The following is a 144,179-nucleotide window of genomic DNA, read 5'->3' as shown; positions in this document are numbered from 1 at the left end:
TAGGCAGTTTTCCTGTATACAGTTGAATTGAGGGCAATTGATACCGCCCCCTAAATTAGCTATAAATTCCTGTGAAATTTTTTTTTTAAATTTTGCCTTTTTATTTTCTGTAGGGTAAGTGCACTAATTCCTGCGGCATTTCAGCTAAGATATCCTTTGCGTAGAAAAAAAATATTTATAGCAAAGGAATTAAATTACAATTTTTTTAAATTAATTGTTTGTACTCTTAAGAAATTTTTACAAAAATTAATAGCCTATAAAATTACAGCGTTTGATTATAATTAAATAATTAAAAAGTATATCAAAAGCTTCTAATTCTGCGGGCTGTGTCAATTGCTGCGCGTCAGTTTCTGTGGCCTTAATAACATACATTTAGATGTCATTTTGTCCACAGCAATTGAAGTACATGCATTTTACAAGCATGTTTCAATTTCTGCGGTAAGCAGAATTGAAAGTTAAATAATTAAACTAATTATATTTTTAATGTGTATACACATTAAAAATATGGTAAATTTGACTACTTTTTTACTATTTCCTGTAGTTCCTATAGGCGCCCGTAACATTATTTAGTAAAATGAACTATGACAGAATAGTTAGTCTAACTGTAAAATGTAGTAATAAATACCATTTTTACAGTAAATTTAACTACTAAAACAGTTATCTTAACTATTTGTTGTTAGTCATACTAACTGCTTCATTTAGTTGCAGTAACTAAATTTTCATAGTTCCTATAGGCGCCCGTAACAAATTTTACTTGTAACAACTGTAAAAAATAGTTAAATTAACTATTTAAAGTAGGAAAATGAAATTATTTATTTGTTTTTTATTATTATTGAGGTCCATTTTTTTATATTTTCTCTCACCTATTTTTGTTCATATATAATTTATATATTAAATTCTTATACACCTAACAGAGAAAAATCCCCAAACGCCGGGGATTGAACGCACGACCCTAACATTCGCAAACCGATAACCTAACCACCTAACCACGCTCGCACGCTACGATGACTGGCATTGTACTTGAGGACATTCTTCTTAGATTCAGTCATAATAACTACTCCGTTTAGTTGCAGTAACTAATTTTTTAAGCTCAAGGACTTAGTTGAAATGTAGCCAGCATATGATTTTAAATGACTCAACGATAGTGCAGTAGTTAAAAGTACTGTTGAAAATAGTTATTTTCAGAATTTCGGTAGTAAAATTATCCACTTTTTACTAGTTATAAAAAAATTAAACTTACTATTTTCATATAGTAAAAATAACATAAAAATTGTTACTTTTGTGACTTTTGTAGTTATAAAAATAAATGTTTCTTACCACCATAGAGATAAATTATTAAAAGCTAGTAAGAATTGGTTCTTTTAACTACATTAAACACAAAAATAACAAATTCCAGCGGTTGTTTTTACTCTTTGGAACAGTAAATTTTAATTTATTTTGCAAATACATAGCAAGAAATGGATATTTTTACTACTGCACTATTGTTGAGTTATTCACAATCATAACGTGTAGTAGTAATTTTAACTACATAAAACCTACTATTCAATTTTAGTTCCACTAACTATGGAAGTTTAGTTAAAATGCTGCTGAATATGGTAGTTTTAACTATATTTTTTTAACTGCACATATGTGGATGCTTTTACCACTCACGTTTTTTCTCTGTAGAAAAAAATGATCTTTTCAACTGCATAAATAGTAAAATTAACTATTTTCAACAACTGATTTTACTATATGAAAACAGTAAATTTCTTTCTTTCTCTGCAACTAGTAAGAAATAGTTGTTTCAACTTCATAAATCATAAAAGTAACAACTTTCAGAGGTTGTATTTACTATATAAAAACAGTAAGTCTCATTTTGTTTGCAACTAATACAAAATAGTTATTTTTGCTACCACAGTAGTAAAATTAACTATTTTTAACAATAGTTTTTACTACTACACTATAGTTGAGCCATTTACAAGCATCTGTTAGTTATTTCAACTACGTAAAGTAGTTATTTTAACTACATAAAACCAACTACTTCATTTTGGTTCCACTAACTGAGGAAGTGTAGTTAAAATGCTGCTGAATATGGTAGTTTTAACTACTTTTTTTCTAACTACACAAATGTGGTTATTTTTACCATTCGCATTTTTTTCTGTGTATCTTTATAGTAGATCATTGTATCACGTATTGATCAAAATAATTTTTCCAAACATTTTTAAACATAATTATTTTGTTAAATTATAAATAATTACACATTTCACAAACGCGCAGCAATTGAAGCATCCGCAGCAAATTGGAAGTTGTAAATAATTAATCTTTTTATTATCTTAGCTTACTAAAAAAACGAAATTCTTCTATTAATTACATTTTTCAACATTTATTTGGACAGTTTTTTTTTCTTGAGAACAAGTGTAAAACGGTTGCAAAAACCCAATTTTTTTTGACAAAATCTTAACCCTGTCATAAATAATACTACGAACTTCTCCAAAATCAACTCAGAACAAAGCTTAGAATTTTTTTCACATAGGCTATACAGTGCATGCCAGATTTTTATTTATGACAGGGTTAAAATTTTGTCGAAAAAAATTGTGTTTTCGCAATCGTTTTACACTTGTTCTCAAGAAAAAAAACTGTCCAAATAAATGTTGAAAAATGTAATTAATAAAAGAATTTCGTTTTTCTTAATGAGCTAAGATAATAAAAAGATTAATTATTTACAACTTCCATTTTGATTTATTTCAATTAGACTATTAGAACCAGAGATAACATTGTCTCCTATTATTGTTAATAAATACAATAATAATTAAGATTTTTTAATAATTATAAAGCAAATTCGTTTAGACAGATTCAGTTAATAAATACCCAGTGAGAAATTTCTCACCGGTCCAATATCGGTCCAATATTGGGAGCCAAGAGACCGATCATCGGTCCAATAAAGGCTCCTAATATTGGACCAATATGGGCTGATGCTTGGGATGTAACGGCATCGCCAATCATCGGTTGTCAATATTGGTCCAATATTGGCCGAATATTGGCAACCAAGAGAAAAAAATTTTTTTAAATAAATTTTTTTTAATTAAATAATAATAATAAAAAATTAATGTTTATAATTTTTGTTTAATATATTTATTTGTTTAATTATTTATTTTTAATAATTCATGTAAATAATAAATAATTTATTATTTATAAATTATAATTATTTAAAAATGCAGCAGCTATTAGAAAATAGCATTCTGCAAAAAAATTCTATCATTGAAAAATCAATGATAGGTGAGAGAAATCCGCGTCTTTAAATAGATTCGCAGATGATAGACAAGAGATATCCGCGTCATTAAACGGATTCGCAGATATACTCTGGTCTCGCGACGAATCTCTCGATACTTATATACACTGGAGTCGCCGTGTCAGTTGCGAGAACGGTTACAGCGTCCCTCTTTCGGCGGAGATAAGAATTGTCACGTAAACTGCTAAATCGCTTTACCGACCGCCTTATTATACCCGCAGTTTACGTGACAATTCTTATCTCCGCCGAAAGAGGGACGCTGTAACCGTTCTCGCAACTGACACGGCGACTCCAGTGTATATAAGTATCGAGAGATTCGTCGCGAGACCAGAGTATATCTGCGAATCCGTTTAATGACGCGGATATCTCTTGCCTATCATCTGCGAATCTATTTAATGACGCAGATATCTCTCGCCTATCATTGATTTTTCAATGATAGAATTTTTTTGCAGAATGCTATTTTCTAATAGCTGCTGCATTTTTAAATAATTATAATTTATAAATAATAAATTATTTATTATTTACATGAATTATTAAAAATAAATAATTAAACAAATAAATATATTAAACAAAAATTATAAACATTAATTTTTTATTATTATTATTTAATTAAAAAAAATTTATTTAAAAAAATTTTTTTCTCTTGGTTGCCAATATTCGGCCAATATTGGACCAATATTGACAACCGATGATTGGCGATGCCGTTACATCCCAAGCATCAGCCCATATTGGTCCAATATTGGGAGCCTTTATTGGACCGATGATCGGTCTCTTGGCTCCCAATATTGGACCGATATTGGACCGGTGAGAAATTTTTCACTGGGTATGTCTTTATTTTCTTGTAGTTTTTGAGGTAAAAGGTAGTTTTGTTGAAAATTTTTCTTGTGCATTGTTTGAGCACTAAATTAGCTCAGGTTAAAATTAGTTTTTGGAAAATATATTTCAGTACTAAGTTTGAGAACTTTATTAGCTTTAAAATTCTATCGAAAAAAATTTTTTTTTAAATTTGTTTCTTAATTTTTATTAGGTAGTTTTTTAGGTTAAGGGTAGTTTTTTTTAAAATACTGCTTTTCATTCTATGTGAGAGCACTAAATTAATTCTAAATTTCTATGAAAAAAATTTTGAAAAAATATTTTTTTTTCGTTAGGTAGTTTTTGAGATTAAGGGTAGTTTTTGGAAAATTCTTTTTAATGCTATGTTAGAGCACTAAATTAGTTCTAAATTCCTGTGGAAAAGTTTTTTGAAAATTGTTATTTTTTAGGGTATGGTACTTGTAGCTATACGTCAAGCTGGCAGTACCATACGTTTTTTTAAAAAGTTTAGCAGCTCTAAATTTTTGAATATGGTACTAAATTAGCACTAAATTAGTTCTAAATTCTGGTATAGAAGAAAATTTTTTTTGTAAAAGTGGTACTTGTAGGTTGACCTACCTGTGATGGCCGGCTGCTTCTTTTTACTAATCTCCTCCAGGATCCGACGTAGGTGGATTGCCTCCTTGGAGGCATCGCTGAGAACCATGTACTCCGACTCTGTAGAGGATAGTGCTACCGTAGGCTGTTTTCTCGACTCCCAGGAAACTGGACCTCCGTTCATTGTAAAAATGTACCCGGTGTAGGATTTCCTGTCATTGATGCACGCAACCCAATCTGCGTCGACGAAACCGGTAAGACTGTCCCCTCCTGCTCCGAAGGTGATCCCCACGTCCAGCGTTCCCTTGAGGTAACGAAGCACTCTCTTCGCGGCCTGCCAATGACTAACTCCGAAACATTCATTAAATTGACTTAAGTTGCTTGTTGCATGAGTTATATCTGGGCGCGTTGCCACCGATAGATAAATGAGTGCTCCCACGAGCTCCCTGAATGGCGGTTTCTTACCGTCCTTAGTTGTCCAGGTGTCGGTCTTGGACAGCTTCGTTCCCGGGTCGAGAGGCGTGTTCACCGGATGACACGATGACATCCTAAAACGGTCCAGGATTTCCAAGATGTATCCTTGTTGATTCATGGTGATCGGTGATGCATCCTGAGAGAATTCGATTCCCAGGCAGTAGGACACTTCGCCTAAGTCGTTGATTTGAAACGACTTCCCCAGGAAGTTGTGAAAGTCGTCGATCTTCTCGCGGTTCTTTGAGAGTGTGATGATGTCGTCAACGTACGCGATAATTATAAGGGCGTCATCACCTTTACCTTTCACATACACACTAGCATCACCAAAAGTCGGTCTTGCTCTGAAATTGCACAACACTTCACCCAGGCGTTTGTGCCAACAACGTCCAGATTGTTTCAGTCCATATAGGGATTTCTTTATCCGACACACTTTGTTTCCCGAAATGAGTTTGGATAACATCCTCTCAGATTTTTCGACGATTTCTCTAGATCCGTATTTCTTTTCGATTATGAATTTTAACACTTTTTCGGTGCACTCCGGGATCTCCATGTGAATTTCCTCTTCGATAACGCCGTTGAGGTAAGCAGTTGAAATATCGAATTGCCTTGTGTACATCTTGTGTTCCGCCGCAAAAGCCATGTCCATGCCAGGACATCGAGAAAATCCTCTTTCGACAACCCTCGCCTTCCGCTTGATTACAGATCCATCAGCACCACGTTTGTTCCTGAGGATCATTCGACTTTCTATAGCCGACCGGTTTCCAGGACGTTCCACCAGGTCCCAGACGTCGTTTCCTAGCAACGAACAAAATTCGTCCGCCATTGCCTCCATCCATGAGTCAGACCGCAGTCCCATGGCAGCGTTTTGCGTTGCGTTGTAATGAGAGAGAATACAGCAAACGTATATTTGCGTCTTTTTCTCTCCCATTACGACGCAACGCAAAACGCTGTCATGGGACTCCACCCTCAGCTTCTGGACTAGAGATTGCGTGATCAATCGGGATTTCCGCTGTGCTTGCGAAATTCGTATCATTACCGATGTCCTCTTGAACGACCCTGTTCGCCTTCCTCGGCCTACCACGTCTTCCCGTGAGAATCTTCTTTGGTCTTCCTCTGACCTTCGCCGGAACTGGAACGTCAGGAAGCTCATCTCCTGGAATTTGAGCTGGATTAACGTCGAAAACCAGGAAGGGTTCATACTCACTTGAGGCATCCTCGAAGAGTAGCTCGTCATCGCCAGAGTCGTCGATCACATTTTGTGCTTCGATGATTTCCTGCTCCTCTGGGTTGCTTGCTTTCCTGTCTAAGATGACGTCAACTTCATCCGTTGACATGCGCTGCTCGATTGTTTCGTTCCGTTCCAAGATTTCGTTTGACTCGTGGTTGCCGATTATCTGGTCCGGGTAGAAGCCCTCGAATTTTCGTTCATCTGTTTTCTGGCATTCCTTCAAGAACTCCACGTCCCGCGAAAATTCTACCCTGTGTTCTTCAGGAATCCAGATTCCGAAGGCCTTGGAGTCCGCAGCGAAACCCAGGAAGACACCTTTGCGAGCACGTGGTCCGAATTTACCTGTGTTTTTAGTCCGATTAAGGCAATAAACAGACGAGCCAAATTCATGAAAATTTCCGACATTCGGTACTTCTCCCATCCACTTTTCAAAAGGAGTTTTACCTTTCAATGAGATCGAGGGGCACCGATTCCTTATGAAATTTGCAGTTGAGATCGCTTCTGCCCAAAATGAAGCTGGGAGTCCGGACTGAATCAGCAAACAGCAAGCCATTTCGACTAAGGTTCGGTTTTTGCGCTCGGCCACACCATTCTGTTCCGGGTTATTGGGAACCGTCAGCCGATGCTTGATGCCAGAGTTCCTGAGAAGGTCGTTGAATTCCCTGTTGACATACTTCGTCCCATTATCCGATTGTACGTATTTTATTTTCCTTTCGTATTGTGTCTCGATCATGCTCTTGAACGCCTTGAATTCCTGAAATGCCTCGTTCTTCTGTCGCAGAAAACGAACTTCCGTCCAACGTGTTGAGTCGTCAGTAAATTTTAGGAAATATTTGGCATGACCGTTCGATGTTACTTTCATCGGTCCACATAAATCTGTGTGGATCAATTCACCTGGAGCGGAAATTCTCGAGGATGCTTTCGGGAACGGCTTGCGTGTCATTTTACCTTGAAGACAAACTTCGCACTCGATGGTGGAGTTGATGTTATTGATCTCTAGTCCTTTGATTGTTTGATTTTTCACTGCCTCACGAAGATCCCTGGCATTCAGATGTCCCATCTTCTTATGCCAGTTGAGTAGGGTATTTTTCTCTTCGCGGCTCACTAGTGCGGTATTTTTGACACTTGCATTTGAATCGTTCACAAAATATAGTCCGTCAACCCGATCTGCACGTAGAATCACACTGTTATCAGTCTTGTTTACAACTTCGGCCTTGTGTTTATCGAACGTTACACGATAGCCTTTGTCGACGATCTTCCCGACCGAGAGAAGATTCGTTCGTAAGTCCGGAACGTGCAAGACTTCACTGAGATTTATCGTTTTGTCACTTTCATTCACACGCGTTACCATTTCCACAGCACCTTTTGCACTGATTTTCGTTGAACTAGAATTCGCTAAGTTCAATGTTTCCGAGATATTTGCATCGATGTACTTGAAATTACTAATATCCTTAGCTATGTGTGCAGTGCATCCACTGTCTAGGCACCATCGTTCTCTATTCGACGGGCAAATTAACGCGGTACTCGCTTCGCGACACTCATTTGGTACGAAAGTAGCGTATAACGACGCATTTTCTGTTTTATTTTTGTTTTGTTCACTTCTCACTTTCGACCAACATTTCGATGCTTTGTGACCTAACTTTCCGCACTTATAACATTTAAATTTGCTTTCACTATTTTGTTTATCCGATTTACCCGACTTTTCGTAAACTCGATTATTTGACTTTTGTGAAAACATCGCGTTCTGCACAGGATTTTTCCGATTACTCGATCGCGCATCACTTTCGTCGACAATTTTAATTCGAAGTGTTTCGAGTTGGGGGAGCTCGTCGCGCGGCTCGATTGCGACACGAAAACTATCAAAACTAGCCGGTAAACTGTAAAGTAGCAATATCGACAGCAGGTCATGGTTTATCGGAACTTCCATGTCGCTCAGTCGATCAACAGAGTCGAAGAATTTTCGAAGATGGCTACGAACGTCGTCGCCCTCGTCCATGCGTTGTAGCACAATTTATTTTAGCAAGTTAGCTTTTCTTGCGGGGCCCTTTGACTGGTATACGGCTTTTAGCTTCAGCCAAAGTTCATTCGATGTCACGCACTCTTTCACTTGTTTCAATTCCGTGGGGGAAATTCCCAAAAATATGTCTGACAAAGCCTTATATACTGTCTTCGAGTTCCCACTGCGTTACAGCCGCCGCGTTCACATTGCCCTCACCACCCTGGCGGGTTGGGTTACCGTAAATCTACCCAAGTTATGGTAGATTTAAGGTAGGTTTTGGGTAGACTTAAAAAATTGCTATTATTCAATGAAATATTATAAAATAAATTATTGGGAATAATAAAGTAACATTTGTAGATTAAATTTTTAAATTATATTATGTAAATTAAACAATTATAAATAAATTATTGATATGTAAAAGTGACAAAGTAGTTTCCTGTGAATATAGTGGGTTTTAAATAGCATATTTAGTGAATAATGAAAAGAAAAAATTAGGAAAACTTATTTAATTTAACAAAAGTAATCATTAGAGCATTCATTTATTACATATTTAGGGCAAATTAATGTTTACTTATTGAATAATTAATGTTTAAAGTTGGAGATGTCAGTTCTACCGTGAGATGTATGCGTGTGTGTGTGAAGCAATGATAATATACTACTTGATATATCGCCGCGCATTTCTCACGACAGATGGCGGGACTGACATTCGAACTCCTCTGTTTTATCCACATTCAAAACAAGAAATAGGAAAACCAACTTTCCAAGATGAATTTTATTTAAAGCAATTCTAAAAATTGTATATTGAAATTAACCTTTTTTTAATTTAATCAATTTCAATGACAATTATTAGTATATTTAATAAAATATAAAAAATAAAAAAGCAGAAAATAAATAATTATACTAAGAAAGATAAAATATGCAATTTTTTCCCATTTTTCTAAAATTAATAGAAAATTTACTTTTTAGACCAATTAAAATGAGATTCTAACTCCTCCTACTTTAAAAAAGCAATTTTTTATTCGTTGGTTCAACATTACAAAAAGGGAGTGAATATTCAATTTTTAAAAAGTTACATTTAGTCTTAACCCATTAAGAAAAAAAGATGTCTGGCCAATAAAAATAAACTCCTCCTATTTTCAAAATGCAATTTTTCTATTTGTTAGTTTAGTTAAACAAAATGGAGAAAAAATTAATATTTAAGAAATAAAACATATAATTCCAACCCCCAAAGAAAAAATGAATGTTCTAGACCAAGTAAAATAAAATTTAAACTCCTCCTTATTAATCAAAGCTTTTTTTCAATTGTTGGTTAAGCTAAACAAAATGGAGAAAAAATTAAATATTTTAATTTAAAACATACTATTCCAACCCCCCAAAAAAATAAATGTTCTAGACCAATTAAAATAGAATTTTAACTCCTCCTTCTTAAAGAAACCTTTTTTTCTATTTGTTGCTTCAATAAAACAAAATGGAGAAAATATTAAACTCTAAAAAATATAAAATTTAGTCCCAACCCCTCACGAAAAAAGAGACTGCTATTAGCCAATAAAAAAAATCAAACTCCTTCTACAGATATATTTATTTATGGGTTCAGTTAAACAAAATGGAGAAAAATTAATATTTAAAAAGTAAATCATATATAATTCCAACCCCCAAAAAGAAAAATGAATAATTTAGACCAATTAAAATAAAATTTAAACTCCTCCTTCTTAAAGAAACCTTTCTTTCTATTTATTGGTTGAGCTAAACAAAATGGAGAAAAAATTAATATTTAAGAAATAAAACATATAATTCCAACCCCCAAGAGAAAAAATGGATGTTTTAGACCAACTAAAATAAAATTTAAACTCCTCCTTCTTAAAGAACAAGAGTTCTTCAATAGAACAGAAATATATGATTTATTTTTTAAATATTACTTTTTTCTCCATTTTGTTTAACTAAACCAACAAATAGAAAAATTGATTTTGAAAATGGGAGGAGTTTGTTTATTATTTTTATTGGTCTAAATCATCCATTTTTTCTTTGGGGGTTAGTATTATATATGTTTTATTTTTCAAATATTAATTTCACTCAACTACACGGAGAAACTTTTTCTTATAATATTAAATATATTTGGTTATGTTTATTCTAAAAGTACGTTAGAATGTGAGGATTTTTCGTGCGTTGTGCTAATAATTTCAACATTAATACGAAAATATGATAAGTTCGTTATATATTAAGCAACCTTCGGTGTACAAAAATTACTATCTGCATTAGAAATAGTCTTATTTTTCTTTAGAAAAGAATAAAATGCTAGTTTTTGTTTGTGAAATAATACGGTAATTCTAACCTTTTTTCCACATATAGATAGAATATATAACAGACATTCTAACGTAGCATACCAATTTTGGAAGGACTGCGGGCGGACTTAACCGATTTCGCCCGAGCATCACCGAGACCATCACCTGACGTCGCGAACTAACCCTAATGTTTTCGAAGTTGAAATTCACACGTGTATGAAAGAAAAAAACCTTTTATTAATAAACGTGAATGTCTCCTCATGCCAAATTAAATTCAAGAACTGTTCCTCAATATAACATAATTTTTTTCACGACTTTTACTTATTTACATAATTTGATTAGTAAGTTATTTTAAAAAATGCTCTCTCTCGAAGGCACATATTTTTCCACTCGTTTAATATATAAGGACGATTCAGCTGTGTACTTCTAACGAATCGTGCGATCTTTCGGTTTCCGTGACCAATCGTCGTGTCTTTACTTGCGTGTGCGTGTGTGCGTTAATAATATAGGTTAGGTTCTTACGTCGTGTTAAATATATTTACCTACAGTTACAGTGACATACACTAATGCCATCTACCATCAGATCCAAGTATCACTATCGTCTCTATGAGTATCTATAGACAATTAATTTGTTGTGTTTCTTTTTAATTCATGGCTTTCCCAACTTTGCAAAAATTATTATTTTCTTTCTAAAACAACATACTAATTTTCGTTAGTTTCCTTATGAAGAACTGTAAAATATATACTGAATGAGTGTTTTTATGATAGTCTCAATAGCAATTTCTATAACCTATGTCGTTTTTCCCTTGAATCTAACCTAACATACTAAAATGTCTCACCAGTTTTAAGAATTATTGGTATTAAAAGTTTCTCCGTGTAACATATCAAAAATTGCATTTTGAAAATAGGAGGAGTTTATTTTTATTGGCCAGACATCTTTTTTTCTTAATGGGTTAAGACTAAATGTAACTTTTTAAAAATTGAATATTCACTCCCTTTTTGTAATGTTGAACCAACGAATAAAAAATTGCTTTTTTAAAGTAGGAGGAGTTAGAATCTCATTTTAATTGGTCTAAAAAGTAAATTTTCTATTAATTTTAGAAAAATGGGAAAAAATTGCATATTTTATCTTTCTTAGTATAATTATTTATTTTCTGCTTTTTTATTTTTTATATTTTATTAAATATACTAATAATTGTCATTGAAATTGATTAAATTAAAAAAAGGTTAATTTCAATATACAATTTTTAGAATTGCTTTAAATAAAATTCATCTTGGAAAGTTGGTTTTCCTATTTCTTGTTTTGAATGTGGATAAAACAGAGGAGTTCGAATGTCAGTCCCGCCATCTGTCGTGAGAAATGCGCGGCGATATATCAAGTAGTATATTATCATTGCTTCACACACACACGCATACATCTCACGGTAGAACTGACATCTCCAACTTTAAACATTAATTATTCAATAAGTAAACATTAATTTGCCCTAAATATGTAATAAATGAATGCTCTAATGATTACTTTTGTTAAATTAAATAAGTTTTCCTAATTTTTTCTTTTCATTATTCACTAAATATGCTATTTAAAACCCACTATATTCACAGGAAACTACTTTGTCACTTTTACATATCAATAATTTATTTATAATTGTTTAATTTACATAATATAATTTAAAAATTTAATCTACAAATGTTACTTTATTATTCCCAATAATTTATTTTATAATATTTCATTGAATAATAGCAATTTTTTAAGTCTACCCAAAACCTACCTTAAATCTACCATAACTTGGGTAGATTTACGGTAGCCCAACCCGCCAGGGCAGGTTCGGGTTTAACTTTTGCACCGTTTACAAAGCTCCACGCGTCATTTTTAATGAGTAATGCTTTCATGTGGATTTGACACGTATCAAAATTATCCTTGTTAAGCATTTCAATTCGCGTTACTGTTTGCGACGCCATTTTTCTTTCTTTTTGCGAGAATGAATGAACTTGTACTTTCGAATCTAAATTTATTTTCACTTATTTACTCGTGGCCTGGGCCCATAACCTATTAACGAGGTTCCAGGGATCACGAAATAAGACCAAATGATTCACGGTTTTAAGTAAAGTCACAGATTTATTATTAATGAGCGAAAAGGATTAATTAGATACAAAAATGTACTATTGTCTCAAGCGTCTCTATGAGAACTGAACGAATAAAAAGAAAGACGCCGTAACGGGCGATTAAAGAAAAATATAGCGGAAGCAGATGGCACCACCAGATATAAAATAAGGTAGTTCAAGTTGGGTGGGGGAAATCCAATATGGCTGACATCAGCTGATTTACCGGAGGACAAACAATGCATTGAATTCAATGGGACAAATCAGTTTTTTAACCATAACTTTTTAAATATTCATTTTTGAACCATAGTGTAATGGAAAATTATTCTTTATTTATCGAAATCTATTTTTTAAAACAATAAAACCAAAAAATTAAATTTTATTATTTTAAAAAATAGATTTTGATAAATAAAGAATAATTTTCCATTACACTATGGTTCAAAAATGAATATTTAAAAAGTTATGGTTAAAAACTGATTTGTCCCATTGAATTCAATGCATTGTTTGTCCTCTGGTAAATCAGCTGATGTCAGCCATATTGGATTTCCCCCACCTAACTTGAACTACCTTATAAAATAAGTAATAGAAAGGGAGGCTCAATTTGAATATTTCTAACACTTTTGACGAATTTTTATAAAAAATTTTAAGAATAGTTACATTTTTCAAAAGAATTTGATTAAAATTGTATTAATAACGATTGAAATTCTGTGATGATTTTTATTAATTATGAAAATAATTAAATTATTGAGAAGAAACTTATAAAAAATTTGTAAATAATTAAAATCCTGTGAAATTTTTTTTACTTGTGAAAATAATTAAATGTTTGCGTACAATTTTATTAAAATTGTTTTTAAATAATTGAATTGTTTAGGGTAATTTTATTAAAATAGTAGATATTGAAAATCATTGAAATTTGGCAAGAATTTTATTAAAATTTTTCAAAATAATTGAATTTTGAAGAAGAATTTTTTTTAGTTAAAGATAATAATTGGGATTTTGTCGAGATTTTTTTGAAAATTTTGAACATAATTGAATTTTGTGATAAGAATTTTATTACTTTTGAAAATAATTGAATTTCTGCAAACATTTGTAACTTCTTCAATATTCAATTTTTTTTTTAGTGTTTTTAATTAAAATTCTTCTATAAATCCATTATTTTTAATAATTAATTAAATATATATTGACAAATTTAACTTATTTTAATTTTTTTTTTATTATTATTTTTTTTTATTATTTTTTTACTTATTTTAATTTTTTTTTAATTTTTTTTTTTTTATTAAAATTTTTTAAAAATGTAAGTTCTTTAAAATTTTTAATTAAATTAATTAAAAATTGAAATTTTAAAAAATTTCAAATTAAAACCTTTTCAAGTTCATTTATTTATGAAAATTGCAAACGCAACTCTTTTGAAATTGAATTAGTTTTGAAATATTTGAGCAAAATCATTCATTTTACAAAATTTATAAGTCATTATTTTATGATAGTTGTTCAAGATTTAAATTATTTAAAAAGAAATTATTGTCAGAAATTGAAAAAATTGAAGATTTTTTATTAGAATTAATGGTAGTTTCATAGTTTATAAGGCAAACAAAAAAGACGCAAAAATTTAGAATTTTCTTATGAATTCTGAAAATTAATTTTTTTCAGTACTTTTAATAAAAATCCCTGACTTTTCCCTGAATTCCCTGTCTTTTAGAAAATAATTGAACTTTTTCGAAAAATGTTATTAACAATTTTTTTAAAAATTGATTTCTTTCATAAAATGTTATTAAAATTGTATAAAAAATAATTTGATTTTAATAACATACGATATAATATTAACACTGTGACAAAAAAAAAAAAAGTTGCCTGCACTTTTATAGAGACCTAGTACCTAGTTAGGCAAAGAGAATAGCATAGTGCAGGTTAGGTGTTAAAGTGTAAGAAGTGCAGGCAACGAAAACATACCTATTATTACTATGAACAATGATGTATGAGAAATGTCCCGAATACCCCCAAAATTTAATTTTAGGGGCAAAAAACCGTTTTTTCTGTATTCATGTAAAGGATTATTCGTAATTTCCAACCGATTTTCAAAATTCTTTTTTTGTCTGAAAGAGTAAAAGCACACCTTTTTAACCCTGTATTGCTCGTTTAGTCAAAATAAAAATTGACAAAACCGCGGTTGAAAATATTTGCTATTTATCGATTTTCATTACATTTTTTCAACTTTAATGAGGTTTTTAGAATAGAATTCGAATTTAAAGATTTTTTTCTTAATAATTTCTTAAAAGTATACTTAATTCTGCGTAAAATGATTATTTTTTGAAAAAATTTTAATACAAATTGAGGGAGATACGTGAATTTTAATATTTTAAGATTTTTTTGCTAAATCTACAAATAGGGAAGAGTAGGCTACATTGAACCAGCGTCAACAGTGAACCACTTTAATTTTCTGAGAAATGACTGAGTGAAATTTATTCTTATTCAATATATAAGTTAGTTTTACCGAAACACACTAAGTCCAAAAATTTCCGGTACGTAGGTTTATTATTTATAAAGAAAAACTAAAAAAAACTGTTTTTCACGTACAAAACAAAAAATTTTGTGGAAATATAATGATGTTTTTTTTATTGAAATAGGAAGTTTTAAAAATTAGTAAACTTGTGATTTATTTCGCTTAGGGTGTCAACTTCAATATTCCGATGTGAAAAAGAATTTTAAATCTTACATAAATTTATTATAAACAATTTTTGTTGTAAATATCATGTGTATACAGTGAGTGCGGCATCATTGAACCACCCGAAAAAGCAAAGAATTTTCAATTTTAAAAGTGGTAGAGTTGTCTACTCTACTAACTAGTAAGAAAAATACTGGAAGACATGCTTTCATCACAATTGTCAACGTGATAAACTTAAACTGTCACTTTTGCTACCTAATAACCTGACATCGAAATATATTAATCTCCTGTATTAACAAATAATAACTATTTTACAACAATTTTCTATTCTTTTAAGTAGAAAATAAGATTTTTTACAATGTGTAAATGGAAACATTATTTTCGAAGTAAATTGTAGTGTTTTATTAGAGGTGGTTCAATGTAGACACACTTCCTTCAAAATAAGAAAAGTGTAACTGGTTAGAAAAAAATTTAATTTTATTATTTAATCATAATATTTTTGTTTATAACGTGTGTATTAACTAAAGGAGTACTTCAGTTTTATTTTGATACAAAAACCTGATCAAAAGTTGTAAAATTTAATTAGTTCTTGGACTTTATAAAAAACCTGGGCTGCCTGCAGAGGTGTAACCGCAGCCTTAGGGTGCGATCCCATATGAACAGAATACGTCGACCGAAAGCAGAAAATCATGAGAGTGAAAAGAACAACAATATCTCCCTATCTCTTCTGCACTCATGATTTTCTGCTTTCGGTCGACGTATTTTGCTCACATGGGATCGCACCCTTATCGTTTCGAAAGTATTTCGCACACATACAAATGAGCTAACGCAAGCATCATACTATGCATCATACTGTACAAACATAAACTATTGGGAACCGCAGAGCTACGTAGGCCCTCTGGTGTCGACCCACTTGCGGTAGTTGTCTTTTCATTTCGTCTCTCTCTAACATATGTAAAAAAAAGAGCCTCGTTTTCATAATGAAAATATAGGAATTGTTTTGCATATACCCACATAGCACCATAGTATGAGGTAAGGTTATGTTGAGTACTAATCGTAAGGCACATAAGGTTACACAATATTGCTGCGGTAGACCTGAGGTGAACTAAAAACTTCCGCCATGGAGGTAAGGTTACATGTTAGGGTGTGGTGAGTATATATGATAAGGCCATGGTAACCTTACACGTTAAGGTTAAGGTAACCTTACACGTTAAGGTTGATGTAACCTTACACGTTAAGGTTGAGGTAACGTTACATGTTAAGGTTGAGGTAAGGTTACATGTCAAGGTTGAGGTAAGGTAATTAATAAGTTGTAAGGTTAAGGTAAGGTTGTGATAAGCTTACCAGTTATGGAAAATATTGAAAAAATAATTAATAATATAATAAATAAATATTAAATTAGAAAGTTAAGTTTGTTGCTCTTCTCTATTTTGGAAACCTGACATAAAGCAGAAAATTTTGAAAACAAATTTGGGGGGACTGGGATTCGAACCCGGGATCGACGCGCATAAACCTATCATTCTAACTAACTGAGCTAAGTAGAGAACTGGCAGAAGGAAAATTAATGTTGCCTTTAAGGTGAACCAAGAAGATGATTAACTCCTTAAAGGCAATATTAATTTTCCTTCTACCAGTTCTCTACTTAGCTCAGTTAGTTAGAATGATAGGTTTATGCGCGTCGATCCCGGGTTCAAATCCCAGTCCCCCCAAATTTGTTTTTAAAATTTTCTGCTTCATGTCAGGTTTCCAAAATAGAGAAGAGCAACAAACTAACTTTTTAATTGAATATTTATTTATTAATTATTTTTTCAATATTTTCCATAACTGGTAAATTTATCACAACCTTACTTCAACCTTACAACTTAATAATTACCTTACCTCAACCTTGACATGTAACCTTACCTCAACCTTAACATGTAACGTTACCTCAACCTTAACGTGTAAGGTTACATCAACCTTAACGTGTAAGGTTACCTTAACCTTAACGTGTAAGGTTACCATGGCCTTATCATATATACTCACCACACCCTAACATGTAACCTTACCTCCATGGCGGAAGTTTTTAGTTCACCTCAGGTCTACCCTGTTTAAAAAATTTGATAGAAATGGAAAGAAAAAAATTTCTTTCCATTTCAATCCTGTTTCTGAATCAAAAATTTTCAACAATTACAATCAGTTTCTATCACATAATTTTAATAGAAAGTCTATCCAAATCAATACTTTGTCTATCCGAAAATTGTCCCATGCGTTGTCCCACTGATTTCGAAGAAAGTCCTATCAAATTCTATCAAAATTGATTATTAAAAATTGTTTCCAATCCAATAAGATTTTTTGATTTAAATTCTATCAAATCCTGTATCGAAAAATAACAAAAAGTTCTTTCCCATTGTATCCGATTGAAAACATAGTTTTAAAAAAAAATTTGTGGAAAAAATAATAAAAGATTCTTATGACCTTTAGTAACATTATATTCTTAGCACACTCCAAACATACAAACATTCTAAATTAAACTGGAGGAATTAAATTAAAACTTGTACCCTATGGGAATCGAACCCCGCACCTATGACCTATCTATCTAAACGCTTAACGACCGCGGCTATCGAATCGACGTGAGAAATATTTTTCGACCTGTCTATATAAACTGCAACTTTGAAAAACGTAAGTTTATGTAAAATATTATAATTTTTGTAAGTACCTAAAAAAATACAAGCAGAAATTAAAATATTTATAGAGATTTGCAATATATGCTATTATGTTAAAAGTATTAATTAAATATTTAATACATTTTTGCTCAAATGTCATTTGACCGCTTTGTAATTTTTTGCAAATATTTGCAAAAAATAACATTAAGCGAAATAAAAAACAGAAAATTCGTAAAAATTAAAATTCGCAAAATGACTGGGTCAGGCCAGCTCAACTGTGTTAAAAAATTTCAATGATTTTCTAAAATATTAAAACTTTTATGAAACTCTGTAGTTCACAACAAAACAATAAAACACTTTTAATCGTTTTTTGAAATTTTTGTTATTTTTTTGCATTAACAAAATATTACAAACTTTAAAAAAAATTAATAACTCAAAAGTCGTTTACCATAAATTAATAAAATTTACACTGATTACACAAAATTGTTCACTCTTTTAAAAGAAAATATTTGCATGATTGTAAATTTAAAAATTCCCTATTTTTAATAACAATTTTATAAACAATTTGAATTATTTTTGTGTTCTCTACCCCTCCAAATGCAATAAAACTCATAGGAAGTATACTCAGTAGTCTTTTCTTGAAGCTCCTAATAAACAATTTTGGTATTTTCAATTTGGAATGTACCTAACGAATTTTTTATTAAAAACGCGCGTCCACTCCACAATGGGAAAAATTTGATTGTCGTGGAAAATTCAGTCTAGAAGTTACAAATATTATTTGTTTTTAATAAATTTTTTTAAATGAAAGTTTATAAAATTGTGCACCAATCAGATTAAATCTGATATCTTAACTTTAAAAAATATTATTGCTACGCATTTTTTAACTAATATTTTGGAAATTTTTTTTCTCTTTTGTTCATATATGTTGTTAAATAAAAAATATTTGTTAACAGTTTTCAAAATTCTACCGCCACAGATCGGTGCGCAATTTTACAAACTTTCATTTAAAAAAAAATTATTAAAAACAAATAATATTTGTGACCTCTATAGACTGAATTTTCCACAACAATCAACTTTTTCCCACTATGGAGTTGGCGCGCGTTTTTAATAAAAAAATTCGTTATGTACATTGGGAGCGTTCACAAATGATGTCACGTTTTTGGGGGGAGGGGGGGTCTCCACTAAACGTGACACAATGAATTTTTACATATGAAATTGCATGAAATTGAGAAAATTTTTTAACACAGTTTAGCCGGTCTGACCCTACTATTGGCAAAATTACAAATAGCAACTGTAACAAATTCATAAAAATATCAATTCCAGAAATGCAAATTTGCAAAAATAAAATTTGCAAAACAACAATTAGCAGAAATAATGATTCATAACAGAGCAGTTTTGCAAAAAAGAAAAAATAAGAATTAGCAAAAGTATCTAACAATTTGTAAAACTGTCAATTGCGAAGAATGCAAGTTTGCAAAAATAACAAATTTGCAAAATAACAGTTTAGTAAAATAAATATTTGTAAAAATGTAAATTTGCAATAATAATTTTTTGCAAAAATAACTATTGGCGAAAATGACAATTTTATGAATTCCAATTCGCGATTAATCAAACTCTTTAAATTCCAAATAGAATGCATCCCCGAATAAAATTAAACCAAGATGACATTATTCAAGATCCAAACTCAAGCTTGTTGATTTTTAATTTGACATGACAAGTGAAATTTCATGTGGAAGGAATTTAATAGGTGTTCCATCAAAACTCATAGATAGAAAGTTATAAGACGTTTCAGATAATAGGATTTGGTAGAAAATGTATCCAAATCTTTGATAGAGAAATATAGTATTTTCATGTTGAAAGAATTTGATAGGTATTCAATCAAAACTCATAGATAGAAAATTATAAGATTTTTCGACTCATAGAATTTGATAGAATTTGTATCCAAATCTTGGATGGAGAAATATTAAATTTTCATTTGGAAAGAATTTGATAGGTATTCAATCAAAACTCATGGATAGAAAACTATAAGAATTTTCGACTCATAAAATTTGATAGAATTTGTATCCAAATCTTGGATAGAGAAATATTAAATTTTCATTTGGAAAGAATTTGATAGGTATTCAATCAAAACTCATGGATAGAAAACTATAAGAATTTTCGACTCATAAAATTTGATAGAATTTGTATCCAAATCTTGGATAGAGAAATATTAAATTTTCATTTGGAAAGAATTTGATAGGTATTCAATCAAAACTCATGGATAGAAAACTATAAGAATTTTCGACTCATAAAATTTGATAGAATTTGTATCCAAATCTTGGATAGAGAAATATTAAATTTTCATTTGGAAAGGGGCCGTACACATAATACGTCACGCGATTTTTGACCATTTTTAACCCCTCCCTCCCCCTATGTCACACTTCGTCACAAACCTTGAACCCCCCCTCCCCCTATAACGTCACGTCACACACGTAAATTTTAATGTGAATTTTATACATTTGACATTATATATTATATCCTACACTCAAAATTATTGAATCAGTTAAAAATATTTTTTTCTGACAATTAGTTAAAAATAACTGATGTTTCAATACAATTTTTTTTGATTAATTCATTTAGTCACGTTTAACTACCTATATCACCGAAACTTTCCTAAAAATTTATTAAAGATTTACTCGCAAGCTTAGAAATATTTAAATGCAAAGTTTAGTGAAAATTGTGTAAAGATTTAAATATCCCACTTCAATAAATGTTTAACGCGAAACTTTCCTGAAAATATTCACGAAATTATAGTCGAAAATGTAATTAAAATGTTCAGGAATGTTTCAAGCTATATTTTTAAGAAAATTTGACGATAAACATTTATTGTATAGTGAGAAATTTAAATCTTTACACAATTTTAACTAAACTTTGCAAGTAAATTTTTCGAAGTATGCAAGCAAATCTTATATATACATATTTAGAAAAGTTTCGGTGTTTTGTGGATAATTTTTCAGTTGTTTTTAACTGATTCAGAAGCAAAAAGTCAGTCACTACTGATTGTCAGTTAAAACCATGATTTTTAACTGATTCAAATTAAAAGAATATATTATTTATCATCATATTATAAATAATATGCCAATAGATGTTAAACAGGAACATAATAGATATTAAATAGTTTAAAGCATTTTTAACTAGTTTTATTTAGAAAAAGTGACATTGTCACATATAATTTCTTATAATCTTTGAATTTAAAAGATTGTAACGTAACACATGAGTTCACCCCCCCCTCCCCCATGTCACACTTAGTCACAATTCTCAGACCCCCTCCCTCCCCCTAGCCGCGTGACGTATTATGTGTACGGCCCCAAAGAATTTGATAGGTATTCAATCAAAACTCATGGATAGAAAATTATAAGATTTTTCGATTCGTAGAATTTGATAGAATTTGTATCCAAACTCTTGATAGTAAAATATTGAATTTTAGTATATTATTAACTTTGATAGATAATACATCAAAACTTATGATAGGAATGGATTTAATTTTCTACTTTGGATAGAAGTGGATTGGATTTTTAATATTTGATTAAATTGGATTCGAATTTCAAGGATTGAAGGAAGAAAATTCTATCAAATCCTATCCATTTTAATAATTTTTTTAAACAGGGTACCGCAGCAATATTGTGTAACCTTATGTGCCTTTCGATTAGTACTCAACATAACCTTACCTCATACTATTGTGCTATGTGGGTATTACTACACAATAACTATCCTTTTGATTTTATCAAAAATAACATAGACAAGAGAATGAATTTTTTGAATTCTAACACCATACCGAGAACAAATGTTGTTTCTATTGACCCTTTAAGAACATTGATTCTACCTTACATCCCTGACTTATTACAGCCTATAGTTACTTTATGCAAGAAACTCAAAATCTCGACCATATTTAGCACCACAAATAAAATTCAAAACACCTTAATACCATCAATAAAAGATAAAATCCCAAAATTTGAAAAGAACAATGTAATTTACAGAATTTCATGTGATACCTGTAAGGGTGTTTACATAGGAAAGACCACAAGACCTTTAAAAAAGAGAATTTACGAACACAAACATTCGGAAATTCACAAAAAGACAAACACTGCCTTGTGTAAACACGCAACTAAACTAAAACATACATTTAATTTTGACCAGAGTAATGTTAAAATTCTTGACTCCGCTTTCTTTTCATATAACCTTAATCTATTGGAAATGTTTCACATTGTTAAAGACAGACGTTCCATCAATTGTAGAACAGACACAGACAATTTGTCTATAATGTATTTTGACATTATCCACACTTTTAATAGTTTTTCTTAAAAATATAAAAAGTTAATGCACTTGTGTACTAACCTTTATATTTAATTTCCTACATATTTCTCTTTTAATATTAATATTGCCTGTGTACTGACCTTCATATCATATAATGTCAGCCTTATCTTTTAGATTGTGTATCTCATTTCGTGAGAACACATGTGTTTTTTTCCAACCTAAAAATGACTGATATATCTAGTCCTTTTATTTTGAATTAATTGTTTTTTTGCAAGATTACAATAATTCAAAAAGTAAAAAATATGTCATCTGTGCAAAATATTATGGAACCTCTGCCTTATGGAACAAAGATTTTCCACATATTTATTGTTGTTTTTTAATTGTTTTTATCGACTGAGGTTATGTTTTCATATATAATATTTATATTTTTATTTATATTTCAAATTTTAATTTTTATTAATTTCCAAATGCGGTAAGATATGTTTTTTCTCTATATTATACTTTGAACTACATGTGTACACTTAAATTGACATGTATATTTTTTCATTGTAGTTCCTGATGAGCTGTGTTGACAGCGAAAATGCATTAGACAGAAATAAAATTATTTTCAATTAAATTTATTTTTGAAACCAACACCTTATTTTTACGGACCAAAGGCCACAAAACCTTATAAAGTTTATATATAAAAATTAAGGTCCTACAAATAGAAAAATAAATAATTAAATAAAAAACCAAGATGTCGGACGCAAGTGGGTACAGGGGTGGGTCAGTTTCACATGATTTCGGATCCCAATATACAATTTCGGAGATCTATGTTAAAACCTATAAACGCATACATATAAACTTAACTTACCCAAATAGCACAATAGTATGAGGTAAGGTTATGTTGAATACTAATCGTAAGGCTCATAAGGTTACACGATATTGCTGTGGTAGACCTAAGGTGAACTAAAAACTTCCGCCATGGAGGTAAGGTTACATGTTAGGGTGTGGTGACTATATATGATAAGGCTATGGTAACCTTACACGTTAAGGTTGATGTAACCTTACACGTTAAGGTTGAGGTAAGGTAATTAATAAGTTGTAAGGTTAAGGTAAGGTTGTGATAAGTTTACCAGTTATGGAACATATTTACAAAATAATTAATAATATAATTAATAAATAAATATTAAATTAAAAAGTTAAGTTTGTTACTCTTCTCTATTTTGGAAACCTGACATGAAGCAGAAAATTTTGAAAACAAATTTGGGGGGACTGGGATTCGAACCCGGGATCGACGCGCATAAACCAATCATTCTAACTATCTGAGCTAAGTACAGAACTGTCAGAAAGAAAATCAATTTTGCCTTTAAGGTGAACCAAGAATATGATTAACTCCTTAAGGGCAAAATTAATTTTCTTGCTACCAGTTCTCCACTTAGCTCAGTTAGTTAGGATGTTAGGTTTATGCGCGTCGATGCCGGGTTCGAATCCCAGTCCCCCCAAATTTGTTTTCAAAATTTTCTGCTTCATGTCAGGTTTCCAAAATAGAGAAGAGCAACAAACTTAACTTTCTAATTTAATATTTATTTATTATATTATTAATTATTTTGTCAATATTTTCCATAACTGGTAAACTTATCACAACCTTACCTTAACCTGACAACTTAATAATTACCTTACCTCAACCTTGAGGATGGAGTCCCATGACAGCGTTTTGCGTTGCGTTTTGTAACTAGGCAATGAGTGCAAATAGAGCAAACATATATCTGTATCTCTCTCACACTCATGGTATAGTTACAAAACGCAACCCAAAACGCTGTCATGGGACTCCAGCCTCACATATAACCTTAACTCAACCCACGGGGGTGACACTCTGGAGTTGAAACTAACCATACTGTTGACTGGTGACCACCGTGGCGCTGGTTGGTTAGTTGGCCGATATTGAGTAAAAATGCATTAGAAAAAAAGAAAAATTTATTTTACAATCAATAATATTAATTTAATGGTATTTATTTGTATATAATATTAATCCAGTATCTTTTTAGCATTTTTTATAATATTAAAAACTTAGAAAAAGCGTTTAATATTTTTTTATAATGAAAATTGTGCAACAATTCATGGCGGGAAATTTAAATTAATAAAATTATAATTATTTTTTATTATTTTAATTATTGCTACTGACTATTATTTAATAATATTTTACAGTATAAATAAAAATTTGTTTGATAATTTATTTCTTATAATATTATTTAGTATTTAATTTAAATTTCCCGCCATGAATTGTTGCACAATTTTCTTTATAAATAAAATGTTAAACGCTTTTTCTAAGTTTTTAATATTATAAAAAATGATAAAAAGATACTGGATTAATATTATATACAAATAAATACCATTAAGGGCATCCGGGAAAAATCGAGCCCAAAAAGTGTTTTCCCGCGTGTCGTCTCACTCCTAAATAATTAGAGATATTTAGTTCGGATTTATCATGATAATTAGGGGAATTCATGATGATAAAGAATATTCTCGAATATTGCAAGTAATTTTTGAAATAAATATTGAAAAACGAAATTACAAAAGTTGGATTTTTGGCGAAAGTGAGAGACAATATGGCGGCGAGCACACAGACAACCCTGTTTAAAAAAATTATTTAAATGGATAGGATTGGATAGAATTTTCTTCCTTCAATCCTTGAAATTCGAATCCAATTTAATCAAATATTAAAAATCCAATCCACTTCTATCCAAAGTAGAAAATTAAATCCATTCCTATCATAAGTTTTGATGTATTATCTATCAAAGTTAATAATATACTAAAATTCAATATTTTACTATCAAGAGTTTGGATACAAATTCTATCAAATTCTATGAATCGAAAAATCTTATAATTTTCTATCCATGAGTTTTGATTGAATACCTATCAAATTCTTTCCAAATGAAAATTTAATATTTCTCTATCCAAGATTTGGATACAAATTCTATCAAATTTTATGAGTCGAAAATTCTTATAGTTTTCTATCCATGAGTTTTGATTGAATACCTATCAAATTCTTTCCAAATGAAAATTTAATATTTCTCTATCCAAGATTTGGATACAAATTCTATCAAATTTTATGAGTCGAAAATTCTTATAGTTTTCTATCCATGAGTTTTGATTGAATACCTATCAAATTCTTTCCAAATGAAAATTTAATATTTCTCTATCCAAGATTTGGATACAAATTCTATCAAATTCTATGAGTCGAAAAATCTTATAATTTTCTATCTATGAGTTTTGATTGAATACCTATCAAATTCTTTCAACAAGAAAATACTATATTTCTCTATCAAAGATCTGGATACATTTTCTACCAAATCCTATTATCTGAAACGTCTTATAACTTTCTATCTATGAGTTTTGATGGAACACCTATTAAATTCCTTCCACATGAAATTTCACTTGTCATGTCAAATTAAAAATCAACAAGCTTGAGTTTGGATCTTGAATAATGTCATCTTGGTTTAATTTTATTCGGGGATGCATTCTATTTGGAATTTAAAGAGTTTGATTAATCGCGAATTGGAATTCATAAAATTGTCATTTTCGCCAATAGTTATTTTTGCAAAAAATTATTATTGCAAATTTACATTTTTACAAATATTTATTTTACTAAACTGTTATTTTGCAAATTTGTTACTTTTGCAAACTTGCATTCTTCGCAATTGACAGTTTTACAAATTGTTAGATACTTTTGCTAATTGTTATTTTTTCTTTTTTGCAAAACTGCTCTGTTATGAATCATTATTTCTGCTAATTGTTGTTTTGCAAATTTTATTTTTGCAAATTTGCATTTCTGGAATTGATATTTTTATGAATTTGTTACAGTTGCTATTTGTAATTTTGCCAATAGTAGGGTCAGACCGGCTAAACTGTGTTAAAAAATTTTCTCAATTTCATGCAATTTCACATGTAAAAATTCATTGTGTCACGTTTAGTGGAGACCCCCCCTCCCCCCAAAAACGTGACATCATTTGTGAACGCTCCCAATGTACATAACGAATTTTTTTATTAAAAACGCGCGCCAACTCCATAGTGGGAAAAAGTTGATTGTTGTGGAAAATTCAGTCTATAGAGGTCACAAATATTATTTGTTTTTAATAATTTTTTTTTAAATGAAATTTTGTAAAATTGCGCACCGATCTGTGGCGGTAGAATTTTGAAAACTGTTAACAAATATTTTTTATTTAACAACATATATGAACAAAAGAGGAAAAAATTTCCAAAATATTAGTTAACAAATGCGTAGCAATAATATTTTTTAAAGTTAAGATATCAGATTTAATCTGATTGGTGCACAATTTTATAAACTTTCATTTAAAAAAATTTATTAAAAACAAATAATATTTGTAACTTCTAGACTGAATTTTCCACGACAATCAAATTTTTCCCATTGTGGAGTGGACGCGCGTTTTTAATAAAAAATTCGTTAGGTACATTCCAAATTGAAAATACCAAAATTGTTTATTAGGAGCTTCAAGAAAAGACTACTGAGTATACTTCCTATGAGTTTTATTGCATTTGGAGGGGTAGAGAACACAAAAATAATTCAAATTGTTTATAAAATTGTTATTAAAAATAGGGAATTTTTAAATTTACAATCATGCAAATATTTTCTTTTAAAAGAGTGAACAATTTTGTGTAATCAGTGTAAATTTTATTAATTTATGGTAAACGACTTTTGAGTTATTAATTTTTTTTAAAGTTTGTAATATTTTGTTAATGCAAAAAAATAACAAAAATTTCAAAAAACGATTAAAAGTGTTTTATTGTTTTGTTGTGAACTACAGAGTTTCATAAAAGTTTTAATATTTTAGAAAATCATTGAAATTTTTTTAACACAGTTGAGCTGGCCTGACCCAGTCATTTTGCGAATTTTAATTTTTACGAATTTTCTGTTTTTTATTTCGCTTAATGTTATTTTTTGCAAATATTTGCAAAAAATTACAAAGCGGTCAAATGACATTTGAGCAAAAATGTATTAAATATTTAATTAATATTTTTAACATAATAGCATATATTGCAAATCTCTATAAATATTTTAATTTCTGCTTGTATTTTTTTAGGTACTTACAAAAATTATAATATTTTACATAAACTTACGTTTTTCAAAGTTGCAGTTTATATAGACAGGTCGAAAAATATTTCTCACGTCGATTCGATAGCCGCGGTCGTTAAGCGTTTAGATAGATAGGTCATAGGTGCGGGGTTCGATTCCCATAGGGTACAAGTTTTAATTTAATTCCTCCAGTTTAATTTAGAATGTTTGTATGTTTGGAGTGTGCTAAGAATATAATGTTACTAATGGTCATAAGAATCTTTTATTATTTTTTCCACAAATTTTTTTTTAAAACTATGTTTTCAATCGGATACAATGGGAAAGAACTTTTTGTTATTTTTCGATACAGGATTTGATAGAATTTAAATCAAAAAATCTTATTGGATTGGAAACAATTTTTAATAATCAATTTTGATAGAATTTGATAGGACTTTCTTCGAAATCAGTGGGACAACGCATGGGACAATTTTCGGATAGACAAAGTATTGATTTGGATAGACTTTCTATTAAAATTATGTGATAGAAACTGATTGTAATTGTTGAAAATTTTTGATTCAGAAACAGGATTGAAATGGAAAGAAATTTTTGTCTTTCCATTTCTATCAAATTTTTTAAACAGGGAAGTGGATCTATGTGTCAGTGGTCAAGGAGGTGGCGCCAATTCTCGGAAGTGGTCGCGACTTGAACTAAGGAAATGTATTAATCTCAAATTACTCCACTTTCAATCGTTAATAAAATAATTTCCTCGCAAAATTATTGCAAAAACGGAGAGGGCCGCTCCTCTCAGAGTCTTCCTCTATCACCCCTCTAAATATGAACCCGAAATATTTTATCCTCTCAAAATGAGACGTCTATACTGAACCGTGAAAAACCCCTTTTTTCCGTATATTTAAACAATTTTTTTCAATAATTATTTATCAAAATTTCTCTAAATTCCGAGAGGACCGCTGGTACCAGAGCATTTCTCTATATTTACCAAAAAATCCCGACTCAAAATATTCTTTTCTTTTTAAATGAGACGTCTATCACGAAACCAGTATTATTTCCCGGATGCCCTTAAATTAATATTATTGATTCTAAAATTAATTTTTCTTTTTTTCTAATGCATTTTCACTCATTATCGGCCAACTAACCAGCCAGCGCCACCAGTGGCGACGGTCAACTCTCAGGTTAGTTTATTCTAATGGGAAACTCAGGAAGGAAGAGTAAGGAGACCGAACTCTGTGTAGAAAGCGCTTTAAAAATCTCAGAGAAATATGCACGAAAAGTGCCAGGCTCACTGCGTTCTAGTCGACTTCCAATTAAGTTGATCATGCGCATAAGCTGTGTTGTGTCTCTGTTTCTCGTAAAAATTGTGCGAGTGAGATGTAAGTTCTAATGTTTACATTTAGCCGGTCTTAGTGAGATACATACATATACAATACATTTCGTTTTAATAATTATTTATTTATTTTATTTAAAAATTGTCGTGTTGTGTGCCAGGATGTAAAGAAAGAAAAAGAGTCTAAAAACATTAGTCTCTTCTATCCTTCTACGGTATGTAAATAGACTCTAGTTATAAACACAATTCTTCTTAACCATTTTCGCAAAATTTTTCCCTTTTCATAAATATATTATTAAATTATTTTGAAGATCTAAATAATATCACAATTGCAAATAAATAAATTTGCTTTTAAAATTAACACTGTTTAAACTATTTACTGTTTTAACTATTATTATACTAACTTTATGTTTAAACATAACCACACTTTGTATCTATGTCAACACTGAACTTTAGTTCAATGCGCATGATCGACTTAATTGGTGATCAACTAGAACATAGTGAGTCTGGCACTTTTCGTGCATATTTCTCAGACAGTTGTAGAAGCAGAGTTCGGTCTCCTTACTCTTCCTTCCTGGAAACTGCACCAGTGTCACCCCCGTGACTCAACCTTAACGTGTAACGTTACCTCAACCTTAACGTGTAACGTTACCTCAATCTTAACGTGTAATGTTACATCAATCTTAACGTGTAAGGTTATCTCAACCTTAACGTGTAAGGTTACCATAGCCTTATCATATATACTTACCACACTCTAACATGTAACCTTACCTCCATGGCGGAAGTTTTTAGTTCACCTCAGGTCTACCACAGCAATATCGTGTAACTATATGAGCCTTACGATTAGTACTCAACATAACCTTACCTCATACTATTGTGCTATGTGGGTAAATACAAATAAACGCAATAACGCACGCACGCTGTACATTGGGAGATACAGTTCTCAACTTCCTTAGGGTAAGTGTGGGTATTTCTGCGAATTTTTAGTGTAGGTTAACTTTGCGAAGCTCGTCTAAGTTTACGAAAAAATAAAATGCAGTTTTTTCAATTACAAATTAAAGTTCAATTATTATATTTTCCAAATCATTAAACTCAATCAAATTTCGTTACTTATTTGTATTTAAAAAAGTAAATTAAAAACTAATTGTCAACACATGTATTATTGTTGACTCGCGATTAATATTGTGTGACATTTATCAAGGAAACACCAATTATTGTGCGAGCATTATTGCAGAAAATCAGGTGTCGCATAGCGCGCTGGTTGTCAAAAAAGAGGTTATGTTTAGTATGCGTTGCGCAGTAAACGTATTTAAAAATCGCAATAATACTAACATTCAGTAAAAATTCTGCTACTAATATAGTTTTAAGTATTATTAATTGAAAATCAATAATATATGGGTAAATTAATATATTTTTCAAATAATAAAGTGTACTTCTTTGATCAGTAACACTGAAACGTGTATACTATAGTGAATATTGGAAATATCAATGGTTTTTAATATGTATTCATGACTGCCATATTTGATAATTTCACAGAATTCTGTCATAATATATTTCAAATTTAAATAAATAAATAAATAATTGTCGGAATGTACATTTTTATGAGCTATTCTATCAAGTAAGATTCAAAATAATTTTTGTAATTATTTTGAAAAAATTAGGCGTGTATTTCAAAATGAAAATAATAATTTTTTAAAAATCGCAATAATTGTGTCACTCGCAGGAATACCCACACTTACCCTATATACTAAACTCGAGAAATTTTCTGAACTTGTGAGAAAGTGATATTTTCTCCATATTTTGTTTAAAAAAATTCTTAATTTATTTTACATTATAAATACATACTTTTGTATGCTGGGTTAAAATTTTATTTATAAATGTTTATCATAATACTGTTTTTAAAATTGTATGTTTCTGGAAAATGATTTCTATTGAAATTATATCCAATTTTTCGTTATATTAAAAAACCCATCATTTAATTTATTGGCATAAGAAAATGCATCATTTACATTGCGTTTTAAGTTCATCAGTGTCAAAGAATATTTAAACCATTTGTAACAAATTATTTGTTAAGTATTGTTTTTAGGAAATTAATGTGACGACCTTCTCAATTGTAACAAATTATTTGTTAAGTATTGTTTTTAGGAAATTAATGTGACGACCTTCTCAAAAATTATATTAATTGAATCGATTTATATTTTCTCAAATCAATATTATTTAATTACATTCGTTGATTCATTGACGAAAATCAGTCTAGTTATATTTCAAGTTAATTTAAAATTATTATAATGTAATTTCCTTTTTTTTACAATTAATATTAAACAAACAAAGCATTCAACTATTTCAATCATACACATTCATTCAAAAACATACAAATTTACATTTACAATAAAAGATTCGATTCATAAATGACTTTACAAATTATCAGAAAGAATGTGTGATCGAGGGAGCGAAAGAATTGATTTGGACGAATATATCACTATATAATTAGACAAAATAAGAAACTCACCAGAGTCAATATAATAACAATTTTCCACCAATGATGGAAGTCAAATAATAATAATAAAATTCTGATTGATTTTTCCTTAATCGGAGAGCGTGTCCAAGGAACTTTCGGTTGGCCAAATCCAAAAAGATTCCAACGGAGACATATATTTAAAGACCAATATCTAAATCGGAAGATTGATCAATGTAGACGCTTCTCCGGTATATCAGATTTAGTTGACAATTTCTATCGAAATGATTCTTTACGGTGAGTATAAATTGTGCAGGCTCATCGACGAAAACACGGATGATTTATAGATATTCACCAAACGCCCAATCGGGCGTTGTGCTTAGCGTCTCGTCCAGAACACTTGACACGTTTTTATAATTTTACTTTATACACAATTGATAAGTTATTTCGCATGCTTCGCACGCTCTGGTCCCTCGACCACTCATTTTCGACATGAATCGACAATTTCATCGTCGTCTACAACTTCTCCCTACTCTTCGCTAGGCCCTGTGACGATTATACTGTTGGACCCCGTTCCTTACACATTTTAATTAATTAAGTATTAATTTTATATTTTCAATGCAGTTTCATTCCCAGTTTTCACTTTTCATATTTTACGAATGTTTTTCGCGTTATCACGTGGGGAAAATAAACGAATACTTTCTCTGCTTTTGAAAAAAAAAGATCCGAATTTATTAGTATTTTCAGGTTAAACTTTCTTTTGACACTTGAAATCCTAACCTATATTGAAAGTTGTACTAAAACATGTTTTTTTATTAAGAAATAGAAAAAGAATGTTTATATTGTGTGATGTTGAGATAATTTGATTCAAATAAAAAAAAAGAAATATTAAAAAATTCATATTGTGTTTAAAAAATGTCCAATTTTTTATGATTGTCAATGGATTTGTTTATAAGTTCATACTAAAAGAAAAATATACATTCTTTGAATAATTCTCAGTCTAAATTGTGATAAATTAATTTTGTATTACATCGAGTTATTACAAAAAATACGAATTGAGGAGCCGGGAAGAAGAACTCGCCGAGCGCTCCAACGCATGCGTTAATATCAGTCGGGTAGCAGTGACAGGCCCAGAGGCGCTCACTGCTCCCCGACTGATATTAGAGAATACGTTGGCGCGCTCGGCGAGTTCTTCTTCCCGGCTCCTCAATTATATAAATATGCAACTAAAATCTTTAATAGTTTATTCGAATAATATATTAGATTTCAGTTTATTGAAATAAGTTGATATTTTAGAACTATATGTTCTATGTCATAAAATTTGAGATTTCTTATATCATTTTTAGGCATAAAAATACGAATTCTTCACACTGCTAATATGCGGATTAGATATAACTCTAAATTTCAGTGTTACAGATCTGTTCAAATCACACATCCGATTCCAGTGATAGTTTATGCCTAAATCTCATATATTAAATCTCTAATTTAGAGACTAATTTTTTTCCGTGTAAATTTTGAATGCTCTCAAATGCTCATTTAAAAGACAATGGACTATGCCTTTTACTACAATTAGGAAATCTTCATTGTCGATTAAAATTATTGAATGAACAAAATAAAATTGTTCACCCAATTCCGACACATTTTGACACATCAAATTAAAATGTTTTGGGGTAAACACAACGTGCAGATGTTGCCACGAGGTTTGACTCGGATAATTTCGGAACTGCTCGACTGAAATATTCGGCTAATCTCGGACAGCCCATAGCCTGCTATGGCCTGCTACTAGGCTGGTCATAATTTTTATTATAGTCGATAATACTATTCATTACTAAATTTAACAATTTATGTAATTCTTCGATAGTATTTAGTACAATCATCTGGTAATACTTTTTACTATTGCATACTTTCTTGCTTATAATATTAAAATTTCTTATTGACTATTTCAATTTCTATTACTTCAGAATAATACAAAGTAATAATTTGATTATAAACTTTCTTAAAAATGGTAATATTAATTCATAAATGTACATGATTTCCCCAAATTGCAATCGGTTTTACTAAATACTAATATTATTATATTAAAATAGAAATATTAATACGAAATATTAAAACAGAATCTCTCTCCGTGCATCAGGGCACTTTATAAATTTTGTTTTCACTAAATTTAATTGATTAACTAAAACATGTCAAACTTGTTTTTGATAGATTTAAATAAAGACTGAGTCCGTATTTGAGGGGGGGGTCCGGTTAAATTTTAACTTTTCTATATTTATATTGTTTGAGTGTGTCAATGTTTTTCAAACATTATTGAGGATTCAAATCTATTCTATAATCTTCAAATAAAGAATAACAGATAATTATTTGACAATTTATATAAGAATGCTTTAAAATTTTGTAAAATATAAATTTGAACTTCTACCACATTTTTTTATTATTTTTTATTGTCGAACTTTTCATATGCTTTTTTCGCAATACTGAACAATTTTATTAATTTTGATAATATACAATAGATTTTTTCAAAAAATGCTCATTTTACGCAGAATTAAGTATACTTTTAAAAACTTATTATGAAAAAAAACTTTAAATTCGAATACTATTCTAAAAACCTCGTTAAAGTTGAAAAATGGAATGAAAATTGATAAATCGCAAATATTTTCAACCGCGGTTTTGTCAATTTTTATTTTGACTAAACGAGCAATACAGGGTTAAAAAGGTGTGCTTTTCCCCTTTCAAACAAAAGAACAATTTTTAAAATCTGTTGAAAATTACGGAAGTTATGAGTAATTCTTTACTATGAATACACAAAAAACGGTTTTTTGCCCCTAAAATTAAATTTTGGGGGTGTTTGGGAAATTTCAAACATACTACTTTTTTCAGTTTTTCAAGATGAACAAGTTAGGATAGGTCCGATTTAAAGTGCTATTTTACTATCACACAGTGTAATAAAAATTATTCAATTTTTTTTTTGAAGAATTTGTTAAAATTTTAGAAGATAATTCAATTTTTTCGAAAAATATTTTTAAAATTGAATTTTTTTATGAAATTTTATTAAAATTCTATTAAAAATACTTGAAGTTTTGCAAGGAATTTTACTATTTACAAATATAATTGAATTTTTTTGAAGAATTTTATTATTTAGGAAAATATTTTTCGTGAAGAATTATGTTAAAATTTTTGATAATATTCTAATTAAATTCTTTTTGAAGAATTTCTTTTAATTTTTTTAAAGTAATGAAGCTTCTTTAAAAATTTTAATTAAAAATTTTTAAAATAGGTAATTAAATTTTATGAACAATTTCTTCCAAGTTTTTGAAATAATCGTGTTTGTTAATAATTAAAATTAAACATTTAATTATTGAATTTTATTAAAATTTTAGAAAATAATGAAGTTCTTTTGATAAATTTTATGACGAATTAAAAAAAATTCAATTCTTCCGTGAAATTGTTTTAAATATAAATTTGAATTTTTGCAAAGAATTTTACTATTTATAAATAAAATTGAATTGTTTGGAAGGATTTATTAAAATTTTAGAAAATAATTGAATTCTTTTGAAATTTTTTAGGGGTCATTCACAAACTACGTCACGCTTTTTCAGACTGATTTTTATCCCTTGCCCCCCCCCCCCTTCGTCACATTTTTTTTGCAAAGATTTAAACTATTTAAAAAAATAATTGAATTGTTTCGAAGGATTTGTTAAAATTTTATATTATTTTTAGATTAAAAAAATCTAAAAATCAAAATTTTAATAACATTTCCCAAAAGAATACAATTGTATTCTTTCGGGAAATGTTATTAAAATTTTGTTTAAAAATAATTGAATTCTTACAAAGAATGTTATTATTTATGAAAATAATTGAATTCTTGCAAAGAATTTTATTAAATTTTTTGAAATTAATAAACAAGAACAATTAATTAGTAAAGTAGTTAATAATTGAATTTTTTTAAAGTTTGAATCTAAAATTATTCAAAAATTCATATTTGAAAATAACAAATTTTGTAATTTGCATAATAATAATAAATTTTACATTTGCTAGTTTTTCTATAAAGAAAAAGAAAAAAAATATGTTCAACCGATTTTAAAATGTCATAGAAAAATTTCACGCGGAATTGCCCATATAGAGGTTTATAAAATAATATAATGTTAATTACTTCGATTTACTGCTGGGTATTTATCCCAATTGATAGCACGTACATAAAATGATTATCAATTTATTCAGATTACTCCTTTTTGAAATTTGAGTGCCAAACTATTTGACGGATGTTGAGTTTTTATTGTTTTCACATTAGTAAGATGCCCAGTTAAAGGACAAGTGTACTTCTTTTTTGCATTCATTGACTGATTTCTTTCCTGTTTAACAATAAATCGAGGAAAATAGTGTATTTTTTTATTTTCCATTGCTGAACATGATGGCATTGTGACTACAAGGTCACCTCGATGAACTTTGCCAACCGGTTGTGGAAATAATCTTTCATTCAGTATGTACTTTTCCAATGAACCCGATGATCCTGATGACAAAAGTGTGTGTGTTGAACCATGAGTATCGAAATAATTTTGCTCACGAAATTTATATACTTTTGATAGTGGATTTTCTCGATGGTTGATTAATTTATCTTGACTTACTTTATCAGAAAATGCATTTCTATGTTTCAAGTAGAAATTACATTCGCTAAAGTTATCATAGTCGAATTTTTCATGATTCCAATTCTTAATGTTAGATTGAGAGGATTGGTTACGATCTTTCGAAGTGAAGTTGCAATTTTTTGTTTTTTGTAATTGCACACTTTCTGAAGTGCATAAAGTTTTTTTAGATGATATTGTTCGTTTTATTAATTTTTCTCTCAAAGATTTCTTGGAATTAATTTCTGATTCTTCGCTTTGATGTGAATGAGATTTTTTACAAACATCTATTGAATTATGAAAATTGATTTCGTTATTTGATTCTGATTGAATATTTCTACAAAACGAGTGTATTGGTTTGGAATGATTTTGTGCTGCATCGCCAGCTTCTAAAGATGGAGAAACATATTTTGGTAGTGCTTGTAATTTATCATCGAAAAGATTTTGCGTGGATGAAACTTTTTTTTGGAGAAATTCAGATTGAGGGGAGTAATTTATTTTACGAACTCTTCTTACTGTTTCACAACTGATGGGAGTTAGTATTGCACGTGACTGACTATCGTTACTTTCGACCCAAGCCATTGGTCTTAAATCTGTAAAACTTTTGCAGTGTTTACATGCTGTTGGCTTAGCGACTTTTGTTCTATTTGATCTAAATTGCATTTTACGAGTTTGACGATTGCAATAACAGTCTGCAACTGATTTGCGAAATTGTACCTCCTCTCTTTTTTTTGATGACAATAAAAGTCTCCTTTGCATTGTCATGTTGGGTAGAGAGGATGAAAGACAAGGAGAATTATAATTTGCACACAAAGCACCAACAACGCCACTCGAATCGTTTCTCAGTTGCCAAAATTTGGAAATACTTGGTAGTTGCTGTTCGCTACAGCTTCTCTTTAGCCGCCTGAAATGAAGGAGAAGAATCTGAATGTATTTTATTGTTAATTTAATTTAATTATTGTGATCAGAATGTTAACAATGTTATCTAGTTGTTCATCTGTTTATCTTAATGTAGATTACAGGGTGGCCACTTTTTTCATAAAAAAAAATTTTTTTTATTTTTTAAATACTGGTAGTTTATTAATCAACATGAAATATGAATATGGAAGGTTGCCACAAAAACTTGATTTTATTTAATTTTTTCCCAAAAAATATTTTAGTTTACTCTAAAAATAATTGAAACTCCAAATTATGTTCATAATACATTTTTTTGAATATCTGTAATTGTAAAACCATTTGGAACTTAAATAGATTTTTTGAAATAATTATATTTAATTATTATCCATTATTTTTCCCTATTAAGATTTCAAAAAAAAATTATGATTTCAAATCCTTTAAAATCAAATAATTTTTAAGAATTGCAATACTGTAACTTAAATTAAAAATTATTTTCAAAATTTCAAATCAATTATTTTTTAAAAATTTTAACTAAAATATTTCTAAAATCCACTTGTTTACAAGACAATTTCATGAAATTTTGAATAATTTGAAAGTTTTCCAGTTAAATATTATATATTTAAAAATATAACTAATTTGAAAAGAAATGTGAATAAAACTGTTTCAAAAAACTAACTTATTCAGAATTTTTAATTAAAAATCTTTTACAATTCAACTTTTTTAAAACTTCAACTTGAAACTTTTTAAAATTCAATTTATATTTATATCAGTAATATTAATTTAACATTCTAAAATATAGAAATAGTTGCTTATGAATAATTGTAAAAAACGAATTGATATTAATACAAAATACGCGGTTTTTTATGAAAAAATTTTCTAAGAAAAGAAATTTTATTTATTTTTTATTTACTTTATTTATTATTTAAAAATTAATTTTTATAAATTTCGTATTTTTTTGTTCTAATTAGTTCAAATTTTTACTAATTCAAATTTGTTTTGTGATAATATTATTGCAAAAAAAATTTATAAATTGATTTATTTTTCACTATTTTATAGAATGTGAAATTTTTTCTCTTTCAAATTTTTTCGACGACTTTAATTAAAATTATATTTTGTTTAATTATTGTTAGAAATAGAAAGAATTTAAAATTAAATTTAGGGGAGACTGGAGCGAAAGGTTAAACTGTGAAAACAGTTAAAATTCATTATCTTTCGAACGGAAATATAGTTAGAGCATTGCATCTTTAATTATAGAAGGGTGTTTCACTTTAAATAAATGTCCGGAGTTATGTGACATTCTGTTCATTTTTGTGGTATCCATATTTAAACTTTGTTTTCACCCTACTTTTGAAAATTTTTTCGTAAAAGAAAATATCAACTTTTGAGTATATTTTTTGAATTTATTCTCATCGCGATTTTTTCAGGTCCTTATTTGAGTCCCCTGAAGAGATACCTAAAGGTATTTGCTAAATATCTTTAGTCAGATTTTTCATATTTGTTGTTAAAGCCAAAAATGCACCCTGGGGCGAAATGTTAAATGTATTTTTACATGTTAAAAATGTTTTTTTAAATTTTTCGTTTTTTAGGTTTATTTATTTAAAAATTATTTATTTGTCATTAGGCAAGTACTTTGTCAAAAAACAAGACCGTTCACGAAAAATAAACAAAAAAAAATTTTTTTTTTGAAATTTTAATTTATTAATTCTAGAACTGCTGCCGTACTGACGAAGAAAGTCACTACCTACATTTTTGACGAAAAATGAGTTTTTATACGGTTGAATTCGTAATAAAAATTAGAATTTAACTGTGCAATCCATAATTAAAAATATTAATTAGTTTTGGAGATAATTAATGCTTAATTGGCCTATCTACATCGATTTTGGTGAAATACTGACGAAGAAAGTCACTATCTACAAAACAGCGGTCCTATCTACAGAAATATCAGTATTTTGAGCCTCAGTGGCCGAGAAAAACTGATTAAAAAGACACTATGGGCGGTATTCATAGTCGATACTTATTTCTTAAGCAGCGACTTAAGCTGCCACCTAGATTCATAGTCGTGCAATAAGCATTGCCTTAAGCCGCAACTTAAGCATATGCTTGACAAAGTAAATGCTTCGATTTTGAGATGCATACCCAGTAAAAAAAAACTAATTCAAATGAATTGAAACGAATTAACATTTTTGGTAGGCTCCAATTCGTATTTGTCACAAAGCGGGATTCACTTAAGCTCTTTGTATATTCAATTGAATTTAATTCAATATGTACCAATTTGTCCAAACGAATTCGCATTCGAAAGAAATGGCCAAGGAATGCATTGAATTCGTGCTAAGGAATTGAAAAAAATTAAAGGCTCAAAACTTGTCCAGTGAATTGGTACGGATAGAAGGTTCGGAAGTTCAATACAGTTTCACGAATTCGGGAAAATTGCATCATGGCTCCAATTCGTATTTGTCACAAAGCGGGATTCACGAAAGCTCTTTGTGAATTCTTTTTAATTCATTTCAATTTGTTTTCGTTTACTGGGTAGTCCCATCTTAAGAATGACAAGTATTCATAGTCAAATAAGATGATCTTATTTGACATTGCCGGTGAACTTATTTGAACGAATTGAGGTTATGATTTTAAGTCAACGTTTTACATGACTTAAGCAATTACTTATTGTCTTTTTATAAATATTTATAATAAAAATGAAAAGATTTTTTGTTAAAAACAATTTAATAATAATTAAAATTTAATAATTTAGAAAAAAGGTTCAAAATTTATAAAATTTTCACGAGAAATAAAAAGTATTTTTTTTCATCGAAATGTTGAAAAAACATTTCGATGTGCATCCACACACATACATCCGGAGAATTTGTTCCCCATGTTGAAATATTTATATACGCTATACTTGAAAATTTGTAAAAATAATTGATTCTAAGAAAATCGACACCCTATGAGGAAATAAAACTGTTAATATTAAATAATTATTAAAAAATACTATTTTTAAAAATTTTGTAGTTCCAAATGAAAGTTAATTGTTTTACCCCTTTTATATGCACTCATGGTTCATTGTTTTAGGAAAAATAAGATTTTTTTATAAAAAGTTGCAAAAAAATTCATTTTACAATAACTTTTTTTAAACAAAATTTTTTCTGTCGTTTGTTTGTTAGAGACAATGGCCAAATAAAAATGCTTTTTTTCATTTCGATTATAAAAATACTCCTTATTTTTTGTAAAATTTCACTGATTCTGACTCAATAATTTTTTTTAGAAACAATATGATAATAGTTAAAATAATTTTTTCTATTTTTTAATACAGAAAAATTTAGAATCTAAATATAATATTTCGTGAGGAATAAGAATATTTCAATTTTCATCATTCTGGTAGTCATTTCTTGTATCCTTTTACTTTATAACTTTTATCCTAAAAATATTAAAATATGCATATTTTTCAGTTTTTTTGACCCCCCCTCCTCTCCCTTATCAGATATTTTATGTGCATTAGCGTCATTTTTTCTAATGAATATAAGCTATCTACTATCGCTTATTGGTAGATACAAGAGAATATTGACGGAAAAAGCCGAACGCTCAATAAGATCATCTTAAGCATTTGCTTGGTCAAGAAGTTCTTAAGCTGCATTTCCTTTACCAAGCAATTGCTTATTTTTGACTATGAATACATACGGTCTTAAGCTCGACTCATTCGAATAAGACCGACTTGATCAAGCAAAGCTTAAGTCCTTGCTTAAGTCGGGACTATGAATACGAAAAGATGGCGGAAGGTGCGTGATCGCGTGGAGTCCGCTCCTTTTCTTTTTGAGTTTTTCGTGTTTCAATTACGTTTTTCCGAGTCTGATTCCGCGTTTTTTCCGCTTTTTTCTGAAATCGAGTTTACGTAACAATTAGTGGTTGTACTATTAGTGAAATATTTCATAAAGAAAACAATTGTTAGTTTCTTCCTATAGTGAATCACGCCTCACAAGAGGCAGAACGCCGGCGCGCATGTGCGCGCTTGGCTCGCAATCAAGTTTTTCGTAGAAACATGTCGTCAGTACACGACGCCTCTACAGGGCAGATTCCATCTGCCCACAACAGTGACATGATCGAGGAAGATATGGACACCGAAAACGCAGCAAGCCTTTTAATGGAGTTTCAAAAGGGTTCCAAAAAACTTAAAACGAACACAGAAGATAAGAATAAATTTCCCGACGCTGTGACAGATGGCTCTACTGTCTCACCTGGTGGTCCCACAGATCGAACAAAAAAACAGGGTCCTAACACGTCCTTTAGATACCCTTTGACTGAAAAAGGCCACTGTAAGGTCATAGTTCAACTTGACCCTCAAAGAAAAAATTCAAACGAAGGTGACCGATTGAACAAAGTTTCATTTGGACGTCTTTTACACGCAAGAGACTCAATTCACAACAAAGCTGTTGTGGATATTAAATCTAATGGTATTGGCAAACTGTGCATACTCATGAAATCGGCCGTTGATGCTAACAATCTACTAAATGATGATCAAGTAAAGAATAAGGGCTATTTAGCCTTTATTCCAGCTAACTTTTGCAGATGCCAAGGAGTAATTCGTGATGTGCCGGTAAATGTATCAAACGACGAAATTAAACAAAACCTAGAAGTTCTAGGACACATGAGAGGAAAAACATCTGTAGCAGATGTTAGACGACTCAATAAAAAATTCAGAAACAGTGAAACTGGTTCTTTCGAATATAAAGAATCCCTCTCAGTTCTCGTTACATTTAATGGTACTGAATTACCTGACAAAGTTGCGCTATATAAAGCCTCATCTACGGTTTCCCCATATACACAACAAGTGCGAATGTGCCTTAAATGCTTACGTTACGGACACATTGCTTCTCAGTGCCGTTCTAGTGAACGTTGCGTCCATTGTTCTGAACAACACTCTCACTCCACTTCAACACCTTGTCCTCGCATTAATGAGGATCCAAAATGCGTCCACTGCCCCAACGAATCTCATCGATCAGATTCCAAAGATTGTCCAGAACTAATCTTTCAAAAACAGTTTAGATCTTATGCAGCTGCTAATAGCGTTATTTTTGCAGAGGCCAAAGCAGCCGTCAGACCAAGAAAAACACACTCAAATAATGTTCAACCACATTTCAATTTTTCTCAGGAAACATCTCCCATCACCACTTTACATCAATCATCCAACGCCCCTTATCAATTCACACTGGGCGATCATCGTCCAAGAATCAGACAATCGTTTTCTAATGTCACCAGATCATTAAAACAACAACCTGACAGTAGATCCCAATCACTAAGCAAACGAAAACACTTGAGTAACAACAATAGTTTAATCTCAAGTCATTTCGATAATGGTAGATCAGAAATCGACCTTCCCAACGGATTTGCTCTAAATCCGAAAGGAATAACTTCTAACCTTGACTCAAGTCTCTCTCAAGACACAGGTACTCCTGACATGTTTAATAACACAGACCTATCCTCAATGATAACGTTCTTAATTTCAACGTTATCGACTAGTTCTCAAACGGCTATTAATGAAATCAGCCTCAACCTGCTTAGTAACCTCTCATTTGTCATAGCATCCCTTTCTACTTCAACTCAAACTTCCAATCAAAACGGATCTAACGAAGAAAATTAGAATTATACAGTGGAATTGCCAAGGCATTCGTAGTAAATCTGGAGAATTACGCAACTTGTCAAATCACTTTGACATCCTGCTTTTATCAGAAACTTTACTTAAACCTACACACAGACTATATCTTAAAAATTTCAATATCATAAGAGCAGACAGAACAATAAACAAAGGAGGCGGATTAGCAATTTTAATCAGACAAGGCATAAGATTTTCAAGGATTACTTCTGTGTTAAATATCGATAATAGTCTAGAAACACTTTCTATCTCTATTCAGTCAACAATGGGAGACATCCTAATTACCACATTATATAGAGTTCCTTCTAGAGATAATAATATTTCGAAAGTAACTTGGTCCAACCTATTTACTTCTATATTTAACATTAATGAAAATAATGTTTTTATTGCAGGTGACTTTAATTGTCATCATTCTTTATGGGGAAGCGCAACCAATTGTCACAATGGTTCGGAATTATGTGACTCGCTTGCCTCTGTGAATCTTATATGTCTAAATAATGGTTCCCCTACTTATCGTCATCGTCCCAATAACAAATTATCCATGCTAGATCTTACTTTTCTATCACCAAGATTATTCACATCTACAACTTGGAAAGTGTGGGATGATAATTTAGGTAGTGACCACTTTCCAGTGATTTCTACAATTGGTGCTGATGTCCCTATTTCACAGTATAAATCACATAAATATAACTTAAAAAATATCTCATGGCCAGTCTTCTCTAGTACAGTATCGAAATTCGTCGAAGAAAATAATACTCGATTGATTTCAGATGATTCTACCGCCATAGAATCTTACGATTTATTTGTCCATGGACTAGATGAAGCAGTTAGAGCCTCATCTCCACAACCCAAAAGCAATCCGAATGATCTAAATAACCATCGATTAGCAAATAAAAGTAGAAAGAAGTTCATTCCAGCACCTTGGTGGAACGATGCTTGTGCCAATGCGGTTGCCGATCGCAGAAAAGCACTGAGGCAATACAGATTAACCTGTAACTATGAAAATTACATTGAACTGAAAAGAATAGAAGCTTCTACTAAACGAACTTTAATAGAAGCTAGAAAAAACTCTTTTAAGTCTTTTTGTGATTCACTAGACAGACATACGCCAATTACTAAAGTTTGGAAAACCATAAAGTGTTTCAAAAACAGATTTTCGCAACCTGTTACGGCTTCATGCTCCTCTGATCAAAGTGTTATCAACAAGCTTCACGAACTTGTTTCTGAATCTTGCCCTCCAACAGCTTTCTATGACCATTTTCCTACCAACTTTCAACAAAATGATTTTTTCGATAACCCATTCTCAATAATAGAATTAAATATAGCCATCTCTTCTTTAAAAATTAAGTCCTCTCCTGGACTGGATAAAATTGATAATAACATCATCAAACATCTTCCCCAGGAAGCTAAGTCGATTGTTCTATATATTTTTAATAAAATAATTTCTACAGGCTCTTTTCCTTCATCATGGAATAACTTTTAAATTCTGTTTATACCAAAATCAAAACCAAATTCATATAGACCTATTTCTCTAGCTTCATGCTTATTTAAACTTCTCGAGAAACTAATTCATTCCAGATTAGTTTGGTTTGTAGAACACAATTCCCTGTTGTCTCCATCACAGTTTGGATTCAGAAAAGGAAAATCATGCGCTGATAATTTAGCCATTCTTGCATCAGAGGTATGGACAGGTTTTGTCAATCATGAAGTCACAGCTGCCGTTTTTTTAGATATTAAAGGTGCATTTCCCAGTGTCTCACCCCATTTACTTATTGAAGACCTACGTGGTTTGGGTATCCCATGGACTATTGCTAAATTCATTTATAACTCTACAGCGTGCAAAACATTATTTTTCAATATTGATGGCGAATTAATAGGACCTCGAATTAGTACAGTTGGTTTACCACAAGGAAGTATTTTAAGCCCTGTTCTTTATTTGGTTTACACCAGAAAACTGCAATCTCTTCTACCTCCAAACTGCATATTAATTGAATTTGCAGACGACTTGTGTGTCATCTGCAGGGGTATTGATCCCGTTATATGTATTGAATCACTACAGGATTGTCTTAATATCTTCTCGGACTATTTGAGCAATAAAAACCTTGAATTATGCCCTCAAAAAACTCAACTCTTATTGTTCACAAAAAGAAATCTTGATCTTGAAAATCGTCAATTTTCACTATCACTCAATGACATCATTATTCATCCTTCCCGCTCAGCAGTATTTCTCGGAATCACCTTTGATGACAAATTTACTTTTGATGAACATTTTATTTACCTCGCAAAAAGAGCACGTAAAATTCTGAGCATTCTCAGAGTCCATACCACCACTTGGTTTGGAGCAGATCCCTCCATCCTATTAAAAGTTTTTGATTCTATGATAAGAAGCCCCTTTGACTACGGATCTCACATTTACACATTTAAACGTCTCAAATTTTTTGACAAATTGGAAAAAATCAGAAATGAAGCCCTTAGAATATGTGTCGGCTATAGAAAAAGTACACCAATAAATGTCATGCTTGCAGAAACTTGCGAACCTCCTCTAAGAAAACGCTTTTGTTTCTTAGCAAAAAAATACATCATCAAAACATTCTCAAATATCAATCACCCTTTAACAAATACACTTAATAATCTTGAGAGCATTATACAGGGAAAGAATCCTTATTTCATTCGTGACACATTTATCCTCATTATTGCGTTTGAAAAAGTTAAGAACTTCAAACTTCAGATTCGTAGTTCATGTCGACAACCCTTTTATGAATTCCCATACGAGGATCACATGTTTATCCCTGAAGTTGATATACAAACAGGAAAAATTATACAAAATAGCCAAAACCCAAATATGGAATTCCAAGACCTAACAATCGAAAAATACTTTGATTATTCACGTTTCTACACTGATGGTTCAAAAGACGAAAATAATGGTACAGCAGGTTGTTCATCTGTAAATACACAATCTGAATTAGAAATAAAAAGTTGGAAAATTTCACATCATGCTTCCATTTTTTCTATTGAAGCAATTGCCATTCTTCGTACATTGGATATTATTTTACAAAAAAATATAAAGAAAAGTGTCATCTTCTCGGATTCGCTAAGTGTCATAACCAACATTGCTTCAAGAAATCCAAATTCCATTAAATCGTATCTAATATTTCTTATTAGAAACCGTCTTTTTACAATTTTCAACCTGAATCGAATAATATCGCTCGCATGGATTCCAGGACATAAGGGAATCGTGGGAAATGAATTAGCCGATGACGCAGCTAAAGAAGCTGCAATCAATGGCGATCTCTCAAGAATTCCCTTACCCTGTTCAGACTATTTCTCAATACCAAGATTGGAACTGAATATTAACTGCCAAGAATACTTCAAAGATATAGGACAAATAAAGGGAAAATATTATACAGACGTGTTCTATAAAAAACAAACAAAACCATGGTTTAGATCATTCACTGCAAGAAGGCAATGGATAGTCTCCATTTGTAGAATGCGTAGTAACCACTACTCCCTTAACTGGAGTTTAGCAAGGAAAAACATTATCGCTTCATCCAGTTGCACATGTGATCCTAACGTCGATCAAGATCTTGACCACATCCTCTGGGCGTGCCCATGTTATAATAAATACAGAAAACAATTATTAACATCATTATCAAGAGCGCTTAAATGTCGCCCACCGTTTAGTAGTGTCCAATTTCTATCAAACCCGTCTACAAGAATATGCTCTCATATTTTTCGTTTTCTCAAAAAGTGCAATTTAAAAATTTAATATCTGTTAAAATAAATAAATAAAATAACTAAATAAATTCAAACTTTACACCAGGTGATGGCTATATGTACACACCTTAATGGCTAGTACAGTGCCAATGTAAACCTTGTGCATAGAGCACAAGGAAACTAAAGTGAAGTGAAGGACTATGAATACCACCCTATGTACATAGTACGTCAGTAAAGTGACTCGAGAAGACCGATCGATACTGACCCAGATAACCAGCGTACTAGTACGATGCATGTACAATACGACTATGGCGTATTAATCGTACTGGTACTGTACTCGCCATCTACCTTCGCACGGTAACAGGTACTGTACTAGTATGTCGTACCAGTATGCTTATGCTCGTATAATACGAGTACGATAATAGTATGGTGTACTGAAGGTTTTTGTAATTTAGTTTATCGTACGGTTACTGTATTCGTACTATACTAGTACCGCGTGTAAAGCCTTTTTATCCCTCCCCCTCTTGTGCTTTAGTCTGTATTAAGTATTAACTATTTTAATTTAATATTTGATGATAAATTTTCTGAAAGAATCATTACTAAGATCAATTTAATTTTGAAGTAATTTATTTTTATTAAAAGAGTTATTTTTTTTGTACCTAAAGATATTATGTAAATCATGTAACTTGTAACCACATTTACTTTTATTAGAATAATCAGTGTTTTGAAGTATTTTAATTAAATAATTCTGTAGTGGTTTTGCTTTGCTAATTTTGAAACATTCTTTAAAATAACTGTGATTAATAACCATTTATAATCTAAAGTACTTTATTGTAAGGAAAATAATCTGGACGTTCTAACCTATAAATGATAACACATGTATATGTGATCTATAAGAAAAATTATTTAAAAATATTGCGATTTCTATATATTTTATTGTAACTCTTGAATTAAAATTTTTTTCTCAAGTGTAAAGCACAAAACAGTTTAAAAATCAGAAGTTGTCCATTGTTGTAGTAATTATTAGAATACGCTAATGATAAAAATATAAGCATCATGACAAAGCAAAACCACTTGAGATTAATAGTATACACATATTACATATAGATGAATAGAAATTAAACCACTGATTTCTAATTTAAATATAATGACACATGTTACAAATATTAAAACTTTTGTATTGCATCCTAAAAGTCAGCTTTTCAACAAAAAATCATTGCACCATGTGCACTGGAGGCATATGTCATTGACAACTATAAAGTAAATTAGGTTATGTTCGCATTACCACGCAGAGTACGGTGAACCGGTATGGTACTTGTATCGTACGAATATGCTGTATTTTCATAAATGACAGTACAACGTCATGATATTATACTAGCCTCATACTTTTATGGAGTACTTTTATTTTACAATTTCAGTCGTACGACATACCGTCGTTATACTGGTACCGTACCAATACGTATAAACTTAATTATTTGGTGCTGGTACAATACGAGAATAATCTCAGTACGCCGTACTGGAAAATGACGATCAGTACGCTTGGCTATCTGGGGATATATATAGATATACGCGTCCATTGAAATTTGAGCTTATGTACAGAGGCCAGTTTTTCCGACGATTTCGCACATGTAAAATGGTACTATCTACAGTTTTTCATATAAACAATTAAAATTTATAATTTTGTATTGTACCAATCGATAGAGCGTGTCCGTTTTACTCAAGAACGATGAGTTTTTTTTCCAAAAAATGTAATACAATAAAAGGAACTAATACAAACGCGTTTCATTAAATATGGACGTTCGACTTAAAATGTAGATAGTGACTTTCTTAGTCAGTACGGCAGAACTGTTCTAAATCTTTTGTTAAATAAACACAAATCTTTTATTAACTAAATTACTTGTTTACGTATACTTTAACTTATCTACTACTTAACACCTATCAGAAAACAGTTTTAGTAGGCTAGAAATAGAATTTAACATTTCGCCCCAGCATGGGGCGAAAAGTTAAAAAAACAAAATTTTCAAAAAAGGACAAAACATGTATTTCATGCGAAAATATCAGAAATTTTTTTATTGAAAGTTGTAGAGGACAAGTTACCCTACAATATTGATATATAAATATTTGCATCTACGCGGATTATATTGCCTAAAAAAATCATTCATGCAAAATTTAACCTATCGCCCCAGTCTCCCCTACTATTTTTTTATTTTAAGTCTGTTACATTGGACAACAAAATCATAATTTTCTTATAAATCCTAAAAATGGAATTTTTTCCAGTACTTTTGATAAAATTCCCTGACAAAATAAACTGATTTCATAAAAGATTATTCAATCTTTTTTAATGAAATATAATTAATAAGTCTTAAAAAAAATATTTCTTTTTTTTCTCACAAAATAATCAGTGTCTTAAAAAAAACTTTCCAAAATCCCGGTCAAGATCAAAATTCACTGTCATTTCCCGGTTTCCCGGTCCAGTGTCCACCCTGGATTAATTATAAAATTTAAGTTTAGAACTTACAAAGTTTGTAAACAAAATTTGTTTAATTCCTTGTTAACTTTCCACGAGTTTTCTTCTAATTGAGCCAATAAAGTGCGACTTTTCTTTCGTAATTTTGCAACATGAGTTTCAAGAGGAGAATATGCCATACCAAAATGAGCATTTGTTGTGATCTTTACATATTCCTTTTATGAAATAAATTATTATTTCTTCTAATTAAATTTACGAAGTGTCTATACGTCCGGCTAGTCGGACGAAATATTTCGTCTAAACGTCCGGATATACGGACATATAGCTCCCAAAATATTTCATCCGGCTATTTACTGTATGTACTGGTGATAAGCGTTTGACAGTATCCGGATAAAATAATGAACTTTATAATTCGTCCGTCTATTAGATTTTTACAAGTATAATATATTCCTTGAATGTTTTTGACATTTTTAGGTTATGAATTATAAAATTAATTTGATAACTAAATGCGAAAACATAATATGCATAATAATAGTAATAACAATTATAATTATTGTCATTCTATAATTATTATATTAATTTTTCGGAGTGTCTATTTGGCCCGTCAGCGGGCCAAATAAGTTACTTTTATTATTTGGACCGTCACCCCAGTTCCATACATTTCAAGACGGGCCAAATAAAAAAAGTAGTTTATTTGGCCCGTCAGATAACAAATTAGCTGTAATTAATAACAATAGATTATTATTATTACTATTTTTACAAATAGATTAATTTAATCACCAGGTACTATTTTTTACATGAATTTGACATGCAGGTAATGTATATTTTAACCTCAAAGTAAAGATGCAAATTATAAACATATTTAGTACATAATATTATAAATTATATTTAAAAATAATTTTTAAAAGTAAACAATAAAATTCTTTAAAATATAAATGAATCATAAATCATAAAATATCAATGAAAATTTCCAATTTCCAATTTCATTTTTTAAAATTATTTACGGGAATTTAACTAAAAAAAATTTCAATTGCTTTTCTTGAAAAGGCTAATTTTTATTCATAGTTAAATAAATATTTAAATACTTATTTACTTTTTCAATAATTTCACTTTTTCTCACTTTAACTGTAATTATTCTAAAATTTAACTTTTTAAAAATATAAAAATTAAAATATTATTTTTACATCAATAATGAAAATTTCCGAAGTATACAATTTTTACATTCTCATAAAAAAATGAGAAAGTCTTGGATTTGTGCGATTTTTTTTAATTTAATTATTTCTTAAAATTTTGTTTATGAATTCTTCCAAAGGACTTTATAAAATTTTTTTAGAGTTATAATTGCTGTGAAAATTTTAATATTTATAAAAATAATTCAATGTTGGAGAAGGATTTTATTTAAATTTTTTAAAATAACTGAATTTCTGAAAATAATTTTTTTATTTATATAAATAATTGAACTCTTGCGAAAAATGTATTTATTTATGAAAATAATTGAATTCTCACCTCACGTAGAATTTTATCAAAATTTTGTTTATAAATAATATTAAATTCTTTCGTGAAATTGTATTAAAATAGTAGATTTTTAAACTAATTGAGTTTTAGAGAATTTGATTATTTGCTAAAATAATTTATTTTTTTGTGCAAAATTCGTTTGTTTTTTAAAAATAATTCAATCGTTTCAAAGAATTTTATTAAAATTTTTAAGAAGAATTTTCTTATTACATTACCTGTCAAATTCATGTAAAAAATAGTACCTGGTGATTAAATTAATCTATTTGTAAAAATAGTAATAATAATAATCTATTGTTATTAATTACAGCTAATTTGTTATCTGACGGGCCAAATAAACTACTTTTTTTATTTGGCCCGTCTTGAAATGTATGGAACTGGGGTGACGGGCCAAATAATAAAAGTAGTAACTTATTTGGCCCGCTGACGGGCCAAATAGACACTCCGTTAATTTTTTGCTTTTTTATAAATATTTACAAAAAATATTTTATAATAAATTTTTTTCAGATAAATAAACATCAAAATATATTCTATGCAGAGTTTACAAACACATATTTGTTAAATAAATAATGTAAATAGAAGACTAACATTTATTTATGTATATATCTTTTTTTTATTTATTTATTTAAAAAATGTCTATAAATTAAGAATACAATATTTTTTAAAGATTGTATGTAAGTCTTAAAAAAATTATTGTTCACAAAAATATTTTGGGACGCCTGTATATTTCCGGAATTTAAAAAGTTCTAATCGTAGTTTTATCCATTTAAAAAGTTTTAAATGTTAATGAAGTGAGTTTATCATAGAATTTATTTTTCAGCAAATAAGCAAATTATCCGATTCGCATTTACTAAATAATATAATTTATTTAAGGGTAACACCATTCTAGAGCCAGAAAAAGAGACCTATATTTTTGATGATTTATTTTGAGAAAATGAAAAATAGAATTGGATTTCTTTTTGGAGGATTTATTAATTATACATATTGAAGTGTGGAAATTTTTTTTTAAAATTATATAACAAAATGGCGGTGGTAAATTTCATATTCAAAATCGACTATTTTTTATGGCCGGAAAGGTTTCTTGAAAAGTTTAAGTCCTGGAACAAAAAGTAAAGAAATTTTACAAACTAAATACTATAAACTTTGGAACTACATACAGATTTTTTAATTTGATGTAAACTTTATTTTTTATAAACAATTTACTTTTTATTACTCTTTGGCAAAAAATCGATTATTGTACCCAAAAGTGCGCGATTTTTACAAAAATTGATATATAAAAAACCCTTATGCACTTCCAAAGTTTACATGGAGAAAAATATAAAATAACTTTTACTACTTTTATAGTAAAAAATTTACCGGAAATTTTTTTCTATAAAAGTAGTAAAAGTTATTTTATATTTTTCTCCGTGTATATTATATACATCATGAAATTTCTTTGTTTTCTGTTCCAGGACTTGAACTTTTCAAAAACTCTTTCTGGACGTTTTGTTAAGAAAAAGATTAGTCGATTGTTACTATAAAATTTATCGTCGCCATTTTGTTATAAAATTTAAAATAAAAATTTTTTTCTTCACTTCAATATGTATTTAACAAACCCTCCAAAAAGAAAACCTATTCCTTTTTTCATTTTCCCAAAACAAATCATCAAAAATTGGTCTTCTTTTCTGCCTCTAGAGTGGTGTTAACCCTTAAATAAAATAATTTTTTTGAAGAAGAGTAATAGTTCTATATAAATGTTACAGTTAGGGGAAAGGTGTACGAGATGATCCCCTGGGGCAAGATGATCCTTTTAAATTTTGGAGAGCCTATTAGCGTAATCTTTTAGGCAAATACGGTAATAGGTTGTCAATGACATACCTATAAATCAGTCAAACTGTCATGACAACACGCGTCATTAAAAAAATTCTATTGTAAAAAATAAAAATTTCATACTTTTGATCTAAGGAAAGCTTAACTTTGTACTTAGATAACTTTTGTTGTAGCAGCTGAAATTCCATTTTTCTTGTACTCACAGCTTCAGTATATCTTCAATTAAGTGTTCTGATTGTTATTATGGAATAACAGAGCTCGTAGGTTAAGTTACGAACAAATTACAAAATAATGGCATTTGGGGCAAGATGATCCCTCAATGGGTGTACAAGATGATCCCCCCTGATTCCCATGTATTTCGTCTCACCTCAAAGTGAATTTTCTAGTATTAATAAAAAATTCAATTTTTCTCTCTTCTTATATGTTTTTATTATCAAAACTAACTTATTTCAAACAAAAAGTTGAAATCTACATCTATTTTATTAATTTTCTTGTTGTAGACAATGCCTCGTAATTATAAAATGGAAAAATGAATCTTGGTGAGTGTTCAAAGGCATTTATAACCTAAATAAAGCATATTTAATATTAATATATGTTATTTCTTCAATTTAGTCTCCTTTTCCAATAATTGGGGTAAGATAAACCTACGGATCATCTTGCCCATGCTAGGGGGATCATCTTGGACACCCCGGTGTCCAAGATGATCCTTTTGTAAGGTTTTAGAAAAATTAAATTTACTTGTAAAATATTAATTAGCTGCATACATTTCTAATCAGAAAAGTTAGATGGATTAATTATCTACTAGTTCGTACAAAACAAACTCAAAAATGCTGATTTTTCTTTGAATAATGGTCATTCTCCCTTAGGGGGATCATCTCGTACACCTTTCCCCTACTATAAAAGTTTAATCAAAATTATAATGTTGAATAATTTGAAATTTATTCATTTATTCAAATGCTGAATTTTTCAAAAGATAAGTTATTAAAATATTTATGATATGCAAAACTTTATTTTCTCGAACATTTATGAACTCAAATGTCCATAAAATATATTTTTTAATATTATTTTATAAATGTCATTTGACAGAATGTTTACTGTAGCAAATGTTAATTGCAAATAATGTTTTTATACTCGAATAACCAATTTTACAATGTTAAAGAATTGACTATTCTTCATTATAAAATATTATAGTCAATTATTGTAATAATAATTGGTAGTCAATTTTTTTAGATTAAAACTCCATTTTTTGGATTTTTTAACATTGTAAAAGTGGTAATTCGAGTATAAAAAAATTATTTGCAATTAACATTTGTTACAGTAAACATTATGTCATATGACATTTTTATAATCATTAAAAAATATATTTTATGGTAATTTGAGTTAATAATGGTTTGAGAAAATAAAGTTTTGCATAACATAAATATTTTAATAAGTTACCTTTTGAAAAATTCAGCATTTGAATAAATGACAACTAGATAATATAGAATATATAACAATTTTACCAGTTGAATTTTCATCTTCTTCAGGATTACACGGGTTTCAAATTATTCAACATTATAATTTTGATTAAACTTTTATAGTAACTGTAACATTTATCTATTACTCTTCTTCAAAAAAATTATTTTATTTAAATAAATTATATTTTATTACATTTAGACTTAACATATTAATGTCAGAAGCCATTTAAAAAAGTCCAAGAGGATTCAAGGCGGGGAAAGAAGTGATTTTTGTTTTTTAATTGTAATTCCGGGATTTTTGGAAAATCTACGACAAAAAATACAAAATCACTGCTTTCCCCGCCTTAGATCCTCTTAAAATCTTTTTAAAATTGCTTCTGATATTAAAATAAATAATTATCAAAAGAAAAAAATTGCTTCCAAGTCAAGAAAATTAATTAAACTAAATAATTAAAATAAATTAACAACTTATTTGAAATTTCGGAATTTTCGTCAAATCTGTGACAAAAAAAAATTCAAATTCACTGCATTCCCTGCCTTACATCCTCTTGAAATTTTTTCTAAATGGTTTCTGACATTAAAATAGATAATCGTGAAAAGAAAAAAATTGCTTTCAAGGCAAAGAAAGAATAATTTTGGTTTTAGTTGAAATTTCGTGATTTTTAGAAAATCCGTCACAAAAAAATACGAACTAATGTTTCCCCATCGTTTACATGAACAATTTTATTAAGAAAAATTTGTATCCTGAACTTTTCAGAGAAACATTTTTTCGTTGAATCAACATTGTTAACTTCAGTTTCATTTTTACTATATACAGATAAAATTTCTTTCATTAATTTATCGGGACGTTTTAGACTCTAAACATTTTATCCGGCTGACCGGCTATTTAGTTAGTATTTTACTAGCCGGACGTTTAGACCCAGCTGTGTTATGCAGCAAAACGTCCGGCTAGACAGTATCCGGACGAATTTATTGCGTCCGGCTAACAGTACCCGGACAAATTTTTTTATCCGGCTAGTCGGACGTATAGACGCAGTGTATTTTTATTTATCTCTATGTCGACTGTAAACTCTATATGTATATTTAAATAACTTCTTCCCTTAAATTTTTCTTAAGATTAATATTTTCGTTTTCTAAAATTAAACTTCATTTTACTTAAAAACAAAAGTATTTTTTTCATCTTTTTATAATTTTATAAACATAACCTAGATATAGGTATAAATATTAATTTACTCCATGTGGTATATATATATATATATATAACTTTAATTATTTTTGTCTATTGCATTTCAAGAAATTACTTACTTCTTTTAATTGAACAAGATTCCAAATGACTGAGATTGTAAATTTATTAAATATATAAATGTATATTTATTATCTCATTAATTATGCGGTTATATGAGATCAGTTGTTGTCAGTGTCAAACTGATTAAGACCTTTCTCTAAAGTCCAACGCACAATAGGTTCGCGAAAGTCGTTCGCGAACGAGACGCATGAGACAGACAAGGACACAAATATATCTCTGTCATTTTCTAACTCATGCTTTGCGTTCGCAAACGACTTTCGCGAACCTATTGTGCTTAGGCTGGAGTCCCATGGTAGCGTTTTGCGTTGCGTTTTGTAACTAGGCAATGAGTGCAAATAGAGCAAACATATATCTGTATCTCTCTCACACTCATGGTATAGTTACAAAACGCAACGCAAAACGCTGTCATGGGACTCCAGCCTTAGGCCTTCATAGGATATAAAGGTAAAGGCGCTTGCACACTTCCAATTTTTGGGCGAGTGAAGCCGTGAAAATTCTCACGTAAAGTTTTCTTTACGTGAGACTTACGCTTACGATTGCGGTTCCGGTTAGGGTGCAATCCCATGTGAGCAGAATACGTCGACCGAAAGCAGAAAATCATGAGTGCAAAAGAGATAGGTAGATATTGTTGTTCTTTTCACTCTCATAATTTTCTGCTTTCGGTCGACGTATTCTGCTCACATGGGATCGCACCCTTAAAGATTCTATTCTGCGTTGGCCTTCAGACTGCGTTGGTTCATTTTTGTTCAATTTTTAAAAGTTTTAATGTTAATTTTTCAATTTAATCATTTTTTAAATAAAGTTCTATTTTACTTAAAATATTTTTTTGCTTAAGTGTAAAATTTTCTATTAATTTAATTATATTTTTAATTACAAATTATATGTTATTTATTATTTATTTAGTAGTAAAAGAATAATTTGTTACGTGCGGAGTTACGTTATTTACGCGCAGGCGTAAAATCCGCGATTTGATTCGATGTTCAATCTTGGTTTAATCCTTTGAAAAGGAAGGCGGAAATATTCAAAATAAAACAAGTGAATTTCCGTTAAAACGGAGGGAAAAACCTCACGAATAAGAAGGATCAATTAATAATTAATAATATTAATTAATCATTAATCCAACCAAATTCGCGAGTAAACCCAATACATTTATTAAAGTCAAAACATTACACAAATCGAAGTTATTCTAAAAGCTATTTTGGGACTACTCTGAAGTACATTACGAAAGAACTCCAAAGTAGAACTAAATTCGTGAGGGAGCATTTAGCCCTTGGTCCATGGCAAAATCTTTGCGCATGCCCTGTTATAGAGTTTGTAAAGTCTATGGAGTGTTCAGAATCACAACACCAACACTGCACTGCACTAATACACGTATAAACATACTCTACGTATTGAAAACATGTATCACAACAAGTGAACATAACCCTTTTTCATTCACACTAATTACACAATTATTAATTATTTACATCATATCTAGTAACAATAAATCTCTTATACTGCACTCATCATATTTAAATATAAATAACAATTATAACGATAACCAATTTGATAATATATCATAATATAATATTATTATTATATTAATACTTTACAAATATATATTTATATTCAATACCATAATATTACAACACTCAATTAGATGAAGTTTACTAATAATATCATTTTCAAATAATACATTCATATTGCATAATTAGCAACAATATAATATTATTGTCAATTGTTCATAATGTTCATATTATACAATTGATAATTAAAGTTCGTCGCATAATGAAAGTCTATGCACTGTAAAAACAAAGTCTTCCTTTAAGCCAGAAATTTGTCTTTTTTCAAGGTGTAAACGGAAGTAGACCATATTGGCTGAATGTCAGTAATGATTAGAAGTTTAAAAAGAATACTCCCCAATTGATACAAGTAAGGTGTTAAATGAACTGAAATTCAATTGTAAGCTAGTAAGAAGGCTAAAATTCAGCCAAACCATCTAGCCAAATTTCAGCCTTCTTACAAGCTTACAGTTGAATTTCAGTTTATTTAACACCTTACTTGTATCAATTGGGGAGTCTTCCGTTTACACCTTGAAAAAAGACAAATTTCGAGCTTAAAGGCGGTGTCAAAGTCGATGCGATTTTTCGATTGAAGCTCAATGCAAAAATCCAATCGACTTTGACACCGCCTTAAAGAAAGACTTTGTTTTTACAGTGTATGTTCATATTCTTGAATTTTATTAAAATAAACATATGTCACATTTAATTTCTTATAACAAACAACAATTATTAAAACTATCAGTGGAAATTTCTCTCTTTAAGATAAAGAATTAAATGCTAATGCACATATATATTAGGTGAAATTAAAATTATAAAATGTTTATAAACTTGTTTATAATCGAATTAAAATATTAACATACTAATAAAACTAAACTTTCTGTCTAAGATTCACCAATTATAAATAAATTTATGGACTTATATATTATTAATAAAACACGAGTCAAAAGTAAACCGGCGACGCGACGCGCTATTCAGACTTTTCACGTTTGCAAATTGCGTCCCTTGTGACGTCACAATCAACTTTTTCAGCCTCGCCAGACTTACAGTCAGCTGTTAGCGTACCTTATTAGAAGTTAATTTCATCCAACTTTTTATTAATACCATTGGATCTGAAATTAAGTCCGGTGTATTACAAATAAATTACAAACTGAGTTTTATTTAAGTAAGAGTACAACTAACTTTAATTTTCAGTTAGTTTTTATGATTAAATAAAGTTGATAGCTTAAGATAAGTCAAAAATTAAAACTAGCCACCATTAAATTTAAGACTTTGTTTTTACTGTGTGTGTACGTGACTTTTCGAAGCCATTTCTGTGGTCACAAGTATGGTAAACACATGTTGCATTGTCCTATGGAAAAGGACACTTGAGATATTTTTTATATTCTTTCGAGGGCTTCTCGGTTTTATGACTCTAAAGAAACTAGAGATTACATTTTCTTTCGCTATTCTACTTGATTTATGACAATTCTAAGAAATGTTGATTTTCAAATACATATTCAGAATTTGGAAACTATTAAACCGTGAAGTATTATATTTTACAATAGTCAAACTTTCTTGTTTAGTCTCGTCAATATTTGTCTAAAGTCGTGAGAAAATACTAAAAATAATTAAGTTTATTAACGAAATGTTATAATTCGCGCTTCGATAACTCGTAAATCGATATATCGAAAGTTAACGAGCGAGATGGTAGTCGCTCGTAACAAATTTCAGACTGCAGCTCCATCTCTTAAGTATATGTGAATTTTTAATGTACTACAATTTCATTTGGAAACATGAGTTCGCCCTTCTATTCATATTACCGATGCTTAATCTTTTCGATACTTTTCGAGTTAATAAAAAATAATAAATAATAAATGCCACTCAATAGTGCAAAACAATATTAAAATAATATTTTCTCCATAAATATAAACGAAAATAACTGCCTGAATTAGTTCTTTGGACAATCGAGGTTCCACTGTATATTTTTATTTTTGTATTCAGATTTTACTTTTATTATGTTGGCATTTCTAGTTGCTGCCATCTTGAAAAGACGCTCAAGTCATAACGCGGCGTACCTTTTTTGTAAAGCATAAAGTACTATGCGGTGTTGATTAATCAGTCATTTAATTTAATTATAAGTACAATTGATCACTTAGATTAATTTACATTGCATATGATGATAAGTGAACATTATTAACAATGTCGACTGTTATATCGTGTGTAATAGAAAAACGTCAGTGGTTTTAAGTGAAGTCTTTCCCTGAATGATTGTTGTTTGTAGGTTATAAAGATTGGCATATATCTTTTGTTCATTTCAACGAAGATGAGAATAATTTGATTATGTTTATTAAAATACATTAACGAAAATGAATTTCACCGATGAAACTAATATTCAAATTTCGTTACCACAATTTTCGGAAATAACTTCTCGATCAAATTCAGGAGGATATATTTCGAGTAACGCTGATTTACAAGCAGCTGCAAATGCTATTTCAGCAACAAATCAGTCTAAACAATTTATAGTAAGTGTTTTTAAATTTTCCAATTGTTTTTAAAAAAATAAAATATTTTCGGTTTTATTATCACTGCTATTAGTTTCATGTAAATATTTTCTTGACTTTAATTATTTAATTATAAATTAAATTTAAAATTATTTTAAAAGGTTAATTCTTCAAGCAAGTATCCTGGATCAATTTTAACCTGGCCAGATCCAAATACTTTAATTCAACTTTGCGAAAAACAAGGCATTCAATCCATCAACATTCCTAACTACTCTCAAACAGTTAGTAATAATGCTTCAATTTTAGGCATTCAATCAAACAGTCTCCCGCTAAGAATTATTCCAAATATAGCGGAGATAAAATCAGAAAATGTGCCTGGAAATTCTAATTCGGTAATAATAATATTATTCTTTATGAATTTTAATTATTTAGTTATGTATCTTTCAAGTCCAAATAACAATTTTTTAATTTTTTCTAATTAAATTTTTGGAATATACAATTAAAAAGATTTTGAATAATTGAAATTTTGTAAAATTTAATTGAAAATTTTTGAAATAATTGAATTCTCGAAAATTTTAATGAAAAGTCTTGAAGTATAAATTTAATAAAAATGAAAATTAATGAAAATTAGGTTGTAAAAATAATATTAAAATATTTTTGAATAAACTAATTCTCAGAATTTTTTCATTCTAATTTTTTAAAATCCAATTATTTTTAATATTTCCAAAAAATCAAATAAATACATTTTGGAGAAAAAAATCATGTTCAAAATTTTTAATTAAAATTCATCAAAAAATTAATTAGTTTTTTTAAATTATACAAAAATTATTTTTAGAAATTCAATTATTTTCGAAAAGTTACATTATAATATTTATAAAAAACTAATTCTTCGAATTGTTTTATCATAATTTTTTAAGATTCAATTACCTACCTTGGAACAAAGTAAATTAAAAGTTTTTAGAATTATAATTATTTTTCAAAAACTACCAAATTTTCAATTAATTTTTAAAAGATTTTACCAAATTTAAATTTTTTGCACATTTTTTAATTGTACTATTGTAACTATAAAAATATTTTTTTTCAAAAATTATTTAGAAATATTTTTAAAAAATTAATTTTAAGAATTTCTTTATTAAAATTTTTGAAAATATTCTACCTTAATACCTATCTTTAAAAAGAAAAATGGACAGTTTCAATTATAAAAAATTGAATTTTTGTATTAAAATAATTGAATTCTCGAATAACTTTCAGAAAATTATTAAAAATTAATATAGATAATTGATTTAGAGATGAAGTTTAGTTCAGAATTATAAAAAATAATTTTTAGAAATTAATAAATTTCAGAAGTTGAGATTTTAAAAATTTTTATTTCCCGCGAAAAAAGAAATGAGAAGTATTCAAATATTTATTTAGCAAAATTATTCGAGTTTTGATTAATTGAATTTAGAAATCAGTGAAGAATCAGGAAAATACAAAATAAAATTTGTTGTGACAACACTGAATTAAACAAACGACTTTTTCGACTTTTTTCCTATTTTTAATCGACTAAAGCGACTTTTTTGGCTCGTTAAAGTCGATCCGAGACCTGAATAAAAAATAATATGTTATTAACTTTAGAAAAATTATTTACTTATTCAGACGAATTGCCAAATACAACTTCAACAGCAAACGGTCACAATGACAGAATATCTCCAAAAATTACAAGCAACAACATTACCATTTGCAACGTTACAACAATTAATTAAATTGCAAAGTGAACAAATAAAAAAGGAGAAAGAAGATGAGGAGCAAAAACTTGAACAAACACAAAGCAGTATTCTTAATATTCCCAGTGTTGCAGGATTTCGAAATTCTCATTTACAAAATGGAAATCATTTTATGAATCCCGATCATATGATGATAGCAATAAATCCCAGTGATCTAAATGTTCATATCGAGGGACAATCAGAAAGTGACTGTAGTTCACAGACTGTTATTGTTGATCAACAAATACAAACCGAATCACCGAAACCCGAAAAAAAGATGAAATTCAGGGCGAAAACTGGAGAAATTAAAATCACAATGGCCATAGACGGTTCAACTCTTTACTGTTGTCCTGAGTGTAATCTTGCATTTGCCGATAAAAGTGAAATTGAACAGCACATTCAAGGCCATATACAGGTATACAAATTTAAATATTCATATATTTTTTTATTCAATCAATATTATTATACATTATCATAATTGTATCGTTTTATAGAAATAATAAAAAATAAATAAAATAACTTTTATCTTGTAGGAAAGAAAATATCAGTGCAAAGAATGTGGTGCGATGCTTAAAAGGAAAGAACATCTGGATCAACATATGCGCGGTCATTCAGATGAAAGACCGTTTAAATGTCCAGTTTGTCAAAAAGCATTTAAACGAAATGAACATTTGACAAGGCATTATGTCATTCATTCAGGTGATAAAAATTTCACCTGTAACGTCTGTCACAAAGCTTTTTCAAGGAAAGATCATTTAAATAAGCACGCGCAAACACATTTAGGCATCAAGAGAACCAAAGCCAAGACAAAAGACATATTATTCACCGATAGAGATTCTCTTGATAAAATTGCCGAAATGTCCAGTGCCATTCCAAAACAAGACATGAATTTCGTATTAAAGGATGGAAATTTCATTAAACAAGAAACAACATTACTTCAACACATCCAAAGTTTTTCTGCACTGAAAGACGCTAGTATTTTTCAACAGCAAGCCGTCAACATGAATGAAATTTTACCACAAAACACCAGGTATTTAATGCCATCTTAGTTCTAGGGGAAAGGAAATTTTCTTCAATCTTTTAAAAGAATATTTTTCTCGCTATTTAGGACTTTTTAAATTTTCTTTACAAAAATGAAAAATCTAAAGTGCATCAAAGTTTTTATTCGTGATTATATTAAAAAGAAACCAGTCATAATTATGTGATTGATGTTTATAAAAATGAGGAATATTTTAAAAGGTCAATTTCAATTGAAATTGAGACTCTTACAATTTAATAAAAATTTCATTGCATCTAAAGTATCATTATAGGAATAAATATTTTCTAATATTTAAATAAATATTAGAGTGAGAATAAATTATGTGATAGTTGTAGCAAAGTATCCAAAATATGTGAACCAAAACTTGACTGTTACTGAAGATTTCAAAATGATAATTGTCACATTTAATAATATACTAAGCGAAAGAGAAGCTTTTCTTTAATTTTAGACTACATTTCACTTTAAATATTTTATTAAGAATTTTTTTGAAAGTTAATAACCCTTAAGTGCCCAGAGTTACACTGAAATCAAGAAAAATGACAGGGAATTTTTTTAGACCGGGAAAAATCAGAAAATGACAGTAAATTTTTATCTTGACCGGGATTTATTTTGTCAGGGAATTTTGTCAAAAGTACTATAAAAATATTCAATTTCTAGAAATTATAAGAAAATTATGAATTTTATTTTTTAATGTAACAGACTTAAAAAAAGAAAATATTAAATTTAATTTTAAATTCTTTTTATTTCTAAGAATAATTAAACAAAATATAATTTTAATTAAATTCGTCGAAAAAATTTGGAAGAGAAAAAATTTCACATTCTATAAAATAGTAAAAAATAAATCAATTTATAAATTTTTTTGCAATAATGTTATCACAAAACAAATTTAAATTAGTAAAAATTTGCACTAATTAGAACAAAAGTGATACGAAATTTATAAAAATTAATTTTTAAATAATAAATAAAGTAAATAAAAAATAAAAATAAATAAAATTTTATTTCTTAGAAATTTTTTTTATAAAAAACCGTATTTTGCATTAATATCAATTCGTTTGTTACAATTATTCATAAGCAACTTTTTCAATATTTTAGAATATTAAATTAATATTACTATAATATTAATATAAATTGAATTTTAAAAAGTTTCAAATTAAAGTTTTAAAAAAGTTGAATTGTAAAAGATTTTAATTGAAAATTTGGAATAAGTTAGTTTTTTGAAACATTTTTATTCACATTTCTTTTCAAATTAGTTATATAATATTTAATTGAAAAACTTTCAAATTATTCAAAATTTCATGAAATTGTCTTTTAGAAATATTTTAGTTCAAATTTCTAGAAAATAATTGAATTGAAATTTTGAAAATAATTTTCAATAAGTTACAGTAACAATTCTCAAAAATTATTCTATTTTAAAAGATTTAAAATTTGAATTTTTTTAAAAATCTTAATACCTTTGAAAAAATAATGGATAATAATTAAATATTTATTTCAAAAAATCTATTTAAGTTCCAAATGATTTTACAGTTAGATATTCAAAAAAATATTATAAACATATTCTGGAGTTTCAATTATTTTTAGAGTAAACTAAAATATTTTTAGAGTTTGGGAAAAAGTCAAAGTTTTGTCTGAAAATTCGGGAATTCTTTCAATCTTTCATAGAATAATTTATTTTCAGAGTTATTCTTTATGACCGGGAATTGACCGTGCATTTTTTTTTATGAAAAAAGTGGTCACCCTGTCTTGATATTATACAAACAAGACTCTAAAACTATGATAAAATTATGAAATAATTTAACAAAATACACTATTAATTGTTTCTATTCTCATCGTTTGTAGGATTTAAAAAAATGCAATTTTAATCAATAACAACTTATTCTCTTAAGAAAGAACTGAATAAACAATCTGGAATATTATATATTTATATAGAAATTAGTTTGATTAAATGAACCAACCATTTCATTCTATTTGTTTACTTTTAAAATAAGAGTAAATTGAAAGCAAAATTGATTCATTCACCCAGACAAGTATTTATTAGAATCAGGAATTAATTTTGTTCAATTTATTCTTATTTTACGTGTATAAAATATTTGGTTAATTTAAAAAAAATTATTTTTTGATTTAAGAAAAAATAGTTGCATTGGGCACTAAAGGGTTGAAAGCCTCCAGTGAAAATTGTAAAAATTTGTAGAATTAATTTTTTATAAATGAATATCGGGTAAATGCCTTATACCCACATTAAATTGATATTAATATAATAATAATTACACTACTGGCTGTGAGCAGCTAAACATATTGCTTGCTCTTCGTTATTCTTTTACGTAATCTTCTATTTCCTAATTGAGTACCTGCATGCAACAACTCGCCGAGCGCTCGGACGCAAGCGCTAGTAACAGTCGGGGAGCAGTGATCGCCTCTGCGCCACTCACTGTTGAGTTGAGTTGTTGCATGCAGGTACTCAATTTTATTTACCATTAATTATATGGTTTAAAGTGCGTTTGTGAATATTGTATATGTGACTTGTAATGAGAAAACCGACTAAACTGTCATAAATTTAGATTTGATATATTTTTTATATGAGTTGATAAACCAATTCTTTTATTTAGGTCGCGATGTTTTAAAATAATTATTAATTTATTATTATAAAACATCAAACATGAAGATAAAGATCACTCAGAGTCAAAGAATTTAAAGTAAATAAAATAGTATTCTTTATAAGTCGACAGCACAGCCGTCCTCTTCAGGAACTATATTTATAAAAAAATCATTACATTATTTTTAATTTTTTAAAATGTTATTATAAATATTAAAAAGGGGACACAAAAATTACCAAATTAATATTTACACCTAATATTTAAAAAATATCTAATAATGTAATGATTTTTTTATAACTGTGCTGCCGAAACATGAAGAATAGTCTTTTGCTTATTTTATATTCTTTGACTCAGAGTGATTGTTATCTTCATGTTTTATAAAATTTAAAAATGACGGATTGACATAATCATCATTAATAATTATTAATTAAATTCAAAGTTAATTGTCAGTTACAAATTATTTATTTGACAATTAATAGTAATTATTTAAATTAATAACTACATTGAAATCTCTCATTCCAGGTCACATATTGAATATTAAGGGGAGAGAACAAATTGAAAGATATGATTAATTTATAATGAATGATACGAAACTAAATTTGTTTTTTAATAGTTGGCAGAATTCACTTTAATACACAGTGGCGTAACAATATTAAAGGTTTAGTTTTAAAAAAATTGTTGTTTTATTAAGAACATGAAGGGGGATAAGGAGACGAAACGACCTATATTTATTGGCCCTCATACAATATATTATATAAAAAGTAGTATCAGGTTATGTTAAGAGCATGAAGGAGTTTTATAACTGAAATTGGAAATATAAATGAAAAGTAAGTATTAAATATTAAATTCATGATTAAATTTACATTATGTTAATATAAAAAATTTATTCATCTCTTCACTTCAAAAATATTTACGTTATATTTATATTATTCTCATCAGTTCACGTGACCAAATAGATAAAAAATTTAAATTTACCACAGTGAGCGCTGTAACAAGTCAACTTTTTCCGCAATATATGCCATAGGCGTTTCATATGCTTATCCTCCTTCATGATTAAGAAGAAGCACCATGGAAATTTCAACTTATATAAATTACCATTGTTTTGAGACGCCAATTTACTTTTTTTTTTGCTGTTTTAGAATTTTGAATATAGACATATATTATTAAAATTGGTGAAAAATATTTTTTTAACTATTTTAAAATTATTTAAAAAATGGAAAATAATGAAAATCCATGGGAGTAAATTTATTTAAAGAGAAAAATATTTTTCTTCAAATTGTTTATTTTAAAGATTGCGAGCTTCATTGACGTTAAAAATTAAGAATCCCTTTACTGTACCAAAATTGAGATAATTGGATTAAAAATTTTCAACTTTACATAAAATTATATTAAAATTTTAAAAATTTAAAAAATATTGAATTAAAATAAATTTTTTCAAGTATGTATGAAAGTAAGAGAAGTGTCTAAAATAATTTGAGAAAAATAAGTTGTTACCCTTGAATAATATAAAAATTTTCAAATTGAAATTCACTTGTGCTTTAAATAAAAAATATATAATTAATATCATAATTTTTTTTATTGTATGATCAAACAACACTTAGTTTATAATTTAAGGAACATATAGTTTTCAAAAAGATAGTTGCTGCGCCTCTGGATTTACTTTTTGAAAATGAAAATTTAATTTTTTTTTTAGTTCTGTAAGAAATTTGCAAAACATAAAATAAAATTGTGACAGGTTTTGCTTCTATTTTTTTAAATTTGCAGTTAGTGTGCAACGAAAAAAATAAATGTTTTTTTTTAACAGAATCTAGTCCACGTGATTACAGAATTATAAGGTTAACATAATTATTATGAGTGGTTAATTCTAGATTTAGGATCATTTTTCCTTGCTCGTGATTAGTGAATTTTTATTAAAATTTATTTTCCTATGAGCGTACTTAGAAATAATTTAGCGTATGTATTTTACCATTTAAGATTTTTAGAATATTATCGTTTATGTATTAGTCTGTCAATTGAACGAAATATAAAATTTAATGAAATTAATCATATAAATAAGTTCAGGATATAATGAACTTTAAGTAAAAAAATAATACGCAATTTTTAATTTTTGGTTACAAATGTTTCCCTTTAAGGTTTTTAAAAACTTGTATTCATTATTTCCACGTTAGTTATCAGTATTTTTGTTCATATAATTTTTAAAATTGTTTTAAATTAAGTGAAAGGGTTTTCAAATAAAGTTCATTATAATAGTCACACTGCAACCGCATTAGAAAAAGAATTGTATATAATGAAATTTACAATATCTGGAAATTAGTTTCTAATAATTTATTTATATAAAAGATACCCGTTTTCTTTAAAATAAGATATTGTACAAACCCGTAAGGCTGAAGTTAAAAAATTGACATTATATATTTTGTCAATTGATTAATCATATCACGTAATTACGTCATACGTGTCCACGTGTATAGCTGACTGTCAACTGTGCGATATTAATGCTTCTCTTGGTTCTTAAATGCAATTTCATAATAATATTCACAATTGCTATTTTAGATTTTCTTCAGTCATTAGAAATTAAACTGATCTCAGTAAAATAAGTAATTTTTTTTCATTATTATAGAAAATTTATAATTTTAAGTTTAAGATATAAGTCATAAATGTTGGTTTTTAAATATATTTTTTATCTTGATATGAAATTAGTGGAATTTTAATTTGAAATAATGAATGAATATTAAATTTCAGAAAAATTTTTTAAACTTTGCCTTCTTGCATTCCGATAATTTGGATTGTGATTATCGAAATATTGTTTGTACTTTAATTATATCTATTATATTTCAAACAAAACAAACAACAAGACTTGTCATTTAATAATCAGGCAGTCCATTACGTAAACATTAACTTAAAATCATTTGCGCAGTTTTACATTATTATTGTCAATTGTACAATATGAATGTGCGTAGGAAAGAATAAAAACACATTACGTTTGTCATTAAAAATGACATAATTAAGACATGACGTATTTAAATTATAATAGAACCAAAGACTTTGCATTATTGTAAACGCCAGTATTTGAGCCTCTTCCTCGATTCTATTATAGAATTTTCTTATTCAAATATTAATTGTTCGCTATAAGCCATTATATTTTTAATCAGCGTTTTGTACGTCCTTTATATTGAGATTTTCTAGATTAAGAGTATAAGACTACTCCTCCGCTAAATAATTTGGATATACATATAATGTGCATTTATTGAACGATGTATTTTATCTGATAAAAACGATCGTTATTGCGTAGCACTAAAAAAAATAAATGACAAATAAGTGACATGTATTTTTCAAACTGAGATATTTTTGAATAAAAGAAGAGTAGTAAAATAGAATAAAATTTGTTTTTATTTATAGGATATTTACAATTATATTTTATACCATTTTCATTCTGGTCTATCTTATTCTAACTTTTATTTATCCATCGACTGTCATTGCGACAATTAGAGTTCCCAACAACCTTTGAATACCAAGTTTCATAAAAATTCATTAACAAATTTTTTAACACACTTTTGATCTGAAAAGAAGAAATCTCGTCTGCAGACAAAGAGTTAAGTTACATTATAATGTTATCAAGTAACGTTTATCATTATTCTAGACTTATATCCACACTTTTGTTATCATCTGCAATAATTAATTTGTAATCCTTATAGTGCCACAAATTAGATTTTCTTAGACTCCACCAAGCTTTATAACCTGTTTCATAGAATGGCGGTAGAGGATTAAATCCACCAGCCTTTGCTAAACTATTATTAAACGACCATTGTTGTTCAGCAAGAGCATGAGCATGTCTTTTTTTCTCCGTTTTCAATTTTGAATCCTCCATCATTTCGTTTTTTGCTGGTAGAATTAACTCTCCCTTGAAATAAGCTAAAAAATACTGGGCCTAAAATTAAATTATGTTTTTTAATTCTTAAAATGTGTTAAAGCTAATTTATTAGTGCAATTTTTCTTAGTTGAATTCAGTTTTCATTGTTAAATTTAACTATACAGGTCTCGAACTAGATCCGTAAATCCCGTAAAAGTCCGCAACTTTGCTTCAAGTCCGTAAAAGTCCGTTTTTTAAAAAAAGGTCTGTAAAGTCCGTAATTTTATTGATAAAGAACAAAAAGTTTGTAAATTGTACGATATAATTTGGATAATTTTAAAGAGATTACAAATGATTGCAGAAATTCAATTATTTTTAAAAGTAATAAAATTCTTCGCAGAAATTCAATTATGTTCAAATTCAATGATTTGTATATCTATTATTTTAATAAAATTTCCCAAAAGAATTCCATTATTTAAAAAAAAATTTAATAAAATTCTACACAAACTTTTAATTATTTTCAAAAAATAATAAAAATTTCACAGAACTTTCATTAATTACAAATTTTTTTTATAAATTTCATCGCAATCATTTAATTATTTTCATAAATAATATGGGCACCGAAACGTAGATATCAAAAAACAAACAATTGGGATCCTGGCATAGGGTCTAATAATAATACATAATTTATGACGTTAAAAATTTTGTTTAAAAAATTTTTTTAAACAATTTGTTATAAACAAATAAAGAAAAATTGATTATCATATAAAACTAATAACGCCATTCGATTCTACGCGAAAAACTACTACGAGAACATATGTTGCAAAATTTAAAAAAAAATTGGACAAGTGCGAGTTGTACTCGCACTGCAATGGCGGGTTCCGCACACAAATATTAAAACAATACTTGCAACATTGATCGGTAATTGGTAGAATTGAAATAAACAATTATAAAAATATATTAAAATCATTTGATAAAAAAAAATAACTAAAAAAAATTAAAGTATTGTATATATCTAATATTGTAAACAATAATAAGCAGAGGAACAAAATTTTCAAAATTTATTATAGTTCCTCTGCTTATTATTGTTTACAATATTAGATATATACAATACTTTAATTTTTTTTAGTTATTTTTTTTTATCAAATGATTTTAATATATTTTTATAATTGTTTATTTTAATTCTACCAATTACCGATCAATGTCGTCAGACTGTAATAATACACTAGGATACCAATTTTCAGCTCATTAGGTCAAATAATGTAAAAGTTAGGAAAAAAAATTTTTTTTTAAAATTTTTTAGTTTTTCCTTGACAACGCTATGGCCATCATTACATATCAAGTTCTGTATATTTTTCCTGTAATATTCGAGTAAAAATACACCAGCATGCAAAATTTCAGCTCTCCATGTCGAATAGTTTAGAAGTTAAGGGGGGGGAATGGTCACTTTTTATGCATTTTTGGCCAAAAATCTTGTTATTTCCTTGACAACGCTATGCCCATCACGTCCAGTCACATTCGCTATATTTTTCCTGTAATCTACGTGTGAAAATACATATCTGTACCAAATTTGAGCTCTTTAGGTCAAATAGTTTAGCCGCTAGGGGGGGGGACGGGACACGATTTGGCTACGGACAACAGAGTCTCACCAATAGGGTTCCGCCGATACACCGCAGGTGTACGGAACCCTAAAAAAGACCTATTGTTATAAAAATGTTATAAACAATTAGCCTGCATATACAGTACGAAAACCTAGCACGTCAGTCATATCCCATGAGTGGGAGTGAGACAGACTTATGCGATTCCCATACTTTTCTATGACTGACGGATAGCTTTTCTTACTGTATACTCGTTCCAGTCCATGGACACAGAAACGCAGATATCACAAAAACAACAATTGGGATCCTGGAATGGGGTCTAATAATAATTTTTGACGTTAAAAATTTTGTTTAAAAAATTTTGTTTAAACAAATTAAGAAAAATTGATTTTCATAAAAAACTGATAGCGCTATTCGATTCTACGCAAAAAACTACTACGAGAACATATGTTACAACATTTTTTAAAAAAGACCTATTGTTTTTTCGATATCTGCGTTTCTGTGCCCATGGACTGGAACGAGTATATATATGCAGGCTAATTGTTTATAACATTTTTATAACAGGTGGATTCCACGTCAGTTCAACACACTTATTTTCATGACTTGTTGGGATTTGGCTGTAATTTTGTAAATTTATTACTTTTATAGTGATAAACAACTCCACCAAATATTTTTTCAAAATTTTGAAAATTACCACACTCAGAAAAAAATTTGTTCGAAACAACCAAATTTTGGTTGAATGAACCAAATAAATGCATTGCTATACAGTCAACCAAACGTTTGTTTGATTCAACCAAATAATTTGTTCCAATACGTTTATTTGTATTAACCAAATGGTTATTACACTTAACCAAAAATATTTATTTAATATAACTAAAAAATTTGTTTATTTTAAGAGAAAAGATTTGTTTGATTTAAATAAATAGTTTTAGTAAACGTATTTGGTTCATTTAAATAAATATTTTTGTTTACTTAATTTTTTTATTTATCTTCTTCTAATAATATTTGAATTTCCCAATTTAATATTTTCTAGTACATATTATTGGTTAATTTATAATTTATTATGTAATTATTGATATTTTAAAATTATACATATAATAAATTATAAATTAACCAATAATATGTATACTAGAAAATATTAAATTAGGAAACTCAAACATTATTAGAGGCAAATAAATAACAATCAAGTAAAATATTATATATTTCTTCACATAAACAAAATTACTTAATTATAAAAACACATTTAAAATATTGCATTAAACATATTATATTATGATTTTTATACGTGCACTCAGGAAAAAGTTTTTTCGAAACAACCAACTGAAAACTTCACAAAACCTTTTTGTAAATATTCTTCTCACTGGTACAAAATTAAATATGCAGTAAGTCTAAAATGAACACAATGTATTTAATATTTATTTAACCGTCACTTATAATTTTGTTTCTTTGATTTACCGATTTAACTAATAAATTTGGCGCGAACGCAGATTGTAGACAAGTAAGATCGCCATTTTTAAATTCACACATGTACTTTTTGAGACAAGCAAATATTTTTGTTTGAGTCAAATAAATTGATTTGGTTGAATCAAACAAATTTGTGTGTTGTGTCGAACAAACTGTATTTAACTAAACAATATTCTCTATTCAAAACACAAATTTGGTTAAATGAAACAAACAACTTCAAATAAAAAATTTCTTTCCAATAACCAAACAAAATTTTACGTATTTATTAAAATGAACCAAATTTCTATTTAAATCAACAAAATTGTTTTATCGTGACAAATAAAATAGGTTAATTAAACAGTTTGGTTAAGTGAAATAAACTTTTTCTCTGAGTGCAAAAATATGTCATTTTCAAAATTTTTGTCTTTTTTTTAAAAGTGCTATAACTTTTGTTCTAATTAACCGATTTTGGATTTAAAAAAAGGATTTCTTTGGTTTTAAGTATATTTTAAGTTAAAATTAATATAAAAAAAAATTCAAACAAATATTTTTTTTGAAATTTTGAAAAATTAAAAATCCGTTTTTGAAAAAACATCATCTTCGATTTTTTTCAAAATTTTACTAAATGTTAGGGCAAATGTGCTTTACATGTCCTGTAAATTTCATCTTGGGATCTCAAAGGGATTCGGAGTAAAAAAATAAAACGTAACTACAAATTACGAACACATGGGGCAAAATTGCTTAACTGCCCAGGCAAAAAAATGAATTTTCTCTAAACTTTGCTCAAATGTTACTATTATTAGTAGAAGTGTAAATATTAATTTTTTTTTAATTTTATAAAATATTTTTTGAGTTATGGAGTTTCAAAATTTTGATTTTTTTGAAAATATCTTTTTTTCCATTTTATATATTGATAAGTAAAATTAATGAAATTTAAAGTATGAATAGTGATTTTTAAAGAGGTTTTCACGGGCTATAAGCTGGTGATGAAAAAAAGTTGTTTCCTGTCAATTTGACCTTGACAGGGTGGCCACCGGACTTTGAAACCTTGAAAACCTTGAAATGGACGTGAATTTTGTCAAACCTTGAAAAAACCGTGAATTGGACGTGAATTTTTTTTAAAAACCTTGAATTTTAGTATTATATATTATTATATATTATTATATATTACTTTAAATTGTATTATAAATAATTGAAATCCTCAGAAAAATTTTATAATTTATGAAAATAATGGAATTCTTACAACGAATTTTATTAATTTTTTTTTAAATAATTGAATTCATGTGGAAAATTTTATTACTTGTAAAAATAATTGAATTTATGCAACGAATTTTATTACTTTTTATTGAAATAATTATATTCTTTTGAAAACTTGTATTAAAAATGTAAATTTTGAAAATTTTTGAATTTCAACGAAGAATTTCATTATATTCGTGAAATGTAATTAAATTCTTACATAAAAATTGGTGAAGATAATTTTATTTTTCGAGAAATTTATTTAAAATTCTATTAAAAATATTTGAAACCATGTGAAAAATTTTATTGTTTATGAAAATAATTGAATTCTTGCAAGGAATTTTATTATAATTTTTGTAAATAATATAATTTTTTTTTTGAAAAATTTTATGGAAATTAAAATTTTTATAAGTTGTTGAATTTTAAAAATGTTTAAATTTGAATGTTTTGAAGAATTTTAATTCCTATGGAAAAATAATAATTAAATACTTATTTAAAAATTTAAATATTGATGTTTGCGAATAATTTTACAATTTAAGAAATTCGTAAATAAATGTAATAGAAAGTTTCTTTGAGTGTCTAATAATTTTTAGAGTGAATCAGAATATTCTTTATGGTCACACAGTGGGACAGAATCAGTAAATCCTGGTCAAAATATGAAAACATGTTTTAAATCAATTGTAACTTATTACTCGGGGGTTTTTAGGGTCGCTGATTACGAATCTGACATTATTTTTTCAAAATTTAAAATGGCGGATCCAATATGTCTGTGTCAGCCATATTGGATCCGCCATTTTGAATTTTGAAAAACCGACATCAGATTCGTAATCGGCGACCCCAAAAACCCCAGAGTAACGAATTTCAAGCGAATCCGATGAATTTTTCAAAAACGTGTCCGCCATAGTGGATCCGCCATTTTGAATTTTTGAAATTAGACTTTAAATTCGTAATCAGCGACCCCAAAAACTCCCGAGTAACGAATTTCAAGCGAATCCGATAAACTTTTCAAAAATGTGTCCGCCATATTGGTTTTTTGAGGTTATGTCAAAATCCTGATCTGATGAGGTTAAATGGACCTCGGATTCGGATTCAGCGACCCAAAAACCATAAAGTCTACATAGTGAGACCCCCAGATCAGAACTTTTTTTTTGTGTGGCTGTGTAATCGAAGACAACCTTATTCTCATTCGGCGCCTCTTTTCGTCATACAAATTTCGTGGAGATGATCTCCTCGTCGGCGTGTAATGATCATGAAAAGTCCACTTCTTTGTAGTCGATGCTGTAGGAGAGATCCGCAGAAATCGTCCTCCCAATGATACTTGGATTACCAAAAATGACTGAGTATTATAGTTTTGTTGCTTTGCAACCAATTATTCACAAATGCAATATATATTCGAGCACCAACCGCTACAAATTTACATAATATTAATAAACACTCTGACAATAATTTATATTTAGTTTTAATTTCAATATTTCCTTACCCCTATCGGGCGTTGTGAAATATATAATTGATTGTTATAACAGTGCAATTCGCCAACCTGCTACGCACCGAGGTGCTTGTTCTGAGGTCTTGACCACACTGATTTTGACACTCAAATTTACTATTCAATTCTCAGGCTGAAGTCCCATGGCAGCGTTTTGCGTTGCGTTTTGTAACTAGGCAATGAGTGTGAGAGAGATGGAGATATATGTTTGCTATATTTGCACTTATGGCTTAGTTACAAAACGCAACGCAAAACGCTGCCATGGGACTCCACCCTCATACACACACATTCCCTTATCGCTCCTGTTGACACGACGAATACACACTTTACATGATCGTAATTTGTGGTTACGTTTTATTTTTTTACTCCGAATCCCTTTGAGATCCCAAGATGAAATTTACAGGACATGTAAAGCACATTTGCCCTAACATTTAGAAAAATTTTGAAAAAATCAAAGATGATGTTTTTTCAAAAACGGATTTTTAATTTTTCAAAATTAAAAAAAAAATTTGTTTGAATTTTTTTATATTAATTTTAACTTAAAATATACTTAAAACCAAAGAAATCCTTTTTTTAAAATCCAAAATCGGTTGATTAGAACCAAAGTTATAGCACTTTAAAAAAAAGACAAAAATTTTGAAAATGCCATATTTTTGGTAATTTTCAAAATTTTGAAAAAATTTTTGGTGGAGTTGTTTATCACTACAAAAGTAATAAATTTACAAAATTACAGCCAAATCCCAACAAGTATTGAAAAAAAGTGTGTTGAACTGACGTGGAATCCACCAACAATAGGTCTTTTTTTTTAAATTTTGCAACGTATGTTCTTGTAGTAGTTTTTCGCGTAGAATCGAATGGCGCTATCAGTTTTTTATAAAAATAAATTTTTCTTAATTTGTTTATAACAAATTGTTTAAAAAAATTTTTAACATCAAAAATTGTTATTAGACCCCATGCCAGGATCCCAATTGTTGTTTTTTTGATATCTGCGTTTCTGTGCCCATGGGCTGGAACGATTATATATGCAGACTAATTGTTTATAACATTTTTATAACAATAGGTCTTTTTTAAAAAATGTTGTAACATATGTTCTCGTAGTAGTTTTTTGCGTAGAATCGAATGGCGCTATTAGTTTTCTATGAAAATTAATTTTTCTTAATTTGTTTATAACAAATTGTTTAAACAACATTTTTAACGTCAAAAATTATTATTAGACCCCATGCCAGGATTCCAATTGTTGTTTTTTTGATATCTGCGTTCCTGTGCCCATGGGAATTCATGGGTTAAAATTTAAAAAAAATTAAATTCTTTTGAAGAATTTCTTTGAATTTTTTTTAAACTAATAGAGTTTCTTTAATAATTTTAATTGAAAATTTTGAAAGCAATTGAATTTTATGAAGAAGAATTTTATTAAAATTGTAGTGAAAATAATTGAATTCTTGCAAAGAATTTTACTATTTATAAAATTAATTGAAATGTTTCGAAGAATTTATTAAAATTTTAGGAAATATGAACAGTAATAATTAATTTTGTACTTAATAAGTGGATTTTAAAAATTTTGATTTACAAATAATTGAAATTTCGTAAAATTGAATATTGTAAACAAATGGATTTGAAAATATTGTCAAAGAACTTTTTCGAAAATTATTAAAAATAATCGATTTAAAGAAGAATTTTAGTTAAAAATTCTTGTAAATAATAATTGACATGTAAATGATTTTATTACTCGGTCATCTTTTATTATTATGAAATGTAATATAGGGGAGTATAGTCGAGGTTGGACCACTGTCTAGGTAGGCCATTGGCGATTTTTTAGACAAGTTAACTAGCGCCACCTACGCGCATGCTTGTCGAAGCTTGTCTTAGTGGAACCTAACTTTTTGTTCAATTACATTTTCTGAGAATCGAAAATTGTGTTTTCTGTGACGTCGGTACAAAAAAAAAGCTCAAAAAAAGTTTTGTGCATCATATGAAAAACCATTAATAAAAGATTAAAAAAAATTGAATCGTCAAGGCTACATGCAGAAATTTTGTGGGACTTATGGTTGAAAGAAAAACAAAGTGGAAAATCGAATCCCGAAACGTATTTCTTTATTGTTACAACAATTCGGTAATGTTACTTTCTGTCAAGGTCGGCCACTTTGTGTTTAAAATGTGCATAGATGAGGACGAGCTACTTCATTTGCAAAAACTGCAATTCTGAATAACTCATAATATAATTGATAATCTTATTAATATTTTTATTTAATTTTATTAATATTTCAGTGCAAATTTTTTTTTTTATTTATATTTATTTTTTTATATTGTTTATTTTTATTATTTTATTATTTCATTAAGTTACAAGCTGTAAACAATAAAGAATCAATTTTCCGTAACTCCAAACATGTTATTTTATTTTTTAACGATTAATGCCCTTTGAATTTTAAACATAGACCGACCTTGACTGTAAGGACCAACCTGGTCTGCAAATTTTTTTTTTTTTAATCTTTTTAACTTTTTCATTTTAAAACCAATCAATTTACTTTGTACAGAAAAAATGTTCCTATTAAACAGGACTTTCCAACAATATACTTCAATTGTCCAAATTCATTTTTAAAAAAAAGTTATAAACAAAAGTCAAAAGGTGGGCCAACCTCGACTACATTCCCCTATCTTTTATTATTATTTGACTCGGCCTGATTATATTTTTGTTAGTTGGTCCGTAAAGTCCGTATTTTTAAATAATTTCACTGTTCGAGCCCTGACTATATTATATATTGTTACCTTCATGTGAAACATTGGGAATGGTACAACCTTATTATTTATACCCAAAATACACATTGTTGGATAATTAATATTGATCATGTGTTTGTATATTGGATAAACATAGTTATTATCAACAGTTATTCCACAACTTGGGTCCAAAAATGGAAACGTTATTAAATATCCTGTACAGTAGATAATTGCATCAACTTGCACTGAATTTCCGTCTGCAAAATGGATTTTATTTTTTTCTATTCTACTGATTTCCATGACCTGAGTTAATTGCGGCGGTAGTATACTAACTAGCCTAAAATTATTGAAGAAATATTAGAGAAATATTTATTGTTTTTTTATTAATTATCTATTATCTCGTATCGAATACTATCAAAAATCAATAAATGTTACCTTTCCCCATGATGACTTAAATAAACGTGATCAGCATGTGCACATAATTCTATACCAATATCGATACCAGATGATGATGCACCAAGAACCACTATTAATTTACTGGTAAAATCCTCAGGTCTTCTATAAGAATGACTATGTAAAATTGTGCCAGGGAATGTTTCTATTCCAGGTATTTTAGGCACATTTGGTTGATAATATTGTCTGTAAAATTTAGCAATTAGTTAATATAAATCTGATCGTTACTTAGACGTAGAAATGATTATTATTAAGCTGATGGTCGCCTAAATGTTCTGACAAAACTTATTATACACTATCCTATGAAAATAATTAAAAAGTGTAGAAGAAATGTTTTTGCACACATGGAATTTATAAAGCATTTTCTACAAACTTACTGCTTTTACTTCACTTACCAAAAACAAATTTCAGTTTTACCAAAGAGTGCACTTTTATGATTTTTAAAAATGTTGGAGAATTTTTCCCAAAAAAAGCGATGAAATATATTTATTAAATGGTTAGAAATATTAAAAATGTTATAAATGTTTAGTTATTAGTTTAAAATTAGAAAAGAAAAAGTAAGAAAATGAAATTAATCGGAATCACAATTTGGACATGTAAAATAGGCTCCATTAATTACATATTTTAAGTGAACAGCTCTATCGCAAGAATAGCAATGAATAGAATTGTTTTTGTTCAATTACTATAGCTATGAGTGATTTTAATAATATGTACCTTCATTGATACAATTGTGCAATTAAATCGCCAAAAACAACCAACAAATACTTCCCCAAAAACGTGTCCCACAATTCCCCAAATGCTTCATTTTACAAAAAGCTTTGTATTATTTATTCATTTTAATTTGATGCAAAATTTCTTTTTGGAGTCAAAGTACCAATGCCACACAATAATTAAAATTCAGAATTTATTGCAAAATTTATTTAAGAATTGAGGCTATGGCAAAAACAGTGAATACTGCTGAACCGTAGGTTGATATAGTGTTTTAAGCTTTTCGAGAAGAACTGTAGTTAATTTCTGGACAACATGTTGAATTTTCATGAAGAATTACAAAACTGGATTTTTATTTCTTCCATATCCTCAATTTTTTATAAAAGTAAAATTATGTTCTGCTTGAGTCTCTTAAAATATTTACCCAGTACAAACGATAATTCCGTCGAATTCTTCATGAAAAATTTGATTTGTTTTTAAATTTTTAATTTGTACTTTCCAAACAGTTTTCGAATCATCATCCTTAAATTCTGGTTTTACATGTTCTACCAGTGTATTGAACTGAAATGTAATCATTGCCAAAATTAATTAAATTAGAAGAACACAATATTATATTTAGAAAAATTACCATTGTTTCAAAGAAAAGCTCTTATTTGACATTGTAGTCCCAGTGGGCACAGGGACGACTAAAATACGTATTTTTACGTATTTATTTATTTATTTATTATTTTATTACGTACGTCCCTTTTTGTCCACGGACATTTGGGGACAATGATGGTAATTTATTTATTTATTTAACAAAATCAAGTTCCTAGGGCTTAAAGCCCTTCGAGGAACAAATACATATATATTTAAATAATTTTATTTCAGTAGATAACAATAAGTATAAATTATAGTATATTTTAAATGGTAGGGGAGACCGGGGCTAAACCGGACGGATTTGGTCTTTGACCAGAAAACTCATAGAAAAAAATATTTTTTGCTAAAGAGTAATATACCGTTTTGAAGCTTGTTCCTTCACCTACAAATCTCACTTGTTCGTTTTTAAAAAACTACAATAGCTTGGGAGATATATTGCTTTGAAGGTGACTACCTCAAAAACGAAAATCTGAAAATTGGTGGGACTAAACCGGACACCCCATTGGGCTAAATCGGACACGGCAAATTAATTAAAGAGAGAGACACCAATTTTCGTTTTTTTTTGTAGAAAAGTCAAATCAATTCTTTGTTTATTTATTTGTATATAAAATGAATTATAGTTTTCAGACTTGTTTGTTTTTAGCAGCTCGCTTGCTAATTCGTGTTTTAAAATATATTCTTTATTTATTTATTGATAAAGTGGTTCTATGCAAAGAATATAATATAAAATAGGTCATTAATATGAAATAAATTATAGTATTCGCAAATTTGATAGTTTTTTGTCACGATGTCCGATTTAGCCCCACACCGTCATCTAATAATTAACCTGCAATAAATTTTTTCTTCTTAACGTCTTCCATTAAACTTTTTTTCTACTAAACTCAGTACACCTTCAGCTAATAAAAAAATTGCCATATGATATGTGCACTTTAATTATAACGAAAAAACCCAAAAAAATGAGAAAGTTTTTTTTACTTTTACTGCGAAAAACGACATTTTTATATATTAACAGCAACTATTATTACAAGAAAAATGACATGTCCCTAAAACCTCATGCAATATATGCTTCACGAAATAGCGCGTTCAGAGGTTATTAACATTATTTGAAATTCTTCATGGTTTCGGAAATATTTGACTTGTTCGGTTTAGCCCCAGTCTCCCCTATTTAATATATTTGTAAAATTGGTTATTGTAAAACATTTAACAATGATAATAAATTTTTTAAAAAGTATATCATAAAAAATATCAAAAGTTTACCAATATGTTATATTAAACAAATTGTTGTTACATTTAAATAAGAAATCGAAAAACAATTTTTTAAATATAAATTGACTCAAAGCATCTCTAATGTTAACTGGTAACTTATTCCAAAGTCACACACTTCTAATTATAAAAGTTTTTTGCATCTTACAAGGGGCGATGGAAAGGTATTTTTAATATAGATTTTCTTTCTCGGAGTTTACTGCTAATTGATTCTTTGGCGTTCTTAAATTCGAGGAAATCATAAAGATCCCAGGAATTTTATTATTAATAATAGAGTATAGTAAATTTCCCATGAAATACTGTCTTCTGGTTGCAACATTTAATAAACCGGCTTTAATCCTGTAATTCGAAATATGTTCACTTTTTGGTAGATTGTAAACAGAATGCAATTTATTAATTAGCAAATTATGATTCACAGAAGGAAAAATGCCTTTGAAAAATCGAAAAACACTACAACGGTGACATGTTTTTAGTCCATAGCAAGTTTAATATCAGTTAAAAATTTCAATGAAGCAGTACAGGTGCTATGTTTAGAGCGGAAACCTGATTGCAAAGGCTCTAATAAATCATTAAAAGTTAGAAAATCTGTTAACTGTTTACGTACTATTTTTTCCAAAGGCTTAGTCATAGTACACACCAAGGAAAAAGGTCTATAGTCAGTATGTGTCTTTGGATTTTGAACTTTAGGTATTAGACGAACATCATTCATTTTCCATATATCTGGAAAAATTCCTGTTTGAAGGATATTGTACACGTGTATTAAAATGGGAAAAATGACTGGAAGAGCCAACTTGATCATCTTAACAGATATACAATCAGGACCCATCGCATCGCCTTCGATTTAATAGAAGCAAGGGTATTAATAGTACATTGTGCAACGAGGACGCAAAGCGCAAGTTTCTCCCGAGCTTGATTTTGCAGTACGAGGCGAAGCCGAGTACTGTAAACAAGCGAGGACGAGAAATGCGTGCGTCCGAGGTACACACGACATTTTATACAAAACGAGAATGTAATCCGCGGTTACTCGGTGCGTTTTGAGAGGTAAAGCATGGCTTTGCTTCAAGTAGTTTTTTTTTTTTTTTAAGACTACTTTCTCGTCCTAGGACCGTAAAACTGCTGCTTGAAGTAAAGGCATACTTTGCGTCTCAAAAACGCGCCGAGAAAGCGGGGATTACATACTTGTTTTGAATAAAAATCATTTCTGGAGAGATATTAGAAAAAAAGAACTTATCATCTTCGAAAATATTAATATTATCACAAAAACATGTGCAGCAGGGAGGGAGGACGCCTGGTCAGGTGTATAAGAGGTAATATCTCGGAGCCATCAAAAGGCAACTAAAAGACGTCTTTAAGAAGTCTTCCAAGCGTCCTTTTCACAGACGGAAAAAATTTTATCTGTATAGCGGTTACAACATTTTTACAGCTACAGGGCAGTTCTACTATTTTTCAAAATAGATCTGCTTAAACTGCAGAATGAATCTGTAATATGTCACAAAGAATACTGTAATTACCTTCCAAATTAATGTTTAGCTCTCAGTGTGGTTCGAATGAGAAACTATTACAGAAGTGACGTTTTTAGCATTCGACGTTTTAAACATTCGACGTTTTGAACATTCGACGTATTGACAATTCGATATTTTTAGCATTCGACGTTTTGTCCATTCGATGTTTTTAGCATTCGACTTTTTGTCCATTCGATTACTTGGCATTCGACTATATGATCATTCGACGACTTGGCGATTAGGGGATATGCATGCGTCTCTAATTTACTAATTACTACTGCAAGTTATTGTATTTACATAAATTACTGTACTTACGTAAATTAGATAACTTACGTAAGTAACCTTATTTGCTTTACTGGCTGCATTTACATAACTTACGTAACCTAGTTAACATAAGTAACTAATTTACTTACCAATGGTCATATTGTAAAATAATTTTTTTCACAATAGAAATGTTATAAAAAAAGACCTTACAATATTAAGGACTACAAGTGAACAATAATTATATCAATTATTGAGAACAAAGTGATTTTTTAAGGGGCTTGTATACCTCCTCCGTTCTAAGTATATCAGAAACGTCCAGCGTTTTGATTGGCTATAGAGAATTTCCAAAACATTAAATTTTTTGGAAATTCTCTATGAGCATAGCCAATCAAAACGCTGGACGTTTCTGAATATACTCAGAACGGAGGAGGTATACAAGCCCCTTTACATTTAGAATGTATAATAGTCTTTATACAACTCAGGCGTATTATGGTCACTTTCTCTACCTGTACAGGCGCGTACTAAGTTCCCCCTTATAACCCAGCAGTCAATAATGTAACCATTATAGCCCTAGGGAGATAAAGGGTATATTATTGACCGCTCCCAGGTCAATAAAGTACCCTTTATCTCCCTAGGGCAATAATGGTTACTTTATTGACCAGCTGGGTTATATGGGAGAACTTAGCATGCACCGGTACAGGTAGCATAGAGTAACCATAATACGCCTTTTGTTGTATAAAGCAAAGTATGGAACAAGAGAGGTAAGTCCGAGTTTATGTACCGAGCACAATATTGAAAAATGAGTCGTAGCACGAGCGAAGCTCGGTACATAAACTCGGACTTACCTCTCTTGTTCCATAATGTACTATTCTCGAAAGCGGTGAATTTTCATAGCAGTTAGTATATAAGAAGGTTTCAGTCATGTATAAATATGTGTAAATAGCGATCGTTATTATGTTATATGCGTTTTAATATTTAAGTTAGATTTATGTACTTAGGGTTTAATCAAATTGTTTAGTTTAATAATATAATTAATCTTGAAGTTGGGAGTCTTGGAAGAATGAAATCAATATTGTGCAGTATATGATTAAAAGTCACTAATTAAAAAAAAGTTTTATTTTAGTTGAAAATTTTCTTTTTTTACTTTACTACAGTCATTTGTAATCAGAAATGAATTTAGTTCGTATTTATTTCAAATAATTTTTTAATGAGTACATTTGCTTTACAGAATAGATAAAGCGAAGCTATCCCTGGTAAAAATTTCGGACTAATTCCGGATTAAATACGGACAGATTAGTAGGGATTAGTCCGAAAATTGTACGAAAAAGGTCCGAAAATGATCCGCGCTAGTCTCATATCAATCCGAACGAAAACCTGAATCCGAAAACACTCCGGAGTAATCCTGAATATCTACGAATTCAGTCCGCAACAATCCAAATTTATGACCGATGAAGAATTCTTCTAAAATAAGTACGGAATTATCCGATATCAATATGTAAAGAATACGGAATCAGTCCGCAACAATCCGAGTTTAATTTAGTTAAAAAAAACTTAATCCGCAAAATGTCCGGAGCAATCCGAACTCTATAAGCTAGAAATCCGGTATTAGTCCGCAACAATTTGAAATTAAATGTAGCAAAATCCTATTCCGAAAGAAGTACGAAACAATCCGAAATCTGTATGCTAAGAATCCGAAAATTTTCTGCAACAATTCGGATTTAATCCAATTAAAAGGCATAATCCGAAACAAATACGAAATAATCCGAAATCTGTACACAAAGTATCCGACATTAGTCCGCTTCAATTCGGAATTAGTGTGGTAAAATCATATTCCGAAACAAATACGAAACAATCCGAAATATGTATGCTAAGAATCCAGTAATAGACGGTCACCCGAATCATATTATATCCCTGGTAAAAATTTCGGATTAATCCGGATTAAATCCGGGTATATTAGTGTGGATTAGTCCGATAATTGTACGAAAATTATCCGCTTTAATCTAACATCAATCTGAGTGAAATTGTGAATCCTAAATCAGTCTGGAATAATCTTAAATGTCTGAATTAAATCCGTAATTATTACGCAACAATCCGAAATTATGTCCGTCAAAAAACTCATCTAAAATAAATACGAAATAATCCGAAATCAATATGTAAAGCATACGAAATCAGTCCGCAATATTCCGAATTTAGTCCAGTTAAAAGATTTAATCCGAAACAAGTATGAAACAATCCAAAACCTGTATGCAAAGAATCCGGTAATAGTCAGCGTCAATCCGAATAATACCCGATCAAAACACCCCTGTCCGAAAATAAGTCTTATTATTATAAGAATTTGTAAATATATACAATCCATATTCAATCCAATTCAAAGACTTAATCCGGAATGATTTTAGAACAAAAACCTGTCCATAAGCAGACTGTTTCGGATTAGCTGCGGATTCACTGGTTAAACCAACCGGATTACTTCTACATTTAATAGTTGCATTATGCAACTTGCATATGATCTGACTAACTACAGACTAAACCGGGCCAATTATGGATTCAATAGTGATAAACAACGGTATTAATTTCAAACTTAATTCATGGTGAAAAAACTCCACAATAAACCGTACTGTTGCGGACAAATTCCAGATTAGTCCGAAATCGGTCCTACTTTTTATTCAGGGTATTTACTTATGGTAAATAAAATATGCAGTCATAATTTGTTTTTACAAATTTACTAGTATTATTAATTATCTTGTTTCAATATTAAAATTGACACTGATTATGTGTTAGTTTCTTGTCATTTCTTTTCGTGACACTCTATAAATTCTATTATGAATTTGAACTCCCATGCAAGCGTGGTATAGTGGTTAGTGTATTCGATTTCGGTGCGATATAATGTTAGATAGGTGTAGGTTCGAATCCCCAAGCGTTAGAAATTTTAAGTTAATGTAAATCAAATTACGATAGGTAAATCGAAAAATATGTTGAATGTACCATAAAGTAGGGGAGAGGCTCCAGTTGTGAGACGGGTTTTATTTTTGACCCGTAAATTGTAAACGGGTAAACGAAATTGTAAATAAAATACACCGTTCGAAAGGAAACAGAAATACGCAACTTTTATTAAAAAAAGTGTAGTGTTTCGATGAACTCAAAAAATTTTACGATACATTTTCCGAGCACATCGCTTTTTTCAAAAAAAAAAATGTCTCCAGTTGTGAGACACTCATTAAAAATTGCTAAAATTTAATAAGTTTGACATAAATCGTTATGTTCAGTAGAAATAATTAAATATATTAATAATATATATTATTATATACTAAATAATATTTATTCGCCAAAATATGACTATCAAATAAACACAATTTAATAGCTTCAACAAGAGCATTAAAATTGATTTCTTCTGAATCAATTGGCTTTTTTCCACTTGACATGCCCAAAAATACTAGAAAAAAAAATCAAAACAACATTTAAGTAGTATGCCTGCAAAATCGTATTTTTTATGCTGCCCAGATGGGTGTTGACACCGTCTCACAACTGGTGATATGCTGTGTCTCACACCCAGAAATTGGCGCTATTTTGAAAAACGAAAATTAAATTATTTTCAACCGTAGATTGGAACAATGCAATATTGCATCACAAAATACAAGGAAAACACTAAAAGAAAATGCATTACATTTACCTTTTCCAATTAATTAACTAGGAAAAAATGTACTTTGCATTTTTTGAAAAAACGCTTTTTAGTCGATTATTTATCACACACAGTGTTGGTATTTAACAAAAACAGTTTATATATCCGCTTCGGCGTACACAAAAAAGTTGGCTCATATAAAAAGAAATGTTTTTATATAAACCAATCGGCTTTTTAATATTGCATGTTAAAAAAAATTGACTGTTTCACAACTGGAGACTCTCCCCTAATAATAATTAATATGTGTAACTTGTATAATTATTTTTTTATTAACATTCACTAAATTGTCCGGACTAATTTTTTATTGCTTCGGACTAATTCCGGATTCACTAGTTAAAATTAACTGATATTAATTTCGGACTTCATCGGACCAACTCCTGGATTCACTAGTTCTTCACAAACCGTACAGAGTTCGGATTTTTACGGATTAATTTTGGGTGACAAAAACCTGACCATAACCCGCATAGTGATGGGTACGTAATATACGTCACGTAAATTACCTAAAAAATTTCAAACACAATGCATTTTTCATGGTGGGGGGGGGGTAAAATACGTATTTTACATATGTAAATACTCATGTAATTTACGTCAAAAACCTCGAGTAAAGGCCTAAGCACAATAGATTCGCGAAAGTCGTTCGCGAACGCAAAGCATGAGTTAGAAAAGGACATACATATATTCGTGTCCTTGTCTATCTCATGCGTCTCGTTCGCGAACCGATTGTGCGTTGAACTTGACGCGTCACTTCCCAACACTGGTTGGACACCCTGTTGTAATCATTAACAGAAAATTTTTCTCCGTGTAGTGTTACCAATCGAACTAGTGAAGCCAAACCGTGAGAGTTGGCAATCGTGTTACGAGTGAAGTTGCTTCATTGTTTATAATTTGGTGTGTCAAGCTGGCAGACGAAGTCAATTGTAGTCTGTGCAGCGAAACGCCAACTAAAGTGAAACAAAGTGAGGAAAGTTTGTTGAACTCATTCGAAGTGGAAATGTCGGATCACGGAGACAATAACGATGAAACTAATTCGCAAGCGGGAGACAATCACACCCGAAAGAGAAGCCCAAAATGGTCGAGGTGATACACATAATACACCAAAACATAGTGAGATAGGAGATTTGATTCCTTGTTATGATGAAGAAGAAGATGACGACGTCGAGAAGTGTATCCGCAGAGTCTATGAGGTCCAGGCAGCATATAATGTGACAGATGGGATAATAAAGCTTCAAGCTTCGCGACGTTTGAGAAAACGAGCACTCGAATGGTATAATAAAACTCCGGGAATAGTTGCCAAAACATGGCCGCAGCTGAAAGAAGAATTAATCAAAATATTTAGAAGCAGGGAAGATCCCAGTAAAAAAAAAACTAATTCAAATGAATTGAAACGAATTAACATTTTTGGTAGGCTCCAATTCGTATTTGTCACAAAGCGGGATTCACTCAAGCTCTTTATATATTTAATTGAATTTAATTCAATATGTACCAATTTGTCCAAACGAATTCGCATTCGAAAGAAATGGCCAAGGAATGCATTGATTTCGTGCTAACGAATTGAAAAAAATTAAAGGCTCAAAACTTGTCCAGTGAATTGGTACGGATAGAAGGTTCGGAAGTTCAATACAGTTTCACGAATTTAGGAAAATTGCATCATGGCTCCAATTCGTATTTGTCACAAAGCGGGATTCACGAAAGCTCTTTGTGAATTCTTTTTAATTCATTTCAATTAGTTTTCGTTTACTGGGATCCGTTGACCCGTACCAAATAGATGGAAGTGCGAATGTGGAAGGTGGGAGAGAAATTCTCCTCCTACTTTTAGGACAAGGTGAAACTCCTGAATCGTTTAGACTTGTCAGAAGAGATTTTAATAGAATACATGATAGAAGGAATACCTGATTTCTTGTTAAAATGTCACGCACGGGCTGGGAACTATCGTACGTTAGTTGATTTGCTGAATGGGATGCAGCGCATAACCAGGAACGAGGCAAGAAGAAATACGAAAAAACCTAGTGGTCCCAGACAAGGTGCATTCGCTTCAAATTCGAAATACGTCAGAAGTGATAACAAATTGGATGAGACAAAGTCTACACCAAGTACCAGAGTGAGATGTTACAGGTGTCACGAATTTGGACATTTATCGTCGGAATGTATAAACCCTGAGAAAGATCGAGGAGCTTGTTTTAAGTGTTCGAAAACAGACCACCAGGCACCAACGAACCACCACCACCTGCCCAACGAAGTCAACGAGAGTGACAGGAGGCGTTTCAACTTCAAGTGGAACAAGTTTTAACGATGATACAGTGGCTTTTATTAACACGACATCGAGAGAAAATTCAACAGAGGACATCTTCAACATACGAACTCTACACGTGAAGAAGAAGACGCCGTTGGTCGAGCCGAGTTCGACAGATACTGAGAAAGAAAAGGACACAGACAGCTTCTGTCATTTTCTTTTGCATGCCCTGTTCCTGTATCTGTATTCATTCTGCTTAGACCTTTAGTGTACCAAAGTTTCATCTATTTTCATTTAAAATTGACGTGGTGACAGATTTTTGTCCAAAAAATAAGGTTTTTGACTCACTGTGCGTCTGCATGATAGAGAGAGAAAATAATATTAGCACCAGTAGGTGTCTCTCTTGCACTATAATGCTCATTTGAAGGACAGATACTGGTTTTAAATCTTTTTTCTCTCTCCCTGTCAGTGACGTCACCGGGGGAAAAGAAAATTTCCCTCACGCTCACCGGGAAAGACATACTTTTCTGCCCCTTCCCAAGTAAGAAATGGTGTACTTTCGGTGCTTGTGTTTTTAGAAAAAACCATTTTTATTTTTCATGAAAATTTTAGGAATTCTGACCCTATATAAAAAGCAAGAGGAACTTATTTGAACACCTTTATTTCGTGTAAAATCCGTAAATATTTATTTGGCTTCGGGACAGAAGTATAGCTTTTCTCAAAGTGTTTAAAATTAAAAAATAGATCGTTTTTGTCTTACCTGAATATATTGATAAAGTTGAAAATGTTGAGCATAGTTTTGCAAATAAGATAAAATTTGTTGATGCGTTGCAGTACTGAACTTGTCCCCTTTCATTTTTCGGTAGTCAGGAAAATTCATTATCTCACATGGCAAATTGGTTCTATGGAAAATTTATATTTATATATTATATAAAACCTCCGTCTTTCCTGGGATATGACGAAGGCTCAGTTGGAGGAAATGACAAATTTGAGAGGGATTTTTTAAATGCGTCAACAAGCTGGAGAGGTGAACGCGCGCATCGTTTTTCGTCACGGCTCACCAGTAATTGTCACGCACACTCGACGTAAGAAGGAGAAATCCAACACACATAATTAATAAGTCATGTTGATGGCAACCCAGTAATAAGGGGTGAATTAAAGTGGATTGGCACTTTTATGCTCTTAAATTCCAAACCAATTCCGTTTTTGTCCGCAATCTTAATGAATTCCTTTTCTATTGTTAAATTGATAATTTCTATCCAATTCAATTCTCTGTAACCATCACGTGACCAGAATTTGAAACCCCTTTAATGCCCTTTAAAGAATTCAATGTTAATTAAAAGGCATTAAAGTGAATTCAGACTCTGGTCACGTGGTTACAGAGAATTGAATTGGATAGAAATTATCAATTTAACAATAGAAAAGGAATTCATTAAGATTGCGGACAAAAACGGAATTGGTTTGGAATTTAAGGGCATAAAAGTACCAATCCACTTTAATTCACCCAGTAAAAAAAAACTAATTCAAACGGATTGAAATGAATTAAGATTTTTGGTAGAAAGCGGGATTCATTCAAGCTCTTTGTATATTCGATTGAATTCGATTCAATTTGCCTGAAGTTGTGCAAACGAATTCGCATTCGTAAGAATGGACCAAGGCATGCATTGAATTCGTGCTGACGAATTAAAAAAAATTAAAGGCCCTAAAACTTGTCCATTGAATTAGTAAGAATAGAAGGTTTGGAAGTTCAATACAGTTTGACGAATTCAGGAAAATTGCAACATAGCTCCAATTCGTATTTGTGACAAAGCGGGATTCACTGAAACTCTTTGTGAATTCTTTTTAATTTATTTCAATTAGTTTTTGTTTATTGGGCACCCCTTATTACTGGGAATGCTGGTGTGGACATATCACATGGTTCTGACAGTCTATCAGGTGTTATCCCCTCTCACTCTGCACATGGTACCTCAATAGCTGACTCACAACTGTTTCAATTTACTATCAAAATGTGAGAGAATTGAGAAGTAAACTTTTTTTTATCAAATACGTGAAATTCTTGACATTAATAATAATAAGGCAGCCGTTTAATTTTGTATGCTATTTCTTGTAATTAGTACTCTGTACGAAAGGGCATTGCCCGAATACTTTTCAAATATATATATAAAAACCGCTGCCAAGTTGTATATTTTTTTTATAACTTTAGTGCTCATTTCATGAACACTTTACTTCCTCATAGAGATAAAAATAATATAAATATATGAATAACTTTTTATAAATATGGTAAAAGTGATTTAATTTTGGGTCAATCAATGTATTTTTAAATACCCTACTAGATAGTTACAATAATTTAATAGTTAAACAAAAATTTCCAAACAAAAAAGTTGAGAAAATGTCATTTTTCACAATTTTTGGTTTTTAAAATACCATTAATTTCGAAATTTATTATCGAATTAGGTTCAAAAATAGGTCAATCGAAGCGTTTTTTAATGCTCTACAAGTTGATAACAATAATTTTAAAGTTACTTCTACGTTTATCAACAAAATTTTTAAAAAAAGTCTTATTTTCCAAAATTTTTTATTTTTAAAAGTTTAATAACTCCGGTTAATATGAACGAAAAATGTTCAATTAGGGCTCAAAAGATGCGTCTAAAAAACTCTACAAAATTATGAAAAATCATTTATAGGTGTCTTAACATTTTTTTAAAGTTATAGGCAAAAAAAGTTTTTTTGCAAAATTAAAAATCAAAAAAAATTTTAGTTAAACTTTATTAATATATCAGAAAGTACTCTCACTTTATGTCCGCAGGTGATGTTTACACACACACACACACACACACATACGGAATGACATTTTTTAAAAATGTCATTTTTGAACTCCTGAGGTCAAATAACATAAAGATATGTCAAAAAATCGAACTCAAAAAATTTTGGTATTACAATACTTCCTCTATGAGAAAGTAATATTATAATATATAAATAATATATAAATTTCATCTTTTAAGCATGCTTGACAATCTTTCAAAACCGGCGTTTTCAGATAATATCAGATTTGCTTAAAACATGTTACACGGGGGTTTTTAATGTCACTCATTACGAATCTGACATCAGATTTTCAAAATTCAAAATTTTATTAGGCCCCAAAAGTTGACTGAACTTTAAATTCAGTCAACTTAAGTTAAGTTATTATTAATTAAAATAATTTCTTACAGCACCGAAAGTTTGCTATAAAAGTTAAAATTGACTAGGTTGGAACCTTCGGAATCTTTAGTTGTGAAGCTCGCATGAAACTTGAAGTATAATTCTTTAAATGCCCACTGTTTTTCAATGTTTCACACGAAAGTTGACTAATAATTGCATGATTTCAAGTCTCATGAGCTTAGTGACTAAAAATTCCAAAGATTCGAATCAAGTTAATTTCAGCTTTTGGGAAACTTTCGGTGCTGTGTAGGTTCAAGATTTTAAATTTTAATTTGCACTATTCGATTAAAAAATTTTTATATAATATATAAATACCTGAGATCTCTGTACATACTGGAGTGTATTGGCAAACCATTTGAATCTAACCCTGTTTTTTCATTATAAACCCATGTACCTCCAACTTTTTCAGTTTTTTCGAAAGCCACTAATTCAAAATTATTTAAATTTGCCGCGAAATTGCGAAGAGCGCACAATCCAGCCGCTCCTCCGCCTATTACACAAATTCTCATTTTTTTTGTAGATTCATTGTTATCTGTAATTGAAGAAAATCTTCCTTTAACTTTTCTCTCCAGTATTTAAAAAAATTGAATTATATAATGTTCTTTTTATGTAATTACTTTCCTTATTTATTGCTCTTTTATTTCTTAATCTTATCACTTAGAAAAATAAGAGACCACAGAAGATAAATTTAAGGTCGTCGGCCGGAATTTCATTTCAGAATGTGGAAAAATTCTTCTAAAAGAGCTGCCAGATGCCAAATTTTTAAAAATGAAAATTTTAGTAAGGGGCCATCCACATATTACGTCACACTTTAAGAGGGGGGGTCAAACAATTCGTGACACCCTGCAGAGAAAATGGCGCTAATGTATGTAATAGAATGTGACATGGGGAAGGGGGAGGGGTCAAAAATGGCCAAAAATAGTGTGACGTAATATGTGGATGGCCCCTAATTCTAACAAACGAACATTTTTCTAACATTTGGAAATTCTAACAAATAAACATTATAACTTTTAATAATTCTAACAAATAAACATTCGAACATTTAGTAATTCTAACAAATAAACATTCTAACTTTTGGAAATTATAACAAATAAACATTCGAACTTTTGGACATTCTAACAAATAAACATTTAATTGAACTTTTGGACATTCTAACAAATAAACATTTAATTGAACTTTTGGACATTCTAACTTTTAGAAATTCTAACAAATAATCATCCCTGCTGGAAGTAAAGAGATACAAAGAGATTAAAAAAAGTGGATAAAAAAAGATTAGAAGGTATAATAGTTTGAAAAGATGCAAAATGGATACTTAAAAGAGATACAAATTGTTTATCTCTTTCTATAACCTTATATTTAAATCTCTTTTTATCCCTTCTAATCTCTTTATACATATACAGTTTCAGATATAGAAATATATAGAAAAAAATATATAGAAAGAGATAAAAAATTGGGGATGCAAAGTGGTGAATTAAAGAAGATAGAACTTTTCTATACAAAAATATGGAAGTTAAATTCAGACAAAACCGTAAAATCGCACAGTGAATAACACACGCTTTCTGATCTACGAATCTACTGACCCGACGCCATGACACATAACAGCTGGGAAGATCGACGCATGCGCGTATAAGTTTATGAGTATGTATATAGAAAGGGATATACTATAGTAGATTAGAAGAGATAAACTTATTATATCTCCTAAAATTCCCATAATCTTAACTATCCCTACCTATCGCTTCTAAATGAAGTAAGGAGATAGAATATGGGATAAATAAATAGAAAAATTTTATAGTTTTGCAGTCTCGCATTTCTATCTTCTTCTATCTCAATAATGGGAATAATGGTAATAAATAAGTGTTAATAAGATCCTTCATAAAAAGCGATGGAAGGGTATAAATAGGATATCAATAGTTATTAAGAAAAGGTTATAAATGTGGAGAAAGAAGAGTATCGAGAACTTCTGTCATAAAAAGAGATAGAAGTTTATAGACAGGTTATTAAAAGGTATTGAGAATAGGTTATTAATAGGTATACACAGTAAAAACAAAGTCTTAAATAATTTAATGGTGGCTAGTTTTAATTTTTGACTTATCTTAAGCTATCAACTTTATTTAATCATAAAAACTAACTGAAAATTAAAGTTAGTTGTACTCTTACTTAAATAAAACTCAGTTTGTAATTTATTTGTAATACACCGGACTTAATTTCAGATCCAATGGTATTAATAAAAAGTTAGATGAAATTAACTTCTAATAAGGTACGCTAACAGCTGACTGTAAGTCTGGCGAGGCTGAAAAAGTTGATTGTGACGTCACAAGGGTCGCAATTTGCAAACGTGAAAAGTCTGAATAGCGCGTTGCGTCGCCGGTTTACTTTTGACTCGTGTTTTATTAATAATATATAAGTCCATAAATTATATTTATAATTGGTGAATCTTAGACAGAAAGTTTAGTTTTATTAGTATGTTAATATTTTAATTCGATTATAAACAAGTTTATAAACATTTTATAATCTTAATTTCACCTAATATATATGTGCATTAGCATTTAATTCTTTATCTTAAAGAGAGAAATTTCCACTGATAGTTTTAATAATTGTTGTTTGTTATAAGAAATTAAATGTGACATATGTTTATTTTAATAAAATTCAAGAATATGAACATACTCTGTAAAAACAAAGTCTTTCTTTAAGGCGGTGTCAAAGTCGATTGGATTTTTGCATTGAGCTTCAATGGAAAAATCGCATCGACTTTGACACCGCCTTTAAGCTCGAAATTTGTCTTTTTTCAAGGTGTAAACGGAAGACTCCCCAATTGATGCAAGTAAGGTGTTAAATAAACTTAAATTGAAAAGGAATTTAAACATTGAAAGGGATACAAGGAAATAGACAGGATTTAAAAAGTAATAGAGAAAAGGTGATTGAAAGGGATAACAAAAAGTTGTAATAAGATTGTATATAAAAAGAGATAGAAGGGTTTAAAATGGCTATTAAAAGTTATTCAAAAAAGGTGATTAAAAGAAATAGCTAGCGAACAAGTTGATAAAGGTAGGAATAGAAAGGCATAAAGAAGTATAGGTAAGAGATTAAAAGTTATACAATATTAATATCTCTTTCTATATTAGCAATAGAAAGGGATTAAAAGAGAAAAGGTTTCTATCTATTTACTTCCAGCAGGGATTCGAACTTTTGGAAATTCGAACAAATAGACTTTCTAACTTTGAGCTATTCTAACAAATAAATATTTGAACTTTTAGCTATTCGAACAAATAAATATTTGATCTTTTAAAATTCTAACAAATGGTTATTCAAACTTTTAGAATTTATGCCAAAATAAGGCGTCCCGGTAAGAAGCGAGGAATAGAAAAAGATTAAATTTCCAGAAATATTCTGTTAAGAACGTTCGATGGTCTCTGAAATTTGTAGGTTATCCCTGCCGGAAGAATGGACTGAAATTGTACTGGCCTCCAGTACAATTTAAGTCCGTTTTTTAATGTTTCGGTAGACATTTTTAAAGTCCTTTAACAATAATTTTAAGTGTAGGTTATGTCAACAAACCATTGTTAACAGTTTGGAAGTGAAAATAGAAAAAGGTTAACAAAATTTTCAACTAAATTCCCGTTTAATTTTAAACTTATATTGCAACCCCTGCTTTAACAATAGACTCGAAAGCCTATTGTTGTATGGGGATTATAATTTTATGGCTTAAAAAGTTTACAATTTAAATAATTCAATTTTTAAAACAAAAAAATTTGAATCTGTGATGTTTTATGATTACAAATATCTAAAATTCATTATAAAAAATGTTTAATTAAAAAAGTTATAAACTATCTCGCAAACTCTAATTGTTACGTAAAAACGGATATTATTTTTGAATTTAGATTACAAGAATATTTAGCATACCTAATAAATACTTGTAAAGAATCTGAGTTCATGAAAAACAAATATAATGTTAAAATATATAAATAAAAATTATTTTTAACATTAACAAAGAAATATTCGTCCTTCAACTTAATGACGGTCAGGCCATAAACATCACCGACAGCGACCCTTTTGCAGGTAATTTTTCCCAGTACAATTTCAGTGCTGAAACGCAGCAAATTTTCACTGAAATAGCACTGAGATCTCAGTACTAATTCCCCAGTACAATTTCAGTCCATTCTTCCGGCAGGGATGTGCGACCTACACTTGTCGCCCAACAAAAACAGTACTGCCTGGTTAGAATGACGTAAAATTGGTAAATAATCATTTTCGAACGAGTTTTTCTCTGCACACAAGCACTTTTTGCAAAATCTGAATGCGAACCATTGACACAAATCTTCTCAATTACCTAAATACAAAATATTTTTTTAATTCATGCAGAAACGCGGTTGCAAAATAGGAAATGCAAAAGCAACAAAAGTAATGTAATAACAGGCGGCAAGACATTTGTTACAACCATTTGCCATTAGAGGGCAGAAGCATGCAGGGAGCGTAAAGGCTCAGCTATCAAAATGTTTCGCATTACATTACTTTGGCCTGGGAGTTCGATTCCGATCGTTGTAACGTACAGATCTCAAGCACCAATTTTCGTGAGGTATCTCCTCACATGGATTACGTTCTCAATACTTTATCTTAACCTAGAATGCTTAGATCTGTGTTATAAATAATTTTGAACTCGATAAGCAAACAGCGTCAATATTCATCAATTTAATTTTCATCTCTAAGTAATTTAAGTGATTCGGAGTACTAAAACTGGAAATTCCATTCGATAATAAATTTATACTAAATTCTCTACACCTACATCGAATTTAACACATGGACTGCTCACTGCAGTTGGATATGTCTTCTCTTTCCATCTTTAAGAGAGTTTTGGAGTGATCGCATTGTATCTGGATGCACATTTGTCGTGTCTACAATAATTTTGATGGAATATTTTGTTGCTGCATAAAGGTAAAGCCGTTCCTTTACTTTTCTCAACAAGGTTACACCTACCCAAACATTTATCCTATCACTTCTCCTTGGGATGTAATTTTGTAAACATCAACAAAATTTTCAAATCGATTTTCATTTATCTTAATAATTTTGAATTTTGATTTTGTCACATTTTATTTATTTCAGTTTGTTTGGTTTTACTTTGGGTTGAAGCTCTCAGCTCCTTGATATTTTCCATTAATTCTCACTTTATCTCTCTATATTATAAAAAGATTTCGCCGCCGGATTCAGTGCCCTGAAGTTGGCCACAAATGGTCAAAGGTCATCGCTCTGAAGTTGGCCTCAAGTCACAGACGTAGGTCAAGAGGTAAACATAACCTCAAAATCAGGTCAAGGTTCATCGCTCTAAAGTTGGCCTCAGGTCATAGACGTAGGTCAAGGGGTAAACATAACCTCAAAATCAAGTCAAGGGTCATATCTCTGAAGTTGGCCTCAGGTCATAGGCGTAGGTCAAGGAGTAAACACATAACCTCAAAATTAGGTCAAGGGTCATCGCTCTGAAGTTGACCTTTAGGTCATAGACGTAGGTCAAGAGGTAAACATAACCTCAAAATCAGGTCAAGGGACATCGCACTGAAGTTGTCCTCAAATAGCTATAGTATATTTAACATATTTTTAGATCACATATGTAGGTCAAGAGGTGAACATATCCTCAAAATCAGGTCAAAAGTTATTGCGGTCACAGACGTAGGTCACGAGGTAAACATAACCTCAAAATCAGGTCAAAAGTTATTGCGGCAACAGACATAGGTGGAGAGGCGAACATAGCCTTAAACTTAGGTCAAAAGAGGGCCTATGAAATCGACAAATTTCCTTATATCTTCTGGAGTTAGATCAAAATTTAGATCAAAATTGACCTATTTATTAACTTACACATAAAAAAAACCCTCATTAAGGCCTTCCAAGGGATCAAAATTTTGATAAAATTCAACCTTTTTTTTAACTTAAAGGGGGGCATTAAGGAGTCGTTATCGTACGTCACAATTAATGTCAACAGTGTCAAAAATTAAATTACATTTCTACGTACCTTCCATATTATTTAAAATCGACTTCATATTATTACAAATTAAAATAAATTCAAATAAATTTTATTTTCAATTTACAAAAATTTACAAAAATAATATTAATTTTTGTAATATTATTAATTAAATTAATTTTCCTGCTTTATTGTTTATTAAAATTATTTATTTCAACGTTTTTTCGAAGATATATTACAGGGAAGAAACGAATTTTTTAACTCAAAATCTAAATAAAAAGAAATTAGTCATGTCTTATATTTCGGACCTGATTTCAAATACTACAATCTGAATCTATAATTTTGAGATACAAAATTGGTTACTTCCCCGTAGTGTATCTTGAAAACAAATTGAATAATACAAATAATTTCAACAAACACTAATTTTACTGAATTTGGCTAAAAACCAATATTGATAATAAATGTTATTAATTAATTCCTAATTTAAAAATTAATTTTAAAATAAAAATAGGGGGTTGAAATAGGGGGTTGGGAGCCCCCCTAGTATTTTATAAATAAATTTACAACTTTATTTTATTTTAAATTTTCATAATAAAAATTTTTTTTTCTTTTCTTCTTTTTTTTGATCTAGTTTTAATCTTTTTTTTCTTTTCTCTTTTTTCTTTTGCTTAATTTTTTTTCCAAACGCTGACATTTTAATTGTTTTATTTATATTATTTATTTCAACGTCCTACTCAATTGGTTCCCCAAGGCAGAAGACTTTATTTTATATTTTGTATATCTTACACTTCCATAATTATTTATTTACTTATTCATTTATTTATTTATTTTATTTGTTTATTATTATTTTCTTTTCTTTTCTTTTATTTATTTTAATATTTATGCATCGTATTTGAATTGACCTAACTGACAATATTTTCTTTTTGCATCGGTTACTGACTGCTATAGGCAGTATAGCATATGATTATTATAATTATTGTTATATTACTATGGCTTCGACCATACCACCACGCGGTAGATCTACAAAACTCGGTAGTTCATCTTTGAGATCGATTGATTCTTCAAATAAAAAGCCTGGATTTTCGAATTTAATCAAAAATAAAATTGTCACCCTGGTTGAGAATGAATTTCAGAATCTCTCCACTTCTTTACCCTCATCCTCAACATCCTCAACAAATTCTAACAATTTACAAGAAATAACTGCTGCAACAAGTCAACTTCCCGGTACCGATTTGACGCTACTGCCAACCAATTCACTCGACCTAACAGAACAACACTCTACGGACAATACTACTGACAACTCTACAGACAACACCACAGACAACTCTACTGACAATTTCACTCCTAAAACCTCTGCTCCAATATCATACGATCTTTTTTGGTATAACGAAAACTATCATGATGATCCAAGATTTTCAATCTCTTCACCCCCCCCTTTTACCATCCTAATAGAATCTACTTTCGAACATAAGAAGATAGGTAAATACAACCGCGTAGCTTTCGCTGATTACCTGGAAACCTTAGTGAGCGATCCGGAGCGCACCATAGTCTCCAATGGACTTAACCAGCTTCGCGTTTCCTCGTCATCCTGGGACCTAGCCAACGATCTCCTTGATTCCACCATTCTCCGTACTAAAGGATATAAATTATTTATCCCTACGTCCTTAGTCAGTCGTAAGGCTCTGGCTCATGATGTTGATTTAGATCTTTCTCCGCAATCCATCAGCACCAAACTCTTGCCTGAGACGCTTGAGGGAATAATCTTAATTCGCAGAAGAACTCTGAATCCGAAAGAAATTTCTGGACTAGTCGAGTTTGTCTTCTCCGGCGTCTCTATTCCTGACTCGATCCTCATTTCTAGGGCTATATTCAAACTCACTTTATGTGTTCCCCCTCCCAAGCGCTGCCATAAGTGCCAGCGCTTCAGGCATATCACATTGTTCCAACTGTTCGGGCAAACATGCCGCTTCTGCCCATGTTTGTCCTTTTTATAAATTTGAATTCTTGGTTATGAGGCGCAGACTCGATCGAAATATCGGCTATGAAGAAGCAGAGAACCTCTTACTGAATGAAGGTATCCCCAGACTTGGATACAAAATCATCTGGGACAGCGAGGTGAATCGTATAGATGTGGCTTCAGATTTCCCCAAGAAGCTGCGTGTTCTTCCCCATCCCATGCTAACAACTTTCCTTCAACTCAGTCTGAACTCTCTAACACATCTTCTAATGCTAACGATAACCATCCTATTGACACTAAGTCTGCTATCGATCTCAGTACTGAGAAAATGGAGGAGGATACTGTTTGAAGTTGTCTTTTCAATTGTTGTGCGCCGTCCTGTGTACTCATTTATTATTAGCTCTCTGAATCATTCTATTAATTATTAATCTACTTTATTACTCAGTCTTTTATATTTACTTACTTCTTTGAATATCTGACTAAAATCTAATAGTCTCTTTCATAAAGCCTATTGGTAGTTTAAATTTTTTTATCTAATTTTACTTAACTAACATACTTTCGCTTTCCTTTTTCTTTTATAAGAAAATTTACATCCCTACACAAATCTTTTTCTTTAATTTTATGGAATGCACGTAGCATCATTCCCAAAAGATCGGAATTCGAGACCTTGTTGTGGATCCACAACCCGGACATCATTTGCGTCACGGAAACTTGGTTGAATGCTCATTCCCACTTCGAGATCCCTAATTTTATCACGGTTAGACAGGACCGCCCCAAAGAGAGGGGTGGTGGTGTAATGATCCTCATACGCAAGGAAATTGCCTTCCTTATCACAAATTCCTTTTCCCTCCAACAACCGAATTTGTTAATAGACTTGGTTTCAATCTCAGTTCCAACCATGTATGGTAAAACACAGGTTACTTGCGTATATGCACCTCCCGGTGGCGACATACCCCCAAAAATCTGGGAAGATATTTTTGACTCACTCCCGCATGCCTCAAACCATATTTTCTGTGGTGACTTTAATGCCCGCAACACTTGCTGGGGCGATTCCCGTACTAACATAAGAGGCTCGTCCCTACTAACCTTCTCTTTATCTAGGGACCTTTTTGCGACAAATACCTCCATTCCTACCAGACACCAAGATCCTAACGTTCCTGGCAGTAATCTCGACATAGTTTTTTGTTCCTCAACCATTTTACAGTCGTCGGTTACCTCGGTCATCTCGGACGCTTTTTCTTCGGACCACCTTCCTGTACTCTTGACAGCTGATATCAGACCTAAATAAATTCTTCCCTCGAGTTCCAAATTCAACCTGAAAGAACTCAATTGGCCTAACCTTCGCGCTTCAGTAGAGCAAGTTGCTTTGGACCTGACCTCATCCTTGTGTTCCTCTGTCACCCCTGCAGACGTATACGACAACTTTATTTTCAATTTAAAACGTTTCCTGTTGAACCATGGAGCCTTCATTCCTCAAGCTACATCCTACAAACCATTCGCCAAACCCCTATGGTGGAATTCCATTTGCGATCAGGCTCTCTTGGACCGTAGAAATAATTATAGGTGGTACCAGGCTAACCAGTCTGCTGATAACAGGGCTGAATTTAAAAGAAGAAACGAAGCAATAAAGCACACATTGAGAACACAAAAAACCCAGGCTTTCAGAAAATTCTGTGAATCCATGACACCAGACAGAGGTTCCTCGGTTTTGTGGCGCACCCTTAAGGCTCTTTCCTCACAATCTTGCCAACTTTCAACTATCATTTCCACAGACACACAATCTCCTAACATTAAAAAGTTTCGCGACGATCTTATCCGTAATGACATCCCTCTCATCAATATTCCTTTTATCAACACTCCTAAAACTTACAAAGATAATAATTTCGCCCCTTTCACTAACTTGTAATTTAAGACTGCCATTCACACATGCAAAACCAAGACTGCACCAGGATTAGATGGAATCTCAGGCGAGATTATTAAGGGTCTTTCTCCAACCACACATGAATTTCTATCTACTTTGTTTAGCCGCATAGCCTAAGTCTGGTGGTAGGGGCTATCGTCCTATCGCTCTCACCTCGGTTTTCTCAACTTGATCAGAGCCATCGTGGACAGGGGTGCTGCCCTCTACGCTGACGCGGCAGTTTCTAATTTAAAGATCTTGGACAGAGTTCAATCAGCCGCGTTAAGAACTGTCCTGGGAGCGATGAAATCAGCTCCCATATTTCTTCTCCTTTTGGAATCAGATGAGACCCCCTTGGCTATTAGGCGAGCGTATCTTTCCAATTCTTTTTTTATTAGAAATCTTTCTTGGAGCGAAAATCCCCTGATCCCTAAAATTCGTCTGTTGGATGAGAGGGAGGCAAATGGTTCTTTTTCCTTCAGAACGAGTAATCTAACCTTGCTTAACACATTCCGTCGTGTCGCCCCAATTTCCAAATCCTTTCTCAGAACTAAAAATACCCGCTTACTTTGACTGGAGCTGGCACTTTTTGTCCGCTCCAGTTACCTGTGATACCCAATCTGGTCCATGCATCCAGGACTCCTCTAATCCTGAACAACAGTTCCGGGCATGCGTGGACTCCCACTTTCCTGACTTCCACATCCTATATACTGATGCCACACTCAACCCGAATAAAAACCATTCTGCCTCTGCCTTTGTGGACGAGGGTCGTGATTTTACATGTTGTACCCCGCATCAGCCCTTTATCACCATTCTTAGTGCTGAACTTTACGCGATCTTGAGGGCTGTTCTCCATGCTCAGAGACACCACAACTCTAAGACTCTGATTGTCACTGATTCCCTTTCCTCACTTAACAGAATCAAAGACTGCTTGCTCTATAGGGACAATTCCGAACTAGTTTACAGAATTCGCGGTCGAATTTTCCATAACCATCCTTCTGTTAAGGGTCTCCAATTTGCTTTCATGTGGGCCCCTTCCCATTCTGGCATCTTGGGGAATGAGAAAGCAGATGCTGCCTGTCGTGCGGCTAATTTACATGATGGTCGCGTCAATTTCGGCGCTCCCTTAATTGATAATAATAAAACCATCTTTATCACCGACAGCTTATCTTGGACACAACACCTTTGGCCTTTTACTAACGTTGACCGCGACAATTACAGATACCTCTCCAGGGTTTCAATTAAGACAATAAGACCTTGGTATGGTGAACTCTCGTTTCCTCGAAACTAGATTAACACCATAACAAGACTAAGATTTTTTCACATGTACACTAGGGTGACCGTTATTTTGCGAAAGTTGGAATTTCTTAGTTCGCCGGGCAGAATTTGCTTTAGAATGTGAAAAAAATGAGCTATGCAAAAAAACAGCCCAATTGATCAATATTAACCCGTGCCACCGAAGGGTTAAAGTTTAAATGGGGTTTAACATAGGATTAGTGCACTTTTTTACATTTTGTATGAGAACTTTTTTTTTTAATTAATCTTTTGCCTTGTCGACATATATATTTATGGTTTTAGATGTGCTGAACACGAATCAGATGTCAAAAAAAAGTTTTGACAGCTTCCAGCTGTCAAAAAAGCTGTCAATCTTTTTAAAATGACAGTTTTCGTGTGAATTTAGACAGTTTTTGTGTTTAGTTTAGTAAATCAAACAAAATTTTGCTCATATAAAAGTATTTTAAGAACAATAAAGTCAAACTAAATAGCAATATGTAATATTGACAGTTGACAGCTGTCAATTAAACTGTCAAACTTTTAAAAACGAGAGTTTTTGACAGTTTTTATATTAAATTACTTAGATAAAAATATTTTCAGGGTATTGAGGTAAACCTTAATAGAATTATGTAAGTTTGACAGTTGACAACTGTCAATTAAGATGTCAAACTTTTAAAACGGAGACTTTTTACATTAAATTACTTGTACACGGAGAAAAAAATGCTGTTGAATCAATGACATATGGGTTTGATTAATTGAATAGTGTCATAACGGGCTGCCTAACGTATATGCTGTTGTTTTGAAAGCACCGATTCTAATGATTCGATAGTATCACTTTCTTTGAAACAAAAGCATATTTCTCAAATTGACAGCATACTATGTTAATTCGAAGGTGAATCCTTTTGAATCAATAAACAAAATTTTTTAATTTAACAGTATATGCTTTTGAGTCAATGACTATAACTTTTAAATTTAAAAGCATCATTTTTATGATTCAAAAATTTGTACTCTTAATTTTTTTAGTTGTTGCTATCGATTGAATAACACCATACTGTTAATTCAATTCTTTTATGTGGTTAAATATATACCAACGATAAATTGAAAAAAGGGAATTTTTGTTCACATGTTTTTTATATACTATAATTAATTCTCACACCTTTAACACAACACTTTTTATACACATATTTTTTTCAATTTTTCACACTAACATATACATCTTTATTATTATTTTCATTTTTTGCAACGGCTAAACACACACACACACATACACATTCAAACACACTTATCTTTTTTAGTCAGAAAAATACGGCTATTCCCAAGCGGTCACCCATCCATTTAGTAACCGCGACCAACGACGCTTAACTTCCGTGATAGACGAGAACCGCCGCGCTGCAATGTAATACATCCGCTTCTCAACGTTGGGCACTTACTTTGTGGTTAAATACCGTGCTCGAGATTTTTCGCGTATATAAGGGAATTTATATAGGGAATTTATATTTAACTAGTCATTAATTAATTAAAAGAATTTAAATAATACTTTTTTATATTGGAATCTCAAAAACGACAGGCTTAATAAACATATAAATATATGTGGGTAAGTATTTCAATAAATTTAGTACCTGTCAATGTCTCAAAACATAGTGTTCTTATTTTTATAGCATATGCTATAGGCAGTCCGCAATAGCACCACTCATTGAAACGAAAGCATATGCTTTCGTTTTCAGAGCGCGCTTCTTTAGAGCAAACAATTTTTCATTTGATTTAAATTTACACGCATTTTCTTCAAATTCATCTATTAGATGCTTCAAATGAATAATGTCAAAGAAGCAAAAAAATAATTCTGTTGCTATATATAGATGAACTATAGAAACAATTTGCACAATATCATTAATTCTACAGTACTGTACTTTTAATTTAAACAGTTTCATTTTTTCATTTTAAGCAATATACTTTTCGATTAATAAATGTGTCATTGAATCAATGACGGGGAATTCAATAGCATGGAGATATTTGATTCAACAGCACTTTTTTTTCAGTGTATACAAGTGTTTTTAAGCACACAATCTTTTAAACATAAACTTATTATAAGCTAATATACTTATATCTTAAACTTATAAGATTATATACGATAACAAAAAAGCTCCTTCTCAAAAGCCTGTCAGCTTAATTGACAGCTGTCAACTGTGAAGAATTCATATTGCTAATATAATTAACCTCAGTGTGCTTAAAAACACTTGTATACAAGTAATTTAATGTAAAAAGTCTCCGTTTTAAAAGTTTGACATCTTAATTGACAGTTGTCAACTGTCAAACTTACATAATTCTATTAAGGTTTACCTCAATACCCTGAAAATATTTTTATCTAAGTAATTTAATATAAAAACTGTCAAAAACTCTCGTTTTTAAAAGTTTGACAGTTTAATTGACAGCTGTCAACTGTCAATATTACATATTGCTATTTAGTTTGACTTTTTTGTTCTTAAAATACTTTTATATGAGCAAAATTTTGTTTGATTTACTAAACTAAACACAAAAACTGTCTAAATTGACACAAAAACTGTCATTTTAAAAAGATTGACAGCTTTTTTGACAGCTGGAAGCTGTCAAAACTTTTTTTTGACATCGGATTCGTGTTCAGCACATCCAAAACCATAAATATGTATGTCGAAAAGGCAAAAGATTAATTAAAAAAAAAGTTCTCATACAAAATGTAAAAAAGTGCACTAATCCTATGTTAAACCCCATTTAAACTTTAACCCTTCGGTGGCACGGGTTAATATTGATCAATTGGGCTGTTTTTTTGCATAGCTCATTTTTTTCACATTCTAAAGCAAATTCTGCCCGGCGAACTAAGAAATTTCAACTTTCGCAAAATAACGGTCACCCTAATGTACACCGCTGACCATTTTAAGCGGATTGGATGGGAAGTGGTGGTTGACTGCAGGTGCGGTGCAGAGAGGAGGACTTTGCCTCATATCCTGCACGACTGCCCTAGACTAAATCTTTACCCAGTAAAAAAAAACTAATTCAAATGAATTGAAACGAATTAACATTTTTGGTAGGCTCCAATTCGTATTTGTCACAAAGCGGGATTCACTCAAGCTCTTTGTATATTCAATTGAATTTAATTCAATATGTACCAATCTGTCCAAACGAATTCGCATTCGAAAGAAATGGCCAAGGAATGCATTGAATTCGTGCTAACGAATTGAAAAAAAATTAAAGGCTCAAAACTTGTCCAGTGAATTGGTACGGATAGAAGGTTCGGAAGTTCAATACAGTTTCACGAATTCAGGAAAATTGCATCATGGCTCCAATTCGTATTTGTCACAAAGCGGGATTCACGAAAGCTCTTTGTGAATTCTTTTTAATTCATTTCAATTAGTTTTCGTTTACTGGGTACAGACCTAATTTCTATAACTATCTTTCTAGAAAATTTCCAGGCATAAACCCGAAAGAGGTCTCAATTGTTGAACTAATCTTTAACCCCAATGACGAACTGGTCAGGGAGCTGGGTGGTTTTATCTACAGGGATAATCAGATTGTATAAACGAGGTTCCAGTCAACTGGAATACTGTCGGGTGAAAAAAAAGTCCTAAACTGATTTTCCATATGCAGAATTACATCTTGACTACCCTCTAATTCTACCTTCCTTACGGCTGCATCCACAATCAACGCAAGACTAAGGGTCCACGCACTAACCTCACTGACGACTCACCGTGAGATGCCTTAATGCCAACTACTGTACAGATCCGACTTTGACCACGCTTTTGCTGAATTGATGTTCAATTTTGTGACACAGTCAAAATTTAATCAACAAAATTTTTCTTCTTCATTTTAGTGTTTGTTCTGACAGTTGGCTAAGCCTCAAGTCATTTAAGAAGAAGAAGAAGAAGAAGATTACTTTGGCCTTTCTTATTTTACCAGCCGCGTAGGAACGAATTATTTTCCGGGGGGGGCAAACTACATATATAGATATATTTAACAATGTAATATGTATATAACTGGGGGGACAACTGCCCTTCTTGCCCCCCCGGTTCCTACGCCACTGTATTTTGCAACCGCGTTTCTTCAAGAATTAAAAAATATTTTGGATTTAGGTAATTAAGAAGATTTGTGTCAATGGTTCGAATTCAGATTTTGCAGAAAGTGCTTGTGTGCAAAGAGAAATTCGTTCGAAAATGATTGTTTACCAATTTCACGTCATTTAAACTAGGCAGTGCCGTATTTGTTAGGTGATAGCAGTTTGTCGAATATAATCTAGAAATTTCAAAGACCATCGAACACCATTAAACGAGGATTTTTTAATCTTTCTGAATAGGCGAATTTCCAAAAAAACCTAATTCCTCTGTGAACAGCAAAATATCAGAAAAATTAATTCTTCTCTATGGCTGGAGTCCCATGGTAGCGTTTTGCGTTGCGTTTTGTAACTAGGCAATGAGTGCAAATAGAGCAAACCTATATCTTTTGAATCGACAAAGTAAATTTTGTAAAAGCGAATTGAAAAAAATAAGAAATAGCTATTCTTTTCAATCGACTTTAAGCGATTCTACGTAGTCAATTCAAACGAATAGAAATTGTTTATTCTCTTCAATTGACTGCTTTGAATTTTAGAAACGCATTAAGAGGAATAGAACTTTTGACAAACAATTTGAAAAAGCCTAATCTTTCCAATTATTTGTAGGAGCTCCTCTAGTTATTGTCTTAAAATAAAATGCACCCTGCTAAAAATAAAATCAGGAATAAAGAGATAACGTCAGAAATTTTGATGTTTTGTGGCTACTTTGACGTTTTTTGAAGCTTTTGGTTAATTCTGACTAAAGGGTTTTTTATGCTCCTGTTGAATCCTGAGGGTGGAGTCCCATGGCAGCGTTTTGCGTTGCGTTTTGTAACTAGGCCATGAGTGCAAATATAGCAAACATATATCTCCATCTCTCTCACACTCATGGCCTAGTTACAAAACTCAACGCAAAACGGTGCCGTGGGACTGCACTCTGATGTTTATGGATTGTGATTATTGAGTATTCAAATCTTTTTTTTTAATTTACAGCCCCTCACCGAAATATAGTCGGTAACCCTATATTTAAGAACCAGTAGAACCGGGTAGAATCAGGAGCCTACTTGCTTTAAGTTGGTTATTGTCACGTAAGTTCCAATTTCAAACCAGTAGATAAGTATTTTCAGCTGGTTTGAATTTGGAATGTCAAGTTCAAAATGAACTGGTCTCAGTTTGAACATTACAGTCAACCGGAAATTCCAAATAGGTTACATTGTACAACATGAACTTGTTTCAACTTGGATATCGATTCACAATTGGAAATCCAAGGTGATTACAATTGAACAGATAGTTTTGAAAAAAAATATTTGTGGAAAAAATAATAAAAAATTCTTATGACCATTAATAACTTTATATTCTTAGCACGCTCCAAACATACAAACATTTTAATTAAACTGGAAGAATTAAATTAAAACTTTGGGATCGAACCCCGTATATGACCTATCTATCTAAACGCTTAACGACCGCGGCTACCGAATCGACGTGAGAAATATTTTTCGACCTGTCTATATAAACTGCAACTTTGAAAAACGTAAGTTTATGTAAAATATTATAATTTTTGTAAGTACCTATAAAAATACAAGCAGAAATTAAAATATTTATAGAGATTTGCAAATATATGCTATTATGTAAAAAATATTAATTAAATATTTAATACATTTTTGCTCAAATGTCATTTGACCACTTTGTAATTTTTTGCAAAAAATAACATTAAGCGAAATAAAAAACTGAAAATTCGTAAAAATTAAAATTCCCAAAATGACTATGCCAGACCAGCTCACTGTGTTAAAAAAATGTCATTGATTTTCTAAAATGTTAAAACTTTTATGAATACCAAAATTTTTTTTTGGGGTTTCAAGGAGAGACTACTGAGTATACTTCCTATGAGTTTTATTGCAACAGGAGCGGTCGAACACATAAATAATTAAAATTGTTTATAAAATTGTTATTAAAAATACGGAATTTTTAAATTTACAATCATGCAAATATTTTCTATTAAAAGAGTGTAAACAATGTTGTGTAAATAGTGTAAGTTTCATTAATTTATTGTAAACGGCTTTTGAATTATTAATTTTTTTTAAATTTTGTAATATTTTGTTAATGCAAAAAATATAACAAAAATTTAAAATTTTAAAAAAACGGTTAAAAGTGTTTTATTGTTTTGTTGTGAACTACAAATTTTCATAAAATTTCAAAATTCACAAAATTACAAATAGCAACAGTAACAAATTCATAAAAATATCAATTCGAGAAATGCAAATTCGCAAAAATAAAATTAGCAAAACAACAATTAGCAGAAATAATGATACACAACAAAGCAGTTTCGCAAAAAATAACAATTAGCAAAAGTATATCTAACAATTTGTAAAACTTTCAATTGCGAAGAATGCAAGTTTGCAAAAATAACAAATTTGCAAAATAACAGTAAACTAAAATAAATATTTGTAAAAATGTAAATTTGCAATAATAATTCTTTGCAAAAATAACAATTGGCGAAAATGACAATTTAATGAATTCCAAATCGCGATTAATCAAACTCTTTAAATTTGAACTTGAAATTCCAAATAGAATGCATCCCCGATTCAAATTAAACCAAGATGACATTAATCCTTCACTGTGCTATATAAATTTGGAGTTGGAAATTCCAAACTCAAGCTTGTTGATTTTTTATTTGACAGGACAAGTGAAATGTAGTATTCGAGAATCCAAATTGAACCAAGTAGATACTTGAACTTAATTTTTATATTTGGAAATGCAAGCTGATACTTGTAGTACGTGCGAACTTGGAAATACAAGTAGAAATGATAAGATTGGAAATCCATGTTAAAACAAGTCGAAACAAAAATTGAAGAGGACAATCCAAGATAGAACCATTTCAATTTTATCTTGGATATCCGTTTCAGTTACATAAATAGGATTTCCAAGTTAAAACCAGTAGAATTGCTACACGGAAAAGTTTTTCAATTTGGAAAGCAAGTTGACACCAGTAGATCCATGTTCAATTTCTACTGGTCTCAACTGGTTCTTTAATATAGGGAAATGTAAAGTATCGTTAAAACTTGAAATTTGTGCGTAGACCTTTTTTGACAATAGAATCGCGGGTCTATTGTTACGAGGTTCGGGTTTCTAACCTAATTTTTATTGCTCAAAAGTTTTGCATTTTTAAAATTTCAAGTAAAATGAATATAAATTCAAAATCTAGAAATCTCCACAATTACTAATATCTAAAATTTATTATAAAAAACATTTTTTTAAGAAAACTGTAACGTATCTCGAAAACCGTAATTGATAAATAAAAAAGGATATCATTTTTGAATTTAAGTTCTAAAGGATATACCCTGCCGGAAGAATGGACTGAAATTGTACTGGGGAATTACTACTGAGAGCTCAGTGCTATTTCAGTGAAAATTTGCTGCGTTTCAGCACTGAAATTGTACTGGGAAAAATTACCTGCAAAAGGGTCGCTATCGGTGATGTTTATGGCTTGTCCGTCATTAAGTTGAAGGACGAATATTTCTTTGTTAATGTTAAAAATAATTTTTATTTATATTTCAACATTATATTTGTTTTTCATGAACTCAGATTCTTTACAAGTATTTATTAGGTATGCTAAATATTAATGTTAATCTGAATTCAAAAATAATATCCGTTTTTACGTAACAATTAGAGTTTGCGAGATAGTTTATAACTTTTTTAATTAAACATTTTTTATAATGAATTTTAGATATTTGTAATCATAAAACATCACAGAATCAAATTTTTTTGTTTTGAAAATTGAATTATTTAAATTGTAAACTTTTTAAGCCATAAAATTATAACCCCTATACAACAATAGGCTTTCGTTTCGGGTCTATTGTTAAAGCAGGGGTTGCAATATAAGTTTAAAATTAAACGGGAATTTCGTTGAAAATTTTGTTAACCTTTTTTTATTTTCACTTCCAAACTGTTAACAATGGTTTGTTGACATAACCTACATTTAAAATTATTGTTAAAGGACTTTAAAAATGTCTACCGAAGCATTAAAAAAACGGACTTAAATTGTACTGGAGGCCAGTAGAATTTCAGTACTTTTTCAGTCTATTCTTCCGGCAGGGTATTGCATACATAATAAGAGAGATATCTGACGAGATGAGATCCTGTGGTCCATGGGTCCCCATAGGACCCTGCGCGCGTTGAGTAGAGGGGATGACTACCCCTTCCTTTGAACTTCCCTGTGACCAATACAACCCTGACGGAGTGTTATTTTACAAGTTATTTACACATTCATACTATTCTTTCATTATTTACATTTAACATTAACAATATATGAAGTTAATTAATATTTGTATATTTAATTACCATAGAATTATGGTAACTTTGAATTACTAATAAGATATTACAATAAATGTAGATAATTTGTATTATAATACAACTTATTATTATTAATTTTATTCTTATTATTATTATTTATTATTGTTATTTAATTAATCAATAAATTAATTAACAAATTCTATAACTTTTATCATTAATTAAGAGTATCTAATTATTTAACTAGTAATGAAATGGTAAACAGTAATCAATTTATAATCGTTGTTTTATAAAATTGTTAGTGACATACATAGAATTAAAAATAAGAAATTCATATCAAATTTGAATATTGTAATTAAATAGAAAGCTCATTTCTTTTTCTTATATACGAAGGATGAGTCATAGGTTTTTCCTGACGATACAATACCCTTTTTTTTATACCGGGGACTCGAGTAAGGCCCGAGTCCCACGGTCCCTTTTTTATTGCTACCACATGTTTGGGTTTTCCCAACGGTTTCGAAGTTCGGAAATATGTATTTCTCAAAAGGCTATTTTTTTATAGAAATAAACTCTGTTTCTTTTCAATTCTAATTTTTTGTGTCCTACGTGACATTTGCCTCATTTTCGCAGACTATTTCAACATCTGTAATTTTAACTATTATTCCTTTTCAAAAAGCAGCACATGTTTGGTTGCCATTCTATTTCGTTCTTTAGATTTTTTGCATGTGATAAAATTCTTTACGGAAATAAGCAAATAAATGCATGCGTTTTTATTTTACATTAAAATTCAATTATTATATTGATATTAATTTTGAATCCTAGCGCTATTACCTAGTTACTTCCGTACGAAGAGTTACGTAGTGTTTTTCCCTAGCGGAGAATTACGTGAATGCGTTGGTTTAAGGCCAAAGCAGCATTGAAACGTAACCGCAATCCTTAACGACAGAATGAGTTAGAGAACGATAGGTATATTATTTAACCTTCTCTAACTCATTCATCCGTTAACACTTAACAATTACGGTTACAATTCGGGTTACGTTTCTATTCTGATTTGGCTTTCACATACACTGTAAAAAAATCTGGTGTAAATTTACTATGTCCGACGTTGGAAAGTTTGGTCGACTAGTAACAGTTTGACTGATTCATAGGTATGTCATTGACAACGTATTACCGTATTTGCCTAAAAGGTGGCGCTAATAGGCTCTCGAAAATTCAAAAGGATCATCATCTTGCCCCAGGGGATCATCTCGTACACCTTTCCCCTACATACTACTTCTACTTTTAATGTCAATAGATATTTAACAATAATGTCTATTAACATTTCTCATTTTCTGATAAAGTAAATGAAAAATTTCATTTTAGTATTTCTTTAACACAAATCAAAAAACAGAAATTTTCTTAAAATTTGTATTATAAAATATAAATTATGACAAATTTTTTCATTTAATTAAAGAAAATAGAATATGGTTAAAAATCATTATTGAAAAATAAAAATCATACAAATACAAAATTTGGAATTTAGTTATAAAATTGTAGTTGAAATATTGAAATAATGCAAATTATTTCCTTTTTAAAAAAACAGAATTTTGTTAAGAAATTTTTATTAAAAATAGAAATTATGTACAATTTTCTAATTTTTTTATAAATCATTTTAAATGTTTCGAAGGTTTCATTATCAGGAACGATAGAACAATCTGAGAAAAAGTTCATGTTTTTAAACATTTAAAGTTTAAACCATTATGCTAAACGAAATTTTAACTATTCGAAAATTTTTCAATTAAATACTATTATATTAAAAAATTAAATGTTTCAGAATAAAATGAAAATAATTAAAAATTCAAGTTTGAAATATTTGGAAATTAAATTATTTTGTGATATAGTTTTTCAAGAGTTAAATTATTTTAAAAAAATCAATTTCATACTCCAAAAAGTTTAATTATTGTAAGAAATAAAAATAAATAAAATATAATTAAATTAGGAATAAGAAATTTAATTTTAAGCGTCTTTAAATGTTTGAACTTTTTTTATTTTGTACACGTTTTTAAATGAATGTGTAAATTATTGATTTGAGAACGATTTTAAAATTATAAATTTGGCGCCCGTTTTTCGGTCGAAAAAGAAGATTTCTACATTACTGTGAATAGTTAGCAGTTTGCCATCAAGTTTCCACTTTCCAGCTCTACAGTATTTCAAGTAAAATGCCGGAAAGTTGTTGAACTTGTTGAAGGTCAATTTAACCTAAAAGAAATAAATAATTGTAAACGTGACAGAGTGTTAAATATATATATTTAATTTAAAAGACTTACTTTTTCAATATTGGAAATGTCAGTGTACGTGCGAATGAAGAAAATCATTTTATGATTATCGTTATAAAAAATTTAATTTCAGTGTTTGTAATGTGTACATGAGTTGTCCTTTTTCAAATTTATAAACTATTGACTATATTTTAAGTTTTCTAACAAAAATCAAAAATATGAAGAACTTACAGTATTTCTTGTTTTCACTGATCTACATATTTTCCGATAATGCATGTAATGCTCTTCCCAGAAATTTCACAGAAACGTCAAAAGGATTCGTAGTTCCTTGTCCGACTGTTAATTTTTTTCGTGATTCTAACTATACAAAATCATGTTTTCATGATGATAAATTTAACACATCTCATTTAATGTGCTCAGCACTCTACGATTTAGGATTCAAATGGTGCACAATGAGTTCACTGAATGTAAATTTACCAAAGTTTGTAGATGCGACTCAATTTGATAAAGTTGTTTCAAACTTTGATAATGTAAATGATGTGATGAAATTTTGCACAGTAAAAAAGAATGTTACGAATAAAAATGATACGAAACTTTTAGAATCGTTTTACAAAAACTTAGCCGTGTGTGCAATAAAGTGTTTAAATTCTGAGAGAAACAATGAAGAACCAATAAAATTATGTTCTGCATTAACTTTTCTCGAATCAAAGATGATTTCATCTAATGTGACAATTACCAAACAGCAAACAGTAAATGAAGAACCAAAACAGGATGAATCAAGCAAACCTGCTGCTAATCCTTTAAATAACTCTGATAAAAATAGTGAAAAAATATCGAATGTTAATAATGAAAATCTCCCAAGTGATACTAACTTAAAAGAATCACCTTTGAAAAGTGTAAATAGCCATCCAGTTATCGAAGAACAATTATCGAAAAAGAATGAACAAGTTCCAGTGCAAAAAGAACCCTCTAATTTAGAAATTGAGGGAAAAAATGAACAAGACAAAAAAAATGATAAAATTCCTAATCTTGGTGATAATGCTGATTCAAGGACAGATCAAAAAGTGCAGGAGAATCCAGTTATTGAAAGTACAGGAAATAGAGCTAATCCAGAGGTTCATAAATCTGAAGCAGATGGCACAAAATCTGATAGAATTGAGTCAGGTTCAGGAAAAACGGCAAAAAAGGTTTCAAATAATGAAGAGATTAAATCAAGCACTATTTCAGAACATACGAATGATGGTGCCGCTTTTTCTGAAGATGGTGAAATTCCTATACTTAGTAAGTTTTTATTACATTTTAATTGCACAATGAAACAATTTTATGGGTTGTATTAACAAAAATATTTTTCAATTTCTTCTTAGGTAATGATGCTGATCAACGTGATGACATTGCACTAAGTAAATGCTTAATTTTACTAATATTCCAAAGTAGTATTTCTGGGTTGCCACAGGTCAGGGAAATCAGGAAAAAGTCAGGGATATTTAGTAAAAGTACTGGAAAAAATTGAATTTTTAAAATTCATGAGAAAACTCTGAATTAGTGTTGCCGCGATAATGGCGAGATACGAGACGAGACGAGACGAGACGAGACGAGACGAGAAAACCATTACACGAAACATGATGAGACAGTGTTTTTTTAAATATTGTTAAGTCGATACGTGACGAGAAAGGAGTCACGAGGACGAGAAATCGTGATTTCCATGCATTTTAAACGCTCGAGACGAGACAAGACGATAATGCATAGGATTCTCGACGCTTGAGACGAGACGATAAATCGCCTTAAAAGTACGAGACAAGACGAGATTGAAAGAATTCTCGCCTCGTCTCGTATCGCGGCAACACTACTCTGAATTTTAATGTTTTTTTTGTTTACCTCGTAAACTATGAAATTACAACGAATTTTAATACAAAACCTTCAATTTTTTCTATAACTTACAGTAATTTATTTTCAAATAAACTAATTTTTCAAGGGCAATCATAAAATTATTACTTAGAAATTATTTAATGAATAATTTTTACAATTTTCATAAATACCAGATTGATAGAAGAATTTTAGTTAAAAATAAGTACTAAAAAAAATTGAATTTTGGAAAAGTTACAAATGATTCCACAAATTCAATTATTTTCAAAAGTTATAAAAATTCTTCCGAAAATTTCAATTATATTCAAAAATTAAAAAAAAAATTCTTGGCAAAATTTCACAGAAATTCAATTATTTACAAAATTATTAATAAATTTCTTCGAAATAATTCAATTATTTTCATAAGGAATAAAATTTTCATACGAATTCAATTATTTAAAAAAATTTAACAAAGTTCTTTTGAAGAATTCAATTATTTTTATAAACTTGAATAAAATTCGCTGGAAGCATTCAATTATTTATATAAATAATAAAATTCTTCAAAGAAATTCAGCTATTTTTATAAAGTTGAATGAAATTCGTTGGAAGAATTAAATTATTTTCAAAAATAATAAAATTATTTGCAGAAACTCAATTATGGGGACGCATGAATATTCCCCACATTGAACTTGCAACAATTTTTGTGGTATCGAAATAAAAAACTTAAAATATCTACTTATTAAAACTGCAATAATTCGAGTTTTCTTTTAAACAAATTTTTATCACAAGAAATTAGTATTTGAAAAAATATTTATTAACTACTTTTTTCATTTGACTGTATTTTAATTTATAAAAATATCCATGTAGGGAAATATGAAAGAATAGAACATTTAGTTTTTCAGAGTTTTTTACAGTATGTATTTTGAAAAATAATAATTTTGCTTAAATGAAATTTTAAATACATAAAAACTTATATAAAGGGATTATAACCTAAATGATTTGTCTATTATCAGAATTTGTATATAGCAGCATTTTAATATTATCGAATTTTTATGTAACGTATAATATAATGCACTCGAATTGTAGCCTGACAGAATTTAAATTTAACCATATTTTGGTGTGCAACCATTAATATATAGTTGAAATTATATTTAAAATAATTGTTGCAAAAAAAGTTAGGACAAATGAAAATTCGACATTCTAAAAGTTTAATGCTTTAAGGCCTAAACACAATAGGTTCGCGAAAGTCGTTCGCGAACGCAAAGCATGAGTTAGAAAAGGACAGAGATATATTTGTGTCCTTGTCTATCTCATGTGTCTCGTTCGCGAACCTATTGTGCGTTGGATTTTAGAAATTCGACGTTTTGAAAATTCTGTTTTATAAATTTGGTACTTTGGAAATTCACTCATACGAAAATTCGGTTAACTACAGATATGGTTAAATAAAAATTTGATTAAATAAAAATTATTTAAAATATAATTTCAACTAAATATAAATAGTTGTACATCAAAATTATGTTAAATATAAATTCTGTGAGATTATAACTCGATTACATATATTTTACGTTACATAAAAATTCGATAATATAGAAATACTACGATATACAAATTCTGATAATAGACAAATCATTTAGGTTATAATCCCTTTATATAAGTTTTTATGTATTTAAAATTTCATTTAAGCAAAATTATTATTTTTCAAAATACATACTGTACACGGAAAAAATAAGTTCAGCAGATTTTACGAAACTAATTTCGCACTAGCGGATATTTAAGATTCCTTGACGAAGTTTTTCAAAAACCCAGAAACTTTCACTACTTTAAGCAGAACAATTGTCGAGAAACTGCAACCAGTGTTGTAATTTATAAAACAAGCTTGAATGTAGAAATGTTTCGTATTTTCTGGTGAACATTTTATCAGAAAATGGTAAAAATGTTTCGTGCAATCTAAAAACGCGTGGTTTGAGTTTCCACTTCGCTGTCTATCGTGAATTCTCGAACACAAAGTTTCGTAAAATTCTATACGGGGTGTACCAAAAGTCGCGTTATACATAGATATGTTGAAGCTTGTCTCGTCGCGTCGGTATTAACTTGTCTGCTGTATATAGATATAATATGTGGAAGGAAAAAGAGAACTGCTTTACCTGCCGGTAACATTTGGATAATTGTTTTCTTTTACGTATTTCACATTTCATTGTTCCAAATTCGTAACATTTTTTATGTGCTTTTGTAATCCAAACTTTTAATTATTATTAATTTCTTTTAATTTACATTCCAATAAATTTTATAGTTTATCATAATATTTACCGATGACAATATATATATTAATTTCTCAAGTTTTAACTGTTATTACTTCAAATTTTAGACAATTTAATATAAACATTTTTTGAGTTTGAATTTAATTTTGAAAATTTTTTGTCAATTTATTAATAATTTAAAATTAAGAATAAAATTATTTTCTAAAAATTGAAAAATTTTATAGAGATTTTATAACTAATTATAATCAAAAAATGTTATTTTAAAAACCATAAAATATTTTTTATAACTTTTAAAAAAATGATTTTTTTAAAAATTAATATTCAGTATATTGACATTTCTCACAAGCGCAGTTTTAATCTCCTCAGTTAGTATATAAAGAAACTCAATTCTTTCATCTACAAGTGCGAGTTATATTGTATGTGCGTTGCGTCAGAATTCGTTTATATGTATGCGTATTTCCGTTAAGTTAGTGTCAGAATAAAATAAGCCAATCCAAGCGAACCATTGCGTTGTAGAGTGCAGTCACATGTGTCGAACCAATCATCTATCTCCTATAGAAGACGAGAAAAAATGGTCTTGAGAGCTCATTGGTACATTAAGAAATTCTTTTTTCTGCTTTATTCGTTTTTTTCTCCGTGAATATTTTTTTCCGTGGCGCATGCGCTTCAGGCTAAACATTTTACAAAACTCTTGAATTAGAACGTCCAACCGATCATTTGTGAATTCCATAGAATTTTTTTTGAGTTTTCGAGAAACGCAGTCATCATATATTACTATTGATTCTGTTTTATCTTATACTAAACTCCTCTCCGTATCCGCTATTCCAAAATTAGTTTCGTAAAATGTACTAAATTAATTTTTTCCGTGTAAAAAACTCTGAAAAACTAAATGTTCTATTCTTTCATATTTCCCTACATGGATATTTTTATAAATTAAAATACAGTCAAATGAAAAAAGTAGTTAATAAATATTTCTTCAAATACTAATTTCTTGTGATAAAAATTTGTTTAAAAGAAAACTCGAATTATTGCAGTTCTAATAAGTAGATATTTTAAGTTTTTTATTTCGATACCACAAAAATTGTTGCAAGTTCAATGTGGGGAATATTCATTCGTCCCCAATTATGTTCAAAAATTTTAAAAAAATTCTTATCAAAATTTCAAGTTAAAATTCTTCTCGGAAATTCAATTATTTTAGAAAAATTTTAATAAAATTGTTGGGAAAATTTAAATTATTTTCATAAATAATAAAACTCATCGCTGGATTTTAATTATTTTTTATACAATATTTTAATAGAATTCCTCGAAAAATGTAATTATTCTTAAAAATTTTATTAAAATTTGTCAAAAGAATTCAATTAGTTAAAAATTTGTTAATAAAATTCTTTACACTGAGAAAACTGGAGAGTCAAATTCAGAGGTTCAAAAAGTATATGTTTCCTTTACTTATGAAGAGAGTCCTTCTAAAATAAATTTTGAATTGGTAATGGAAATCTACTTGTATATTCTCTCCCATTATATCTGAGGGTTAAAAGTTGCGCAGAAAATGTGTACGATCTGATGCGCGCGAAATTATTTTTCTGACATTTTATGTATTTAAGGGGCACACCTAGTGTGAGTGACTGAAAAAAACGTCGATTTTTAGAAATTTTTTTCAGGGAAATTATTGCATCTAATTTTTTTTAAAGTTTTGTACATGTATATTTGTATAAATAGTGAACATTTTGTAATTTTTGCAAAGAAAAATGTATATTTGTATAAATAGTGAACATTTTGTAATTTTTGCAAAGAAAAATATCTTTTTTTTAAAGAGTTATTCGCTATATCCAAAAAAAACCAGTTTCTCCACTGCTGCAGTTATTGCGGCCTTCTCAGTGACCTAAATCAAAAAAACCAAAAAGATTATTAAACTAGAAGATATTTGCCGTACAATGACCCTCGGACGAAAAAAAATATTGAATTGCAACAAAATGGCGGAGTTTTGAAAAAAGCTTATAAATTTCGCCTAAAAAATCCGATAGTTTTTGGCATCCCAAAATTTTATTTTTCATCCGAAAAAAAAACTGGAGCCTCATAGTATGGCAAATATCTTCTAGTTTAATAATCTTTTTGGTTCTTTTGATTTCAGTCACTCAGAAGGCCGCAATAACTGCAGCAGTGGAGAAACTGGTTTTTTTTTATATAGCGAATAACTCTTTAAAAAAAAGATATTTTTCTTTGCAAAAATTACAAAATGTTCACTATTTATACAAATATACATGTACAAAACTTTAAAAAAAATTAGATGCAATAATTTCCCTGAAAAAAATTTCTAAAAATCGACGTTTTTTTCAGTCACTCACACTAGGTGTGCCCCTTAATTTAGGGGTTAGGTTGCCATATTTATTCATTTCGCGCCGGAAAAGGAAGGGATTTCTCAAGATGGTTAATTTGTCCCTCTGTTATAAACTCATTTTCCCTCCAAGAGAAATGGCACGAATATCTGTTAATAATGGTGTATTTGAACATTTTAGATTGTTATCCAATAGCTAACTCTCAAATATGAACGATTTGTCCCTCCAGATGCTTAGTCCAATACTCCAGTTTTCTCAGTGCGTGAGAATTCAATTTTAACAAACATTTAATTATTCAATAAATTATTTATTTTTTAATTTAAATAATTGAATTCTTCTAGAATTGTCTAATAAAAATTGATTTAAAAATGAATTACCGAATAATCAATTTATTATTTATTTAATAATTGAATTATTGCAACGAATTTTATTACATTTTTTTTAAATAATTGAATTTTGTTAAGAAATGTTATGGTGATCGTTGTCTTTATGTTGTATAACAATATTTTTAAAGTTGATTAATTTCAAAAAGATTTGAATTTGAATGTTTTGAAGAATTTTAATTCCTACGGAAAAATAATAATGATTAAATATTTATTTAGAAAAGAAGTTATTGATGTTTTTGAATAATTTTACAATTAAAGAAATTTGTAAATAAATGTAATAGTACATTTTTTTGAGTATCTAATAATTTTTAGAGTGAATCAGAATATTTTTTAGGGTCAGGAAAAAAGTGAAAATTTTGTCTGGAAATCAGGGAAAGTAAAAAAAAAATAAAAAATAAATATTTGTGGCAACCCTGTATTTGTTTAAAAAATTACACGGAGAAACTTTTTCTTCTAATATTGAATATATTTAGTTATCTTTATTCTAAAAGTACGTTAGAATGTGAGGATTTTTCGTGCGTTGTGCTAATAATTTCAACATTAATACGAAAATATGATAAGTTCGTTATATATTAAGCAACCTTCGGTGTACAAAAACTACTACCTGCATTAGAAATAGTCTTATTTTTCTTTAGAAAAGAATAAGATGCCAGTTTTTGTTTGTGAAATGATACAGTAATTCTAACCTTTTTTCCACATATAGATATAGAATATATAACAGACATTCTAATTTCTAACGTAACATACCAATTTTGGAAGGACTGCGGGCGGACTTAACCGATTTCGCCCGAGCATCACCGAGTCCATCACCTGACGTCGCGAACTAACCCTAATGTTTTCGAAGATGAAATTCACACGTGTATGAAAGAAAAAAACCTTTTATTAATAAACGTGAATGTCTCCTCATGCCAAATTAAATTCAAGAACTGTTCCTCAATATAACATAATTTTTTTCACGACTTTTACTTATTTACATAATTTGATTAGTAAGTTATTTTAAAAAATGCTCTCTCTCGAAGGCACATATTTTTCCACTCGTTTAATATATAAGGACGATTCAGCTGTGTACTTCTAACGAATCGTGCGATCTTTCGGTTTCCGTGACCAATCGTCGTGTCTTTACTTGCGTGTGCGTGTGTGCGTTAATAATATAGGTTAGGTTCTTACGTCGTGTTAAATATATTTACCTACAGTTACAGTGACATACACTAATGCCATCTACCATCAGATCCTAGTATCACTATCGTCTCTATGAGTATCTATAGACAATTAATTTGTTGTGTTTCTTTTTAATTCATGGCTTTCCCAACTTTGCAAAAATTATTATTTTCTTTCTAAAACAACATACTAATTTTCGTTAGTTTCCTTATGAAGAACTGTAAAATATATGGGCAATTCTCTGGAACCTTTAACTTTTGACTTGAAAAAAAAAATTTACTAGCACATTAATAAAAATTTGTATATAAATTAAAATTAGCATTTAGAATTTATTTTTGCAGTTAAAAATGTAATATTTCGAAGGTCTCATATATTTTTATTCTTTTTTAATAAGACGATTTTTTACAGGTTAAAATCTATTGTTTTCGATTGTTTTGGATTTAAATATTTTGGTTGTCTTTACTTTTTTATAATATTTATTATTTATTTTTTAATATTCTCTATTAGAGTTATATTAAATTTAAATTAAATTGGTCAAATTTAAATATTTTAATAAAAATTAGTGAACTTAATTATTATTTATTTATTTAATTAAATTTATCTTAATTGTAATATTTTTTCTAGATAACCTTAATAATTTCCTTCTCTGATGCAAGTTTTTCAAATTGTATTCTGCTTCTTTTTCCCTTTTTTTCCTTCTTTTTTCCCTCATTTGTTCTGCTTTTTATTCTAAATTTCTTTCATTGACCTCATTATTTTTAACTTTACGAATTACATATTTCTATTTTGAACTTTAAAAACAGAACGGTCAATAGTGAAGTTATCAATTTATCACACTGACAACCTTGAAATCCTAATTTATTGCGACAAAAAATTAGTTTTTTACGGTCCTGACAATTTCGGTCCTGACATTTTCACGTGTACCTCCTTGTATCTCGATAATTATTGAAAATTTTAAGGCGTGCTTTTACACACAAGTAAAAAATATAATTGTGCGAATGTGCGTACAGGTTTGATAAATTTTTATAGTTTTGTTTAATTGTGCCGAATCATTTACGGTCCTGACATAACCAGGTTCTCTGTCGAATTCAAGAACAATATTCTTCAATAATTTCAATATAAATTATTGCACATAAAAATTTCAACTGGCCACAGTTTTAGTAAGTTTTAAGCTTTCATTCTATGTATTGTTGAATTCATTTTATTAAGGCACTCTTGAAATATCTGCAAGTACGTTTGCAGTTACGGTCCTGACACGAAAATAAGGGAAATTTTTCGAAATTAAAATATCTTTACTTTCCAAATGCGTATAATCTTCTAATTACTTTTAAAATAATCCTTAGATATTCATTTACATTTATGTATTCGTCGTTTTATTCTATGTTGATGTTCCAACTTATAAAATTAGTTTATGTTTCTGAAAGTACCTAAAGGGACTCTCGTGATTTGCTTACTTTTCCACATTAAAAAATATATATTAATTACTAAACATAATTTAATAATTTTTAAACTAACATATTTTAATATTATTAAACATTCTTTACATGGAACAATAATTCTTTTTATAAAACATTTGATATATCTTGAGTAATTGCATAATAAATATAAGACACGTAAAGGTTAAAGGTTCCAGAGAATTGCCCATATACTGAATTAGTGTTTTTGATAGTCTCAATAGCAATTTCTATAACCTATGTCGTTTTTCCCTTGAATCTAACCTAACATACTAAAATGTCTCACCAGTTTTAAGAATTAGTGGTATTAAAAGTTTCTCCGTGTAGTTAACTAAATTTTATTTTAATAGTTATCGATACTAAAATATCTTTTGAATAAAAATAAATTTAAATCTTTTCCTGATCAGAAAGCCGTTTTAACGAAAGTCTCATACTAATTAATAATAAAATTAAAAAATCTTAACAGCAATATATTTTGTAACTGAAGTTTTACTAAATTGTAGTTTATTTTTAAATTTTAATGAAAGTTTAAATGAATATTCTGTATTTGTTATATAAATATAATTTTTGGGTAAATTTATTTTAGATGCGTAAATTATAATTTAAAGATGCATGCATTTATTTCAAAATCAAATATTATTTCATTATTAATTTATATTTTTTCTTGCACAAATACATTTTATAATTAAATCTAATATATTAAACATTTTTCTCTCTAAATACAGATATTCCAAACCAAGAACCAGATTTAATTAGTGAGAATAAAATAATTCCACACTACCCAGGCAAAAAAGCAGAAGAAGAGTCTCACATTTTTTCCTATTTTGTAGCGTTTTCTTTGCTCTTTGTATGTTGTTACATTGGTTACCTCAACAAGAAAAAGGTATGTAACAAATTACTTTTAATTTTTTATTTATATTTAAATTATTTAAAAATTTTGAAAATGCAATTCATTTTACATTAAGTATACTCGCAATATAAAATGCAATTGAAGCATTGGGTGCAAGAAGGGCGTTAAGTGGATAACGCCTAATTTGATATTATTTAGTGAAAATGATTACAATATCCTCTATTTTAGATTGCTAAAAATTTATTTCGATATAAGACTTTTTGACGATGCTAGAAATAAATAATATTTGGGCGAATGTCATTCAATTTTTGTAGCTTTAAATGTTTGTCAATTAAATTTGCATCTAGAAACAAGTGAAGTGTAATGAACATTTCATTACACAGGGTGTCCAGCGTCCGGGAAAACCGGAAATTTAGTTACACCGGGAAAAACTCAGGAAATTGACGAAAATTTCACTAATTTGTTAAAATTTAGAGAAAATTTTTATATAAGTCTTATTCTTATATCCATATTCTTTAACAACTTTTTAAGAAAAACTATTATATATCAACGATTACACGTTAAATTTCAGTCCATATTTTAAGTTTGAATAAAAATATTTTTTATCCATTCTGTTCACTGAGAAAAATATGTTTATTTGTACTGGGTACTGTCCGGACAGAAATGATCCCTGTCCAAAATTTTTTTTTCGTTTAGACAGTACTCTTTGCTTTTTGGACAGGAACCATTCCTGTCCAGAAAGGACTCAGTAATGAGACATTAATAAAACAGATAGTAATGAACAATGTCTGGACAGCAACAACTCCTGTCCAGACCTACCCAGGCGCGAAGTGACGCCGAGTTCAGGCTTTATAAAGATTGGCTTTAATGTAACACCGATTCCAGACTGCTGCGCGAGCCTTGATTCAGCATTGGACACCAATGCTCAATCAATGCTGCGGAAACCTAATGCAGGACTGAAACAAGACTGCTTCCACTGTTCCCAAATGTATGTGTGTATGTGTGTATATATATATTTAATGACAATAAGTTACTATTATAATATAATTACATTATTTTCATATAAATAATATATTACTAACAATAAATGTCATTTATTATATAATAATAATAAATATTATTATTTTAATTCATGTATGTGTGTATATATATATATATTTAATGACAATAAGTTACTATTATAATAATTATATTATTTTCATATAAATAATATATTACTAACAATAAATGTCATTTGAAATAGTAATACTAAAAAAATAATTTTAGTAAAAAAATACAATTTTTCTGTTAATCGATACATTTTTTTCTCGATTTTTCAACAGACTTTTAACATTATTTACAAACCATGTTCACATTTTTTATTCACAACACAACACACAATTTTATTATTTTATATGACGCTTAAAACAAAGAATAAAAAATATTCGCTCGCATGTGGGATCGAACTCACGCCCCCCGCCCCTAACGCATACCGGAAGTATCTAACGCACGCATTTAAACCGCTCGGCCGCAGAAGGCTAAAAGGCTTTTCGCCTAATCTACTATGAAGGAGTTTACACCGTAAGCCTTAAATATAAGCCTCCGCGGGCATAAACAGATATGCCTCCATGAGGATATACTTGCGTCTGCGCAAAGTGTTTGGCTGCAGTACTCCCCAGATTGTCCTTAACTGGGGTCACTCATTACAAAATTCATGTAATCCATCCATCGTATTTAAGGACTTAATTAACTTTAATTTCCCCAATCACACACTTTTCTTCACTGATGGCTCCAAATCTGATATGGACCACTTGGCAGGTTGCGCCTTTGTCTGCCCTTCTCTAAATTTAACTTCCAAATTTAAAATTTCAGATCACGCGTCAATTTTTTCATTAGAAGCATTTGCAATTTTATTTTGCCTAGATTATATAATTAGTTCTCATCTCTCTAACACAGTTATTTTTTCAGACTCTCTTAGTGTCCTCAACAATTTAGCTTCAAAAAATACATACAAAATAAAATCTTACATAATCTTTGCAATTAGAAATAGATTAAGAATACTCAACAACCTGAATCGTCCAACAACTCTTGTTTGGGTTCCAGGTCATTCAGGTATTGAAGGAAATGAAAAAGCGGACATTGCGGCCAAGGACGCAACTGCCAACCCAGATTTAGTTAACATAACTCTCCCTTTTTCTGACTTCTTTTGCCTCGCCAAAAAACAATTATTCGACAGTTGTAACTCTTTCTTTAAAGATGTAGGTAAAAACAAGGGTATTCATTATACCCAACTTTATTACAAACCGCGTAAAAAACCATGGTTTGCGAACTTTACAGCTCGCAGACTATGGATCGTTTCAATATGCCGCGCGAGAGCTAATCACTACAACCTGAACGCGAGTCTTGCTAGAAAGAATTACATCCAGTCGGGCGATTGCCCACATTGTCCTAATATAGAAGAAGATCTAGACCATATATTGTGGGCCTGTCCCAGATTCAATGCTCTTCGGGTGGACCTTATAAAATCTCTTTCGAGAACTTTAAAATGTCCCCCTCCTTTTAGTTGCGTTCAATTTCTTACCAATCCTACTCCCAGGGTTGTTTCTCACATTTTTAGATTCTTAAAACGCGCTAAAATAAAAATCTAAATTAATTTAATTACTATTATTACTTATTTAATTATCTTTCATTTATTCTCTTTTTTGAATTTCGCTCTCTCCTCCACCGTGTCTCATTACGGGTGCGCGGTGGTTCAACCGGGGACCCATCTTGGATCTCCGGTTGCACCTCCGCGCGCCCGGACGGCGACACCTTTTACTTCTGTTCACAGATGTTAAGCCTCATCCACTCACCAGGTCATGGCCGGATATACAGGCATAAAGGCAGTATAGTACGGAAGCGCTCATGCGCAAACCCTAGCAAGTGTGCTTGCCTACCGCTCTGAGCATCTCGAAGCAGCTCGGCATGTGTGCATATAGGCACACCTGCACGTGTGCTTTGAATGTTTTGATTCTCATCATTTTTCATAAATTAATAAAAACTAAGTGCCTTATTTAATTAAACTGTTAACAATAATTATAAATATTGCTTAAAGTAATAAATAAAATATATTTTATTGAAAAGCGCTTAATTTAATTTATTTCACTGATTTTTTTTCAAAAAAATTTACATAACCTCAATATAATTTAACATCTACTTTATGTTAAAAGCAAGAACTTTATTTTGTTTTAAGATAATTCTATAACATTATTGTTCAAAGTATATAATATAGTTATAATGAAATTTAAAAAATTTAATTTTATTTGTTATGAAAATATTTATTATAAAAAAAAAATTATAATACTATAACATGCGACACAATTTTAGATGGAGTTTGCGAAGGAAAAAATAAAAATAGAATACAAAGAGGAAAAGCAATGCATTTTTGTAATTGACAATAAAGTGAAAAAAGCTATGATGGATGGATAATAAATAAATAAAATAAATATTAATAAATAATAAAATAAAATAATAAAAAAAAATAAATAAAATAAATAAATATTTTCATAACAAATAAAATTAAATTTTTTAAATTTTATTATAATTATATATTATATACTTTGAACAAAAATGTTATAGAATTATCTTAAAACAAAATAAAGTTCTTGCTTTTAACATAAAGTAAATATTAAATTATATTGAGGTTATGTAAATTTTTTTGAAAAAAAATCAGTGAAATAAATTAAATTAAGCGCTTTTCAATAAAATATATTTTATTTATTACTTTAAGCAATATTTATAATTATTGTTAACAGTTTAATTAAATAAGGCACTTAGTTTTTATTAATTTATGAAAAATGATGAGAATCAAAACATTCAAAGCACACGTGCAGGTGTGCCTATATGCACACATGCCGAGCTGCTTCGAGATGCTCAGAGCGGTAGGCAAGCACACTTGCTAGGGTTTGCGCATGAGCGCTTCCGCAGTATAGTGCCAATCAAATTTAACTTAACTTAACTTAACTTAACTGTGTGGTGAAAGAGTTTGCCTTGACCACGTGTTCGCGCAGGCGCAAATATATACTCCTGGAGGTATATCCGTTTATGCGCGCGGAGGCTTATATTTAAGGCTTACGGTGTAAACTCCTTCTATATCAATGCCAGTGCCGTCACTCAATATTGGTTCAGCATGGGACACCAATTGAATGTTCGTCCCATGCTCGATTCAAGACTCGGTCAATCTTGATACAATATTCAGTTTCTTTATTACCGTGTGCACTGTACAATATTATCTATAAATATTTATAAATTATTTAATATTAAAATATTTTTTATGATAATTTTATAAGTTAAATTATATATATTTTTTTTTTCTTGTACAGTGTCAAATTACTATTTTCAATGTTCAAGAGTTTCGTTTATTTGAAAATTTTTAGTGAAAAAAATGTTCATTAGGTAGTAATAAATATTTATGCTTAGTAGTGTTACGTCCGTAACCTATTACTCTATAAATTATAATGTATGTGTGTTCTTATAATATATTATATTTACCTTATATATATTTTCTAACTCTTATAATTTACGTATTAATTATTGCCTTATATTCAGTATATTTCTCTATTAAGATATTGTAATTATCATTTATACACATTTCTATATTAGTATTATATTCAATACATTTTTCTATTTTAATATTATATTCTATTGTCATATATTATTTGCATATTGATTACTATACAAATGTACACTATGTATTTTGAAACTGTAACAATCCAAGAAAGGAAAGTAATACTATTACTCATGTAAAAAGAATAACGATGAAGCGACAATTCGACAAACCTTCTGAAAACGCAGGCCGGACGAAAGAAAGTAAAAGCAGCAAACCCCGAGAAGTTTAGGTGAACAACAAACGCCGAGAAACTTAACGAAAGGGCGATACGTACAATCTCCCGTTGGAAATATCGACAACGCATAGAGAAATTCTTTCGTTATTAACTAGCACAAGGAGAGACAAATTTTAGCACGTGTACAATTTTTCGGCATCATTACAGTTATGAAAATCTAATATAAAAAGGGCAAGCAGTTTCATTCAGCAGAGAGTAATAATTTGAAAGCCAACCTCATAACATCTTCAGTACAGAGAGTAATATTTTGAAAGCCAACCTCACAACATCTTCAGTACAGAGAGTAATTTTTTGGGAATCAACCTGTACACATCGATCTAGTATTGCTCTAGTGTAAAGAGTATATCATCAACGAGTGAATTACATCTTCAAGTTTTATTTTTGAAACGAAGTTCGAATCAGTGATTTAAAGTACAACTTAATAATTTCCAAAAATATATTAAATTGGAAATAAACCCAAGTATCAACGAAAGTCTAATATTGAAACGCAGTTCCAAGTTCAACAAATCTTATATCGAAGTATAACAAATTTCGAAGCATCGAAATTTGCTCAAGAGGCGACAACTGTCTGGAAGAAAGCAGATATTTTCAAAATACAATACACTATCTCATTAGTGTAAACAAGAGGATCAACACTCAACCATAAAGGACAACTGTCACAGGCCCCATTGCGTCTAGCCCTCAACACCATTGGAGATCGGACAACCAGATATAACCACCAGTTCATACTACACCAGTAATCGTTATTCTTTAAAAGTAAGATTTTCTAAACTCAATTATACTCATTGTATTTCGTCAATTCTTTTCTTTCTTGTTGGTTTTTAAATAAATTATTCTCTCAGTATATTTAGTAGGCTCATTGACTTATCCTCATCCCAAATTAGATTCATTTATGAAACTAATTTAAAACGAGGAACGTTAGGAATATTTAAAAAGGTTTCTTGTTATTTTTGACGTAACAGTAGTTTTACACTAGGATTAACTGTTTAGTAAATATTATCAATATAAATGGCAACTCACCGCATTCAAAAAATCAGTGTACATATAATAATCATTAAAAACATTTAACCTTAAGGAGGAATGGTATAGAAATTCAAAACATTCAGAATCTTTTGATATTTTGGGAAATGATTTGCTTTTATATAATAAAGTTACCCACCAAATTTCAGAATTTTTCACTAAATAGTTTACAAGTTAAAAATTATTTAATTTAACATTACCTCTTATGGGGAAAGGACGAATTTGCATGTTTATCATTAAAAATTTAATATTTAAAACATTCAGAATTTTTTGTAAAAATTGTATCTTGAAGGTCAAGATTTAAGCTTTATTAATCACGAAGGTTCTTTTTTATTCACTAATTAGTTTAAAAGTAATTAATTAGTTTCTGGAAGAAAACTAATTTTATGACAGACAGACAGAGAAAACGTGGCAACACTGTATATAAAGTCTCACATATGACAGCTGTTTAGTGGTACATAGAACCAAGAGATGGCGCCAAAGGTACCAAAAATGACAAATTTTCATTATTTTTAACTACACAAATGCAAATCATAACAAACCACAACACTTGACACTGTTACCAACGATCAAAAAACAAACTACTTGCATTGCGACGTTGTCACGATTATACGCTCATTACAAATTGTTATTTGACAATGTTTATAATTAATAACATTAATATTACAGCATAATAAGACACATATATACGTAATAATAGCATTTTTTCAAAGTTTGCAATGGAATACTCGATAAATCCGAAAATAATTTTTAGAAAATTTCAGTAACTTTTATTTTCTTAGGTTTTAAATTCGTACAGACAGTAACAAAAATTATTTTCTGCTTTTATAAAAAAAATTAATTTCATTAATTTATTATCTTTTCCTTATTTAATATATACTTTTTAATATTCATTGATGTCTACTTTTATGATTTCAATAAGAAAAACTGCTATATGTAGCTTAAATAACAAAATTACAAATTCCCCTAAGTGTCACAAACTTTTGTCCCGATTAGGTATACCATTCCTCCTTAAATCATCTTAGATTTTTTTTAATAAAATATTTATTAAAAAGGGGCCGTTCAAAAAATACGTAACGCTTTAAGGGGTAGGGGGGGTCAAGCTATTTGTTACGGTCAGCAGAAAAAATAGCGCTAATGTATACAACATTGCGTTACATGGGGGGAGGGGGGGGGGCTAAATTTCCGAAAAATAGCGTTACGTATTTTTTGAACGGCCCCAAATAATAATAAAATATTTATTAATATTTTATATAACTGAGTCAATCCATATTATTTTAACTAAATTGGTCGCCGGCTAATTTTAAAAAATTGTAATATTCTGCAGAAATGATTTTAATGTTACCAAAGTTACAAAATGAAAAGATTTTTTCAAAAAAATGTTATATCTTTATAATTTTTTTTCTTTACACTGAGAAAACTGGAGAGTCAAATTCAGAGGTTTAAAAAGTGTATGTTTCCTTTGCTTATGAAGAGAGTTAAATAGTCCTTCTAAAATAAATTTTGAATTGGTAATGGAAATCTACTTGTATATTCTCTCCCATTATATCTGAGGGTTAAAAGTTGCGCAGAAAATGTGTACGATCTGATGCGCGTAAAATTATTTTTCTAACATTTTATGTATTTAATTTAGGGGTTAGGTTGCCATATTTCACGGGGGTGACACTCTCGAGTTGAAACTAACCATACTGTTGACTGGTGACCACCGTGGCGCTGGCTGGTTAGTTGGCCGATATTGAGTAAAAATGCATTAGAAAAAACGAAAAATTTATTTTACAATTAATAATATTAATTTAATGGTATTTATTTGTATATAATATTAATCCAGTATCTTTTTAGCATTTTTTATAATATTAAAAACTTAGAAAAAGCGTTTAATATTTTATTTATAATGAAAATTGTGCAACAATTCATGGCGGGAAATTTAAATTAATAAAATTATAATTATTTTTTATTATTTTAATTATTGCTAATGACTATTTTTAATAATATTTTACAGTATAAATAAAAATTTGTTTGATAATTTATTTATTATAATATTATTTAGTATTTAATTTAAATTTCCCGCCATGAATTGTTGCACAATTTTCTTTATAAATAAAATGTTAAACGCTTTTTCTAAGTTTTTAATATTATAAAAAATGCTAAAAAGATACTGGATTAATATTATATACGAATAAATACCATTAAATTAATATTATTGATTCTAAAATAAATTTTTCTTTTTTTTCTAATGCATTTTCACTCATTATCGGCCAACTAACCAGCCAGCGCCACCAGTGGCGACGGTCAACTCTCAGGTTAGTTTATTCTAATGGGAAACTGCACCAGTGTCACCCCCGTGCCATATTTATTCATTTCGCGCCGGATAAGGAAGGGATTTCTCAAGATGGTTAATTTGTCCCTCTGTTATAAACTCATTTTACCTCCAAGAGAAATGGCATGAATATCTGTTAATAATGGTGTATTTGAACATTTAGATTGTTATCCAATAGCTAACTCTCAAATATGAACGATTTGTCCCTCCAGATGCTTAGTCCAATACTCCAGTTTTCTCAGTGTATAAAATAATTTAAAAGGCATGCAATTTATTACAAAAATATAATGTAATAATATATAATGTAAATTGATATAAGAATTTAAAAATATAAAATAATATATAAAATATTATCCTGAAGTTCATCAGTAAAGTAACCTAATTATGCGATTTTTATTAACAAATAAGGTAATGAATGTAATTTTTATAAAGTTAAAGTTGCATATAATAATATATTAAACCAACTTCAACTTAAAAGATGTTACATTCATTAACCTTTAAAAAACATACTATTTTCAAACATATTTTATTTTTTAACTGAACTCCGGACCAAAGTGAAAGTTATAGTGTGCTTTTATTTGTGATAATTTAATTATTCCTGAAAGTTTATCACAAAATCTTAATATTCTGTAAGTTTTTACTTAATTTTATAATCCCATTTCCCCATTATTTGTTAATAAAAATCGTAAAATTAGGTTACTTTACTGCACGGAGAAACTTTTAATACCACTAATTCTTAAAACTAGTGAGACATTTTAGTATGTTAGGTTAGATTCAAGGGAAAAACGACATAGGTTATAGAAATTGCTATTGAGACTATCAAAAACACTCATTCAGTATATATTTTACAGTTCTTCATAAGGAAACTAACGAAAATTAGTATGTTGTTTTAGAAAGAAAATAATAATTTTTGCAAAGTTGGGAAAGCCATGAATTAAAAAGAAACACAACAAATTAATTGTCTATAGATACTCATAGAGACGATAGTGATACTAGGATCTGATGGTAGATGGCATTAGTGTATGTCACTGTAACTGTAGGTAAATATATTTAACACGACGTAAGAACCTAACCTATATTATTAACGCACACACGCACACGCAAGTAAAGACACGACGATTGGTCACGGAAACCGAAAGATCGCACGATTCGTTAGAAGTACACAGCTGAATCGTCCTTATATATTAAACGAGTGGAAAAATATGTGCCTTCGAGAGAGAGCATTTTTTAAAATAACTTACTAATCAAATTATGTAAATAAGTAAAAGTCGTGAAAAAAATTATGTTATATTGAGGAACAGTTCTTGAATTTAATTTGGCATGAGGAGACATTCACGTTTATTAATAAAAGGTTTTTTTCTTTCATACACGTGTGAATTTCATCTTCGAAAACATTAGGGTTAGTTCGCGACGTCAGGTGATGGACTCGGTGATGCTCGGGCGAAATCGGTTAAGTCCGCCCGCAGTCCTTCCAAAATTGGTATGTTACGTTAGAAATTAGAATGTCTGTTATATATTCTATCTATATGTGGAAAAAAGGTTAGAATTACCGTATTATTTCACAAACAAAAACTAGCATTTTATTCTTTTCTAAAGAAAAATAAGACTATTTCTAATGCAGATAGTAATTTTTGTACACCGAAGGTTGCTTAATATATAACACAGGTTTACAAATTAAAAACTTTTTTTTGCCAATCGAACAAAACAATTTTTTTTCGAATAGTAGGTGTTTGTTGAGTAAGAAAATCATAGTTTTAATTTTTTTCCCTCGCGCAGTTTTTCTGTAGCTTCAAATTTTGCATTTTCGTGGTGCGGCGCCACTTAAACTTACCTGCAGGAAAATTAGCTTGTCAAAATATAATAAATGAGGTATCATTGGAAAGGTTATTAAATTACCTTTCGATCCATAGGTCACCGAATAAAATTCAACAAAAATTGAAAGAGTTACAGTCGATTAAAGATGAAATTTCATGACAATTTTGATGATTTTTAGATATTTGAGTAACTTTTACTATTTTTTCTACATCAAACAGGAAAGAATGTTTAGGTTTTAATTTTTTTATTGATAGACTATATCATTACACAAATTTTGAGCCCTTGTGGACCTCGATTGGATTAAAAATGACAATTCTACACTAAATTTAGTGAACGAAACTACATTCTTCTTTTTTAGTATCCCTTACACATTTGCAGCAAAAATTCAAGTAATAATATTTGGTTAAGTGCTAAAGTTACAGAAATCACTAATCAAGAGTTTCTGAAGTTTTTGGCTTTCGCTGGTTTTTCGCTGAATACGAATCCGATGTCAGATTTCAAAAATTAAAAATGGCGGATCCAGTAGGTGCGAATTCGATGGATTTTAAAAAACTCGATCACCATTATGAATCCATAATTTTCAATTTTTGAAATCTGACATCGGATTCGTAATCAGCGACCCCAAAAACCCCCGAGTAACGAATTTGAGAAGAATTTCATCGATTTTTAAAAACTTGTCCGCCATATTCGATCCGCATTTTGAAATTTGCAAAACTAACATTCCATTCGAAATCTACGACTTCAGAAACTCTTGATTAGTGATTTCAGTAACTTTAGCACTTAACCAAATTTTATTACTTGAATTTTTGCTGCAAATGTTTAAGGGATACTAAAAATGAAGAATGTAGTTTCGTTCACTAAATTTAGTGTAGAATTGTCATTTTTTATCCAATCGAGGTCCACAAGGGCTCAAAATTTTTGTAATGATATAGTCTAGCAATAAAAAAATTAAAACCTAAACATTCTTTCCTGTTTGATGTAGAAAAAAATAGTAAAAGTTACTCAAATGTCTAAAAATCATCAAAATTGTCATGAAATTTCATATTTAATCGACTGTAACTCTATAAATTTTTGTTGAATTCTATTCTGTGACCTATGGATCGAAAGGTAATTTAATAACCTTTCCAATGATACCTCATTTATTATATTTTGACAAGCTAATTTTCCTACAGGTAAGTTTAACTGGCGCCGCACCTCGAAAATGCAAAATTTGAAGCTACAGAAAAACTGCGCGAGGGAAAAAAATTAAAACTATGATTTTCTTACTCAACAAACACCTACTATTCGAAAAAAAAATGTTTTGTTCAATTGGCAATTTCACTGTAAACCAGTGTAACGAACTTATCATATTTTCGTATTAATGTTGAAATTATTAGCACAACGCACGAAAAATCCTCACATTCTAACGTACTTTTAGAATAAAGATAACCAAATATATTTAATATTAGAAGAAAAAGTTTCTCCGTGTGATAAACTTTGAAACAATATTTTATTTATTATTTTATATTTTTAAATGCTTATAACTATTTATAATAATAAATTCAGGCATTTTTAACATATACCAATAATTTTTGTTATATTTTTGTACTAAATTGTATGCCTTATAATTATTTTATACTGAAAAAAAATTATAAAGATATAACATTTTTTTGAAAAAATCTTTTCATTTGTAACTTTAGTAACATTAAAATCATTTCTGCAGAATATTACAATATTACAAAATGGATTGACCCAGTTTGAAAATCCTTTTCTAATAAAATAAAATCTAAGATGATTTAAGGTTAAATGTTTTTAATGATTATTATATGTACACTGATTTTTTGAATGCGGCGAGTTGCCATTTAGGTCTGGACAGGAATGGTTCCTGTCCAGAATGCAAAGAGTACTGTTTAAACGAAAAAAATTTTTTGGTCAGGGATCATTCCTGTCTGGGCAGTACTCAGTTATGTTTATTTTTCTCAGTGTATAGAAAAATAGATAAACATATATTTTTGTTTTTTATAGGCATCAAAGTTTTGAGCTATATATGTAAATTTTTAAAATTTAAATTTTTTAAAAGTACACGGAGAAAAAAGAATAATAAAATTTACACTGAGGAGGGTAAAACTTAAGGCTGCATCTACAGTAGAAAAAATAATGTGTATTAGGAAAATGCAGGGCTCGAACCAGTGAAAGTATTTTAAAATACGAACTTTATGGACCATTTACGGACCAATTACTGATAAAAATATAACCAGTCCGAGTCAAATAAGAGAACATTGTACTTAAAATTATAAATTAAAATTTTTTATAATAATAAAAGATGACCGAGTGATAAAATCATTTACATGTCAATTATTATTTACAAGAATTTTTAACTAAAACTCTTCCTTAAATCGATTACTTTTAATAATTTTCGAAAAAGTTCTTTGACAATTTTCAAATCCATTTGTTTACAATATTCAATTTTTCGAAAACTTTTTCAAAAAAATTAATTTCAAAATTCATTTATTTTTACAAATTCACGCTATATTGCTTTTAATATCTATTCAATTATTATCTAAAATTTTAACAGAAATTAATTTTCAAATCAATTTTTATTAGAAAATTCTACTAGAATTCAATTATTTAAATACAAAAATAAATAATTTGTTGAATAATTGAATGTTTCTTAAAATTCAATTCTGTTAAAGAATGTTATCCACAAATTATTTAAAATTATTATTAAAAATAATTGAAATTCTGTGATGAGTTTTATTATTTGTGAAAATAATATTGAATCCTTAAGAAGAATTTTATTATTTTTTAAGAATATTTAATTTTTGCGAAAAATATTATATTCTTGAAAATAATTGAATTTCTGCAATAATTTGTAACTTTTCCAAAATTAAATTTTTTTTCGTGTTTTTAACTAAAATTCTTCTATAAATCCATTATTTTTAATAATTTTTGAAAAAATTCATTGAGAATTTTCAAATTCATTTGTTTACAATTCAATTTTAAAAAATTTCAATTATTCGTAAATAATTCTTCAATTAAATATATTTAGAAAATAAAAACTTTAATAGTATATTAAGCAACAAGAGGAGAAAGGCAGCCATTTCTTTACGGTGATTTTTGTGACACTCGTTCCGGTCTCGGGGCGCCTACGGCGCCCTCGACCTCCACTCGTGTCACAAAAATCATTGTAAAGAAATTGGCTGCCTTTATTCTCGTGTTACTTACGATATTTTTTATTCCTAATGCACAAAAGCGGCGATTTCAGATAGCAGACGACAGGGAGTAAAAGTCATTCACTTGTTCGATTTGTATGAAAATGGCGGCCGATTTCTCCCTTGGGCAAGAAAAATGCATGTGAACAGCTAATTTTCTTGCCCTTGGGAGAACACGGCCGCCATTTTCATACGGTCGAAGAAATGAATGACTTTCCTCCCTGTCGGCTGCTATCAGAAAGCGCCGTTTTTGTGCATGTGGGATAAAAATAATTTTTAAAAAAATCCACAATTAGACTTTCTCAAAAAAAATTAATTCTACAGAATTGTTTGTTAAAAGTATGAAAAATTCAAATTTCCAAAGATTTTAATTTAAAACCTTTCTTTTTTCGCTGATTACAAATCTGGCATCAGATTTCCAAAATTCAAAATGACGGACAAAATAAAAAATTTTTTGAATATGTCTGAAATTTATTACTTGCGGGGGTTTTGGGGTCGCTGACTACGAATCTGGCATCAGATTTTCAAAATTCAAAATCCGATGTCAGATTTGTTTTTTGCGATGAAAAGAGCATAATATCGTTTTCTATAAAAATCACCAAATAAGTGAAAATTTATTTTTTTGATATAAGGTCCATTTTAACTTACCAGGTCACATATGTTCTTATAATAAAAAAAAGTCACCCCGAAATATTATTGGAACGTAAAATAACCAAACCATACGCAAATTACACTGGATATTTGGCTATACAGAAGGTCATTTAAACAAGAAGACTTTTCCCGAATATCCTTAAACTGTTTGCATAAAGAAATTTTATTTCATGTTCTCTTTTGTGTTTACAAACTCTAAAATTTAAAAAAAAAAATTTTTTTTTTTCTAAAATTTTTGAACATTGATATTAAAATATTATTCTTTTTGTAGATTCTGGCAATTTTATTGGAAGGAAGAAGATCACGAAATGGACGTGGTAGACGTCGACCAAGTACAGCAAATTACAGAAAATTAGACTCTAATTTAGAAGAAGCTGTAACGTCCCAATGCAACACCAACGCCACAAATGTTATATATTGAACAAAAAAAAAGGAATCTATTTTGCAATAATACGATTTCTGTGTGTAAATAATTATTTTGTGATAGTATGACTGAAAGTCATGATGTTTTATCATTAAATGATAATTTTCTGCTAAACACGTGACTGTTATAGAGATTTTAGTGCTTTTGATTATGAAAATCTATACTACTTAATTTTTTCTACCAAATTTAGTAATTAAATCGAAAGCATTGAAATTTCACCTATAAATATAGAATACATTTTAACTGTAGCAAAGCTTTCATATAATGTACTAATTAAAATATTTAAACGGGTAAAACACTATGAAAGGCAAATTATGTTTATAATTTTTTAAAAATACAAATTTATACAAAATGGTAAACTACATACAGTAGAACCTCGATAAGTCGAAAACCTCTATAAGTCGAAGAAAATGTCCATTCCCTTCCCTAGAAGCCCAAAAACCTCTGTAACTCGAACTTTGCAACCTCTATCCTCTATAACTTGAAGGTTTTGTTTTTCGCAACCTCTATATCTCGAAGCTTATGAGGCATTCCATTTCAAAACGACCCCCTTCGTAAACAATTGACAATGAAAGACAATTTTTAAATGAATATTTCTTCCATTCTGTTGAACCAAACTACTTTTTATATTGGTGATTTCGAAAGTAGAATTTCTGTACTTTCTGATAATAAAAATATATATTTTTTTAATAATTTAATTTAAATAGAAAATTGAGTTTAAAAGTTAAACTTTGAAAAATCTCAAAACACGTTACCTCCGATTTTAATAAAATTCATATCAAACGAAAGCTTGAATATTCTGCTTTTTATTTATCAAGCGATAATAATGGACATTTCAGTAAATTTTAATTAATTAATTACATTTTACAGACATTTAGAAGGTTATTATGCATAAATGGAGAAAAACAAATGCCGCCCTATACTTAATAAATGGTTCTCTCAATATAACCTTCGAAATGTTTGTAAAATTTAATTATTTTCTTAAAATCCACTGAAATGCCCATTATTATCGCTTGATAAATAAAAAGTAGAATATTCAAGCTTTCGTTTGATATGAATTTTATTAAAATCGGAGGTAACGTGTTTTGAGATTTCTCAAAGTTTAACTTTTAAACTCAATTTTCTATTTAAATTAAATTATTAAAAGAATATATTTTTTTATTTTTAGAAAGTTCAGAAATTCTACTTTCAAAATCACTAATATAAAAAGTAATTTGGTTCTACAGAATGGAAGAAATATTCATTTAAAAAATAATTTAATTTAATTGTTTACGAAGGGGGTCGTTTTGAAATGGAATGCCTCTTATACAATACAATTGTTATCAAACAGTGTTTCCTGTATTGAATTTAGAATTATTATTATTATTATTAAGAATAATGTTAATAATAATATAATAACAAACGTACGTATAGAAACTTTTCTATTGTGTACAAATATATAGTATGTGAAAACCTCTATATTATGTCGAATTATATTTTCAGAAACCTCTATAAGTCGAAACCTCTTTAACTCGAAGTTTTCAGTGTTCCCCTTCAACTTCGACTTATCGAGGTTCTACTGTATTTTTAAAAATCTGACAATAATGAACCGAATTAAAGTTATGTAATTCAAATAATTTTATTATTTTTAGGGTAAGTGCATCAATTGCTGTGGGTGATTCGTTACAGCGCTTTTATGAGAAGTGTAATTGAGTAGCTACTTTAAATACGTAAATTTTCTTTCGTTTAAAATTACTTTTTCAAGCAATTTTATTTTATAATAGAATTTGTAAATTGCACAATTACCACCTATCAAATTAGGACAAGTGACATTTATAGATTCTATTAGAATAAAATTGCCTGAAAAATAATTTTAGACGGACGAAAATAAGGGTAAATTTATTTACGTACACTGAGAAAAATAGATATTGAGCTTTAATATCTAGATATTGACGGTCAATATCTGTGACAGTCAAATACATAAACATCTTGGATGTTTAAATTTAATATCCACAGATATTGGAAAAGACATCTGAGATATTAAACCATAACATCTAGATATTATGCAATACCATCTTTTTTTAATATCTAATATATTAAGATTTTTAATATCCACTTTTCTCAGTGTATTTAAAAAATTGATGACACATTTTAAACTTACCTTTGGACTCGTTGTAGAAGCTCCTTTACTCCAAACGTCAACGTAAACATTCGCCCCCTTTGAATCGTTTAAATAATTAATTATAAAAAATTCTCTGCCTTTCATTAAATTTTATACATTAGGTATTCAAAATATAATAATTTATAAAAGTAAAATAAACCGTCCGACTTAAAAATATAATATTTAATATTAAAAGTATTAACTTAATTCACCACTACAAATTTTGTTAATCGTAGTAAAAACACAAGTTTTTTACACTTTCAGTATGTGTTATAAATACCGTCTTCTCATTTTATTACTTTTCTAAAAGTAAGATAATATAAACTGCATTTTCCCTGTTAAATTCTTTAATTCTATTTCACCTTTCTAAATAAATTATAATTTAACTTTAAATAGAAGTTTAAATTATTTTTTAGAAAATTAAAACTTAAATTTAAAAAATATATATTTATGGCAACTAAGTTTAATTTTAAAAAATACAATAAATTTCAATGTCTATGTATATACATTATATTGAAATAAATAATAAAATAAACTAATAACTACAAAATATGTTAAATTAAGATTGTACAGTTATGCATTGTTGTAACCATAAATTATAATTATAATTTTAAAATATGATGTCTACTGGAATATAAATTATTTTTTCTGCTCTGTGTTAATGAAAAAAAATCATAATTATGTCTTACATATTAACTGTAACTACTTAAAAATAATAATAGCTGTCATGTTACATGATCGTCGATAATTTAAGCTACGACGATTACATGACCTAACAGTCGAATACTATTAAAAGGTGTAACTTTCATGTTATACACAGGCTGCGTTGCGTCGAACATAGAATTAGGTTTACACTGTAAATTAGCGCAAATTTAAAAATTCATTATAAATTATGCATTCTGATAGGCTAAAAATGATTATTTTCTAGTTGATAAAATGATTTTTTTACAATAACACAGTTTCTGATTAATGGAGAAAAACGTGCCAAGAGTATTCGCAAAGTTTATGATTTTGAAGAAAACGTGAAAATAATAACTATAAAAAAAGGAGTTATGGCTTTATTAGTTTCTTTGTGTTTTTTTTATAAATTAATAGAAGTTTTTCATTTTTCATAACTTAAATAAATTTTAAATTTTATGTTAAACAATGTACACGCATTATTATCATTTAACAAAATAAAAATCGTTACTACATTTGGTTTTATACTTGGAAAAAATATGTTAAATTTAGATCATTATTGCCCTTTACCTTTTAATATCGGAAAATAATATTAATTCAGTATTAGATGGATTTTTTTCTGTGCCCAGACGCTTTAATTTATTTATCACAAAGTTCAGTTAAAGTTTTATATCTTTATGAAACATAATTCAAAATATCTAATATACAACATTATACGAATTTTAAAAATTGCTTAAAGGTGTTGGTAATGTATATATACATAACTTTTTAATTTTACAATACATCGTATTCTATACTTTGACAATTTTAATTAATATTAAATATTCATTTCCGAAAAATTGTCAAAGTAGAATACGATTTAAGCAATTTTTAAAATTCGTATAATGTTGTATAGTAAATATTTTGAATTATGTTTCATAAAGATATAAAACTTTAACTGAACTTTATGACAAATAAATTAAAGCGTCTGGGCACAGAAAAAAAACCATCTAATACTGAATTAATATTAATTTCCGATACAATGAAAAAAAAAATTAGAAATCATTCTAATAGAGAATTCTTATTGCCTAATCTGTCTTTCTCGTAAACTAAGGCGAGTGAGAAAATCTTAACAAGCGAGAAGTTAAGTTACAAGAATATTATTAATAACTATTAATAAACTGCATAAAGACAAATATATAGTAAATATAATATATGTTTATGCAAAAATATACCAAAGAGTATATATTTTTCAATATATAAAATATTTACGAATTTGTATAATTTTCTTTAATTATACTTAATACATAAAACACTTTAAATGTTACATAAGAATTACCAAAGTAACAAAATTTATTAAAAGTCGGAAATGCTAATTTATAATAATATAAGTTGTATTAAGGGGGAGTGACACCTTTGACCCGAAAAAAAATCGATTTCTTTTTTTTTTTTTTTGCTTAAACGATACTTTATAATGTGTATAGAATAGAAATTATATCATTAGAGATGATTTCGAAGTTATTTTATGTGAGAAAAATAAAAAATCTGCAAAAGGTGTCCAAGAGCGCTTCAAGTGTTTTCAAAACTTTAAACGCGTTTTTCAAAACGGTGGGCAGTCTAGCTAGAACAGTTTTGATCGGATTGACTTCGGACAAAGTTTTTTTTGATCGTCATTTACTATTGCTTTCGAGTACGTAGTGGATTTTTTTTGGCAACAGATTTTTTGACAAATTTTCGCCCTAAAAATCGACTTTTTACTTTAAACAATTTACTTTTACTTTTGCCAAATACACAAAAATTAATATTTTTAAAATATCCTACGTACTCGAAAGCTAAATCTATCTCAGATTCAGAAACAGTTCAAAAAAGGCCTCAAAGGTGTCACTCCCCCTTAATATTATTAAATGTACCTACATATCAAATTCTGCTCAAATAAAAGATTTTCTTTAGAGGAACATGTGCCAAACGACAGCCATAACCTTTTGATTTGTTTTTGTTTTCACACTTGCTTATATTGCTCCATATTGCTCACATTTAACGATATAAAAAGAGAGGGAAATATGCGCATTTTATCATTCTGCGGGAGTACAGTTCATTTTAGGTACTAGAAAGAAGTTGTCCATCAAATAATAAATAATCAATAAATTAGTAAAAATATTCCTTTTTCAAAGAAAAATAACAATTATGCAAAATGCAACTAAAAAAATAATTTTTGTACAACTTTATAATCTTTGCTTCAATTTTTCTGTACTGCCAAATGTCAACCTAAAATAAAAAAAAATGAACGTCAATTCTGAGTTGGCATGTTTTCCAAATCGCAGCTAAAGTGGCAGGTTTCTCACGTGTTTTTTGAAACGGCAATGTATTTCACGACTAGTCTGAATTAGCACCCACTCAACCGACGAGTTCTTCTGGTTCTTCTTCAGTCACAGAGGCGTAGCCAGAAATAAGTTTCAGGGGGGGTTTAAGGTTGAGTCCACAATAGGCACATTTCTGAGACGCATGCATATCCCCTAATCGCCAAGTCGTCGAATGATCAAATAATCGAATGCCAAGTAATCGAATGGACAAAACGTCGAATGCTAAAAACATCGAATCGTCATTTAGTCGAATGATAAAAACATCGAATCGGCATTTAGTCGAATGTTCAAAACGTCGAATGATTAAAACGTCGAATGCTAAAAACGTCGAATCGTCAATACAACGAATGTTCAAAAAGTCGAATTATCAATTCGTCGAATGTTAAAAACATCGAATTGTCAATACGTCGAATGTTCAAAACGTCGAATGATAAAAACGTCGAATGCTAAAAACAACGAATCGTCATGTAGTCGAATGCTAAAAATATCGAATCTTCAGTTAATCGAATGCTAAAAACATCGAATTCTCAATTCGTCGAATGTTCAAAACGTCGAATGTTTAAAACGTCGAATGCTAAAAACGTCGAATGTTCAAAATGTCGAATGCTCAAAACGTCGAATGATAAAAACGTCGAATGCTAAAAACTTCGAATCGTCATTTAGTCGAATGATAAAAACATCGAATCGTCAATACTTCGAATGCTAAAAACATCGAATTGTTAATTCATCGAATGCTTAAATCATCGAATTTTTCATTCGTCGAATGTTCAAAACGTCGAATGATCAAAACGTCGAATGCTAAAAACGTCGAATTCTCAAATCGTCGAATGCTCAAATAATCGAAACGCCATCTGTTCGAAATGTCAAGTAGTAGAATGGTAAAGTAGTCGAATGGTAAAGTAGTCGAAACGCCATCTGTTCGAATTGCCAAGTAGTAGAATGGTAAAGTAGTCGAATGTTCAAAACGTCGAATGATAAAAATGTCGAATGCTCAGAACATCGAACTGTTAATTCGTCGAATGCTCAAAACGTCGAATGATAAAAACGTCGAATGCTAAAAACATCGAATCGTCAAAAGTTCGAAAAAGTTCTTTGTTTTAAGTTAATGTCTACTGAAGACAAAGAACTTTTTCGAACTTTTGACGATTCGATGTTTTTAGCATTCGACGTTTTTATCATTCGACGTTTTGAGCATTCGATGAATTAACAGTTCGATGTTCTGAGCATTCGACATTTTTATCATTCGACGTTTTGAACATTCGACTACTTTACCATTCTACTACTTGGCAATTCGAACAGATGGCGTTTCGACTCCTTTACCATTCGACTACTTTACCATTCTACTACTTGACATTTCGAACAGATGGCGTTTCGATTATTTGAGCATTCGACGATTTGAGAATTCGACGTTTTTAGCATTCGACGTTTTGATCATTCGACGTTTTGAACATTCGACGAATGAAGAATTCGATGATTTAAGCATTCGATGAATTAACAATTCGATGTTTTTAGCATTCGAAGTATTGACGATTCGATGTTTTTATCATTCGACTAAATGACGATTCGAAGTTTTTAGCATTCGACGTTTTTATCATTCGACGTTTTGAGCATTCGACATTTTGAACATTCGACGTTTTTAACATTCGACGTTTTAAACATTCGACGTTTTGAACATTCGACGAATTGAGAATTCGATGTTTTTAGCATTCGATTAAGTGAAGATTCGATATTTTTAGCATTCGACTACATGACGATTCGTTGTTTTTAGCATTCGACGTTTTTATCATTCGACGTTTTGAACATTCGACGTATTGACAATTCGATGTTTTTAACATTCGACGAATTGATAATTCGACTTTTTGAACATTCGTCGTATTGACGATTCGACGTTTTTAGCATTCGACGTTTTAATCATTCGACGTTTTGAACATTCGACTAAATGCCGATTCGATGTTTTTATCATTCGACTAAATGACGATTCGATGTTTTTAGCATTCGACGTTTTGTCCATTCGATTACTTGGCATTCGATTATTTGATCATTCGACGACTTGGCGATTAGGGGATATGCATGCGTCTCAAAACATCGAATTGTCAATACGTCGAATGTTCAAAACGTCGAATTATCAATTCGTCGAATGTTAAAAATATCGAATCGTCAATATGACGAATGTTCAAAACGTCGAATTATCAATTCGTCGAATGTTAAAAACATCGAATTGTCAATACGTCGAATGATAAAAACGTCGAATGCTAAAAACATCGAATCGTCATGTAGTCGAATGCTAAAAATATCGAATCTTCAGTTAATCGAATGCTAAAAACATCGAATTCTCAATTCGTCGAATGTTCAAAACGTCGAATGTTTAAAACGTCGAATGCTAAAAACGTCGAATGTTCAAAACGTCGAATCGTCATTTAGTCGAATAGTAAAACCATCGAATAGTCCATTCGTTGAATGCTTAAATAGTCGAAACGCCATCTGTTCGAATTATCAAGTAGTAGAATGCAGGGC

General features: G+C 29.6%; 4 protein-coding genes across 13 annotated transcripts; 2 read left to right on the top strand and 2 right to left on the bottom strand.

The window, feature by feature from the left end:
- Positions 1-35,396: 35,396 nt before the first annotated feature.
- Positions 35,397-54,757, bottom strand: LOC122502346. The gene is made up of 2 exons (XM_043612357.1): positions 54,621-54,757; positions 35,397-36,725 (listed from the first exon to the last, which is right to left on the bottom strand). The coding sequence occupies exon 2, from the start codon at positions 36,584-36,586 to the stop codon at positions 35,417-35,419; it is 1,170 nt and encodes a 389-aa protein (XP_043468292.1). The 5' UTR covers positions 36,587-36,725; positions 54,621-54,757; the 3' UTR covers positions 35,397-35,416.
- A 3,419-nt stretch (positions 54,758-58,176) lies between these two features.
- On the top strand, positions 58,177-61,853 carry LOC122502344 (zinc finger protein 181-like). The gene is made up of 4 exons (XM_043612348.1): positions 58,177-58,663; positions 58,804-59,034; positions 60,281-60,802; positions 60,921-61,853. The coding sequence occupies exons 1-4, from the start codon at positions 58,508-58,510 to the stop codon at positions 61,434-61,436; spliced, it is 1,425 nt and encodes a 474-aa protein (XP_043468283.1). The 5' UTR covers positions 58,177-58,507; the 3' UTR covers positions 61,437-61,853.
- Positions 61,854-67,386: 5,533 nt separating this feature from the next.
- On the bottom strand, positions 67,387-91,924 carry LOC122502345 (flavin-containing monooxygenase FMO GS-OX-like 2). 7 transcript variants are annotated; one of them, XM_043612352.1, is made up of 8 exons: positions 91,810-91,880; positions 90,891-91,013; positions 90,585-90,801; positions 87,832-87,973; positions 77,922-78,058; positions 76,772-76,975; positions 76,388-76,673; positions 67,387-67,942 (listed from the first exon to the last, which is right to left on the bottom strand). In XM_043612352.1, exons 3-8 carry the CDS (start codon positions 90,776-90,778, stop codon positions 67,646-67,648), a joined length of 1,260 nt encoding a protein of 419 aa, XP_043468287.1. In that variant the 5' UTR covers positions 90,779-90,801; positions 90,891-91,013; positions 91,810-91,880; the 3' UTR covers positions 67,387-67,645. The 7 variants fall into 7 exon arrangements, with proteins under 7 accessions (XP_043468287.1, XP_043468284.1, XP_043468286.1 ...); XM_043612349.1 differs by having other exon boundaries at positions 91,767-91,877; XM_043612351.1 differs by having other exon boundaries at positions 91,797-91,872.
- A 19,951-nt stretch (positions 91,925-111,875) lies between these two features.
- On the top strand, positions 111,876-139,074 carry LOC122502343 (trans-Golgi network integral membrane protein 1-like). Of its 4 annotated transcripts, XM_043612345.1 has the most exons (5): positions 111,879-113,228; positions 113,312-113,347; positions 122,104-122,261; positions 136,356-136,545; positions 138,140-139,074. In XM_043612345.1, exons 1-4 carry the CDS (start codon positions 112,166-112,168, stop codon positions 136,503-136,505), a joined length of 1,407 nt encoding a protein of 468 aa, XP_043468280.1. In that variant the 5' UTR covers positions 111,879-112,165; the 3' UTR covers positions 136,506-136,545; positions 138,140-139,074. The 4 variants fall into 4 exon arrangements, with proteins under 4 accessions (XP_043468282.1, XP_043468281.1, XP_043468280.1 ...); XM_043612344.1 differs by lacking the exon at positions 138,140-139,074 and having other exon boundaries at positions 136,356-136,820; XM_043612347.1 differs by lacking the exons at positions 122,104-122,261; positions 138,140-139,074 and having other exon boundaries at positions 111,876-113,228; positions 136,356-136,820.
- Positions 139,075-144,179: the final 5,105 nt, after the last annotated feature.

This window comes from Leptopilina heterotoma, unplaced genomic scaffold (genome assembly GCF_015476425.1).
Source record: "Leptopilina heterotoma isolate Lh14 unplaced genomic scaffold, ASM1547642v1 Lhet_228, whole genome shotgun sequence".
NCBI lineage: Eukaryota > Metazoa > Arthropoda > Insecta > Hymenoptera > Figitidae > Leptopilina > Leptopilina heterotoma.
The sequence above is the reverse complement of the archived record's forward strand: the minus strand, read 5'-3'. Positions and strand labels throughout refer to the sequence as shown.

Coding starts and splice junctions, on each gene's coding strand:
- LOC122502346 (XM_043612357.1), bottom strand. CDS start 36,586: ATGACAATGCAAAGGAGACTTTTATTGTCATCAAAAAAAAGAGAGGAG.
- LOC122502344 (XM_043612348.1), top strand. CDS start 58,508: ATGAATTTCACCGATGAAACTAATATTCAAATTTCGTTACCACAATTT. Junction 58,664..58,803: donor ATCAGTCTAAACAATTTATA/GTAAGTGTTTTT, acceptor TTATTTTAAAAG/GTTAATTCTTCAAGCAAGTA. Junction 59,035..60,280: donor TGCCTGGAAATTCTAATTCG/GTAATAATAATA, acceptor TTACTTATTCAG/ACGAATTGCCAAATACAACT.
- LOC122502345 (XM_043612356.1), bottom strand. CDS start 90,778: ATGAGAATTTGTGTAATAGGCGGAGGAGCGGCTGGATTGTGCGCTCTT. Junction 87,974..90,584: donor AGTATGTACAGAGATCTCAG/GTATTTATATAT, acceptor AATTTTCCATAG/AACCAATTTGCCATGTGAGA. Junction 78,059..87,831: donor AACTTTATCAATATATTCAG/GTAAGACAAAAA, acceptor ATTACATTTCAG/TTCAATACACTGGTAGAACA.
- LOC122502343 (XM_043612345.1), top strand. CDS start 112,166: ATGAAGAACTTACAGTATTTCTTGTTTTCACTGATCTACATATTTTCC. Junction 113,229..113,311: donor TGGTGAAATTCCTATACTTA/GTAAGTTTTTAT, acceptor ATTTCTTCTTAG/GTAATGATGCTGATCAACGT. Junction 113,348..122,103: donor ACGTGATGACATTGCACTAA/GTAAATGCTTAA, acceptor CTCTAAATACAG/ATATTCCAAACCAAGAACCA.